Below are 144,179 nucleotides of genomic sequence, written 5' to 3' on the forward strand. Positions count from 1 at the left end.
GAGGTCCAAGAACTATGAATCCCCGGAATTGCTTTTTGCTGCCCCCGAGAAGCTGCGGCCCTAGGTCGAATACCCAGTTTTAAGGCGCCGAGCTCTTTCTTACATTTTCACCGCTTGAAGGCCTACGCCTGCCCTTCTGCTTGCATCCGTATAGTATTTGTTTAACTCGGTCCGCTGCCCCGATCCTCTGTACAAAACAAAATATACCCTATGCTTATCTTTTTGTTTGTTTAACCTACTAGAGCTGAACGGTGTCAGTATTATTCCATATTCCCCAGTCGATGGACGAGCAATTAATTGTTAGTCGTGACAAAGCTATTTTCATGTCTTTCCATCCTTGCCCAAACTATACTAGGCACATCGAATACACCGGTCTGAAGCGCCAATAGAAAACTACAAACCCGACGTACCTTGGGCGCCGTCGCACGTCACATGTTGGGTCAGCTGATGTGGCGCTTCTGGTTTCCCCGCGCAGTTTGGGCAGCTAGCTAGAGAGCTGGGTGGGTTGTTCTCACCTGTACTGTTGTCCAGGGAATTACTGGAAGGAACGGTTGTGGTTGTTGCTTTCTGTTTTGTTTGTCACAGGCGATCGTCCATGTCCGATTTTGATGCAGCGAGTTTACCGGACCTGTTGCCACTCTATTACAAGCGACTCTTCCCGTATTATCAGTATTACCGCGGCTCAACTACGGTGGAGGTACGGAGAGAAGGGTGTAGGAATGGGGACTCTCTGACCGTCCATAGGGAGGAGGTCTAGGGAGGTGGTGGGATAAGGGTGCAGCGGGCGATGAAAGATCTGGGGAAGGGTATAGGAAGCTGAACATGTCCAAAAACCGAGCTCCTCGTCTTTCCACCTAAACCCACCTCTCCTCTTCCTCCCTCATCCTCCCTGTCCCATCTGCCCCACAACCTCGGAGTCATCTTCGACTCCTCCTTCTCCGCGCATATCCACAGACTGCCAAGACATGTCGCTTCTTCCTCTTCAACATCAGCAAAATTCGCCCTTTCCTATCTGAGCACACCACACGAACTCTCGTCCCGCTCTCATTACCTCTCGCCTTGACTACTGCAACCAAACCCCTCACCGGTCTCCCACTTAGCCATTTATCCCCCCCTTCAATCCGTTCAGAACGCTGCCGCATGTCTATATTCTGCCAGAACCAATATACTCACATCACCCCTTGCCTCAAGTCACTGCACTGGCTTCCGATCAGATACCGCATACAATTCAAACTTCTCCTCCTTACCTACAAATGCACCCGGTCTGCGGCTCTCTACCTCTCTACCCTCATCTCCCCCTATGTCCCCGCCCGTAACCTCCGCTCACAGGACAAATCCCTCTTTCAGTTCCCTTCCTCCACCACTGCCAACTCCAGGCTCCGCTCATCCTGCCTTGCCTCACCCTTTGCCTGGAACAATCTTCCTCAAACCCCTATGCCAAGCTCCCTCCATACCCATTTTCAAATCTCTGCTTAAAACTCACTTCTTCAATGCTGCGTTCGGCACCTAACCTTTCGTGAAATATAGTATTCCCTATCAGACGGACTCCACACTTGTCTTTAGATTGTACACCTGTCTTTTAGATTGTAAGCTCCTTGAGCAGGGACTGTCCTTCCATGTTAAATTGTACAGCGCTGCGTAACCCTAGTAGCGCTTTAGAAATGTTAAGTAGTAGTAGGAAGATAACGTAGGATCTCTGAAGAGTGCAGAAAGAGGAATATGGGGGTGCAGCAAAACAATGGGATGGGTACGTATGGGAGGAAGTTCAAAGAGGCACGAGAGAAAATATCTGTTTAGAGATGGGGAGGTGGAAAGGCTGAGTGAGGTGTGAGCATCTCTGGAAAAGGTGACTAAATCGTGGATCCAAAATGTTGAGAATGTCATGGGAATGCCAAACACGTTAAATGTTATTTACAAAGGAAGATGCTGTTCAAGGAGTAGGAAGGGACGTGGGGCAACCAATCCAGGCGGGACACCAAAAGCTCAGTAGATAAATGCTTTATTGCCAATTACCAGATATAAAAGACTTGACTCGGTCCCGTGTTTTGGCAAGTTGCATGCCTGCCTCAGTAGTCAAAGTATCTATATATGTGAAAAAATATACAATTAGAACAAATATAAAAAAAATTGCATATGTAAAGATTACATACGTAATGGCCATGAGTGGTCACACATAATAATTCATAATGTAATGCAAAAACAAAGAGATTGTATTATGAAATACAGTGTTCACAATGTGTGACCACACGAGCAACAGTGGAAATTAGAAATGCTTGAAGTGCACCTAAAAGAACATGTGACATATGTCATGTGTATGCAGTGCTTTTTTTTTGTAGGAAAAAGATACGGTACTCATGGGCGTGGTCCCCACCTATGGCCCTGCCGCTATGATAGCCACACCCACATTAGCCACACCCCTTATACCAACCATGGCACATATAAACAGGCATCATTGAAAATATACCAGGTATAGGAGAAAAAAATAACTTGTGATTTTTTTTTCTTTATAAATAATTTCTGTAAGCTGTTACAGCTCCAGTATATCCAGTGCAAAATAAGACAGCAGATGTAAATTCTCAAATTGGACATATTCCAAACACTAAAATGAAAATAAAATGATTTTTTTTCTACCTTTGTTGTCTGGTCACTGTGTTCCTGATCATGTTGATCCCTGTCTCCGATTCTGCTGCTATCTGTTCTCTTAACTCCATTTCCAGGGCTTCCTTGCCATTTATTCTTTATTTTCCTCCTTTCTTCTTTTCTTGCCCTGCATCCATAAGTAAAAGCTGGGTCCTCCGTGGAATCGACTGGAGGAGGTATAACGTGGATCCAGCTTTTGCCTATTTTCTCCATTCATGCTCAGTTTTTCTCCTCTCTTCCCTTTCCCTCATCTCTATCCATGTACATCTTCTTCTTTTCTCTTTCCTTCCCTCCATCCATGTCCAGCATTTCTCCTCTCTCTTCCCTCCCCTGTATCCATATCCAGCAATAATTCTCTCTCCCCTCCTCCTCCATCCAAGTCCAGCATTTCTCCTCTCCCCTGTCCACCCCTCCATCCATCCATATCTAGCAATTCTACTTCCTGCTCTCTTCTCTATCCATTTCCAGCATTTCTCCTCTCTTCTCTGTCCTCCCCTCCCATCCATATCCAGTGATTCTCCTCTCTCTTCTCCCATCCACATCCAGCGATTCTCTCTTCCTTGCCCTCACCTCCCATCCATGTCCAGCGATTCTCCTCTCTCCCCTGCCCTCCTCTCTCATCCATGTCCAGCAATTCTCCTTCCCCTGCTATCCATGGCTAGTGGTTCTTCCTCCCCCTGTCCATCCTCCTTCTCTCCTGCCTGCTAGAGAGTCTGGACCCCAACCAGCATTAGCCAGTGCAGCAATTAACAGAGGCTGCCGGCGTCAGGGCCTTCCCTCTGAGTCCCACCTACTTTGTTTCAACTTCCTGTTTCTGCATAGGTGGGACTCACAAAGGGAAGGCCCTCGACACCGGCAGCCTCTCTTAACTCGTTGCTGAGTCGCTAAAGAAGAGGGTCGCTGGGGACGAGGTGAGCGAGTAGGACTCGCCAGGGGAAAAAAAAGGTGCCGGTACACCGTACAGGTGCGTACTGGCACAAAAAAAGCCCTGTGTATATGTAGTGTAAAAATGAATTAAATATTACTAGTATAATGTCATGGGTTCATAAGCAGTCTGAAAAGTTATGTTTGACCTTCTGTAACTTTTTTTCACATAAAAGGATAGGGATTGTGGCTGTTGTTCCTGTCCAGGTCCAAAGGTCTCTATTCTATCCTCATCCTTCTCGATCTATCTGCTGCTTTTGATACTGTTGATCACAGCCTACTCCTTGATACGCTGTCCTCACTTGATTTTAGGGCTCTGTTCTTTCCTGGTTTTCTTCTTTTTTTTTTTTTTTTTTTTTAGAAAGAAAAGTTTATTTTGAATGTATCAGTTGGAACATGGTCAGCTTTGGGAAATATGCCATCTCTGATAGCTCGCATTGCCATTTCTTTTTCTCTAGTATTGCTGTATATTAAGATTCTGACCCCTTGAGTCTCCTAGTTCCGATATTTGCCTTCGTGTCCTCTTACTAGTCTGCGATTCCTTGTTTCATATTTTTTTTTTGATTTATAAAACTTTTTATTAACACCTCAAAGTAACAAAATCTTGGAGAATGAATCTCCCCTTATCCTCTAGTACAATAGTAATCCTACTGCGTCTGAATATCAAACATTTGGAGATCAATTCCCCCATAACTATCTAATACAACAATAATCCTGCTATGTCCAACATCCTTTTTTTTTTTTTCCCCCTTCCCCCTTTTTCAACTCCCCCTCCTCACCCCCCCTCCCATCATCCTCCCTTTACATCAGTATGGCCTTTCCCTCTTCTCTCTTTCCCCCAGCATTCATTTCATTAATCACTTTTTTCACTTCTCCCCCTCTTTCCCCTTCATCAGTTCTAATAGATGTACCCATTCTCCGCATTCGGGTTATTCTTCCCCTTACATTTATCAGTCAACTTTTACATTCCCATCAAAATAGTTAGCTTATTAATCCACTCTTGCTGTGTAGGGCCTATCCTATGCTTCCATTTTACTGCTGGTTTTCTTCTTATCTCTCCCAGTATACCTTTAGTATATACTCTAGTGGATCCTCCTCTGCTTCTATCATAAGTATATAAGTATTGCCATACTGGGAAAGATCAAAGGTCCATGGAGCCCAGCATCCTGTTTCCAACAGTGGCCAAATCCAGGTCACAAATACCTGGCAAGATCCCAAAAATGTACAAATCATTTTATACTGCTATCCCAGAAATAGTGGATTTTCCCCAAGTCCATTTAATAACGGTCTATGGACTTTTCCTTTAGGAAGCTGTCCAAACCTTTTTTAAACTCCGGTAAGCTAACCGCCTTACACATTCTCTGGCAACGAAGGTCCAGAGTTTAATACACGTTGAGTGAAGAAACATTTCTCAGATTCATTTTAAATTTACTACACTGTAGCTTCATCACATGCCCCCTAGTCCTAGTATTTTTGGAAAGCGTGAACAGACGCTTCACATCTACCCGTTCAACTCCACTCATTATTTTATAGACCTGTATCATATCTCCCCTCAGCTGCCTTTTCTCCAAGCTGAAGAGCTCTAGTGACTTTAGCCTTTCCACATAGGGAATTCGTCCCATCCCCTTTATCATTTTTGTCGCCCTTCTCAGTACCTTTTCTGATTCCACTATATCTTTTTTGAGATGCGGTGACCAGAATTGACACAATATTCGAGGTGCGGTCGCACCATGGAGCGATACAAAGGCATTATAACATCCTCATTTTTGTTTTCCATTCCTTTCCTAATAATACCCTAACATTCTATTTGCTTTCTTAGCCGCAGCAACACACTGAGCAGAAGGTTTCAACGTATATCAACGACGACACTAGATCCCTTTCTTGGTCCGTGACTCCTAACATGGAACCTTGCATAATGTAGCTATAATTCAGGTTCCTCTATCCCACATGCATCATTTTGCACTTGCTCACATTAAACGTCATCTGCCATTTAGACGCCCAGTCTCCCAGTCTCTTAATGTCCTCTTGTAATTTTTCACAATCCTCCTGCGATTTAACGACTTTGAATAACTTTGTGTCATTAGCAAATTTAATTACCTCACTAGTTACTTCCATCTCTAGGTCATTTATAAATATGTTAAAAAGCAGCATTCCCAGCACAGAGCCCTGGGGAACCCCACTAACTACCCTTCTCCATTGAGAATACTGACCATTTAACCCTACTCTCTGTTTTCTATCTTTTAGCCAGTTTTTAATCCACTGTCAGTTGGTGTACCTCAGGGATCTGTCCTGGGACCTCTTCTTTTCTCTATCTATACGTCTTCCCTTGGTACTCTGATCTCATCCCATGGTTTTCAGTATCATCTTTACGCTGATGACTCCCAGATCTACCTCTCCACACCAGAAATCTCAGCCGAAATCCAGGCCAAAGTATCAGCCTGCCTGTCTGACATTGCTGCCTGGATGTCTCAGCGCCATCTGAAACTAAACATGGCCAAGACTGAGCTTCTTATCTTTCCCCCTAAACCAACCTCTCCTCCTCCCCCATTCTCTATTTCTGTGGATAACACTCTCATCCTTCCTGTCTCATCAGCTGTAACCTTAGGGTCATCTTCGACTCCTCCCTCTCCTTCTCTGCACATATTCAGCAGACTGCTAAAACCTGTAGTTTCTTTCTCTATAATATCAGCAAAATTTGCCCTTTCCTTTCTGAGCACACTACCAGAACCCTCATCCACACTCTTATCACCTCTCGCTTAGACTATTGCAACTTGCTTCTCACAGGTCTCCCACTTAGCCATCTCTCTCCTCTTCAGTCTTTTCAAAATTCTGCTGCACGACTAATATTCCGCCAGTGTCATTATGCTCCTATTAGCCCTCTCCTCAAGTCACTTCACTGGCTTCCTATCGGTTTCCGCATACAGTTCAAACTCCTCTTATTGACCTATAAGTGCATTCATTCTACAGCTCCTCAGTACCTCTCCACTCTCATCTTTCCCTACATTCCTTCCCAGATTTCCCGTTCACTGGGCAATCTCTCTTATCTGCACCCTTCTCCTCACCGCTAACTGCAGACTCCGTTCCTTTTATCTTGCTGCACCATATGCCTGGAATAGACTTCCTGAGCCGGTACATCAAGCTCCATCTCTGGCCTTCTTCAAGTCTAAGCTAAAAGCCCACCTTTTTGATGCTGCTTTTAACTCCTAACCTTATTCACTTATTCAGAACCCTTATTTTATCATCCTCACTTTAATATTCTCTTATCTCTTGTTTGTCCTGTTTTTCTGTCCTAATTAGATTGTAGCTCTGTCGAGCAGGGGCTGTCTCTTCGTGTTCAAGTGTACAGCGCTGCGTATGTTTAGTAGCGCTTTAGAAATAAGTAGTAGTGGCCTAGTGGTAGGTGGTGGACTTTGGTCCTGAGGAACTGAGTTCAATTCCCACTTCAGGCACAGGCAAGTCACTTAACCCTCCATTGCCCCAGGTACAAATAAGTACCTGTATACAATATGTAAGCCGCATTGAGCCTGCCATGAGTGGAAAGAGCGGGATACAAATGTAACAAAAAAAAATAGTAGTAGTTGTATTGCAAATTGCTTGTTCTAACAGAATTCATTAAAAGCTCATTTTTTATTTCTGCTGACTTTATTCTCCTTTCCCGATATGGTCACATATTCCAAAAGGTGAATAATGTAGATGCTGCTTGTCATGTAGGCTCAATCGGCTTGAGTGCCATAATTGGAGGATGTTGCAGAAACGTGTTGCATTTCTCGTTAAATTGTGGTTTTTTTTGTTTGTTTTTGCCTCTTCTAGTGATAAAAACTATTTTTCAGAATCGAGAGTTTTCCTTTACATTGAAGATGACATCTATGTGCGATACCAGTCTTTCAGCAACCAGAGCGAGTTGGAAAAAGAGATGTTAAAAATGATTCCATATAAGATTGATATTGGAGCAGTCTATTCACACAGGGTAAGTGTACAGTAAAGCCTTATTCAAAGACGGGCTAAGTGTAGTATGTATTTGTTTTGTTTTTTGTGTTTTGTTTTCTTTTGTTTTTGTCTCTTTATTGGACTGGGTTTACTTAAGACGCTCAGAATGTATTGTCACTGCCTATGTCTTTTCTAGCTCTGCTGTGGAAATTTGATGGCTATAGCGGATGTAGGAAAACCAGGTATAGCATAACTACTAAACAAATAAGACACCGGCTTTTAAAAATGTTTCTATTACTTAGCATCCCGCTGTTCCAGAACCTCTGGGAATAGTTGTGTCCATCAACCAGCAGATGGAGATAGTTTTCTAAGCTGACATAACTCTCTTGGCATCCAGTTTCAACTCCTCAGTATCTGCTCCTGCCAAAGAGGTTTGATTGAGAACAGGATACGGCATGTTTCCCCCTTCTCTGTGCAGCCATCGTTCTGCGTACACTCAAAACAAGCAAACAACACAAACCTATGAGCTGCTTCATCCACGTTGTCGTTCTTTATTGTTGGTAGCATTTTTATTTAATCTCACTTATATTTTCAATATGCCATCTTGTGCAGCATACAGACGTACATAGAGGAAGTATAATAACAGAATAACTTTTCATAGGTAGAGTATTAATTGTTATCAGTTGTAATCAGTGTGTAATCAGTGGAGGGGCTGGTTATAGGGACACCCTAGCACATGTTATATTCATGCAGATATTTTTTTTCTCCTGGTTAAGGGACACTAAAACAGACATCATGTTATGAGAATCAGGTGCTCAACATTCAGAGTTTCTCTCTATTTAATTACTTATTTATGGCAGTTATATCCCACATTAAATGTGAATTAGGTTGAAACCTGGGAGCATTTAAAATCTTTTTTTTTCCTGTGTCTAGATCAAAGAGAAAGATGATTGTGGTAACTTGCTCCTTTTGTTTTGTGGAATGCACTTAATATTTTTTATTACTATTATTTAAATGAAAAATATAAATAATGAGTGCAGAGCTACCTTCATGCAGAAGTCCAGAGTTGGTCTAAATGTGCCAACATTTTCCAGTTCTGTGATATATATTTATTCTCTTTCAAGTCAGTTTTCAACAGCATTTTCTCAGTCATTACCCAAATGTGAACACAATTATAATGTTAATATGTTTTGGATGCTACTGAATTCTGTTATTCGTTTCACTGTATCTTCAGTTTTGGCACAGTATAAGTCATCACAAGGAGAAAATATAAGAAAACCAATGGACTGCATTAGGGGCTCATAGCCCATTTAATTATGTTTAAACAAATGACAAATCTGCATGAAAGAAAATATTTATTTTATTATTTTTGACTTATGAAAACCCACTTGTCCCTGAAACATTCTCAAAACAGAATAATCCATTTGTACAAAAGAGGTGAGGTGAAGATGTGATTCCATATGCCCAATGAAAGGAGAATTTAATTTTTACTTCCAATTGTGAGCACTCCTGACATGTATGTGCAGCTATCCTGACCACCAATCTTTATAAAACCAGGCTTCCCAAAGCAGATAACATGAATCCATTAGTACTGTGATGGACAAGAAGGCAGACCTAGGAGGAAAATCTTTGGGAAGAGGCTCCTGAAGACAGGCATCTACCAGAGAACTGGAGGGACTACAACTCCCAACTTCCCAGGGTAGGTCCGAGGATTCCTTTAGAGAGGTTAGTCCTCACTACAGTTCCCAAGATCCCGGGAGAGAGTCACATGATTCTCCCAAGGTAGGGCAATCCTGACTACAGTTCCCAGGGGAGGGCCCCATGACCTTTTCAGGCAGGGTAATCAGAAGGATTATGAACTACAGGAGAGGAGGGAGGGGGAGAGCCAATGGAGTGGTTGCCGATAGAAGGGGTTTCAGGAGTTCCAGGGGAGGCTGTACGGCCGGAAGCAGAACTATGGACATTTCTGCCCTTGCCAAGGTAAAGAGAGAGAGAAGCCTAAGAGTCTGATAATGACCTTTCTAGCTAATTTAATTCAAATGTGAAAGAAAGCTCCCTAAGGGAGAAACCTTGAGGGTGGGATGCTGGGTCTTGCTTGTGAACTTACTACAAGCACTTAACTGAGTTTTTTGTAATAGACACCTGGTGTTGTCTTCAAGCCTGGCCCTGGGGTGGATACCAGATATTGGTTGCTGGTATGTTAAAGGGAAGGGGGGGTCCCCTTGCCTCAGAATATTTACTGAGGTGAGGGTATAAAAGGCTTGTGTTTAAAGAGGTAGATGGTAATGAATGAGCTTTCTTGGAGTGAAAGCGCTTTCTTAAAGACTATATTGAACTTGGAAAGTGGGAGACAAAGGACTCTGGCACAGCTGGTTGAAAGGGGGGGGGCTTTATCCAGCCCCTTCATAAAGCAAAGACTTTGAGCTGGCACTTTCTGTGAACTTAACTGTTAAATGCTATGAACTTGAGGAAGACTGGAGGGGATAGAAAAGGGATGATGTTGATATTGGGGGGGAGGTGTTAGGCTATCAGATGCCCTTGGGCCAGCCCCATTGACCAGGAGAATTTTGGAGCTATGAGCACTATTTGAGTCGAGAGCCCTTTTTATTGCTTTACAGAGGGTGGGGATCTCTATTCAAACTGTCCCTTCTTTCCTTCTCAATGTGGTGTCTACTTTTCATGTCAATCAGGTAGTTGCACTTCTTTCATTTAATACTCTGGATGCGAGGTCACGTGACGCCATGATGCAGGGCTGACGCTGGATAGCTAGGCTCCGCGCACATTCGCCCAAAAATCAGCAAATTCGACGGTCCCGAGGAGAGAAACGGCGCTGTCTGGTGATGAAAGAAGCGGAAATCGATAGCGATCGATTAAAACGGCGCAGAGGCACGGCATGGCGGCGAAAACAGTTCGCAGAGAGAGAGACAAGACTAGCCGGCCGATGCCAAGATGGCCGACCAGCGTGAGATCGGAGAGCTAGCTGTGGATCCGCGTGGTTAGCAGAAATTACCGCGGAGGTAACTGCAGCGGTTGAGACAGCGCTGGACAAGAAGCTTCAACAACTTTACGATCGCACAGAGAGGCTCATGAACGTATTGATAGCATGAGCTTAGAGCTGGATGAAGGCCTGCAGCGCATATCAGAGGTAGAGGAGAGCGTGGAGGCACAGAAGGAGTTAAACAAAGAACTGGAAAAGAAAGTGCAGGATCTGGAGGTTAAATGGATGAATTTGGAGAATCGCAGCAGGCGCAATAACCTGCGCCTGATTGGACTACCAGAATCCTTATTGGATAGGGATCTGCCCAACTTCTTGGAAGGATGGCTGCCAAAGACTTTACATATAGAGGATAAAGTATCACAATTCTGTGTGGAGCGAGCCCATCGGGTGGGGACCACGAGGCAGTCAGGGAACAGACCAAGAGTGGTGATCCTAAAGACTCTTAATTTCAGGCATAAACAATACATATTGGATGCGTTTCGAGGTGGGCAAGCACTTACCTATGAAGGGAGAAAAAATCCTTTGCTTCCAAGATTATTCACATCAGGTGCAATTGAAGAGGAAATCCTTCGCGCCATTATGTACGGAGTTATATAACAAGAAGATAAAATTTGCACTCCTATACCCTGCCAAGCTCAGACTCTCACCATAAATGGTGTAACTCAATTTTTTGAACAGGTGGAGGCAGCTAAAGAATATATACAACAACATGGAGAGCTTAAATGAAGCAGAGGTAATGTGCAGGATGGAACAGCGGCTTAAAAGAGGACGCTGGAGATTATATTATAGCTTTATAGTGGAAAGCAGATTGGGAGAATATTGACCTGACCTTTTGGATTGAGAACATGACTGATGGACTCTTGATAGATTGGACGGATATATTTCGGGAGTGCGGGTGTTTTTGGAGTGCGCCCAAGACAGTGTTCTGGATGTACCTAGCACGTCTCGACGCCATTTGACTGCAGGAGATGACGACATGGCAGAGCTAATAAACTGCTTGGGGCTCTTGGAAATGAAGTAGAAGTCAGAAGTCTACAGGGTCGGATCATATAAGAACTAAGTAACATTGTCCACCGGAGGAGCTACACAGGAATGGAAGTGTGAGACAAACTAAGATATGATGCTAGAGATATACACATAAAGTTTTGTATGTTGGGGAAGTTGGGGAAGCTGGGGGAAGAATCAGGAGGGAGGGGGGGATGTGTGATATGTTGGGGGTGAGTGCAGGTGTTATAAGCGTGACTAGTTCTGGGAACAGGAGGGCTAGGGGGGAAGGATAGGGAATAGTGAATAGGACAGGATACATATGGGAGGGAGGGGGGAGGGATTAGAGGGCGGGAAGTAGGGGAACGATTACCAAAAAAGATAGATGGAGATATGTGAGTGAGTGGAACGTTGAATGGCTGCGACACAGAGTGGTGGGGTGGTGCTGCTGGGACACCATGTCTACCTGTTTTCGGATAAGAGGCATGAGCGGGGACATGTAAGAGATGACGGAGGTTGATGGGCCTTAAAGTATACTCCTGGAATGTGGGGGGAATATCCTCCCCCATTAAAGAAAGAAAATCCTTCATAGTCTTAAAAAGAAAAGGGCAGATGTGGCGCTCCTTCAGGAAAACACATTTATCAAAGCAGGAGCATGAGAAGCTGAGAACTTGGTGGGTGGGGACATATTGGAGGCCCCGGCAGTAGGGAAAAAAGCGGGCGTTGTTATTTATTTCATAAAGCTCTACAGGTGGAGGTGGAACAGGTGTGTGTTGACCCTGAAGGGAGGTAATATTATAGCACAGGTAAAAGTGAATGGCAATATGTCTCATTAGTATATATATGCTCCCAATGTGTATTGTAAGAAATTTTACCATTTAATCATTAGTAAAATACAGCACTTCAACGTCAAAAATAAGATAATAGGAGGGGACTTTAATGTGGTGGCGGACACAATGCTGGATAGATCACATGGGACAGCAAGCACGATGGTGGGGGCCGGTAAAGGCATAAAACTGTTATGTGAAACATTGGGAGCGGTTGATGTGTGGAGGGTATTGCATCCAAATACTAAAGACTATACACACTACTCAAGAGCCCATCACACTCAATCGAGGATTGATTATCTATTGATAGATGAAGAGAGCTTCACACATATAGCGGAGGGCCGATATTGATCCTACGATTATATCAGATCATGCGGCTATATATATCAAATTTCAAGATAATACCTCACATAATAGACAGTATAGGTGGGCTTTCCTATGGATCTATATAAGGATTCGGAGTTTTGGACATATATTAGAGTAAAGTGGAAAGAATATTCATTACACAACGCATCTCACAGGCATACCCCGATATTGTTTTGGGAAGCTGGAAAGGCTGTCCTAAGGGGAGAGATAATAGCGTTATAGCATCAGAAAAAAGAGACGAAGAGATAAAGAGATCATAAGATTAGGAGATAGCCTGATACGGTTGAGGAGAGCTTACGGACAGCAATCCGCGGACCACCTTCGTGAGCAATTATTAGCCACGCAGACATCTCTGAATGAGCTATTACATCAGCGTGCTAATAAATCAGCAGAGTATTACAGATACCAATTGTATAAGTTTGGTAATAAGACGGGGAGGATGATGGCAGGATTAGTAAGAAGGGGGAAGGGACAGAGGAGAGTGCTAGCCATTCGGACACAGGAAGGGGATTGGTACATACTGATGCAGAGATACTAGATGTATTTCATGACTATTATGCTAAGTTGTACACTAAGAATGAAAAGGAGGATTTGGATCCAGATATTTATCTTGAGAATGTTAAACTGCCGAAGATAACAGTGCAGCAGCAAGAAGAGCTAAACAAGCCAATAGAAGTAGAAGAGGTCCTGAGAGAAATTAGAGGCAGTGCATTACATAAGCTGCGGGGCCAGATGGGTTCAGGGCAGAACTGTATAAGATCTTAATGCAAGATATAGGAGACCACTGGCAGATGCCTTTAACAAGTCGGTGGAATTGGGGGAACTACCGCAATCCTTATGTCTAGCGTATATTATGGTTTTTTTGAAACCAGGAAGAAATGTGATCTTACCAGAATCCATAGGCCTATATCACTTATTAGCTATGAAGCTAAACTATGGCTCAGATCTTGGCTGCTAGACTGGCAACAGTGCTGACACATATAGTGGCGCCCCCGCAGGTGGGATTTATACAGGGAAGACAGAGTGGGAAGAATATTAGGTTGATTTTGGCCACGATGGAGAGAGTGCGAAGAGAAGGAGGGGAATCCCTCTTGATCAGCTTCGACGCCGAAAAAGGCGTTCGATCGGGTTGAATGGGAGTTTTTATTCGCATCGCTCGGGCATATGGCTTTGAGGGATTTTTTACACAAGCGATATCCATTCTGTATAAGAACCCGACAGCAAGGGTGTTGGTTAATGGTATTATTCACGATGTTTCCCAATAAATCGGGGAACTAGACAGGGTTGTACCTCTGTCCCCCTTATTATTTGCCATTACATTGGATCCCCTGATTAGAGAAATTCTGGGGAATGTGGAGATAGAGGGGATTAAATTGGGACACCAAGAATTTAAAGTTCGGCGTTTGCTGATGACATTTTAGTCCATTTGGCGAGACCGGAAGAAACGTTGCCGGTGCTGATGGAAGTCTTTGCAGAATACGGGGCTTTTTTCGGGCTTTAGTTTAAATTTTCAAAAATCAGAAGGACTACCCACTAGCAGCATGGTAAGGGAGAGGTGGAAGGGATCATTTCCATTGAAGTGGGGCGGATCAGGAATTTAAATACCTGGGTATAAAATTAACGGGGGACTTGAGAAGATTATATAGAAGAAACGTTGATGAGTTATTAACTATACAAGGAATCAATTGGATCTATGGGAAGGACTGCCGTTAACACTGAGTGGCCGAATTGGTATGTATGCCATGATGCTGTTCCCGAGATGGCTATATGTCTTAAGACAGCTGCCAATATTGCTACAGATCAAGGATGTAAAGAAACTTAGGAGAATGGTGACTAGATTCTGCTGGGGTGGAAAGAAGGCCAAAGTTAAACTGGAATATATGTATGGGAGTAGGAAAGAGGGAGGCTTAGGGATGCTGATATCCAACAATATAATTGGGCATGTTTGACCAGACATTTAGCGGATTGGATATTGGATTCAGAGGAACATACGGCATGGAGTACGGAGTGTGTGCTGTTTGAGCCTTATCACCCCTACTATATGATGCATGTTCAGGAAAGTGGCTACCTAAGGGATGGAGTCAGCATCTCTTGTTACAACCAATGCGACGGGTATGGCGATATATTTTAAAGGGATTAAATAAGAATCCACATTATACAGATCTGCTTCCTCTGGTGGGGAATAGTGCCTTTGTTCCTGGGAATACACAACTGAGATTCAGAAATGGGCACGGGAAGGGATAGTATTAGTGGCCGATGTTATGCAGGATTCGGGGAAGATTATATCTAGAGAGGCCTTAGAGAATATAGTGGGAGCTGAGAATGTGACATGGTATGATTATTATCAATTACATAGTTACATTAAGCAGCTAAATTCTGCTGGATGCGAGAGAGGGATGTATGACTTATTGGTGAATTTATTTCTGCCACAAGGTAGAGAACAGACCTCAATCTCAATACTTATAAACAGCTGAGAATGATTTTCCCGCCCCGTGGATATGAGGAGGTTGCTCGGAGGTGGTCTGCGGATATGAGAGTGGAGGTTCGAAGCGGAGATATAGCCCAGGCTCTGAAGGAGATAGTATATAAAGTGACCAGTGCACGACATAGGGAGATTCAATTTAGAATTATTATGAGAGCATACTTCTCCCCTGTACAGGCCTACCATGCTGGTAGACTTACAACACCACAGTGCAGCAAGTGTAACTTTCAGAGAGCATCACTTTATCATATGCTGTGGGAGTGTCCGGACATTAAGGAATTTTGGGATAATATTAGGAAATTTTGTGAGACATTAATTCATAAGACAATTAGATGGGCACCTAAAAATCTAATATTGGGTCCAGGGGGGAGAGGGCTAAATCTGAAACATACAGAAGGTATATTTATGTATAAGGCTATAATTATAGGGAAGCAATGTATTATGCAATTTTGGACCCAGGAAAGTGGACCCTCTTTCTGGCAGTGGAGGAATTCACTTCATGCCTTGGTGCTGTTGGAGGCGCGTGAGGTACATCGAAGCCCTAGGAGTAAACAACGATTCTGGGAGATTTGGGAGCCATATGTGCAGGCCCTGTCAGGTAGAGCCCGCAGCTTACTAGTAAACTCACTCTCATTGTAGCTTGGGATAGGGAAGAAGACTGGGTAGAGTAGGCTGGAGTGGGAGGGAGGGGGGTGGGTGAGGTGATGGGAGGAAGAGGGAGGAGGGAGGGAAAGGGGGGGATGTGTGCTGGGCTTATGCTGCAATTGATGAAACTGAGACCAGATAAAGGAATGTGATTTCTGAAGGAAGGGGGTTACATGCAATGAGGGGGGAAAGAGTGTATTATCGTATCGATATGTATCTATGGTATGAATGGAGGACTCTGAGAGTGATGTTCTGGATGTATTATGGGATGGCAATGGAACAGCTTGGTAAGCGGAGCCTGGATATGCAAGATGCAGATCAATTTAATTTATAACCAGTAAAGCCTGTTGGAGATACTGACATAATGCAGGGACTGCTGTGATTCTCCCGCTAAGGAGTGATGACTTGCTGGCTGACGGAGGCTAATATAATAGAGTAATGGAATGAAGCTAAGTACACAGAACGACATCAGTGATATATATTTATTTTTTAAATTTTATTACATAATGAATAAAACAAGCACACAGAATGATATCAGGGATTTGCATTTATTGTTCACAAATCTCATAGCATAATACTCTGATCACTAGTAGATATATTTCAGAAATCGCAGACAGAGATGTTGATAATAGCTATTTATGACACTATTGTTTGCATAAGCCAGGGTTAAGTAATACAGTAATTTAGAGGAGGGAGGGGAGGGGGGGAGGGAAGGTGGGGGGGGGGGGAGAAAAGAAAAATTGATGATAGCGGTTTTGCTGTATTAGTGCAGGATGGCAATGTTAAATGCCTGAGATGTTATGTTAATATGGAATTGTTTTGGAGATGCATTCATCAATAAAAATTATTAAACCTAATACTCTGGATGCGTGTAGGTCCTTGATCAGGTATTGGAAGTGACCAACAAGTTTTGGAGGTCTGACAGATAGGCAACTATGAAATCTTACTGTAGCTAGACAGCTGAAGGAAATGGTTTTATCAGCCTATTATATCCTCAAGGAGCATGCAATTCCTGGATGGCTTTGTGTTCATTCCACCAGGGGGTTGGCAATTTCATGGGCAGAAGCTCGTGCTGTCTCTCCTGAGAAGATTTGTAGACAGCCACGGTATGGATGTTGCATTTGTTTTCAAAATACTATGGATTGGTTGTGCTTGCTAGAAAGTGTGTAGCCTTTTGAACACGGGTGCTTAGAGTTGAGGTTGACAAATCCCATCGGATATAGAGGATTGCGCAATTATATCCATAAGTACATAAGTATCACCATACTGCGACAGACCATTAGTATCCTGTTTCCAACAGTGGCCAATCTAAATCACAAGTATCTGGCAAGATCCCAGAAAAGTATAGCAGATTTTATGCTGCTTATCCCAGGAATAATCAGTGGATTTTCCCAAGTCCATCTTAACCCATTAGTGCCCAATGTTCCCATAATAAGCTCCCATATGGGAAGATTGGGCACTAATGGGTTAATAATGCTTTTTGGAATTTTCTTTTAGGAATGCGTCAAAACCTTTTTTAAACCCTGCTAAGCTAACTGCATTTACCACATTCTCTGGCAACGAATTCCAGAGCTTAATTACATATTGAGTGAAGAAATTCTCTACAATTTGTTTTAAATTTAGTACGTAGTAGCTTCATTGCGTGCCCCCTAGTCTTGGAAAGAATAAACAAGCGATTCATGACTCCACTCAGTCTCTCATCAATCATCTCTTCTTAAAACTGAAGAGTCCTAGCCTCTTTAGCCTTTCTTCATAGGGAAGTTGCACCATCCTCTTTATCATTTTTGTCAACCTTCTCTGTACCTTTTCTAATTCTGTTAAATCTTTTTTTTTTTTTTTTTGAGATGCAGTCACCAGAATTCCACACAATATTTGTCATGCAGTTGCATCGTGGAGCAGATACAAAGGCATTACAATATTCTCAGTTTTATGGAAAAATCATATTAATGCATAAACATACAACCATTATGTTACATAAACAACAAAACAAGTCAATTGTCTGCAAGCATTAAAAAAAAAAAAACTAGGTTTTTAAAATAATTCCTCTTAACATCCCAAATTCTCAACTTTACCCCCCCTTCAACACTATAATAAAGCATCACAACCTTATTTGTTAAAAGCATATTTAACAGCATACTTTTTAATCACATTGTCAGATTTCAAAAAGGGGTCCCAAGTTTTTAAGAACTTATTGATAGCTTCTTCCCCGCTCAAGTGGAACTCAACTGTAAGAGTCTTTCCTTTCTCAGTAATTCATACATTTGATTCCTTAAGGAAATTGTTGGAGATTCTAGTTGTCCATTGAAGAAGAATACATTTCTTTGCAATCAGGCATGCCTTACGTAGAAATAATTCATGATCCACCACTTGCAGGTCAACCTCATCGACGTTATCTGACACACACCTCTGTCTAGCAAGGAACTTGCTCATCAGATTATCTCAATGGATCCTGTAAACAAGGCTCCTACTGGCTAAGTCCGTGAAGCCTCCTCACCACCAGCACCGAGCTCTCTGTTTTTCCTCTTTATGTGTTTCTTCTTCTTTCTTGGGCCTGTTTTTGGGATTTGCAACCCAACCCCCTTTTCTTCAACAGCTCCTCGGCTGTTTGAAACCCAGTCCAATTACATAAGTACATAAGTACATAAGTAGTGCCATACTGGGAAAGACCAAAGGTCCATCTAGCCCAGCATCCTGTCACCGACAGTGGCCAATCCAGGTCAAGGGCACCTGGCACGCTCCCCAAACGTAAAAACATTCCAGACAAGTTATACCTAAAATGCGGAATTTTTCCAAGTCCATTTAATAGCGGTCTATGGACTTGTCCTTTAGGAATCTATCTAACCCCTTTTTAAACTCCGTCAAGCTAACCGCCCGTACCACGTTGTCCGGCAACGAATTCCAGAGTCTAATTACACGTTGGGTGAAGAAAAATTTTCTCCAATTCGTTTTAAATTTACCACACTGTAGCTTCAACTCATGCCCTCTAGTCCTAGTATTTTTGGATAGCGTGAACAGTCGCTTCACATCCACCCGATCCATTCCACTCATTATTTTATACACTTCTATCATATCTCCCCTCAGCCGTCTCTTCTCCAAGCTGAAAAGCCCTAGCCTTCTCAGCCTCTCTTCGTAGGAAAGTCGTCCCATCCCCACTATCATTTTCGTCGCCCTTCGCTGTACCTTTTTCCAATTCTACTATATCTTTTTTGAGATACGGAGACCAGTACTGAACACAATACTCCAGGTGCGGTCGCACCATGGAGCGATACAACGGCATTATAACATCCGCACACCTGGACTCCATACCCTTCCTAATAACACCCAACATTCTATTCGCTTTCCTAGCCGCAGCAGCACACTGAGCAGAAGGTTTCAGCGTATCATCGACGACGACACCCAGATCCCTTTCTTGATCCGTAACTCCTAACGCGGAACTTGCAAGACGTAGCTATAATTCGGGTTCCTCTTACCCACATGCATCACTTTGCACTTGTCAACATTGAACTTCATCTGCCACTTGCACGCCCATTCTCCCAGTCTCGCAAGGTCCTCCTGTAATCGTTCACATTCCTCCTGCGACTTGACGACCCTGAATAATTTTGTGTCATCGGCGAATTTAATTACCTCACTAGTTATTCCCATCTCTAGGTCATTTATAAATACATTAAAAAGCAACGGACCCAGCACAGACCCCTGCGGGACCCCACTAACTACCCTCCTCCACTGAGAATACTGGCCACGCAATCCTACTCTCTGCTTCCTATCTTTCAACCAGTTCTTAATCCATAATAATACCCTACCTCCGATTCCATGACTCTGCAATTTCTTCAGGAGTCTTTCGTGCGGCACTTTGTCAAACGCCTTCTGAAAATCCAGATATACAATATCAACCGGCTCCCCATTGTCCACATGTTTGCTTACCCCCTCAAAAAATGCATTAGATTGGTGAGGCAAGACTTCCCTTCACTAAATCCGTGCTGACTTTGTCTCATCAGCCAGGGTTCTCTCAGCACAGCTCAATAAAGTCAGGCTGTTTCTAACACAGTCCAAATACAGCCAGACTTCTCTCAGCACAGTTCAATAAAGTCAGGCTGTTTCTAACACAGTCCAATTACAGCCAGGCTTCTCTCAGCCCAGTTCAATGAAGCTAGGCTGTTTTCAAACACAGTCCAAGTATAGCCAGGCTTCTCTCAGCACCGCTCAATAAAGTCAGGCTGTTTCTAACACAGTCCAATTACAGCCAGGCTTCTCTCAGCACCGCTCAATAAAGTCAGGCTGTTTCTAACACAGTCCAATTACAGCCAGGCTTCTCTCAGCACAGTTCAATGGAGCTAGGCTGTTTCAAACACAGTCCAAGTACAGCCAGGCTTCTCTCAGCACAGCTCAAATAAAGTCAGGCTGTTTCTAACACAGTCCAATTACAGCCAGGCTTCTCTCAGCACAGTTCAATGGAGCTAGGCTGTTTCAAACACAGTCCAAGTACAGCCAGGCTTCTCTCAGCACAGCTCAAATAAAGTCAGGCTGTTTCTAACACAGTCCAATTACAGCCAGGCTTCTCTCAGCACAGTTCAATGGAGCTAGGCTGTTTCAAACACAGTCCAAGTACAGCCAGGCTTCTCTCAGCACAGTTCAATAAAGTCAGGCTGTTTCTAACACAGTCCAATTACAGCCAGGCTTCTCTCAGCACAGCTCAATAAAGTCAGGCTGTTTCTAACACAGTCCAATTACAGCCAGGCTTCTCTCAGCACAGCTCAATAAAGTCAGGCTGTTTCTAACACAGTCCAATTACAGCCAGGCTTCTCTCAGCACAGTTCAATGGAGCTAGGCTGTTTCTAACACAGTCCAATTACAGCCAGGCTTCTCTCAGCACAGTTCAATGGAGCTAGGCTGTTTCAAACACAGTCCAATTACAGCCAGGCTTCTCTCAGCACAGTTCAATGAAGCTAGGCGGTTTCAAACACAGTCCAAGTATAGCCAGGCTTCTCTCAGCACAGCTCAATAAAGCTAGGCTTTGCGCGGGCTCAAAGCCTTGGGTCCCACCCTCTGGGTCAGTCTCTATTCTCCTGACCTCCTCCCGCTTTGACCCAGGCCTCTCCCCTATACCTCCAGTGCTGGCTGAGCCATAGCCAAGAGCTCCATGGGTTCGTCTAAGACCAGCTAAGCCTCCTCTTGCTCCATCGCCTCCGGTTCATTCTCCCCTTCTCCTTCAGTAGCCCAGTCCATTTTCTCCTCCCCCCACCCCTTTTCCAGCTGATTACACTTTTCTTCATTAACTCTGCTAGGCTGCTTTTCCTTCTCCTGCCACCGGTTCCACCACCTCCTCCACCAGGTGGGAGAATCAGCTTTTCCTTTTCCCTGGCGGCCCTCTTCTGGAGCTCCTTGGTTCTGCACCCTACTTCTCCTCCCCCGGAGCTTTCCTGTGGCCTTCTGGGAGTTGTAGTTTCCCATCTTTATGTCCCTTTTGGGCAAAACCTGAGCATCCCTAGGGTCTTCCCTCCTACCCTCCGGCTCTCTTTTCTCCGGTGGGTAGCTGGGGTCCCTCTTCCTTTCGGCATATTCCTTACATACCCCCTCCCTTAAGCTTTTACTCCCCAATTCTTCCCCCTTTTCTTCCTTATCCTCGCCTACCCGGGATAGGGCATCCACATTTCCCAAACATCTCCCCGGACGATGCTCCACTGTGTATTGGAAGGGTTGTAGTGCTAAATACACCGCATTAGCCTTCCATTGTTATTTTTCATTAAATTTAACCACTTCAGTGGGGCATGGTCCGTACTAGCTTAAATTGCCTCCCTTCGAGATAGACCGTACACTCTTGTATTGCCCACCTAATAGCTAAACACTCCTTCTCTATGGTGGAGTAATGGTTCTCATGAGGTAGGAGTTTACGGCTTAGATACAGCACGGGATGTTCTGCCCCTTCATGTTCCTGAGACAGCACTGCCCTAGCCCCCTCCCCGACGCATCCGTTTGTAGGATAAAGGGTTTTTCGAAATCTACGGCCTTCAACACCGGTTCATGGCACAGGGCCTGCTGCATCTGCTCTAACGCTCGCAACTCCGCCTCCCCCCCCCCCCCCCTCAGCTGGTCCGGGCTCTTACCCCTCAACATGTCCGTTAAGGGAGTAGCCATTACAGAAAAGTGCGGGATGAATCTCCTGTAATACCCCACCATACCCAGGAACCTACGCAATTGTTTTTTCCGATTGGGTCGGGGAAAGTCTTGGATGCTTTTAACCTTATTCAGTAAGGGTCGCACCTCCCCCCGGCCTACATTATACCCCAAATACTTCACCCTATACTGGGCAAAGTAACATTTCTTCGGGTTAAGGGTAAGTCCAGCCTCCCTAAACGATTGCAGCACTGCCCCTACCTGTTTCAAATGATTGTTCCAGTCCTCACTGTGTACTACCACATCATCCATATAGGCCGCGGCATATGTCTGATGTGGTCTGAGGACTTGGTCCAGCAATCGTTGGCAGCTCGCCGCCGCCGAATTTAGGCCAAAGGGCAGCCTTTTGAATTGGTACAAGCCTATAGGGGTACTAAAAGCTGTCTTTGCTTGTGCTCCGGGGGAAAGGGGAATCTGCCAGTACCCTTTTGTTAAATCTAAAGTGGTAAGATACTGGGCTGACCCCAACCTGTCTACCAACTCTTCAATATAAGGCATAGGATAGGCATCAGCTTGAGAGATAGTATTAAGCTGACGGAAATCAATACAAAATCTCCACTCCCCTTCAGGTTTTGGTACTAACACCACCGGGCTGGACCAGGGACTATGGGATTCCTCAATTACCCCAAAGTCCAACATTTCCTGCACTTGTTTAATGACTTCCCTCCTTTTCATTGGTGAGAGTCTATAGGGCCTTTGCCTTACTATCTTACCCCGTTCAGTTACAATGTCATGCTCTACTAGGTGGGTACTCCCCGGGCATGCTGTCAAAACATCTTTAAAGCGCTCTAAGAGCCTTCCTATCTCTTTTTGCTGCCCCTGGGGTAACCGGGGGTTAACTCCGGGTTCGCAGGGTTTGAAAATCTCTCTTATTTGAGGCCCTAACTCCTCTCCTTCCTTTTCATCCCCCCGCGTTTGAAACCCTACCCTCGCTACCCAAGGTTTCATAAGATTAACGTGAAACGTCTGGACCCGACCCCTCTCATTCGCCACCTCATACGTGAGGGGACCGAGTCTCCTCTTCACCACCCAGGGTCCTTTCCATCTAGAGGCGAACCTATGGGGATCTTCCGAGATTAAGATGAGGACCCTATCCCCTGCGGCAAACTCCCTGTCCCGAGTCCCTCTATCGTAATATCCCTTTTGTTGTTCTTGGCTCTGTTCTAGACGGTCCTGGGCATACTCCTGCATCCTACCCAATCTGCCCCTTAGATCCTGCAAATATTCGCCCACAGACTGCTCGCTGGTTTCCGGAGGTACCCAGTGTTCCTGTACGATATCTAATATACCCCTGGGTCTTCTGCCAAACATTAACTCATACGGTGAAACTCCTAAGGAGTCTTGCACCTTCTCCCGGTGTGCATAGAGCACAAAGGGTAAAGTTGGTCCCACCCGGTCCTATCCTCCCCCAAGGCTTTTTTTAGCATCCCCTTTAAAGTCCTGTTAAAGCGTTCCACCATCCCATGGTTTGGGGATGGTAAGCTGCCGTACGTACATGTTTTATCCCAAAGGCCTCCCATACTTGTCTTAAGGTATGGGACATAAAGTTGGAACCCCGGTCTGTCAAAACTTCTTGGGGAAAACCTACCTCACAAAAATTTTTTATGAGTTCCCAGGCAATACCCTTGGCCGAAATGTTCCTTAAGGGCAGGGCCCATGGATACCTGGTGGCCATGTCCATAACTACTAACACATAGAGATACCCTCTCTGTGACCTTGTTACTGGCCCCACAATATCCATGGCTATTCTCCTCACCGGTTGTTCTACCCGTGGCAGCGGCTTTAATGGGGCTTTAGGAGGGAATCTGTCTGATACCTTCTGACATCTGGGGCAGGACTTGCAGTATTTTTCCACCTCCCCATATATGCCCGGCCAATAAAACCTCGCCAATATTTGGGTCAGGGTGGCCTGGGAGCCCTTATGTCCGCTCAGAGGATGGTCGTGGGCCAGCCTTACCACCAGCGGACGAAAAGCTCGGGGTACCACCAGCTGTTTCCCTCCGCCCGAGTGCTCCCAATTTGGCACCCTTCTATATAGGATGTTCTCTTCTATCAGGAACCCCGGAGCTACCTGGCCTTCTCCCTGGCGCACCCTTTCCCAGGCATACTCTAAGGTAGGGTCCGTGGCCTGCTCCCTATGAAATTGGGGAAACTGCTCCCTCAATTCTTCCGGGGCCACCGGCAGGTAACTCTCCCTCTGTGCCCGCTGAAGAGCCTCCCTTCTACCCTTCTGCTCCTTTTTTTTCACGGCTTTCCTTTTTTTTTCCCGGCCCGGTTCGCCCAATACCTCCCCCTGAAAAGGAACCCCCCCCCCTATTCCCTCTGTTTCTTCGTCTACCTCGCGGTGAGCCTGGGCCCTGGTAGTGACCAACACTTTTCTCTCCCCCATACACTCTATAAATGGTGGCCAATCCCTCCCTAAAATCATCTCATGCGGCAATCTGGATAGAACGGCCATGGCCAGCTCTAGCTCTCCGGTGGGCCCCTGTAAGTTGACCCGCTGGAGTGCATAACGGGTCCTGGCCCCATGAATACATTGGATAGACACCCCTCCATCATAGGTCTCCCTGCCCGGGGCCCTCCTCTTTCTTATCTGTTGCCACAGCCTCCGGGAGATCATGGATTGGTCGGCCCCAGAGTCTAACATGGCGGTGATGGGTACTCCCTCCACCTTAACTTGAGTTAGGTACCTGGGCCTAACTCCTTTTTCTACCTGAGAGATCCACCCCTCCCGCCACTGGCAATCCTTTTTGAAATGCCCTACCTTACCACACTTAAAACACCCCTTGCTCCCAAAAGGAATAGCCTTTCTACTCGGGCCGGCGTCTAACTCGGTCTTTTTACTCCCTGCGGGGGTCTCAGGCTTAATTAGGGAAACTTTCGGGCCCCCTTTTTCTAACGCCCGAGTCCTGCCTCCCTCCCGCTCTGGTCCCCCCCACTGCTGGGCTTCCAGGTAACATTCCAAACCCGATGTCACCCCCTCTACCGTCTTACATCCCCTCTTTATTAATTCGGCCCTAATTTCGTCGGGCAGACCCTGGAGGAATTGCTCCACTACTAATTCTTGCAGTACCTCGTACAGGTTGTGTCGCTCGGGCTCCAACCATTTTTTCACTAAATCCATTAGCTTATTTGCTACCGCTTTAGGGGGGGGTCCCCTTTTCCCATTTGGTGGCTCTAAACTTACGTCTGTAAGCTTGTGTACTGAGTCCATATCTGTCCTTGATAGCTTCTTTCAACCTTCCATAGTTGGCAGCCTCTTCCGGAGACAAATCCCTAAAGGCTGCCAAAGCCTCCCCGGATAGAGAAGGCACCAATCTCATGGCCCACTGCTCTTGTGGCCACCCAGCCGCCCCAGCCACCCTCTCAAATGCTGTCAAAAAATCGTCCACATTATCCTGCTCGGACAACTTCCCCCAGTTAAGTGAATTCATGGAGACATGTCCTACCGCACCGCTTCCTCCGGGCCCGTGTCCATTTGCTCCGGTTTCCCCCTCACGGGGAACATTAGCCCCTCTCTGGAAAAAGTCTTGTAGCATGTTGAGTACTGGTTGCTGCTGATCCCGGGCCGCCATCAGAGAGTCCTCGACTATCTTGGCCGTCGGCTCCTGCTGTTTTTGGAACTGGAGAGTCATCCACCCGAAGATCTCATTGGGGTCCATCACGGCACTGGCACTGCCACCTGGGGGAGGGACAAAACAACAGAGAACCACCTCCAAGTGCGATTACCTCACTTAAGTTGGACTCTTTCTCTGATCCCTCTAACACCCCCCCCCTCCCCCAGTTAGGCCCGCTTACCGGAACCCAAGATGGGTCTGCGCCTTTCTCAGCGTTGGCCCTCTCGTGGGGCTTCTCGTCCAGTCGGGTCACAGCCTCCTCTAGCGACAGGTCCTGCAGCAGGATCCCACTTCTGACACCACTTGTAAACAAGGCTCCTACTGGCTAAGTCCGTGAAGCCTCCTCACCACCAGCACCGAGCTCTCTGTTTTCCTCTTTATGTGTTTCTTCTTCTTTCTTGGGCCTGTTTTTAGGATTTGCAACCCAACCCCCTTTTCTTCAACAGCTCCTCGGCTGTTTGAAACCCAGTCCAATTACAGCCAGGGTTCTCTCAGCACAGCTCAATAAAGTCAGGCTGTTTCTAACACAGTCCAAATACAGCCAGGCTTCTCTCAGCCCAGTTCAATGAAGCTAGGCTGTTTCAAACACAGTCCAAGTATAGCCAGGCTTCTCTCAGCACCGCTCAATAAAGTCAGGCTGTTTCAAACACAGTCCAAGTACAGCCAGGCTTCTCTCAGCACAGCTCAAATAAAGTCAGGCTGTTTCTAACACAGTCCAATTACAGCCAGGCTTCTCTCAGCACAGTTCAATGGAGCTAGGCTGTTTCTAACACAGTCCAATTACAGCCAGGCTTCTCTCAGCACAGTTCAATGGAGCTAGGCTGTTTCAAACACAGTCCAAGTACAGCCAGGCTTCTCTCAGCACAGCTCAATAAAGTCAGGCTGTTTCTAACACAGTCCAATTACAGCCAGGCTTCTCTCAGCACAGTTCAATGGAGCTAGGCTGTTTCAAACACAGTCCAATTACAGCCAGGCTTCTCTCAGCACAGTTCAATGAAGCTAGGCTGTTTCAAACACAGTCCAAGTATAGCCAGGCTTCTCTCAGCACAGCTCAATAAAGCTAGGCTTTGCGCAGGCTCAAAGCCTTGGGACCCACCCTCTGGGTCAGTCTCTATTCTCCTGACCTCCTCCCGCTTTGACCCAGGCCTCTCCCCTATACCTCCAGTGCTGGCTGAGCCATAGCCAAGAGCTCCATGGGTTCGTCTAAGACCAGCTCAGCCTCCTCTTGCTCCATCGCCTCCGGTTCATTCTCCCCTTCTCCTTCAGTAGCCCAGTCCATTTTGTCCTCCCCCCACCCCTTTTCCTGCTGATTACACTTTTCTTCATTAACTCTGCTAGGCTGCTTTTCCTTCTCCTGCCACTGGTTCCACCACCTCCTCCACCAGGTGGGGAGAATCAGCTTTTCCTTTTCCCTGGCGGCCCTCTTCTGGAGCTCCTTGGTTCTGCCACCCTACTTCTCCTCCCCGGAGCTCTCCTGTGGCCTTCTGGGAGTTGTAGTTTCCCATCTTTATGTCCCTTTGGGCAAAACCTGAGCATCCCTAGGGTCTTCCCTCCTACCCTCCGGCTCTCTTTTCTCCGGTGGGTAGCTGGGGTCCCTCTTCCTTTCGGCATATTCCTTACAATCCATAATGCCTTCCCAAAATCTTTTGATCATTGCACATCCCACAAACAATGAAGATAAGTCACTTCCTAAGTAGCACATTTCATACAAGCTGCCGACCTCTCTGGCAAGATTTAAGCAAGCCAAACTGGTGACATACATAATCTGTGTAAAATGTTAAAATGAATATCATGCAATTGCACAGATTCCACCAATGTAGGTACTTCCAGAAGATGATCTAAAAAATCTTCTGCCTCATACTCTGTTCCCAAATCTCAGGTCCACTTAATTTGCTGTAACTTGAACCAGGGAGTTCTCTGCTTTACTCAGAAAAGTTATAAAACTTCCCAATCAGCCCCCGTAACATCCTGACTCCCAAATTGATCTCCATTGTGTTGCCCTTAATCCTTCCCTCATCCTGATTCAATAATGTGATGTAATGATGAGCTTGATATCGAAACAAGTCACAATTCTCCAGTCCATAGCGTTCCTGCAAAACTTGGAATAATAACAATATTCTTAGTTTTGTTCCCCATTCCTCTCCATTCCTTCCGTAATAATTCCTAACATTCTATTTGCTGTCTTTTTTTTTAATTTGTTAAACTTTTTATTAATATTCCAACAAAGTATTACACTCGTAAGCAATATTCCTATACATAGCTCATCTGCAACAATCAAGCTTTGTTAACATTCTTTATTTTTCCCCCCCTCCCCTCCCCCATTAGTTCCCCTAATCGTAACCATTCTTCCGCATTGGGTTTATATTTTCCCTTTCGCCTATCGGTCATTTTTCCATTCCCATCAAGAAGTACAATTTATTTTCCCAATTCTGTCTCGTGGGCCTGTTCTTTATTTCCATTTCAGTGCTATTGTTGTTTTGGCTGCTGCTAGGCACATACTCTATTTGCTGTCTTATTCACTGCTGCACACTGAGCAAAATATTTCAACATATAAACAATGACACCTATATCGTTTTCCTGTGTGGGGACTCATAATGTGGAACCTTGCATCATGTAGCTGTAGTCTGGGTTCCTCTTCCCTACTTGCATCACTTTGCACTTGCTCACATTATATGTCATCTGCCATTTGGATGCCTAATCTCATAAGGTCCTCTTGAAATTTTTCACAATCCTCTTGTGATTTAACAACTTTAAATAACTTTGTGTCATCAGCAGTTTTGACCACCTCACTGTTTCCTATCCATTCAGAATGGTCTGGTGGACATTTAAGGAAGGAAAAATTTAGTGCTAATTTTCTTTCCTTGAGTCCTCCCATAGGGTTACCATACGTCCGGATTTCCCCGGACATGTCCTCTTTTTGAGGGCATGTCCGGGGCGTCCGGCGGATTTTGCCCCCGCCCACGTTTGTCCGGATTTCTGGACAAACGTGGGCGCGGGTGCGGGCAGGCGCGTGCGTGCGGTGGGCGTGTGGGCGGGCGATCGGCGCCGTGGGTCTGGTGACCTGGTCTCCCGTCCCCTCCCCTTCCTTACCATGTTCCCTGGTGGTCTAGTGACGTCTTCGGGGCAGGAAAGAGCCCCCTCTTTCCTGCCCGGAGCGCTGCCTCCCCTGTCTATCATCCTTCTCGTTCTGGCTGGGGATTCAAAATGGCCGCCGAGAGTTGAACTCTCGCGAGGCCGCTTCAACTCTCGGTGGCCATTTTGAATCCCCAGCCATACCGAGGAGGATGCAGCAGGCAAGGGCAGGCAGCGCTCCGGGCAGGAAAGAGGGGGCTCTTTCCTGCCCCGAAGAGAAGACGCTACTAGACCACCAGGGCTAGACAGTAAGTGAGGGGGGGGTATGTGATGGGGGGGAGGGGACTATGTGACGGGGGGGGGAATAGGGGCGGAACCCGGACCTGAAGGGGGCGGGGCGTGAGGCGTGGCGGGGGCGGGGTAGGGGGGCGTGACATGTGTCCTCTTTTTCAGAGGACACAAAATGGTAACCCTATCCTCCCAGAACAGTCCAAAGTTCCAACTAGAAATCTGTTCTAGTTTTTCTTGTTTTAGGTTAAATTTCCTTTTTCCATTATACTGGTAATAGAAGCACTGATGGAGTTAGTGCTTGGGAACCTGCCTGGAGATTCCTCTAGGCAAGCCTTGTCCAAATTCAGTCCTCATGGCACCTAAACGGGCCAGATTTTCAGGATATTCCTAATGAATATGCACAAAGGTGTTTTGAATACAGTGGAGGTAGCAGGCATGCAGATCTCTTTTCATGTATATTCATTAGGAATATCCTGAAAGGCTGGTTCGTTTGCAGCCTTTGAGGACTGAACTTGGACAGGCCTGCTCTAGACAGTCAGATGGAGGCTTGACTAGTTCTAGGGTGATCTTGGGGGCTGGTTTTACTTGTACTTAGTTGCAGAAAATATTGGCTACTAGTGGATGCATGGTGCCCTATAGGGCAGAACTCACAAGCTTCAGCTCTCTTCCTCCATTTGCTAGTTTTGTCTGAATTAGTTTGGTAGGACTCAAGAAAAGTAAATTAGCAGGTAAGGCCATTTTTCCTTTTCTAATGAATGTCCAGTTCTTGTTATGGGAAAGTTAAATTGTAGATTTGAAAATCTCTCCTTTTTATTTTCAGCCTAACCAGCATAACACTGTGAGGCATGGGGCTTTCCAGGCCCAGGAGAAGGAGCTGGTGTTTGACATTGATATGACAGATTACGATGATGTCAGGAAGTGCTGCAGGTAGAATAGAAACTTGTCTTTTGCAATCATATCAAATACTCTTTGAACAGAGCTAGAACCTGACTGAAACCAAATCTGCCATCCACTCTATTTCAACAGAAACCAAAACTGTAAACGAAACTCCCCCATCCCCCCTCCTGAGCTAAGCCAGCTCCATTGTCTTTCCACCCTTCCTCCCCCGCGATCACTCCCCCCCCCCCCTAATTAGACCCTCTCCAGGTGTTTCTTGGGAAGGCCTGGCGGTCTAGTGGAGTCTTTAGGAGCAGGAACCCACTTGTTCCTGCCCTGTGCCGCTGCTCCATTTGTAATGGCTGCCATGACTTCTCATGGCAGTTTCAGCAGCTATTGCAAATGGAGCAGTGGCATGGGGCAGGGATGAGTGGGGTTTGTTTCTATTCACAAAGACTCCATTAGATCACCAAGCCTTCCTAAGGTAGGCCTGGGGCTATGAGTGGGATTATTTTTTTTTTTTGGTGTGGTGGTGGGGGGGGGGGGGGTGGAGATTGTTAGGTGGGGAGAAGTGAGGTTTCAGCTGAAAATGCACAGGCTGATTTTGGGGCCAAATCTGAAACTAAAACTCGGTTGGCCTCTAAACAAAGCTTACCAAGTATGTCCTTGAACTCCATAGCCGGCCAAGTTTTCAGGATATAACAGTTTTTAGGTTTGGTTTCTTGCCTTTCAAAATTTGAGGTTAAGGTGAGGTACAATAGATATGCTCCTGCCAAAGTTGACTTACAATCTAATTTGCACACCTGAGTGATTTGTTCAGGGTCACAGAGAACATCACTAGAAGTAAGATTTGATCCCTGGCTTTCCTGGTACTCAGCCCACTTTCCCTAACCAGTAGGCTATTCATCCACTTGTAATGTATTTTCAGTGTGAATATCCTGAAACTCTGCCTGGCTGTGGGGTCCCTGCGGACAAGTTTAGGAGTTACTGTCTCAGGTTGATTGAAAAGTGCTTTCTCTGTCCTTGTGCAATTGTTGCAGCTCAGCAGACATCTGTTTGAAGTGCTGGACCCTTATGACCATCGCTATTCGTGTCCTGGACAGAGCATTGAAAGGTAAGTACTGGAACAGTCACTGTGCTTAGACTGGATGTAGAATTTTTATTATGCTCTGCACTGCTTGTATTTCTGTCTCCAGCTCCTGTTATTTTGGGCTGAGAGGCTGCTGAAATACCACTTGTGGAATATGAGAACCAAGTACTCCTATTAAAGTCCTTTTTTGTGTCCTGAAGTATATCCTTATTTTTTTCTTATTTCTTCTTTGTACAAGGATAGCTTCAGCTATTGGCATGTTGTCAGGTCGTCAGCCCATTCACCTTTGATGTACTTATCATGACAGTGATAAATACAAGACCATAGAGCAGCACTGCTACCACTGCTACAAGTCATTTCTGTAGCACTACATGGTGCTATATATGGGAAAAATATAGTGTCAGAAAAACATAAGATTATTCCTATTTTCTTACAATCAAGACACACAGATGAGACGGATGAAATAAAAGGATTTGGGTTGAATGAAGCGTAATTGGAATGAACCAAAACCAGTTGTTTGATGGAGTTAATTGAGGACATTTATAAAAAAATAATAATAAAGACACTGATTTCCACAAAATAAATAAAAAAAAAAATCAATTACTATGGGTTTTAAGTCAGCATCATTCCCTTATCAAACTTCCAATAACTGCAAAATGTCTGGTGTGTAGATTTCCATATCAGTTTTCCTCATACACTACTCTGCATTCTGGTACATCTCCACTGACTCACAACAGTCTCCTTTACCCTCCCCTGTACCTTTCATTTGTGACCATCTATGACATGCAATTATTTCTTGTTTGTGTTATCTTCAGCTTTAGTCCAGATCATCCAAGACTCCCTTTCCGTCCTGCACATTCTCTGCAGGGCCTACTGGCATTGTTTCAAAGCCACGTAGTTTTCCAGTCTAGAACAGACTTTGATTTCAACACCATAGCACATTGTTGTCCTAGCAGTATGTTTCACACTTTCAGCCACATATTTGGTCTATGCAAGAGAAAGAGTGGAGAAAAAATGAAATCTATTTAATATGAAAGATAAGAGTTTATTACTTTAAAATTGAAATGGTCTCTGTTGTCCTCTGTTGATATTGTATCCATAGTCTTTCAGCATGAGTAGTCCCATTGAGTTGGAGAAGGCTCTCATTTGCCCCATTTAGAAGAATCGTTCTTTGGACCCTTCAATCCCGTCAAATTACTGCCCGGGGTCTAACATCTTTTTTTATGGCTAAGTTAGCAGAAAAAGTTGTGTATGAACAGCTCTCCACTCGTCCATCCTTCATTTGAGGCAAGGAGGGTTCCCTGCAGCCCGCTGCCTTCCCCAAATCCAGCATCACTAGCTTCCTTCCTTCCTTCAGGTCCAGAATCACTGCTGCTTCCTTCTCCTTCCCCCGCTGTCACTGCAATGCTTGCAGCTTACATTTTCAGGCCGTCCGTGATTCACACAGGCAGGCACTCCAGGACCTTTGCAGTCTGCTGCATCCGGCTGTTTATGATGCAACTTCCTGTTGTGAGGGCAGACGCGGCAGAGTGAAGGCCCCACAGTGTCTGTGCGAATTGTGAGGGGTCCGAAAATGTAAGCTGCAAGCACTGCAGCAGCGGTGGGGAAGAAGCAGGAAGTGGCAGATTCTGGACCTGCAGGAGGGGAAAGTAGGGAGCGATGCTGGATTGTGGGTGGCAGGAGGGAGATCAAGATGTGCTGCGGTGCACAGTTTGGGAAATGCTGATGTAGATGATAAAATATGCACCTATTTGTGTAGTTCAACCATGCACATTTATGCCAACTCCTGAGCAGGTGTAAGTGTGCATGGGTGCATTTTAACCACTGCTGTGGACGGGTTTGTGAGGCTATTTTATAAAGACACAGGCATCTGGCTCTTTACAATCTCAAAATATGCACCTGGTGACTTGTTATAAAATTACTCTCAAAATGCTTTGAGTAAAGCACTTTGCAGCTTATATTTTCTTTGCTGAAATTTAAACATTGTGTTACTTGTAGGAAAAAACACCTAAACAGCAAGGTGCATCTTTTTGCCACATTCATTTATGGAGGCAACATCAATACGGTATGGGTACTTATTATCCGCAACTCACCAAATAGGTTTTGCGTGGATTAAAAAAGAAATCTAAACATCATCAATGATCACAATATCATACAGAATACCACAAAATATAAGAGAAAAAACACAGCTTACTTTACCAGATTCTGATCTTATGTCAGTTGGCAATGAATTCTAATTTTTAACAGCCTGATATGAAAAAGAAACAACAAAGTACCGCTTTTATATTGAACTTTACCAAAGGAAGAATCGAACAGGATATATATCTAGAGGCCAAACCATAGATGATTCTGAAAGTCATGAGACAAACCTTATACAAAGAAAAAAAAATGAGCACCAACAGGCAGCCAATGAAATTTGATTAAAAGTACATTGATTAAAAGTAGAGTAGCCCTTCTTGTATGACTAGAATTAAACAGGAATCTGGTTGCTGTATTTTGAAGAAATTGCAGGCAAGTAAATGGCTTCAGTGTCACCCATATACAAGAGGTTGAAATGTAGACAATACAGTCACTCGTAAAATCAATTTAAGGTGTTCAGGCAGAAAATGTCTTAACATGTCCACACATCTTTAATTTACTTTAAAGAATCAAATAGGTAAGGTAGTCCTTGGCTTTTAAGTTAAATGAGAATTCAAAATAATACCCAGTATTCAATCCCAAACTTCATATTTCCAATTACAATCCCTTCTAGTAGGGGGGTGACAGAGAAGGAAGACCAAACTGTAAGAATTTGATCTTATTCGTATTCAGTTTTAAACAAACTGATGTCACCCAATCTTCAACAGCATTAAAGAAATCTTGGATTTATCCTGTAGCCTCTAACAGGAAAAATGAAGCAAAGCAGTAAAGTAATATCTGCATAATTATGGTAAGATATTCCCAATTGCATCAGCTTTTGATTAAAAGTAGCCATCACAAGATTAAAAAGAATGGAAGAAACGGGAGAGCCCTGAGGGGATCCCACACTTTTTGCCTTTCAAGGCTCAGAAACCTCATTCGCTTCGGAGAATCACTTCAAACCATGAAAGCACCCTCTTTGACATGCCAACAGAGTTCAGCAAATAAAGTGGTAAATCACGATCTGTAAGATCAAATTCAGCAGACAAGTCAAACTGCAATAAGACATCGGACAAACATTTTAATGCAGGGCTACTCAAATAGTCTGTAATCCAGGGTGCCAACCTTTTGGGTATCGCTCCAGTTCCCCCCTCCCCCCCACCTCACCAGTTCTCTAAATGCTCCTCTGGATCGCAGCAGATAGTGCTGAAGGCTGCCTCTCTGGCCGGAGGAGCCTTTCCTCTGCTGTGTGCCGCACACAGGAAATTGCATCATAGAGGTAGGACGCAGCAGAGGAAAGGCTCCACCAGCCACAGCCTTCAGCATTGTCTCTGCTGCGACCCACTGCAGAGTGGAGGGACCAGCATGGCGGGGGAGCTATATTGATGCCAGACCCGAGGAAGGGGGACAGGAAGGGAGAGATGACAAACTGGCTGGTGAGGAGGGTAGAGGGGAGAGATGCTGGCCCTGTGGGAGAGGAGCAGAGGAAAGAGAGATCTGGAGCAAAGGGGAGGGGGGAAGAGAGGGGAGAGGTTCTGGTCTGGGGGGAGGGGGAAGAGATAGAGACCTGGACCAGGGAGAGAGAGAGAGACAGATACTGGACCAGCAGAGGGAGGGAGAGAAAGATGTTAAACCACTGATTGGGGGGGGGGGGGGTGTAGGAGGAAGGGAAGAGAAAAGCTGGGCGTGGGGAGTGACAGGGATACAGAAGAGATGCATGGTCATGGAGGGACATAGGGGGCAATATTGGACACAAGGGGAAGGATAAGAACACATACTGAGCACGGGGAGATGCTGGACAGGATTGATAGGGGGACACAGAAAAGATGAATACTGGACTTAGAGAAGAAAGGTCAAAAGGACAGGAAACCCTGGAGAGAGTTAAATAAACGGAGAAAAGCAGAAGAGATACTAGAACCAAAGCAATGCTTGTACAACAAAGAAGAAAATTATTTTTTTCTGAATTAATTGTAATATGTCAGCGTTGTGAATATGCATCCCTCTCCCCTCGGTCCCCTGTACCTTGGGAGCAATGGTAACTGTAATTGTAATTGCCCTATAACATCATGAGACGTGATGTGTACGTGGTAATTTGTGGATTGTGTTTCAGACAGCTGACTTTTCTGGCCCTCCACTTAAAACTTTTGAGTAGCTCTGCTTTAATGTAAAGAAAAAGAGAATGATCTACTACTGCTGACTATTTATGTTCCCCCAGAGGACTTTGGCTTTCAACATCGCCTATGGGTGTATTCGGGAAGGAGAGGGGTGCATTGCTGGGTGTGTGATGAGTCGGCTCGGAAGTTGTCCCAAGCAGCTCGCTCTGCAGTAGCTGAGTATCTGAGTCTTGTAAAGGTAGGTTTTTGTGCAGATTTATTTCATCACAAATTGTCACGTACCTCCTAGCTAAAGGAGTGCTTTACTTGCATTGTATAGATAGAAAATACTATTCTTCTGCAGTTGTGTTTTCCTAAGATGTGTTATGCTGTGTTTGGGGCAATAGGCCATTTTGCCCAGCACCCTCTGAAATGGCCAGTCTAAGTCATTAGGAAATACCCAGAAAATCCAAGGAGTAGATCCATTCCCAGAGGATAAGCAGTAGCTTTTCCACATCTACCTGATCAGTAACTGATTATTAACTTTTCCTCTAGGAACTTGTTCAGACCTTTTTTAAGCCCAGCTATGTTAGATGTATTACTCTACATCTAGACAAGTGGGTTATCTCCCCCTGCCAGTAGATGAAGACAGAGAAAAAAAGTTCAGAACTGGTTTCACTCCATCTAAAGGGGGCTGGTGCTGCCTTCCACTCTTCAGTATTTCTCTGTCTCGAGCAGATAATGCAAACAGGCAGTCTGATGGAGTAGGATTGTTGGCCTAGGTTAGTGATCCCTCCTGGTGGAACAGGATCTTAGGTTCCCAGGGCAGCTGTCTTCAGGCTGATTCCCCTGGTTGAACAGATACTGGTAAGTATAATGCCAGGGCTCCAGCTTCTGGTTGAGCAAGCTTATAGGATTTCACCTTCTGCTGCTCCTGATAAAGTAGGTACCAGCGGCTTACTAGACTTCCCTTTAAGAGAAAGTTACTCTTTGTTGAGGATCTTGGTTGAGGATTGTCAAAGATTTGGGAGATTCCAAGTCCCAGCAGTGGCTGGAAAACCTAGGCCTTCTGCGAAGTCAAGTTCCTCGAGATCTCGTTTTCGTGATTCTCACCGATATCGTCCTGGTCGTGGTTTGTCCTTTCAGCGCTCCAGATTCCAGCAGAGATCTTCCTTTCGGCGTGACAAGCGGTCCCCGGCTGCTTCAACCAGACCTCAGGCTCAGGGACGCCCTTACCAATATGGGGCGCTGGTCCACTCTTTGGTGGCCATTGTGGGTCGACTGACCCTTTTTTACGAGGAGTGAGCCAAGATTACTTCAGACCAGTGGGTCTTGGATCTTATCAGAAAAGGCTTCAAATTAGAGTTTGCATTTCCCATCGCAGATTCCTTTTTAGAATCTCACTGTGCTACAGTAACCAAAAGAGCTGCCACAAAAACTACATTGTAAGCCTTGCTGGACCTCGGACCCGTGGTTCCCATACCGCAGGCCGAGCTGTGCACCAGACGGTATTCAATTTACTTTGTGGGTCCTCGAAAAGGAGGTTCTTTCCGACCTTGATCTCGGGAGTGAACAGGCATCATTTACGCATGGAAACAGTGTGGTCAGTCATTGCGTCTGTCCAGCCAGGAGAGTTTCTCACGGCCTTTGATTTGAAAGAGGCATATTTACATATCCCAATTTGGCCCCCTCATCAGACTTTTTACGGTTTGCCTTGTTAGGCATCGTTTTCAGTTTTGCGCTTTACCCTTTAGGCTGGCTACTGCCCCTCGCACTTTCTCCAAGGTAATGGTAGTTGCCACAGCTTTCCTCCGAAAAGAAGGCACCAAGGTTCATACTTATCTTGACGATTGGTTGATTCGCGCAGACTGAACAGGAAAGTTGAGCTGCCACCTCTCGGGTGTTGAAGTTTCTGCAGTCCCTAGGTTGGTTGGTCAATTTGCCAAAGAGATGTTTAATTCCTTCCCAGTCCTTGGAATATCTGGGGGAGGGGGGGTGTTGATATGGCTCAGGGACAAGTTTTTTTTGCCAGAAACTCGGAGACTCAAGCTTTGTTCTCAAATTTGCTCTCTATTAAGGTCTCCCCGTCTCTGGTCTAGATTACTTTCAGGTCCTTGGATCTATGATGACCACCCTGGAGGTGGTTCTGTGGGCGAAGGCTCATATGCAACCCCTCCAGCGTTCTCTCCTGCAGCGATGGTCTCCAGTGTCCCAGGATTATCAATGTCTGCTACCTTGGCTACCTCAGGCAAGGACAGCATGGCTTGGTGGCTATGTCCCTTCAACCTTCAGAAGGGGCTGCCTCTGACGATTCCACAATGGATGATTGTGGTCATGGATGCCAGTCTCTCAGGGTGGGGGGCTCATTGCCTACACTGAGTGGCACAAGGCCGTTGGTCTCAGACAGAATCGAGGTGGCCCATCAACCAGCTGGAGTTGAGAGCAGTGAGGCTGGCTCTCAGTTCCTTTCAGGATCTTCTGGAGGGCCGGGCAGTTCGAATCCTCTTGGACAACACTTCAACGGTAGCTTACATCAGTCGCCAAGGGGGTACTCAGAGCATGGCTTTGGCCATGGAGGCGACCGATCTGCTCCTTTGGGTGGAGGCTCATTTTTGCCTGTCAGCAGCACACATTACGGGCCAGGACAATGTCCAAGTGGATTTTCTCAGCCGTCATCTCGTGGATGCGGGGGAATGGGAACTGGCGACAGAAGCCTTTCGTCTGATCTGTCAAAGGTGGGGCACGCCTGTCTTCGATCTGATGGTGACCAAGAAGAATGCCAAGGAGCCCCAGTTCTTCAGTAGTAGAAAAGAAATTGATTTGGCAGGACTGGACACGCTGTTACAGCCCTGGCCGAGAGTCGGCCTTCTCTGTCTTCCCACCCTGGCCCCTCATCGGACGTCTTCTACGTCGGATCGGTCTTCATCCCGGTCCCATAGTGTTAATTTCTCCATATTGGCCGCGTTGTCCTTGGTATGTGGATTTAGTTTGTCTGCTGGTGGAACCACCTCTCAGGCTTCCGTTAATTCCTGGCCTTCTTCATCAGGGTCCAGTGCAGATGAAGCATGTCTTCGGCTTTGGTCTTACGGCCTGGCTCTTGAGAGGGCGAGACTGAGGAAGAAGGGCTATGCTGATCCTGTCATTACCACTTTGCTTCAGGCCCAGAAACACTCCACCATGACTGTTTATTACAGAGTGTGGTGCACCTTTGTGTCCTGGTAAGCAGAGCGAACTTCATCTCCCTTTAAGGCACCTGTGGCTTAGAGTTTGGCCTTTCTGCAAGAAGGATTGCAAAAGGGCTTGGCGTATAATTCGCTTCATGTGCAAGTTGCGGCCCTTGCCTGTTTCCAAGGCCGTGTCTGGTTCTTCCCTAGCAGCTTATTCTGACGTTTGGTTTTTGAAGGGTGTTCTTCACCTTCGACCCCTGATTTGGCGACCGTGCCCTTGGAAGTTGAATCTTGTGCTTAGTGCACTTCAGGGGGCGCCTTTTGAGCCTTTGCGTTTGGCTTCTGATAAAGACCTTACACTTAACTGTTTTTGGTAGCCATCACCTCGGTGCGTCGGATCTCGGAACTTCAGGCGCTTTCCTGTCAGGAACCCTTTCTCCAGTTTTCAGATTCAGGTGTGTCTCTGCGGACTGTGCCATCATATTTGCTTAAGGTCGTGTCAGCATTCCATTTCGGAGGTTGAATTTTCTGGAGAATTTCACCATGCTGTCTTTTAGATTTTCGTTGGTCTCTTCTCTGGTATCTTCAGATGACCAATGAATTTCGGTGCTTGGACCATCTTTTTGTGCTGTTGTTCGGCCCTAAAAGAGGTTATGCTACGTCGAAAGCGACCATTGCTAGGTGGCTTAAGGAAGCCATTTTCTCGGCATACCTTGTCAAGGGTTGGGTTCCTCCAGATGATTTGCATGCTTATTCGACGCGGGCACAGGCTACTTCTTGGCTGAAATGGATGCTCTGTCCTTGGACGATATTTCCAGCATTCCTTTGTAAATCACTATAGATTTGATGTTGCAGCACAGGGAGATGCCAGTTTTGGGACGATGGTTCTCTCGCGGGGAACAGCAACTTCCCACCCTTCTTAAGGGATTGTTTTTTTTAACATCCTACCAGTTCCTGGACTCTTCTGCTGCTGAGGCTAAGGAAGGTAAAATAATTTCTTACCTGATAATTTTCTTTCCTTTAGTCGCAGCAGATGAATCCAGGATCCCTCCCTTTTGTCATAATGTTGCGTGCTTTCTGTTTTCAATTTGTAGATACTAATTTTCAAGTGGCGGAGAACAAGACCTAAAAGAAGAAAAGAGCAAATAGTTTCGCAGATGAAGGAGTGTTGCAGTTTTTCTCGCTGCACTTCAGTTGTTCTCTTAAGGTTGTTTGCCCTAGGATTTCAGAGTTACTGTTCGGCTGTTGCCGCATTGTTGTGAGGAGTGTTCCTGTTTTAATGTTTTTATCCTTATTTTGTGCTTTGGGATACGACCTATACTGAAGTGGTAAGGGGCTGGACGTCCAGAGTCACTGCTTTCTCGTCAGTGTTCTCTATCTCCACCTGCTGGTAGGTGGATACAACCTACCAGTTCCTGGATTCATCTGCTGCGACTAAAGGAAAGAAAATTATCAGGTAAGACATAATTTTACCTTTAATAAATTGACCCCCCCCCCCCCCCCCCCCAGCTCCTGTTTCTATGGCTAAGAGACCCTTGGTATACTTCAGATCTTTTTCTGCTGAAGAAGCAAATGCGACACAAAGAATAACTGGTGGAAACCCACTTTCAATAATTACAGCGGAAATATAAAACCTTGACCCATCAATATAAAAAAGTTACTTATCTTGCTAAAAGAAACCTCCTACTCAGGTCAGGTGACAAACGTCTCCCGCTCTAAATATATTTATCGTCTTCTCCGCATGCTCACCATGCCAACATTTTCCTTGTTAGTAATATGTAAATTATCTTTAAAATCAAGCTGGTACCGGAAGATTGGAGGGTAGCCCGTGTAACGCCAATATTTAAAAAAAGGTTCCAAAGGGGATCCAGCAAAATGGTAGAGATTATTATAAAGAACAAAATTACAGAGCATATTCAAAAGGATGGATTAATGAGACAAAGCCAACATGGATTTAGTGAAGGGAAATCTTGCCTCACCAATCTATTACATTTCTTTGAAGGAGTGAACAAATATGTGGATAAAGGCGAGCTGGTTGATATTGTGTATCTGCATTTTCAGAAGGCATTTGACAAAGTACCTCATGAAAGAGTCCAGAGGAAATTGGAGAGTAGTGTCCTATTGTGGATTAAAAACTGGTTAAAAGATAGAAAACAGAGAGTAGGGTTAAATGGTCAGTATTCTCAATGGAGAAGGGTAGATAGTGGGGTTCCTCAGGGGTCTGTGCTAGGACCGCTGCTTTTTAACATATTTATAAATTTTTTAGAGATGGGAGTAAATTTGCTGACGATACAAAATTATTCAAAGTTTTTAAATCACAGGAGGATTGTGAAAAATTACCTTACGAGACTGGGCGTCTGAATGGCAGATGGCGTTTAATGTGAGCAAGTGCAAAGTGATGCATGTGGGAAAGAGGAACCCGAACTATAGCTACGTAATGCAAGGTTCCACGTTAGGAATCACTGACCAAGAAAAGGATCTCGGCGTCGTTGTTGATACGTTGAAATGCTCTGCTCAGTGTGCTGCGGCAGCTTAGAAAGCAAATAGAATGTTAGGTATTATTAGGAAAGGAATGGAAAACAAAAGTGAGGACGTTGTAATGCCTTTGTATCAGTCCATGGTGCGACCGCACCTCAAATATTGTGTTCAATTCTGGTCGCCGCATCTCAAAAAAGATATAGTGGAATTAGAAAAGGTACAGAGAAGGGCGACGAAAATGATAAAAGGGATGGGACGACTTCCCTATGAGGAAAGGCAGAAGCGTCTAGGACTCTTCAGCTTGGAGAAGAGACGGCTGAGGGGAGAGATGATAGAGGCCTACAAAATAATGAGTGGAGTGGAACGAGTAGACGTGAATCATTTGTTTATTCTTTCCAAAAATACTAGGACTAGGGGGCATGCGATGAAGCTACAAAGTAGTAAATTTAATACGAATTGGAGAAAATATTTCTTCACTCAATGTGTAATTAAACTCTGGAATTTGTTGCCAGAGAATGTGGTAAAGGCGGTTAGCTTAGCGGGGTTTAAAAAGGGTCTGGACAGCTTCCTAAAGGAAAAGTCCATAGGCCATTATTACATTGACTTGGGAAAATCCACTGCTTATGTCTGGGATAAGCATCATAAAATGTATTGAGCTTTTCTGGGATCTTGCCAGGTATTTGTGACCTGAATTGGCCACTGTTGGAAACAGGATACTGGGCTTGATGGACCTTTGGTCTGTCCCAGTGTGGCAATACTTATGCACTTATATTGCCAGTTTCGATGATTGTTATCCCTCCTCTATCTCTATACTTAATACTAAACTGCTTACAATAGCAAACTGGCTTTCCACTGAAATATTAAAACTTAAGCCAGAAGAGACTAGGGCCTTACTACTCTCACTTTTCTGGATCCCCTCCCAGAATGTTTCAGTTAATTTAGCAGGCTCTCCTCCAATTCAGTTTCAACTGTTGAAAATTTGGTTATAACTTTTGGCACTGCTCTCTCCTTTCATGCTCACATTTCCAATGTGGTTCAGCGGTGTTTTTTCTAACTTAAAATGATCTATTCAGTATGTCACCTCTTAGCACAACAGGCTTTATGAGTATTTATACATTCCCTCGTTATTTCTAATTTAGATTACTTCAATAGCCTCTTCTATGGGATTAATTTAACTGAACAACATTGCCTTCAGCTGTTACAGAATACTGCAGTAAAACTTTTGACTAGCTCTCACAAATATGATCATGTCACTCCTCTTCTCAAAAAGGAACATTGGTTCCCCATAATTTACCACATTACCTATAAAATTCTCACCTTGACACACAAAACCCTTCAACTCGTCCTACCTCTATGCCTTTCACATTTTCTTATTCCGTACTCCCCTTCCAGAACCCATACGTTCCTCTGAATGTCATCTTCTACATGTCCCCTCTCTTGGACAGATCCTCTTTGGCTCAATATGCTCAAAAAGGTTTAGTGGAGTTGGCCTTATACTTTGGAATGCTGTCTCGCTTCCGCCCTAAGATTGACGGTTCACTCTGATTTTTGTTCAGCTCTTAAAACCTTTTTATTTAAGGATGCTTTCTCCCTCTGATTCCGCTACTATCCCATCATTGATTAACCCTGATTACGGTTGCATTGAGTCCTGTATAGACCTCATAACCATGCTGTACTTTAACTCTTAACTAATACTATCCCTTACCCTCCTTTTCTTTAACGATATGGAGTTCTTCCTTTTGCTTATTTCCATCCTTCTTTCCCACTTTATATTCTTATTGCTTGTTTTGTTATACTTGTGATTGTTTTATATACTTCTTTATTTTTATCTTTTTATTTGCATATTGTAAACTGCCCTGAAGGTCCCCCACCCAAGGGCGGTACATCAAATTTTTGATAAACTTGGACATTTAGAAAGATTCTGCTCCCTTTTGTGTGTTTGTGCTCTTGAGTATGTTAAACAGAGATCTTGATCATCACTTTCATCTGCTGCATAGGTGCCAACTTTTCATAATGATTGGGATGCTCAACTCAACACAAGTTACCAAGTCCATATAAAGGAAATTAATGCATAGCGGTTCACAACTGGACAGGCTGTCTTTAAATGAAGAGCACTGTGAGTGATGCACATACAAGGAGGACTTGTGGGTAAAAGAAATGCTAGAGTTAGCATTGCAAGTCCAACCAGTCTCTCTTCCTCCCCAGCTCATCACCATAGTTTACCATCCTACTCCCAGCCCATCTACACCACACTCAGGCTATACCTTCCAGTCCATCCTGACCCATAATTCTCCCCCTCCCAGCCACTCCTCAGTAGTCCCTCTTCCCTACCTAATCTGTGCACACTGTACACTTTCTTTTCTCTCAGACCGTCCCCATTTTTTCCTCAATCCCCTTCCCGCCTTAGTCATCTTTCACCTCTCATCTGTTTTTTCCTCACTTTTTTTCTCTCATGCTACCTACTCCACTCCCCCTTTGTTTATTGTTTTAGACTTAATATATCACTCTTTTTGCATCACAAGTCTCTGCTTTCTACTCCCTCTTGACTTGACCTGCCTTACCCCCATTATGTTCCCTCTCACTCTACCTTGGTCAGTGCTGGGTTCACTCATACCTCCTAAGCAGATTCATATCACATTTCAAACTTTTTATCCCCACCCTTCCTGGCAAGGATCATATTCCTACTCCCCCTTGTCAGAGCCCTCTCTATTCTCTGACACTAGTCATATCTTCCCATCCCCTAGAACTCAGACTGAAATACAATAGCAGTTCCACATCCAGAAAGGCCCTATGAGCTGCTCCACCACCTGCATGCGTAAATCTTGGAAGCTCCAGCAATCAGTTGCTCCACAGCCTTTTACGGCCACATTTGCATGTTCTGCTTCTTGAATATCCCAAAGATCACATGCTGAGCAGGAAACTGGTGAACCCAAAGGGGTTCATTCATATCAACCCGTTGTGTGACAGCCCACCTGCTAAAAGTCTAGCAGAATAAGTAGTTGACTTGGGGAGATGAGTTAGCACCGACTGTAGTGCCTTCTACAAAAATGGAAATTTGCACCTCATTTTGTGGTAACAGCTTCGGCACAATGCCCCCTCCCTTTATTAGTGGTGACTCCAGCACAACATCTCTCTTACTCTCTCCTTTTACCAAGCATCCCTTTTCGATTCTCCATTATCCCCCGCTCTCCTCTTTCCCTGGCCCACATGATGTGGAAGGATATGGGAGTGACACCACTATAGCAGTACCCCCTTATTCATGGTGCCCTGCACAGCCACACAGGTCATACACCTCAAAAGTTAGCCTGTAGCAGAGCTGTGCTGGGAGTGAGAATGGAAAATACAAAAAATAAAAAAAACCCCAGTAACAGGAAACCAAGACCTACGAATGAAAAGCAAGAGGAAGGAGGTAGTAGGCCAAGGCTTAGTAGCTAAGCCAAGAGGGAAACCAAACCAAGAAACACATATAGTTGGAGGGCAATGAACCTCTTACCCCCTTCCAAACTCCACCCTTTTCTCCTGTAACTTCTTCCTGCTGCTGTTGCCATGCTATTTCTTCGGGAAGATACAGCATACAGCCCACTTAGTGCAAACCTCTGTCTCCCGTAAGATGTAATGAGGGGAATTACTTAGTTTTGTGAAAAAAGAGGGATGATATTACTCTCTCCCATTTTCAATTTGAGAATCATAGGCCTCTGCATTTCAAAGCTGCCAAAGAGAAGCAGTTTTAAGGAGATTTATCAGACCATGGTATCAAAAACTGGCACAATTCTTTCCTGCTGCCCCATGTCCTTCCAACCTTTGTGTCTGTAGTTAAATTTAGTCATCTGTCTCTTTTTAGTTTTCTCACTGTCCTGAAGTTCCTTCTTTTAAGGATTCTCTTCCATTCTTCCTCCCATGTTGTTATCATTTCTATTTCCTCCATTGTACATTATAAGTTGATTGAGTTTCTTTACACTGTGTGTGCAGTATGTAATCTGTGTAATATGACTTTTTATGCATGTAAAATTGTAATCCACCTAGAACAGGGAATAGTGTGGAATATACATTTTTTAAAAATAAATAAATATATGTTTGTCTCTTCAGCTTCTCTCATCTTTCTTCTAGTCTTACTTCCTCCTCCACATCTCACCTTTATGTCTGTCCTCTCCACCATGACCCCCTTTTCCTCAGCTGCTCTTTTGCCAGTCCCACACAGCTACTCTCCATCGTTCAGCTTCTCTTCTGTCTGACTCATGTGTCCCATTACCTGCTGTTCTTCCTCTCTCCCAAATCATCTCTCCTTTTGCTAGCAACTTTCTCCCACACAGCCCATGCTCTCCTTGAGTTCCTGTCACACTCACAGCCTGTGTCTACTCCTCTCCCACAGCTCCACTATCAGTCCCTGTCTGCATTACCCATCCGCTCTTCTTTTTACAGCTCCTTTCTGCCTCTTCCAGTATTTCAGACCAGAATTGTCTTTCCTAACCAATGACCCCCTTTCCATTCCCTTCACCCCTTCCTTGCCCCCTTTATTCCTCTCCCAGTACTTCTGGTGTAGAAAGGGTAAAAGTGAATCCATTTTGCACTCTTCAAAAAGTACAAAGCCCAGGGGACACTTGATGAAATTACATGGAAATACTTTAAAAGCAAATAGGAGGAAATATCCTCCGGCAAAGAGTTAAGCTCTGGAACTCTTTGCCGGAGGATGTGGTAACAGTGGTTAATGTATCTGGGTTTAAAAAAGGTTTGGAAAAGTTCCTGGAGGAAATGTCCTTAGTCTGTTATTGAGATGGACTTGGGGGAAGCCACTGCCCCGGGATTGGTAGCATGGAATATTGCTACTAATTGGGTTTTTGTCAGGTATTTGTAACCTGGATTGGCCACTGTTGGAAACATGATACAGGGGCTAGATGGACCATTAGTGTGACCCAGTATGGCTATTCGTTTTATAGTTACCTGAATTTTTCTTCCCCATTGGCAACTGCTAGGCTACAGCAACTCCCTCCTCCCCCTGCAGTCTATTGGACAGGCTACAGGGGGGAGTTGGGAGCAGTAGCTAGGATACAGAAGCACTTCCTTCCTGTGCTTCCCTGTAGCTTTGCGGGGTGGAGCTTGCTGCCTCAGATCTACAGACTTACAGGGAAGAATATTGGGGATGCTGAGGCACCCAGTGAGCTGGTGCCTATCAGGTGCTATACTGAATTTTTCAGCCCTCTGTTTTGTCTTCTGTGAAATCTACAATTGATTCTTTTAGGGTGGAGAGGAGACCATTAAGAAGGTGCATCTTTCAGAACCCATCCACCCATTTATCAGGTCAGTCATGAAGAGCCATCGTTCGGATGACAATAATAGATAACTTTGTAGGGTTCATCAGGGTTGTGCTGGACAGGAAAATCAAAATGTGTATCAACCTCCGAAAGAAGGGATAGATAGAGCTGTTTTATTAATGTTGCAGACTTGTAGTATAAATGAAGGTACAAGGGTAATAGAAGTGTCAGTAACTTCAATCGGGAAAGAAGGGAGCGGTACCAACAAGAGGGAGGAGCTAGCAGGTAGGAGATGAAATAAACAACCAAATAAAAGGTCAAACATGGACTATCCCATAGCTTAAGATAAGGAAAAGGAACGGAAGGAGAGAGAAGGGAGCAGGTACCATGAAGTACAGAGATGAGCTTAGGAGGGAAGGAAGGGAAGGGGGGAGGGAAGGAGAGTTAGATAGGATAATACTAAATAATGCCAATAAGAATCCCTATTTGAATTCAACACTTTATTATGTAGTTTTGGGTTGTTGTTTTTTTCATTTCTCTTTCTGTAAAAATAAGAGTACAAACATTTGTTTAAAGTTACAAAGGATGGAGGGGAGGGGGGGAGAAAATTGTAAAGCAACTGTGTTGATAAAAGCTAAGGATGTATTCACATTAGTATGTTATATCAGTTAAACCATTATCTGTTGAATCTTGTGTTTATGATTAACATGCTAAACCATTATCTGTTGAATCTGCTGACCATCAATAAAAAATTGTTGATAATAATGCTGCAGACTTGTACTGGTGACATACCTTTTCTGCAAAGCTGTGCTTATTACCAAGAAAAGTGAAACTGGGATTGGGCTGGAGATGCAGAAATGCATTTCTTCCATTTTGGTGCACCTAGTGCAGTAAATAGTTTTTGACAGTGGCGTAGCCACATGTGGGCCTGGGTGGGCCAGGGCCCACCCATTTAGGGTTCAGGCCCATCCAACAGTAGCACATGTTTAGCGGTAGCTGGTGGGGATCCCAAGCTCGGCCAGCTGAAGACTTCCCCCTGATGGTAATGAAAACACTTCGCTCTACAATACCAGCATCTGCGCATTCTCAGTTTTCAGCAGATGCCTGCTGCAGACTGCCAAGGTAGAAAGAAGCTTTTTCCCGCCTGCTGAGATATTTTTTTGGTGGTGGTTGGGGGAAGGGAGAACACTTGGTGCCCACCCACTTCTTGTCTAGGCCCACCTAAAATCTGTTGTCTGGCTACGCCCCTGGTTTTTGATGAAAATGTTTGCAGTCATCTGACATCAAACAACAAAAAAAATCCTTCCCAAGCTCTTGCTAATTCATGAAAAGCATCTACCTTATAGATATTCAGAAAACTTGACCATTCCTGACTTATGAATTCAGGAGGTGGTGCACCATTGGAAATAGTCCCTTTTGAGAGGATACCTAATCTGAGCAGAATACTTCAGTCACTGAGCTTTATTTTGCTGCTGCTTTCACAAGGATGTCACGCTTTGTAGATTTGTTTGAAACCACGTTCTGCATGAGTGGTTCTGGTGTATATTTTTCTTATTTAGCCACTTCTCTGGTAGGAAACTTGCTGCTCTTTGTATCAAACTAAGCTCTCTGACAGGCCATTGGCTTCTTAGGAGTAGAACATGTTCTCAGAGGACAAGCAGGGCCTATTTATTCTCATGTATGGGTAACATGATCCCGCATTGCCACGTCCAGAACTTATGGCAAGCTATTAAGAGCTTTGTGGAGCATGAGACACATTCCACTGCGCATGCGCGAGTGCCTTCCTGCCCACCGCGAGAGTACAGTTACTGCAGTTCTTTTTCTACCATGGTGAAGTTTGTTTTTTTTTTTCCTGCTGCTCTTCACAGCTTGGTCCAAAGAGCTTTTTAAGTGCCTTTCAGCATGCTTTTCGCGCTGCCCTTTTTTTGTTGTTGTTTTCTCTTTTCGAGTGACTCCTTTTCCTGCCCTTATTCTTTTAGCTCTTTTTCCCGCTTTTTCCTCGTCACCTGGCCGTTTTTAGTCCTTGACTTCGGCTGCACTTTCCTTTTTCTTTGGTACCTTGCCTCTTTTTTGTAGCACCATCGAGTCGTTTGATTTGGCTGCGGAGGTTTTTCCTTCCATGTCCACTCAAGTTGCTAGTGGCTTTGTGCTCTACCCGGTGCAATTGGACCATCTCTGGCATGGACACCCATTCTTGGTGTCTTCAGTGCCTAGGACCTGACCATATTCCTTCTAGCTGTGTCTTGTGTCTTCATATGAAGAAAAGGACCCAGTTGGCAAGAGAGGCTTAATAGGAGCATATATTTGGAGCCCAGTCCAAATCCTTGCAGTCGCCATGGACATCGATGGTGGGTGTTGGATCAGGAGCATTGGTACGTATGTCTGCTAGACCTGTGGACACTGGGAGCGTTGTGCATCGAGTGGGTTGCCACCTACATAGACGCCGACTGCTGTGCAGAGCCTCCGGGACTGGCCTGTGTCGAACCCAATCCTGAGGCGACACAAGGATTCAACAACGTCCTTGTTAGTGCCAAGGAGCCTTGGTGACTGGCTTTTGGGCAAAGGCAAAGAAGCATCAGCATTGATCCTCCTCAACGCACAGCTAAGACCAACCTTCTGTCTTGACCCCAGCAGACTGTCTCTGAGCTAACACCCCAGTATTTTCCCGGTGTCGGCCCTTGGTAAGCGCATCCAGGCTTTGCTCCCTGTAATGGAAGAAATAATTGCTTTTCAACCCTGCTTTGACTGATAATACACTCTGAAACTTTCTGTCTTTGACCAAAAGTAACTTTTCTTCTGGCCCTGATGGCCTAGATGTTGAGAGCCTAGAATTTGCTTCCTTGGGTCTACCAGAGGGTATCTCCTGGGTCTTGCTGGCTTCCAGGAAAGATTCTACTAAGAGATATTACTCTTTTAAATGGAGGATGTTTGCTGTCTGGTGTGAGGTCAAGGCCCTAGATCCCTTTTCATGTCCTACATGCACCCTTCTCAAATAGCTTCTACACCTTTCCGAATCTGGTCTTATGTTCACCTCAGTGCGATTAATCCAATGTGTAGAGGGTAAGCCCATCTCTGGACATCCTCTAGGTGTTTGCTTAATGAGAGATTTGCTTTTCACAAAGCCCCCTGTCAAACCTCCATCTTTGTCATGGGACCTCAACGTCATTTTTACCCAGCTGATTAAAGCGCCTTTCGAGCAACTGGATTTCTGCCATCTGAAGTACTTGACCAGAAAGGTCATTTTCTTGGTGGCTGTTAACGTCAGCTTGTAGAGTCAGTGAGCTTCAGGCCATAGTAGTGGATTCACCTTATACAAAATTTCATCACAACAGAGTAGTCTTCCACACACCCCAAGTTCCTGTCAAAGGTGGTGACGGAGTTCCATCTGAACCAGTCGATTGTCTTGCCAAGGTTCTTTCCCCAACCTCATGCCCATCCTGATGAGAGCGCCTTGCACACTTTTTGGACTGCAAACAAGCATTGGCCTATTACATGGAGCAGACTAAGCCCCACAGACAGTCCGCCCTTTTGTTTTAATCCCAGTAGGATGGTGGTCACCATCGGGGAAACGCACAATCTCTAATTGGCTGGCAGATTGCATTTCTTTCACTTATGCCCATGCTGGTCTTACCCTGGAGGGTCATGTCAAGGCTCACAATGTCAGAGCCATGGCTGCGTCAGTAGCCCACTTGTGGTCAGCCTCCATTGAGGAAACTTGCAAGGCTGCAACGTGGTCTTCAGTACACACATTCACATCACACTACTGCGTTGAGTAGCATACCTGATGCGACTGTCGATTTTGGCAGACAGTATTGCAGAATCTGTTTGGGATCTAGAATCCAACTCCACCCCCCCACCCCGCCCAGGCCAGTTTTCTTCTGTTCCAGGCTGCATTCTCACATAGTTTATATATAGTTTCAGGTTAATCTGTTATGTCCTCGCAGTTGCAAGGCCCAGTTAACCAATGGTGGTTGCTTTTAGTGAGTTTGGTAGCTAGGGATTCCCAATACGTGAGAAGAAATAGGCCTACTTGTCCTCGGAGAAAGCGAAATCCTTACCTCTAGCAGGTATTCTCCAAGGACAGCAGGCCTTATATTAATACAACCCTCCTTCCTCCCCTTGGAGTTGTCTCCTTTTTCGTCTTATTACTTATGCTGTAGTATTGTACTGCGGTAACCACGCTCGCGTGGCGGGCGGGAAGGCACTCGCACAATGAAGCGTGTTTTGCACTCCACAAAGCTCTTAATAGCTTGTCATAAGCTCCGGACCGGGTAATGCGTGATCGCGTTACCCATACATGAGAATATAAGGCCTGCTGTCCTCAGAGAATACCTGCTACAGGTAAGTATCTTTGCTTTATGGACTCATGCTGGTTCATGGGTAGGTTTCTCTCAAGGTGCTGATATTTATTCTGTCCTTCTACAGGAAGTCACTTAAGATCATGGAGGAGTACTTTGAAGAATATGCTCTGGTGGGTCAGGATATCCTGGGGAGTAAAGAAACCTGCGATAAAGTTTTAGCCCTTCTCCCTGATGATATCCTTTTATTTGACGTGTGTTTAGAAGGGATGGGGGCAGTTGCTGAACTTGCCAGTGGGAATATGCAGCTATGAGCTTGAAGAATACATTTCGAAAGATTGTATTAAAAGAACATCGTTAGTCTAAGAACAGTACTGAAGACCAGTGTGGTGTAAGTGCTGTTGGCACACTCTTCTGCTAAGAGTAAGACCTGGTCCCTTGGGTTGGAAGTGCTATTAATACTTACAGGACTTATAGAGAGGGAGAGAGAAGTATTGTGTTTAGTGATGCTTGGTGATCATCTAAAAGACAATAGCACCAAAGGAAGCTCCAGAAAGAATGAAATATCACTTGAGTCCTTAACGTCAGGCACTAGTTTGTGAAACTCTTCAAAGGGATTTCCAGAAGGGACGCAGTTCCATTCAGCGTTGGGAACAGCTGAAGAAAGCCATGAAAGCTCACCAGGTGAGTGTTGATGAAGAACTTTTCGTGAACACTGGATTTAAGAGCAATTTGCTGAAAGTCACTATATAATCGAGACCTCTAAGGTAAATGTGCTTTTGTTTACCATAGTGGCACCTTTTCTGTACAGAGACTGACATCAAACTTGAGCTGTATTGCTCCTTCCCCCCCACCCCCCAAAAAATCTTGATATGTAGCTTTTGTTGCATGAATGATATTATCAAAGACGGGTGGACTGCCTCCTCCCGAGTGCCGTCTCAGTGGGTAGTTCAGCATGAATATCAGATTGAATGTAAATGAACCCAGTAGCTGCTCGAAAAGAAAATTAGCAGGTAAGGCTTAATTTCACCTTTTTCTAAACAAGTCATAATTAATGGAGTTATGATTTTCTTCTTATTCAGGCAACTCTTATGCTCATCCATGCCTGTATAGAGATGTCTTCCCTACATATATTTTGTTACATGGGCAGAGCACTGCATTTGTGACAAAAGAAGTGTTACACCTAAACCTCTGTGTTTATTTATGTAAATGACTTAAAATGTTCCCAAAGAATGCAGGTATAACCAGTGTGTTTCTGTTACAGGGAGATCTTAAGAAGGGTTTCTATGCTGATAAGGAAGTCATGTTACAGTACTGCTACCCACGTCTAGATGTGAATGTCAGCAAAGGAGTCAACCATCTGCTAAAGAGCCCATTCAGTGTACATCCGAAAACAGGTAGCTGTAGATTCTGTTGGTGTTCAGTATCTTATCTAGTGGTTCTATCTGAAGCATGTGATGGAAAGACTGAAGTTATTTTTATTGACAAGGATGTTGTCATACCCATACCAAAACTACCTTTTGATGGTGGCAGGGCCGGTGGAACATGGTGAGCAGGGTATGCAAGGCAGGGGGGCGCCAGAGACTGCCATGCTTACCCTCTCACCCCCACTGCCACAGCAAGGCCGCCATCCCCCCTCCTGCTTACTACTACCTTGCCAGCTGCCCTGGTGGTGTAGTGGTCTCTGCGAAGGCAGGAAAGAATCTCACTCTTTCCTGTCGCTGCCGCTACTCCATCTCCAGTGCTCTCCACTTTTCTCAGTGCCGCGGACGGCCTTGCCATATTTTAAAAATGGCTGCCAAGGATTCCAGTGGCAGTCTCGGCAGCCATTTTGGGAAAACACGGCAGCGGCTCCCACAGCACAGAAAAGTGGAGAGCGCTGGAGATGGAGTAGCGGCAGCGGGCAGGAAAGAATGGGATTCTTTTCTGCAGCCGCAGAGGCCACTACACCAGGGCGGGCGGCAAGGTAGGACTCTAGTACGCTGGAGGGGGATGGCGGCATTACTGTGGAGGGGGGGCAAGTTTTGGTACAGTATAAGTCATCACAAGTACAAAATATAAGGAAACCAATGGGACTACATTAGGGGCTTAAAGCCCATTTAGTATGTTAAAACAAATGAGAGATCTGCATGAAATAAAATATATATTTTTTTATTATTTTGACTTATGAAAACCACTTGCCCCTGAAACATATTCAAAACAGAATAATCCATTTCTACAAAAGAGATGAGATGAAGATGTGATTCCATGTGCCCCAATGAAAGAAGAGTTTAATTTTACTTCCAATCTTTATAACATCAGGCTTCCCAAGGCAGATTACAAGGACAGTTAAGATGAACCCATCAGTAAACAGGACATCCTCACTGAAACTTGGCCATATATTATATATTGTATACAACAGTGTAGAAAAAGGAGCACAAAATATAGCCTTTATTAGTGCAGTTTCCACCAGCTACAATAATTTTTTTATGCAGTTTTAGTGATATTCAATTTTGTTTCATGATAGTTATATCTACATATGGGAAGCTTTCAAATAAATTTAAAATGCTGTCAAGTGAAAAAACCCCACTTTTGTTCTTCACCTTTTAAGGCACTGGGCTGAAAAAGGGTGCGTGGAGGGAAAAAGAGAAAGAGGAGTGCCAGAGACCCAAGCACCAGCCCTGGATGGTGCAACTAAAGCAGAGCACTAATTCTAGAAGATGTAATAGAGTAGAGTAACTAAACACTGGGATCCCAGTGATCTGAAAGAGCTCAACATGTAATTACTAACCTGTTAATCACTAATCTGTCACTTAAAACAACCACGCTACCTGAGGAATGCAGAGTGGCCATTGTAATACTAAATTTTAACAAATAGGGGAAAGCATACCTTGTGTGGCTCATAGAAAGAATTCCAACACTTTCTGCATGTGTGTTATGTGTATTAGGGTAGTTACAGGGGAATAGTTTTGGGATAGGGCATTTTGGTTGAGCTGGAATGTTTATGGGGTGGAGGAGGCATTTTGGGAGATTGGGAGACCCGAGAGAGGGAATTTAACTATGTTTCACTGTACGTAAGTTTCTGTGCAACAGAAGCTGAGCTCTGCCTAACATAGACATGCATTGGGCCATTTTTTATGGGGGGATTTATATTTCTCTGGCTTCCATGATCTGCTGTGGCCCATTTTTAAATTGTGTGTCTTTTTATCTGTTTTTCCCAAGTGACAAGTTTTTTTTTATCCCTTTCAGTTACATTTCTGGAAAGTTCATTTTCCCACAGACAAATACTCAACCCGCCCGTTTTTGCTGTTGCGTTTTTGTTTTTAAATAAATCTTTCCAACTTCCGTTTGGTTGGAAACAATAAAAAAAAAAGGATCCAGAGTGACCTGGAAGAACCAGTGAACCAGACTTAGCTCTAGGAAAAATAATAGAAACTATTTTTAAATGAATGACCAAATAAATAGATTTGCTTATTTGGAATGAGTCAGCATGGGTTTAACCAGTGGTTCTAAAACATGATCCTGGAGGCCAGCCAGTCAGGTTTTCAGAATATCCACAGTGAATATTCAGTGGAGGCAGTGCAATCAAATCTCTCATGAATATTCATTGTAGGTATCTTGAAAACCTGACTGGTTGGGGTGCCTCCAGGACCACGTTTTGCAACCACTGGGTTTAACAATTTTTGACGTGTTTTGAAGGTGTAAACAAATGGGGATAAAAGTGAATGGTTGGTTGTTAAAATGTATTCATACGTGTTAATTTCCCTTCCTGCTAGACTAGTCCAGACCTTTGGATTGAGCCCTCCTACTAGCAGATTGAGGTAGAGATACTGAACTGTTCCAGTGCCATCCCCAGTATAAAGGCTGTTACAGCCTGGAAGGCTCGTCTTGCATACTAGAGTTTAGTGCCCTATCAAAATTGCTGTAGTATGTTGCATGAGAATACAGTACAAACAGCTTATCAAAGGAACATAACAGAAAGGAGTATGTTGCATGAGAATACAGTACAAACAGCTTATCAAAGGAACATAACAGAAAGGAAAGAGCAGACTAAGCCTTGAAAGTAGCTGTACACTATAGTCTTCCAGGGCGGGCCCTGGACTGGTCTGCCAGGATTCAAGGAAAGGAAATTAACAGGTCAGAGTACATTTCACCCTCCTTTTTGTCCAGATAGACCAGTCCAGACCAACAGGATGTACAAAAGCAATTTCTAACTGGGCAGGGGGAAGACAAGACTTCCTGAATAATTGCTTTACTAAGGGTGGCTTTGCCCCTGGCTCACACATCAATTTTGTAGTGCTTTGTAAAGGAGTGCAGCAATGACCATGTTGCCTCGCCTCTTCCCAGGAGGTCACCTAGTGGGCCTTGAGACCCATTGGTACCGCCTTCCCACAAATGATCTACGCCACTTCAATAGTAGGTGTAATTCAGCTTTCTGTTGACGACTTAGAGGCACCTGACTTTGTGCAGCTCCTGAAAGATAACGCAGCAAGACTTGGCAGACATCTAGCTTATGGAACTTCTTGTCTGAGCCTGAATACATGTGCTCTGAAAAGATGGGTAGGACCACCCACTTTTGGGAGGAATCAGAACATTGTCCATAAGGAGACACACACCCCCCCAATCTGAAAAGGACAAGTAAGGGTCCCCTACATGATAAAGCCTACAGTTTGGATACGCCCTTGGCGGAGGAAATAGCCACTAAAAACACCATCTTCAGGGTGAGATCGTTCTCCAAAGCTCCCCTCAAGGGCCTGAATGGAGAAATTAAAATATTCAGAACCAAATTGAGATCCCATTGCTGGAGAATAGGATTTTCTGGGGGTCACATCTGCTTCACTCCATTCAAAAAGTGTATAATATCCAGCTGCATTGAGTGCTTTGCCCCAGAAACATGGCAGGGCTGCCACCTGAACCTTCAGTGAGCTGAGCACTAAAGCCCTATACTGTGCGCCTCTGCAGAAATTCTAAGGTGTCAAGAATCCATGCCCGACAAGGAGAAAAGCCACAGTCTGCGCACCAGCATTCAAAGTGCCGCCGGACTTTAACGTAGGACGAGGAAGTCCTTTGGGTTTTGAAGAGGGTGGAAATGATCACGGGAGAATAGGTCCTTCTCCTCAGGTACCACCTCTCAAAGGCCAAACCATAAGCCTGAAGGGATTGGGGTTCTGTATGACCATTGGGTCCTGCCTCAGAATGCCCATACCCCTTGGGAGTGAGAGAGGAGGCCCTTCCAGCAAGCACACTAGATTTGTATACCAAGGATTACGTGGACTATCCTTCGCAGAATTCTGCCAACTAGAGACAGTTCTGCGAACTTATGATCTGACTTGGCCACTGTTTGGAAACAGGATACTGGGCTAGATGGACCATTGGTCTGACCCACTATAGCTACTTTTATGATCTAAAGAGTTGAACCCTGCTTGGGACCAGAGCTGCACTAGGGCATAGATTCCTGCTATCCCTGGATTCCTCCTGTGAATGAAGAGCTGTAAACACTTGGAATTCCGATGTGTTGCCATTACATCAAAGTACAGTGGACCCCAGCAATTCACCAGGCACTGAAAGGCCACAGAGCGCCCCCCCCCCCCCCCCCCCGGATCCAGTGCATTCCAACTGAGGAAGTTGCATGTTCTCCGCTCCTGCAATGTGTACTTCCAAGATGGCATGGAGATAAGTCTTAGCCCAAATGCAAGTCTAGGTGGTCTCCAGAGCCGCTCTGTGGCATTGTCTGACATCACCTGAACTGCCTTTATTCTATTCTGGGGGTGAAATTCTGCAGAACCAGGCAAATTGCTTTCACCACTCTGGTGGGGTCTAGCAGCGAGTACCCCAAGGGACTTATTCTGTAACCTATTCTTTTATGCTCTGGAGAAACTGGCATTGAGTGAATTAATCAGATTTGCAGGGGACAATTATTCAAAATCATCAAATCCATAGAGGATAGTGAGGAATTACAGAAGTCTTTTGTGAGACTAGGAGAGAGGACATCTAAATGACAGATGAAAAGTTAATGTTGACAGCTGCAAAGTGATGCACATAGGGAAAAATAATCCCATTTACAGGTTTAAAAAAAATGTTGGCTGTGGAGTTGGGAGTCACCATCCAAGAAAAATGTTTTGGATTCATTGTGGATAATACATTGAAACTTTCATCCCAGTGTGCTGCAGCTGCCAAAAAAAAAAAAAAGCAGATATGTTGGTTTTTATTGCTCATTTTTATTATTGTTTTCTGTTTGTGATTTATAAACAGTTGCACAGTATATTCCTTTTTATTCTTTAATAGTTAACATTTTTAATCGCGTTAACCATGTACGTGCCTACAATATCCCTATAGGCGCCTATATGGTTAGTGCGCACACTAATAAGTTTAGGTGCGCTAAAACACTAATGCACCTTAGTAAACAGAGCCCTTAGTGTTCAAGACTTCTGCAGATGAGGACAGAAATAAGACAGAACAAAACCGAGAATGCCTTTATGTCTCTGTTCCTGGTGCATCCACACATTGAGTATTGTGTGCAGTTCTGATCGCCCCATTTCAGAAAGGGAAAGGGGATGGGACTTGATATACTGCCTTATTAAATACAGTTACTTATTTTGTACCTGGGACAATGGAGGATTAAGTGACTTGCCCAGAGTCACAAGGAGCTGCAGTAGGAATTGAACCCAGTTCACCAGGATCAAAGCCCACTGCACTAACCGCTAGGCTACTGCTCCACTCCAGGGGACGGGGACCCGCAGTAACCATGGGGACAGAATCTGTGGGGATGTTTTGTCCTTGTGTCATTTTCTACTTTAAAGCCTGTTAATGAACTGGACTGTTATTTATATTCGAGTGATGCAGACGATATTTTGATTTTTTGGAGAAACAAGCAAGCATGCTGGCCACAACTAGCAAAATTTGTGTGGGGGATCCTGTACATTCCTGCTACCAGCACATCTAAGAAGACAAGTTGCTTGTTTTTATTATTATTTTCTATTTGTGATTTATAAACAACAGTTGCATAACATATTCCTTTTTATGCTTTAATAAAAATATTTAAATATAAAATCATAAGTGTTCAAGGCTTCTGCAGATGAGGACAGAACCTGTGGGGACAGGGACAAACTTTGTCCCCATGTCAATCTTTAATGATGACAAAAATGATAAAGGGGTTGGGCACCTTTAGTAGGACAAAAGCTGAACAGGTTAGGGCTCCTAAGTTTGATAAAAAGGCAACCAAGTGCACATGGTGCAGCACTGGCCACCAGCCGTGAGCATCTCTAGGGCCGTTGCAAACTCTGTTCTCCTTCCCCCTTGGCTGGACCTGGCTGCCAAATACTGGCTCCTCAGGGTCAGCCTGCCCCTTCCAGAACAAATTTTTGCTGTAAGAAGGGCTCCTCTTTGACCTCTGTGAGGCTTTTTTTTTTACAGCCAACTTTATTCCCTCACAAACATCAAAAGAATAAAAATGTGTAGCCATATCCTGCTGCAGTGCGATTCCAATGTGGAGTAGGGATGGGGACTTGCCCTCCCCTCCCCCTCTCCAGTCAGCAAAGACCCCACAGGGACCACTGCCAGATGCCACACCAAGCTGAAGCTTCAGGGAATATAATACCAATTTATAACATCATGAGTGGAGTAGAATGGTTAAATAGGGGGATGGTTGTTAATCTTCAAACAATTGTAAAACACAGGAACACACCATGAAACTGGCAACCAGCAGATTGGAAATAAGCCATGGAATTTGGTGCCAGAGGACATGGTTGAAGCTGCTAACATAACAGGATTCAAAAGTGGTTTGAACAAGTTCCTGTAGGAAAAGTTCACAAATTATTAGCCAAGTAAACTTGGGAGAGTCGTCACTTATCTCTGGAAATTGGATTTACTTTTTGGAATCTACCAGGTACTTGTGACCTGAACTGGCCACTGAAGACAGGAATAATGCATAGTGCCCAAAATCAATAAGGGGGTCTGCAGAACCTGCCAAGTCCTCCTATCTGAGAATGAACAAGTATTTCACATCTAAGAGAAGTTTACCAGAGTGGAGTTCCATCAACATTTTTAGTTAAAGGAGACCAATAGCTGGCAAAAGTTTAAATTGGTAATATAATGGCCAGTAATCTGCTGATGGTTTTGATGCACTACTCCCCTTTCCCCTCTGTATATCTTCATCCCTCCCCAACCCGATCCTCATTTTCATTTTCTGCTCATCAATTCTCCAGAGCAGTCCAGAGAAGCTAAGAAGCTGAAGGGGCTGATTTTGTGTGTGGCAATTGGTTGTGAGCTAGTACAAGGAAAATCTCGAGTGTACTCAGAGGCCATGTAGTAGGAAATGAAGCTTGTAAGCATACTTGTTCAGTCCCTGTGTTCTTTCATAACCTGCTGCTGCCATTACACACAAAAAAACAGCCCCTATGGTTTCCCCCAAGCCACTTATGTGACGTGGAGGGAAGCCATGAATGGACACCTTGTGAGAGGGTTGTGTAAAAAACAAAGGAGAGCCCACAAATGTTTGCTGCCTAGATACCAGTAAGGTATTAACCCAGGCCTGGGTGGAAAGTGAAATAAGGTAACAGCCACAGAGCAAGGGCTGGTAGTCCAGTTCTTCACTATCTGTAGAGCAGATTCTAGTCATCTGTTTCTTGCTTTCTTTGAATATTTCTAGGTCGTATTTCCGTGCCCATTGATTTGAGTAAGGTGGACCAGTTTGATCCCTTCACTGTTCCAACCATAAGGTACGTCTTTGACATTTCATGTTTTGGGTCATAAAAGATAGAGAGGGGGTAGTGTCCATAGCATGAAGCTACACAGCCAGATTTGTAGTATGCTGGTTAAATTTAAACTAAAAGCAGGTTCACATTCCATTGCATGTAACAATTTTAAAAAGAAGTGACAAATATCAGTGACAAGACTGTACTGACTTCCAAGAAGGCTTTGGGGTAACTTGCATACAATGGCCATTATGACTAACAACAATGGCGTGGCTAGATTAGGCTTCCAGGAAGACATTTGTGTTAACCTGCAAAGAATGATCATAGCTAAAATCCAAACTGGGGAGGCTAGATCTTTTGGTGGCTGTGTAGATTGTTATAAAACTTTTGTAACAAGACCCTGAAGTGAGACATAGCTAAGTGGAGCCCCATTTTTACAGAGAATGTAGAGATCAACATTGAGAAATTCCAGTGGTATTTTACAAAGGGATTTGCGGGTGCAAAGCTTTTTCTGAAATAACCTGCAGAAGTACAGTGTGTGCAGGGGCGGGGGGCAGCTATTTTACGAAATGAATGTTAGGGACCTGACAGCTTCTACGCGGACAACTTCTATACATAGCTACCCTATTTCACATACTTACACATGTGGTTACTGCCAGTCAGGCTGCAGTTTTAACTGTTTGATTTTGGAGGTAGACATAAACTACATGAAATGGCTTCCTTAATCTCTCATGTAAAGCCTTGGCTGAAACAATCACTTTTTAAAAAACTGTGTATGTGCAAGTGTGAATCCTGATAGGGAGTCCCCCCCCCCCCCCCCCATGTGCGTGTATTTCCTTTTGTAACATAGTAACGTAGTAGATGACGGCAGAAAAAGACCTGCACGGTCCATCCAATCTGCCCAACAAGATAAACTCATATGTGCTACGTTTTGTGTATACCTTACCTTGATTTGTATCTGCCATTCTCCGAGGACAAGCAGGCTGCTTGTTCTCACTGATGGGTGACGTCCACGGCAGCCCCTCCAATCGGAAACTTCACTAGCAAAGTCCTTTGCTAGCCCTCGCGCGCCCGCGCGCACCGCGCATGCGCGGCCGTCTTCCCGCCCGAAACCGGCTCGAGCCGGCCAGTCTTCTTTTGTCCGCACTCGGTACGGTCGTGTTTTCGCCGTGTCGAGCCCCGGAAAGTCGACCTCGCGCGTCCAATTCGTTTGAACGTGTTTTTTTCCTTCGGGAAAGCTTTGTCCTAGTCGGGAAGTGCTCCGGAAACCCCCCGCCGGGTTTCGTGTAAATCCTCCCCGTACTTCCAGCTTTTTTGCCCCGGTAAGTTTTCTTTCGTCGTCGGGGTAGGCCTTTTTTCGGCCTCGGTCGAGAATTTTTCTCCCTCTAAATTTGGTGCTTCGAATTTCGCCATTTCGGCTTTTGATTTCGCCGGCGTGATTTTTCCGCCCATGACATCGAAGCCTTCCAGCGGCTTCAAGAAGTGCACCCAGTGCGCCCGGGTTATCTCGCTCACTGATCGACACTCGTCGTGTCTTCAGTGTCTGGGGGCCGAGCACCGCCCTCAGAACTGCAGTCTGTGTTCCCTGCTTCAAAGGCGGACTCAGGTAGCGAGACTAGCCCAGTGGAACGTGTTGTTCTCGGGCTCTTCGTCGGCATCGGCACCGGGATCTTCGAGTGCATCGACGTCGTCAGCGTCCAGACCATCTTCCTCGGCCGCCCCTGCATCGAGTACATCGAGGCATCGGGCCTCTGCATCGGCGCCGAGACATCGGATAGCTGCATCGACGTCGGTGGTACCAGGACCTCGTCTGCTGATGTCGTCGGACGGTGGTGCATCGGGTGGAGTGCAGGTGAGGGCTGTCCATTCCCCTGCTGGTGGCGGTGAGCCCTCGGGTGGGTCTCCGCCTACCCTGAGGGCTCCTGCGGTACAGCCCCCCCGAGATCGACCTTCTTCAGTCTCGGCCCCGAGGAAGCGACGGGTGGATTCGACGTCCTCCTCGTCGGTGCCGGGGAGCTCCGGTGACATGCTTCGGAAGAAATCGAAGAAGCATCGACACCGGTCTCCTCCCCGTGTCGGCACCGAGAGCTCTGGGTCGCCGAGGGATTCGGCACCCAGCAGGCATCGGCACCGAGCGGACCGCTCACCCTCTGTTCAGGAGGTGTCGATGCGCTCCGCTCTGGACAGCCCGGAACAGCCTCCACGCCCGGAACAGGTACTGACGTCGACGCCTGCATCGACCTCTCAGCCTTTCTCTGCAGCCGCTCTAAACGAGAGCCTCCGGGCCGTTCTCCCAGAGATTCTGGGAGAGCTGTTGCGCCCTACCCCTCCGGTACCGGCGGTGCTTGCGCCACCGGTACCGTCGAGCGTGGCGCCGGCTGGCCCATCGCCCAGGTTGAGGTCCCCGACGTCGGTACCGCGTGCGGTACCGACCGCGGCCACCTCCCAGGAAGGCTCCCCGACTACGTCGGCGGAGGGAGCTTCGCCGATGCGGGCGAGGGAGTCTACCTCTCGACGCCCCCATCGTGGACAGGGTTCCACGGAGTCGAGCAGGGCGAGGTTGCAGACACAGGTCCGTGAACTTGTGTCTGACACCGAGGGTGAGGCCTCGTGGGAGGAAGAGGAAGATCCCAGATATTTCTCTGACGAGGAGTCTGGGGGTCTTCCGTCTGATCCCACTCCCTCTCCTGAGAGACAGCTTTCTCCTCCCGAGAGTCTGTCTTTTGCCTCCTTTGTCCGGGAGATGTCTACGGCCATCCCCTTCCCGGTGGTTGTGGAGGACGAGCCCAGGGCTGAAATGTTTGAGCTCCTGGACTATCCTTCTCCACCTAAGGAAGCGTCCACTGTTCCCTTGCACCATGTCCTGAAGAAGACATTGCTTGCGAACTGGACCAAACCATTAACTAATCCCCACATTCCCAAGAAGATCGAGTCCCAGTACCGGATCCATGGGGACCCAGAGCTGATGCGCACTCAGTTGCCTCATGACTCTGGAGTTGTGGATTTGGCCCTAAAGAAGGCTAAGAGTTCTAGGGAACATGCTTCGGCGCCCCCGGGCAAGGACGCTAGAACCTTAGACTCCTTTGGGAGGAAGGCCTACCATTCCTCTATGCTCGTGTCCAAGATCCAGTCTTACCAGCTCTACACGAGCATACACATGCGGAATAATGTGCGGCAGTTGGCGGGCTTGGTTGATGCTCTTCCCCCTGTGCAAGCCAAGCCTTTTCAGGAGGTGGTCAGGCAGCTGAAGGCGTGCAGAAAATTCCTGGCCAGAGGAGTTTATGACACTTTTGATGTTGCGTCCAGGGCCGCTGCTCAAGGTGTGGTGATGCGCAGGCTCTCATGGCTGCGTGCCGCCGACCTGGAGAATAGAGTCCAGCAGCGGATTACGGACTTGCCTTGCCGTGCGGATAACATTTTTGGCGAAAAAGTCGAGCAGGTGGTAGAGTCTCTCCACCAGCGGGACACCGCATTCGACAAGTTCGCCCGCCGGCAGCCTTCAGCTTCTACCTCTACAGGTAGACGATTTTTCGGGGGAAGGAAGACTGTTCCCTATACTTCTGGCAAGCGTAGGTACAATCCTCCTTCCCGACAGCCTGCGGCCCAGGCTAAGCCCCAGCGCGCTCGCTCTCGTCAGCAGCGTGCGAATCAGCAAGGCCCCGCGGCTCCCCAGCAAAAGCAAGGGACGAACTTTTGACTGGCTCCAGCAGAGCATAGCCGACATCCAAGTGTCAGTGCCGGGCGACCTGCCTGTCGGAGGGAGGTTGAAAGCTTTTCACCAAAGGTGGCCTCTTATAACCTCCGATCAGTGGGTTCTCCAAATAGTCCGGCAAGGATACACCCTCAATTTGGCCTCTCAACCTCCAAATTGTCCACCGGGAGCTCAGTCCTACAGCTTCCAGCACAAGCAGGTACTTGCAGAGGAACTCTCCGCCCTTCTCAGCGCCAATGCGGTCGAGCCCGTGCCATCCGGGCAAGAAGGGCTGGGGTTCTATTCCAGGTACTTCCTTGTGGAAAAGAAAACAGGGGGGATGCGTCCCATCCTAGACCTAAGGGCCCTGAACAAATATCTCGTAAAAGAAAAGTTCAGGATGCTTTCCCTGGGCACCCTTCTCCCCATGATTCAGCAAAACGATTGGCTATGCTCTCTGGACTTGAAGGATGCCTACACACACATCCCGATACTGCCAGCTCACAGACAGTATCTGCGATTTCAGCTGGGCGCACGCCACTTCCAGTACTGTGTGCTACCCTTTGGGCTCGCCTCTGCGCCCAGGGTGTTCACAAAGTGCCTAGCTGTGGTAGCAGCGGCGCTTCGCAGGCTGGGGGTGCACGTGTTCCCATATCTCGACGATTGGCTGGTGAAGAACACATCCGAGGCAGGAGCCCTGCAGTCCATGCAGATGACTGTTCGCCTCCTGGAGCTACTGGGGTTTGTGATAAATTACCCAAAGTCCCATCTTCTCCCAGTGCAGAAACTCGAATTCATCGGAGCCCTGCTGGATTCTCGGACGGCTCGCGCCTATCTCCCAGAGGCGAGGGCCAACAACTTGTTGTCCCTCGTCTCGCGGGTGCGAGCGTCCCAGCAGATCACAGCTCGGCAGATGTTGAGATTGCTGGGCCACATGGCTTCCACAGTTCATGTGACTCCCATGGCCCGCCTTCACATGAGATCTGCTCAATGGACCCTAGCCTCCCAGTGGTATCAGGCCGCCGGGGGTCTAGAGGACGTGATCCACCTGTCCACGAGTTTTCTCGAATCCCTGTATTGGTGGACGATTTGCTCCAATTTGACTCTGGGACGTCCCTTCCAAATTCCTCAGCCTCAAAAAGTGCTGACCACGGATGCGTCTCTCCTGGGATGGGGAGCTCATGTCGATGGGCTTCACACCCAAGGAAGGTGGTCCCTCCAAGAAAGCGATCTACAGATCAATCTTCTGGAGTTGCGAGCGATCTGGAACGCTCTGAAGGCTTTCAGAGATCGGCTGTCCCACCAAATTATCCAAATTCAGACAGACAATCAGGTTGCCATGTACTATGTCAACAAGCAGGGGGGCACCGGATCTCGCCCCCTGTGTCAGGAAGCCGTCAGCATGTGGCTCTGGGCTCGCCGTCAAGGCATGGTGCTCCAAGCCACATATCTGGCAGGCGTAAACAACAGTCTGGCCGACAGGTTGAGCAGGATTATGCAACCTCACGAGTGGTCGCTCAATTCCCGTGTGGTGCGACAGATCTTCCAGGCGTGGGGCACCCCCCTGGTGGATCTCTTCGCATCTCAAGTGAACCACAAGGTCCCTCAGTTCTGTTCCAGGCTTCAGGCCCACGGCAGACTGGCGTCGGATGCCTTCCTCCTGGATTGGGGGGAAGGTCTGCTGTATGCTTATCCTCCCATTCCTCTGGTGGGGAAGACTTTGTTGAAACTCAAGCAAGACCGAGGCACCATGATTCTGATTGCTCCCTTTTGGCCGCGTCAGATCTGGTTCCCTCTTCTTCTGGAGTTATCCTCCGAAGAACCGTGGAGATTGGAGTGTTTTCCGACCCTCATCACGCAGGACGAAGGGGCTCTGCTGCATCCCAACCTCCAGTCCCTGGCTCTCACGGCCTGGATGTTGAGGGCGTAGACTTTGCCTCTTTGGGTCTGCCAGAGGGTGTCTCCCGCATCTTGCTTGCTTCCAGGAAAGACTCCACTAAGAGAAGTTACTTCTTTCATTGGAGGAGGTTTGCCGTCTGGTGTGACAGCAAGGCCCTAGATCCTCGCTCTTGTCCTACACAGACCCTGCTTGAATACCTTCTCCACTTGTCTGAGTCTGGTCTGAAGACCAACTCCGTAAGGGTTCACCTTAGTGCAATCAGTGCATACCATTACCAAGTGGAAGGTAAGCCGATCTCAGGACAGCCTTTAGTTGTTCGCTTCATGAGAGGTTTGCTTTTGTCAAAGCCCCCTGTCAAGCCTCCTACAGTGTCATGGGATCTCAATGTCGTTCTCACCCAGCTGATGAAACCTCCTTTCGAGCCACTGAATTCCTGCCATCCGAAGTACTTGACCTGGAAGGTCATTTTCTTGGTGGCAGTTACCTCGGCTCGTAGAGTCAGTGAGCTTCAGGCCCTGGTAGCCCAGGCCCCTTACACCAAATTTCATCACAACAGAGTAGTCCTCCGCACTCACCCTAAGTTTCTGCCAAAGGTTGTGTCGGAGTTCCATCTGAACCAGTCAATTGTCTTGCCAACATTCTTTCCCCGTCCTCATTCCTGCCCTGCTGAACGTCAGCTGCACACATTGGACTGCAAGAGAGCATTGGCCTTCTATCTGGAGCGGACACAGCCCCACAGACAGTCCGCCCAATTGTTTGTTTCTTTTGATCCCAACAAGAGGGGAGTGGCTGTAGGGAAACGCACCATATCCAATTGGCTAGCAGATTGCATTTCCTTCACTTACGCCCAGGCTGGGCTGGCTCTTGAGGGTCATGTCACGGCTCATAATGTTAGAGCCATGGCAGCGTCGGTAGCCCACTTGAAGTCAGCCACCATGGAGGAAATTTGCAAAGCTGCGACGTGGTCATCTGTCCACACATTCACATCTCATTACTGCCTGCAGCAGGATACCCGACGTGACAGTCGGTTCGGGCAGTCAGTTCTTCAGAACCTGTTTGGGCTTTAGGATCCAACTCCACCCCCCGAGGGCCCTGTTTGTTCTGTTCCAGGCTACACTCTCAGTTAGTTGGTAAATTTTTTAGGTCAATCTCAGTTATGTCCTCGCCGTTGCGAGGCCCAATTGACCAATGTTGTTGTTTTGAGTGAGCCTGGGGGCTAGGGATACCCCATCAGTGAGAACAAGCAGCCTGCTTGTCCTCGGAGAAAGCGAATGCTACATACCTGTAGAAGGTATTCTCCGAGGACAGCAGGCTGATTGTTCTCACAAACCCGCCCGCCTCCCCTTTGGAGTTGTGTCTTCCCTTGAAGTGTATTGTCTTGCTACATACTGGACTGGCCGGCTCGAGCCGGTTTCGGGCGGGAAGACGGCCGCGCATGCGCGGTGCGCGCGGGCGCGCGAGGGCTAGCAAAGGACTTTGCTAGTGAAGTTTCCGATTGGAGGGGCTGCCGTGGATGTCACCCATCAGTGAGAACAATCAGCCTGCTGTCCTCGGAGAATACCTTCTACAGGTATGTAGCATTCGCTTTGTCAGGGCACAGACCGTATAAGTCTGCCCAGCACTAGCCCCGCCTCCCCGCACGGGCTCTACTACTACTACTCAACATTTCCAAGGCGCTACCAGACTCACGCAGCGCTATACTGCCACCCAATCTCGGCTAGGCTTCTGAGGATCCCTTCCTTCTGAACAGGATTCCTTTATGTTTATCCCACGCATGTTTGAATTCCGTTACCGTTTTCATCTCCACCACCGCCCTCGGGAGGGCATTCCAAGTATCCACCACTCTCCGTGAAAAAATACTTCCTGACATTTTTCCTGAGTCTGCTCCCCTTCAATCTCCTTTCATGTCCTCTCGTTCTACCTCCTTCCCATCTCCGGAAAAGGTTCGTTTGCGGATTTATACCTTTCAAGTATTTGAACGTCTGTATCTTATCACCCCTGTTTCTCCTTTCTTCCAGGGTATACATGTTCAGGTCCGCAAGTCTCTCTTCATACGTCTTGTAATGTAAATCCCATACCATTCTCGTAGCTTTTCTCTGCACCGCTTCTATTTTTTTACATCCTTCGCAAGATACGGCCTCCAAAACTGAACACAATACTCCAGGTGGGGCCTCACCAACGACTTATACAGGGGCATTAAAACTTCTTTTCTTCTGCTGGTTACACCTCTCTCTATACAGCCTAGCAACCTTCTAGCTACAGCCACCGCCTTGTCATACTGTTTCGTCACCTTCAGATCCTCAGATAGTATCACCCCAAGATCCCATTCCCGTCCGTACCTATCAGACTCTCACCACCTAACACATACTTATCCCGTAGATTTCTACTCCCTAAATGCATCACTTTGCATTTCTTCGCATTGAATTTTAATTGCCAAACCTTAGTCCATTCTTCTAGCTTTCGCAGATCCTTTTTCATGTTTTCCACTCCCTCCTGAATGTCCATTCTGTTATAAATTTTAGTATCATCCGCAAAAAGGCAAACTTTACCTTCTAATCCTTCGGCAATGTCACTCACAAATATATTGAACAGAACGGGCCCCAGCACCGATCCCTGAGGCACTCCACTACTCACCTTTCCCTCATCTGAGCAAATTCCATTCACCACCACCTTCTGGCATCTGTCCGTCAACCAGTTCCTAATCCAGTTCACCACTTTGGGTCCTATCTTCAGCCCATCTAGTTTATTCAATAGCCTCCTGTGGGGAACCGTGTCAAAAGCTTTGCTGAAATCCCTGATTCAATTGTCCGGTCACCCAGTCAAAGAATTCAATGAGATTCATTTGGCACGATTTCCCTTTGGTAAAACCATGTTGTCTCGGATCTTGCAACTTGTTGGTTTCTAGGAAATTCTCTATCCTTTCCTTCAGCATCGCTTCCATTACTTTTCCAATAACCGAAGTGAGGCTTACCAGCCTGTAGTTTCCAGCTTCTTCCCTATCACCACTTTTGTGAAGAGGAACCACATCCGCCATTCTCCATTCCCACGGAACCTCTCCCTTCTCTAAGGATTTATTAAACACATCTTTAATAGGACCCGCCAGAACCTCTCTGAGCTCCTTCAGTATCCTGGGGTGGATCCCGACCGGTCCCACGGCTTTGTCCACCTTTAGATTTTGAAGTTGTTCATACACACTCTCTTCCGTGAACGGTGCTATATCCACTCTATTTTCACATGTATTTTTGTCAGTCAATCGCGGTCCTTCTCCAGGATTTTCTTCTGTGAAAACAGAACAAAAGTATCTATTTAGCAAATTTACTTTTTCTTCATCATTTTCTACATAGCGGTTTGCAGCATCTTTCAGTCTCACAATTTCCTTTTTATTCTTTCTCCTTTCACTAATATACCTGAAGAAATTTTTGTCACCTCTCCTTACCTTTCTAGCCATTTGTTCTTCCGCTCGCGCTTTCGCCAGACGAATCTCTCTCTTTTGCGTCTTTCAGTTTTATCCGGTATTCCTCTCCGTGTTCCTCTCCTTGTGTTTTTCTGTACTTCAGGAACGCTAACTCTTTAGCCTTTATTTTTGTAAAATGGAGAATACACGTATATATTTTAATTCCATCCAAACCATGAACACTTGAAATCTCTACATGGTGTAAATAGTAGCTTTCTGAATCAGTGTGTTATATATGTTTGTAATCTACATGTGTAAATGCAACTATATCCATAGATTTGTGTTTTAAATAAAGACCTTTGTTGATTTTGTAACAATTACATAGTAATTTAGTATCGTAGTAGGTGACAGCAGATAGACCTGCATGGTCCATCCAGTCTGCCCAATAAGTTGGAATAAAATAATGCATATTACTTATCTGGGGCCGAACTGTTCTGAATGAGTGGGTGTTATCCCCTCTTACCAACAGATGGAAGTCGAGAAAACCTCTCTTTCCAGTTAACTTGCCAGTATACCTGCTGTTGCTCAGTGGAAAGTTCCAGTATTTTTTTTCTACCTCTAGCAGAGGGTAGGTCATTCAGGCTGGTGCTCCTGGTCCCTGGCCTAGCTTTGAGCTCTGCAGGCTATGGCTACACAGCTTGCTAGAGCCTAACAGCTGCTCTCAGGTTCCTAGTCCCTGGAACTCGGAGGGAGGGAGGGGGGCGCCCCTGGCACATACTCTCAATCTCACACACACACTCTTCTCTCACTCAGACACACTCGCACCCAGTCTCACTCTCTCTCTCTGTCACACACACACACTAGCACATTCACTCTCTCTCTCACACACACTCTCTCTCTCAAACATACACACTCCGAGGAAAACCTTGGTAGCGCCCATTTCATTTCTTCCAGAAACGGGCATTTTTTACACTCGGAGGGACCCTGAAACTCGGAGGGGGGGATCCTGAAGCTCGGTGGGAGTGGACAACCGTGGAACTCGGAGGGAGGGAGGGAGGGAGGGGACGACCCGGGAACTCGGAGGGAGGGAGAGGGGGACGACCCTGGAACTTGGAGGGAAGGGGGGCGACCCTGGAACACACTCTCAATCTCACACACACACACTGTCTCTCTCACAGACACACTCGCACCCAGTCTCACTCACTCTCGTCTCACTCACTTTCTGTCACACACATACACACACTCATAGTCACTCTCACACACACACTCTCAAACATACACACTCCGAGGAAAACCTTGCTAGCGCCTGTTTCATTTCTTCCAGAAACCGGCCTTTTTTTTTTTACTAGTGTTTATATATTTTTTGTAAAACAATGATATTTATTACTCATTATTTATTATTTTAGTTGTACCCCTGACACATCCCAAGGGTGAAATGTGGCCACATTGGGTTTTTAATAAAGGATTACATCTTCCAAATTAATTTCTACATTAACAAAAACTCAAGTTCTGTTCAGAGGAATCAGGTTGCGTTTCTTCACAGGAGATAACTACTGCAGCAGAGTAAAGGCATGTTTAGGACTTCTAGGGAGGGCAATATTAGAAAAAGGGTTGGAAGTTTTGAGTAAAAGACATGGGTGGTGGGGGGGGGGGGGTGTGGAACTGATGTTGAGCTGAGTGGGAATTTATAGGCTCATATACCCAATATAGAAGAACTGTAACAGAGTAATAGGATGGTTTAGTCTTTATTATCATTTACTGTGTTACACTATGTCATGAGTTGTGTCTGGTAGTTTTGCGATGGATGTTAAGTATTGTTTTCAGTTGGAGTGGGGCTTAGTTAAATGTTCAGCTCCTCAGTAGATATAGATATCTAGCACCTAACCATTATGTATTATCAATTTCCTCTTTTTCTTTTCTTTATTATTTAAGTGAAGTGGGCAAGAATTAGTTGCAGTACATAGAGATTAAGAAAATTGATGGGCTTGGCCTTTAAATAGTGCAGTTTTTTTTCATGACTTTCTGCTGCTTTTTCAGCTCTATCTGCCATGAGTTAGATTCTATGGGCAAAAAAGAAGAGGAGGATGGTCAAAATGAAGAAGAGACTGAAGCCAAGCGCCGGACTCGAGGTACCTGATATAGAATGAGTGTTCTCATACCAGTGGCTTAAGTGAAAAGAGTTTCATGCTGTCTTTTGCACAAGGTGGTACAGGTGCTGTAGTAACCCCCACTAACTTGCACTACGTTACAAGGAATATGTGAAACAAGAAGTTGTTAAATGAAAGTGGTCCAAGGCGTACTCTCCTCATAATATGTGTCAGCTCATGCATTCTGATGACGAACCTCCATAGTTTTGTCCAAAATCTTTAATCTGGACATATGTTGGTTGAACTTGATGTAATCTGCCTTAAACTTAGTCAACATGGCGTGCTGTGGATCCGCTTTGTGTGTAAACATTTGTCTATAAATTGAATTTAAAAACACACAAGAACTCTTGAATTCATTGAGTGGATTGATCTATTTTGTGACGCCTCACCTCTGTGTTTTTCTTCCATTTCATTTGCACTGCATGTGTGTAGCTGTTGCCCTTATTTTTGGTTTCAGATTACAAGAAGACCAGCCTAGCACCATATGTGAAGGTCTTTGAGCAGTTCCTAGAGAAAATGGAGCAGTCCCGCAAGGGAGAACTCCTCAACCAAAGTGGTGAGTCATCCAGGATAGAAGGTTGGGTGTCACTCTTACGCAATGGCTGGCAGTGCTGTCAAAACTCCATTGATAGAATATTCTTAAAAAGTTTTGCCAGGCCACCAGCATTCCCACTGAGCAGCTTCAAGTTGCATGAGAGGCCGCCTCCTTCATTCCTGCTATGATATTGGCTTTCTGTCATGAGGGACAGGCATGATATTGTAGAGCCATGCTGACAAAAGACTCATACACAGCTAGAAGCTGCTTAGCAGGATTGTTACCAGGCACTGTGATACTCCTAGAGTTGATGACTACCCTTGAGAGCATATTTGTGTTGTTGCAGATTTTACCTGTTCCTTCTCACCACCCCCCTCCCAACCAAAATAAAATAGCTTTCATATATGTGGGACTCTCCTGTCCTACTTTATTTTAATTTGATTTGTGTCTTCTAGACCAGAAGGAGGTGTGGGGTGGGGGGGGGGGCAGGCTTCTAAAACTGGACTAGGAACTCATGGGATCTCTATCAACAGATCAGATACTGGGTTGGGGAAGGGGCAGACAGCCCTAGTAAAACCTGCTCCAAAAAGGAAACCCCATAGAGGTCTTCAACCCTATTGCTTGATTTGGGGTTCTAGCAGACAAGGTGAGAAGGGATTCATGGCTGTGGTCTTCACCCACAGTCTGTGTATTGGTTTAGTACCGTTATTATTGTCAAACATTTTATTATAAGGAAAAAAACAGCTTACAAATAAATTAGTAATACACAATATACACAATAGCCACAAATAACCATTCAAACTAGAGAGTTGCAGGGGGACAGAAATCTAGCCTGTCCCTGCCCATCCCCGTGGGAATCCAACCAGTCCCTGCTGCAAGTAATCTCCTTCATCCCAGCTCCTGGCCCGCCCAGCCCTTGCTATCAAAATTCTAGGAAAAAGTAGCATAAATCATTTTCTTCTGTACTCTTCTATGACAGCAGATGTACAGATTTACATGACCCAAAGCAGTCCAAAACAAAGTCAGAAACAACACAGTTTATACCTAATTGTTCAACCACCCTTAGGATTCATCTTTGGGTTTACAAAACAAATCCGTGTGCATGTAAGGCCTGGATAAATGAATTAAAGCAAAATGTAAAGCAAATGAGTGGAGGAGTAGCCTAGTGGTTAGTGCAGTGGACTTTGATCCTGGGGAACTGAGTTCGATTCCCACTGCAGCTCCTTGTGACTCTGGGCAAGTCACTTAAACCTTCATTGCCCCTGGTACAAAATAAGTACCTGAATATATGTAAACTGCTTTGAATATAGTTGCGAAAACCTCAGAAAGGCAGTATATCAAGTCCCATCTCCTCTTTCCCTTAATATGTAATACTTGGTAGCAATAATGAAACAGTGCTAAAATATTCACATAGTAAGCAGCCTAAAGCAACAGATTTATTTTCCACTGGTCATAATTAACTTTGTATAAACTTGGGCCCTCATGATCAAAAGCAAACACCGGCGCTAGAGGCTGTTAGCGCCATACTGGAACCGGCGTTTGCTACCGCCCCATGATTAGAGCCCTCGAGCTCCCTTATATGGTCTGTAGCCCCGCCCAGCGCATCCCAGGATGCACTGGGCAGGGCGCCGCCATTTTGCGGCGGCATCAACCCAAGGAACAGGAGGGAGGCAGGCTTTCTCCCTCCTCCAACTAAGGTAGGGGGGCCGTGAGGGGGTTGTCTTTTACGCTGGACCACCAGGGATTGATCCGACAACGCTTGGGGGGAGGGGAGTTGGGGTGGGCTGGAGGTCCACCGGACCTCCAGCCCCCCCCCCCCCCCGTTGCTCGCTGGGTGGGAGGGGGGTTGGCCGGCAGCCACTAGACCACCAGGGACCATTTTCTGGGGGTTTGGGGGGCTGGAGACCCACCGGATCTCCAGCCCTCCCTGAACCTAGGGTGGGGTGGGATCGTCGGGGGGACCGGAGGTCCGCCGGACCTCCGGCCTCCGTTGCTCGGGGCAGGGGTAGTCAGGGCCTGGTGGTCCCATGGACCTCCAGCCCCTGTGACAGGTTTGGGCTTTTGACAGCCCAGACCTGTCAAACAAGTGTGGGAGGATTGTGCTGAGTGCATGCTCAGGCACAATTAGCCCGCACTTCTACCCCATGATCAGAGATAATTGCGCTGCTTAAATTTGCATGCATTATCTCTGATCATTGGTGCGGTAATGCCCCGCGCTGTTCCAGCGCTATTTTAGAGCGCTGTTTGGAACAGCGCTGGGCTTTTGATCATCTGCCCATTGGTGACTAATAGTGTGCTGAGCTGGACAATATTGGCACATTTAAACTGGACAGAACTTCTGCATGAAGAAAGCCCTTCCTTCATTATTCAATATCTCTCTGTGAAATAGTAGTAATAAAAGAAATGCAAGTGCGTTTTTATAATATACCACTGCAATCCACAAAAAGGAGCAAATTCCCACATACCATCTGCTTCTTTTAACGTAGGCACAGGAAAAAAAAAAGATTTTAAATGGTCCCAGGTTTCAACCTAATTCATGTTTAATGTGGGATATAAATGTAATAAGTAAATAGATAGATAGAAACTTTGAATGTTGAGCACTTGATTCTCATAACATGATGTCTGTTTTAGTGACCCATTACCAACAGAAAAAAATCTCTGCACGAATATAACAGTTCTAGGGTGTCCTTTTAACCAGCTCTTCCAAATGACCACTGATAACTTTTCATAAGTATAGTAGTAATTTGTTTATAAATTGTAATTTCGTTATTATACTTCCTCTGTGTACATCCGTACACTGCACAAGTCGATATGTTTGAAAATATAAGTGAAATTAAATAAAAATGCTACCAACAATAAAGAGCAACGTGGATGCAGCAGCTCATAGGTTTGTTTGCTTTATTTTGAGTGTTGGCAATGACGGCTGTGCGAGGAAGAGGAAACAGACCAACCTAACTGGCTTCAACTTCCTCCCACCCACACACAACATCATCCATCCACCTCTCCTCCAGGCCTGGATGCCCTCCCTGCACATACCTCAGATCACCCTGGTGGTCTAGTGGCTTGCTGAGACTTCAAGCAGAGGCCTCGCGAGGCCGCTGCTTGAAGTCTCAACGGCCATTTTAAACAAGCAGCGGAAGCAAGAGGATCAGTGGCAGCAGGCAGGAAAGCGTGGGGACCTTTCCTGCCCCGAAGTAAGCCACTAAATCACCAGGGTGATCTGAGGTATGTGCAGGGAGGGAAAGCAAAGCTCCGTTAGTTTTACAGTTCTGTCCTGGAAGGGATTCCCACTGTCCCTGTTCCTGTGCAGCTCTCTGGTTGAAACCTCACTTTCCCTTCCCGTCTCAATCCCCTCAAATCAGCTTCAACCACCAACGGTGATCAGAAGGCTTTGGTTCTTATGACCCTCTGAGCTTATAATAAATACTTGGATAAAGTGTGCCCCTGCCCTTTGGATAACATTCTGATATAACTACTCACTTTTACATATATAACCTGTTCTATATCATAATTGGAACCTTTATTCAACTTTTTGATCCAATCTTATAAGTTATCTATCTTGTCATACTAGCAGGTTAGAGTAACTGCTGTTTACTTAGCAATTATATTTGAATAATGGTTACATATTTTTTTTATTTTAGACTTGCAGAAAGATTTCTGAAGGACTCAGGCATAGAAACTTTATTGATGCATGCATCCAAAAGTCAGCAGTTAACGAGGAGCGAGGACCTGTGGTATTTTCATTCTTAATCTGCAAACTCGGAGGAAGAAAAAGTCCTTGCTTAAAATTAATTTGTTGTATTTTATTTTTGATATTACAAGTGATCACTTGGCACAGCGTGTGAGTTAAACATACAAAGAACAGTTCAGTCAGTGAGACACTTAAGTCACAATGTCTTGCTCATATTCTGCTAGCAAGGTCAGGGTTTCTCACATCTGTCCCTGCTTAATTATGAATTCTGAAAATGCTGTGCTGGAGAATGAAGTCTTCTACATACTGCTCTCTGCTCTAATCCAGAGGAAGTGTTCCTGGTGTTGATGTAGAGTGTAAAAATCAAATGGATAAACTAAAATTAACCAGTCGACTTTAGCAAGTAAAGTGATCATATCATTCTCCCTCCGCCATCTGAAATTGTTCTGCCCCAGGGCTTATCCTCTATCCCTGGTATTGTATATAGATGTCCCTCAACCAAAGTGGATCATTTCTTCATAATGTCTTTGAAAATATGCCGCTGCCTGGATTCATCAAGATTTTCTCCAACTTGTGAAATTTAGTATAAGAAAATATTAAAAGGATTTGGATTCATGTATTGTTTCCCATCGTAACTGGATGAGCATGGGTCTCTAAGTAGCAAATGGAGCATCCTTTGGAAGATTCTCGTAATTCTATGCATTTGCTGTCAGATATTAATTGTTCTCAGCTGATACAAACAAAACTTCCAGTTTGGACGTGCTAATAGCAGTGAGTTATACAAGCCTCTATAGGAAGTTAATCATTCAGTAAATAATGGAAGCACTAGCTACAGTTGTAGGAAAATGTCTCTATAGAATTTGTCTTTGGTTGTTAGTATTGCCAGCTTGGTTTTTTTTTAATCATTTGCATGCTGCGGATGATGTGAGTTTGCCTACCTTACTGAAAACCAATGTGGCTACCAATTTGAACTTCAGATTGCATGTAACTATGAAATTAACCATCCCAGAGGCAAAAAAAACAAACAAACCTGAACTGAAAATAAATTGTTCTTGTCAGTATTTGATCTTATTGAAATTATAATATATATTACTATAATATAGCTGTAGCATTATGAGGAAGCGTGTGGTGCAGAGTCTCAACAGCCAACAGCAGAGGTGAAAGTAAACAAAACGCTTTATTTGTATTCAAAAGAATGTTAAATCCTGTTCCCTTCACAGGCTTGATAAATTTAAGAAATAGTTCCTTGGAATTCAGTTATTCCTCAGCGACCCTCCAGACCGGTCAAGACGCGTGGGTTATGTCCTCCTACCAGCAGAGGGAGACTGAGAAAACACTAAGCTTTTGAAGCCTGTATATATAACCTGTGCAGAACCTCCACTAGCCAGTATTTTCTCAGTCTCAGCAGAGGTAGCAGTTGACAGCCTGTGCAGTCTCCAATAATCTGGTGAGGTAGTTTGTCATTGGGTCGTAGGATTTTTTCCTTCCAAACTTTATTCTGTTGCAGTACCCTGTACGTGTGTGTAAAAAAAAAAAAAAAAAAGTGCTTTGGGGCCCTGGGTCTGGTGGGGCCCAGTTTTTTCCCCCTGGGGTGTTACACCTATGTTTGGGTCCCTCCCCCTGTTGGCTTGGCAGCTTTGTGCCTCGGCTGCTTTCTCAGTATTGTAGCCTTGAGTGCCTTACAATTTCCAGATGCCAGAATTAGAGTACTGTGCCTTTAAGGTCAGTTATTCTATTTCATTTTGCTTGCCAGCTTTGTGCCTCGGCTGCTTTCTCAGTATTGTAGCCTTGAGTGCCTTACAATTTCCAGATGCCAGAATTAGAGTACTGTGCCTTTAAGGTCAGTTATTCTATTTCGTTTTGCTTGGCAGCTTTGTGCCTCGGCTGCTTTCTCAGTATTGTAGCCTTGAGTGCCTTACAATTTCCAGCTGCCAGAGTTGGAGTACTGTGCCTTTAAGGGCATTTATTTCTTTATTTTCAGCGGACCGAACGGGGGTTTCGATTCCTTGCTGGAACGAGAGAGCAGCGCTTTCCTCAGTGCTTTTGCAGTGTGAGTGAGTTTTTGGTTTGGCGTGTTTGCGGAACAGCTTTTCCCTTCCCTCGTGGTTTATGGTGGCCCAGCTCCTCCGATGTCGCGCGTGCTCGTGGCGAGGGGTAGAGGCGCCGGGTGCTCACTGTAGCTTTACGGTGCACCTATAAAGGTGGCTGCGGCACCCCCCGACTTGACCGCGGAGGGATCGATGGTGTCGGGAGTCTCCGGGTCAGCGGGAGCGTAGGCAGGGCCGCTGTCAGCGGGAACAGTGTCGGCGGGAACAGCCGCCATCTTGAGTCTGACGCGGCCCGTGGAGCCAGCTGTTTTTGGGCCTGCGGCCTCCGTTTTTGGCACAAAAGGGCCTAATGACGGTCCAGGAATGGTGGGCTTTCCTCCAGATTTTGTCTGGACGCGGTATCAGGCCTGGAGATCGGGACCCCCCCCCCCCCTAATTGGAAGAGGGGGCTATTTCCGTCTTGGCTGAGAGACCACGGTTAGAGTGGTCAGAGGACAGGCAATGTTTTTCTCCTGTAGCTGCAGAAGCTGTGCTTAGTGATCTGGGGGAGTCAGATGGAATTGACGGCTCTCAGGAGCAGGATTGGTGGATTCCTGGAGAGGATCCTTCAATAGTGCGGATTTTCCATAGAGATGAGCTGTCAGAACTCATAGATCAGGTGTCGTCCACCCTTCAGTTTGGTCCTGAGGTGGCTTTGGGGGAAACTGTCCAGGATCCGTTGGTGAAGGGCATTCAGCATCAGGCGTGATCCTTCCCTATGAACAAGGATCTCCGGGAGATGATTTGTCAGGAATGGGATTTGCCGTGTAAGGTGGCAAAGGCAATGGCGAGGCTTTATCCCCTCCCTCAGGACGATAGGGATTCCTTTAATGCTCCCACGGTAGATGCAGTAGTGACGGCAGTAATTATAGCTACGGCTATCCCGGTTGATGGAGGAACGGCCCTCCGTGATCCTCAGGATAGGAAGTTGGGATCTTTTCTCAAGCGTAGTTTTGTTTTGTCGGCTCTAGCCCTGCAGGCCTCGGTTTGTGGGGGTCTGGTAGCTCGGGCATGTTTTCGTTGGGCCGAGAAGCTCCTGGATGATTCGGTAGATGTTGGTTCTTCTGGGGGTCAGGAGTTAGCCGACTTGGACATGGGTTCATCCTTTTTGTCTGAGGCTTTTATGATTTGTTGCCTACTTCAGACAAAAAATATGGCTATGGTTGTGGGTCTCTGCCACTTCAGGGAGCTATGCTCTTTGGAGAAGATTTGGACAAGTTAGTGTGAGGTCTTAGTGATACCAAGGTTCTATGGCTTCCAGATTTTCGGTTCAAGGCAGGGGCCAGAACTAGTTCCTCTCGGGGACGGTTTAGGGAGGCTCAGCGGTATAGGCCGAGCAGATCGAGTGGGACCTACCCCTAGCTTTCTGTTTGTCTGTCCAATTTAGATTGTAAGCTCTGTTGAGCAGGGACTGTCTTTTCATGTTAATTTGGACAGCGCTGTATAAGTCTAGTAGTGCTATAGAAATGTTTAATAGTAGTAGGACCTCTAGGGGTCGGTTTTTCCAGCGCGCACAGTTCTTTCGTGAGAGTCGTCGCGGAGGGCGTGGCTTTTCCGCAGGAGGTTAGTATTCACGCCGCAATTCCCAATGAAGGTGTGCGAGCTCAGGCTCTGGTGCATGTTGGGGCTCGGCTGAGTCTGTTTTACCAGAGCTGGGCCCAAATCAGGTCAGATCAGTGGGTTCTCAAGGTGTTTCGAGGCGGATATGCGCTGGAATTCGAAAGCTGTTCTCCCGAAGTGTTTCTGGAATCCCTCTGTCGGTCTTGGAGCAAGAGGGCAGCAGTGAGGGACACTCTGCGGTGGCTGCTCGCGTTGGGAGCCGTGGTTCCTGTTCCTTCAGATCAGCAACGCTCAGGGTGCTATTTGATCTATTTTGTGGTCCACAAGAAAGAGGACACTTTTCGTCCCATTTTAGATCTCAAAAGGGTCAATGCGGCACTCAAGGTGCCCTCTTTCCGGATGGAGACGTTGCGGTCGGTCACTGGTGCGATCCGGAAAGGAGAGTTTCTCACTTCCCTGGATTTGACGGAAGCTTATCTTCACTTTCCTTCGTGCAGCCTTTTGGTTCCAAGTTACAGGGTCCGATTTGTCGGTTCCTTGCAGAGAAGGCGCCGACGGCCCGTACTTATCGTCAGGTCCTGGGCCTGATGGCGGCGACCATAGAGGTAGTTCCTTGGGCCAGGGCGCACATGCGTCAGGTACAGTCAGCTCTGTTCAGTCGTTGGTCCCCTCTGTCGCAGGACTTGGAAACGTGTTGTCCGCTGTCGGTGGCCCCTCGTCTCAGTCTCCGCTGGTGGCTCAACCCGCGCAATTTGGGAACAGGAATGCCGTTGGAGTCCCCACAGGGGCTGGTAATGGTCACGGATGCCAGTCTGCAAGGTTGGGGGGCACATTGTCTCGGTCAGGTAGCTCAAGGCCGGTGGTCTCGGGCAGAAGCAGAGTGGTCCATCAACCGGCTGGAAACTCGGGCCATTCGGGTGGCGCTCCAGGCCTTGACGTCGGTGGTTCGCCACAAGGCAGTCCGAGTGCTCTGTGACAATGCCATGGCAGTAGCATATGTCAACCGTCAAGGGGGGACGAAGAGCCTTGGCGGCGCAGTTGAACTCATCTTCAGGCTCTCTTGGCAGCGCATGTGGCCGGGGTAGGTCACATAGATGCAGATTATCTCAGCAGGCACACTCTAGATCCCAGAGAGTGGTCTTTTCCGGTCAGTGTTCCAGTGAGTTGTGTCGGTCTGGGGACTTTCGGTGATCTTAGGGCAACGGCTCGCTATGCGCAAGTTCAGAGATTTTTTTTTTTTCCAGTCGCTGAAGAGACCCTTGAGCGGAGGGAATCGACGCTCTTCTGTTGCCTTGGCCTCGGGAGTGACTGTATGTGTTTCCTCCGTGGCTGTTAGTCGGTCGAGTAATATAGCGCATCGAACATCACTTCGGTCGGGTGATTCTGGTAGCTCCGGATTGGCAGCATCGACCATGGTACGGAGACCTGGTGCGGTTGGCAGGGGCGGCGGCCCTGCCTTTGTTGGGATCAGTTCTGTGTCAAGGCCCGATAATCATGCCGGATCCGGCTCGGTTTTCGCTTATGGCTTGGCTCTTGAGCGGCACAAGTTGAAGAAGAAGGGGCTTTCGTCCAGTGGCTTTGCTACGATGTTGAGTTGCCGTAGACGATCCACTTCCTTGGCGTATGTCCGGGTTTGGAGAATCTTTGAGCACTGGTGTGAAGACCATCGAGTTCGGCTATTTCGCTCTTCGGTGGCGGAAGTTTTGGAATTTTTGCACGATGGTGTTGATAGGGGTCTGGCCTTGTCTACACTGAAGGTTCAGGTGGCAGCTTTGTCATGTTTTCGTGGGAAGCTTGAGGTAGTGCGTTTTTTGAAGGGTGTTAAGTTGCTGCGTCCACCTCAGTGACGGATGGTGCCTCCGTGGGATTTGAAGCTAGTTTTGGATGCTTTGATCAGGCCTCCGTTTGTGCCGCTGGTATCGGCATCTTGTAAGGATTTATCTTTAAAGACGGTCTTGTTGGTGGCGATTACTTCAGCACGGAGTGTTTCAGAGCTTCAGGCTTTGTCTTGTAGGGAACCATTTTTGTCCTTTCTGAGGGAAAGGTTTCGTTGCGGACGGTGCTTTCCTTTTTTGCCCAAGGTGGTTTCCGAGTTCCATGTTAATCAGGTCATCTCTCTGCCAGTGTTGGGTGATATGGCTGGAGATTCGGAGCAGCGTGGTATTGCCAAGCTGGATGTCAGGAGAGTTTTGAGTTGTTATCTCTCTGGAACTCAGGACTTCAGAGCCTCTGACCGTTTGTTCGTTCTTCATGGTGGCCCAAAGAAGGGTGCAGCGGCTCCTAAGGTGACCATAGCACGGTGGTTGAAGGAGGCGGTTGCATCTGCTTACTTGGTGAAGGGTCCTGTGGTGCCTAGGGGCTGGTCTGCTCATTCCACTAGGGGAATGGCAGCCTCGTGGGCTGAGAATAGTATGATTTCTCTGTTAGATATTTGTTGGGCTGCGGTTTGGTTTTCGTTGCATTCCTTTGTGAAGCATTATAGGATTCCTGTGCATGCAAAGGACGAGGTGCGCTTTGGGGCAGCAGTTTTGACCTCTGGCCTTAGTAGGTCCCTCCCGTAAGTTAGTTACTGCTCTGGTACGTCCCACGCGTCTTGACCGGTCTGGAGGGTCGCTGAGGAAGGTGAAATTAGATCTTACCTGCTAATTTTCTTTCCTCTAGACCCTCCAGACCGGTCAAGAGCCCGCCCTGTCTGTATTGGAGGCCAGGAGGTGTGTTTGTTGGATAATTCTTGGCTGCTGTAGATTGTTGTTTCTCTAATTGCAGACTGTTTATTTCTGTTTTGTGATAGGAGTCCGGGACAGGTGGGGCTCTTCTTTGATAGTCCACCTGTAGAAGCCCAACTGTTTTATCAAAGGCAAAGGAACATGTTTCCGTAAGAGCAAGCGGAAGATGTTTCTTGTTTTTGCAGTTTACTGTGACCACGTACAGGGTTGCTAGTTGTTGTTAGTGTTTTTTGTTTCTCTGCTTTGTCAGGGTTATACTGGCTAGTGGAGGTTCTGCACAGGTTATATATACAGGCTTCAAAAGCTTAGTGTTTTCTCAGTCTCCCTCTGCTGGTAGGAGGACATAACCCACGCGTCTTGACCGGTCTGGAGGGTCTAGAGGAAAGAAAATTAGCAGGTAAGATCTAATTTCACCTTATCTTCCAGCAGCCTTGTCCTTAACAGAGCCCAACAGTCTCTATGCATTAGTCTGTGTCCTCGAGGTTAACCAAGAGTCCAAGGTAAGACTTGGCATGCCTGCATTAAGCTTCTGCTGCATGCACATCTGTGGTGAAGGCATATGCTTGGAGGGCTGCTCTTGGCCTTCTGGTCTACCTGTGCACAGAGTTTTTATCTGACCTGAACCATTCTATTTGTGCTCTATACAGGATTTAATGTAGTTCTTTGAGGACATGTTAAGAAGAACTAGTAACTTCTATGCACACAGGCATATGCTGCCAGATTCTATATATCGCACCTTTTCCACGTGGAAATCAAAGCGTATTCTATAACAATGTGCATAACTTAATTGGTTAGCTAATCAGCGCTGTCAGTTGGATGGTAAGCAATTGTCAACACTAATTGGCATTAAGATTTACACGCACAACTCATTAAGCATATTCTGTAATGGGGGGAGGGAAGGGGGTACTAGGGGGAGGGAGGAATCTTAATAATTTTTGAGGAGAAACTCATTACTTTGCATTGCATTGTTCTTTATGAAGTTACTCAAGTTAACCATATAGAAGTTGGTGTATGGCAAATTGTTTGTTTTTTGGGGGGAGAAGGGTTGAAAATTTTATTATAAAGGATTGTTGGGGCTAGTTGAGGAAGGCTAACAGAGTAAAGGCCTCCCTCCGTTATGGACTAGTGTAGCAGGATTTGGAAAGTAGGCCTGACTCCCCCGAGTCACAGTCTGCTGTTGAGTCCTCTTGGCTTGCAGTTCTTTCCCTGGTAGAGACTGAAGAGGTCTATCCAGGTTTCAAGTTCGTTCCCCTCCTGTGCCCTGAACATTGGCTTTTGGGCCTTTAATCCATGTGCTTGGCCGGCATGGACAGCTGCCAGCAGGAGGGAAGTTTGGCTCTCAGAGTTCGGTTCATGGACCTTCTTCAAACTGAGTGGAAGGAAGTTTGTGCTAATTGTAGCCCAAGCCTGAATCCATGGCTACAGGTGTTTGACTGGCAGGGTGGGTCCCATGGGACCCCTGCCAGTGTGGTAAAGGTTCTTTCCACTAGAGTTGCACAGGGACAGAAACTTCACCCATCCCCAATATAATCTAACCCGTACCCACTAAGGTCCATTCCATCCCCACAATTAATCTCTATCTCCACCCATACCCGTAGGAATCTACACTAGTACTTGCTTGCAGCCCTCTGTTTCCTCCCCACTATTCAACTATAGTATTCTGGCTGCCTTTCTGAGCATTCCAAGCCTCGTTCTGGTGCCCCAGTTGCCTCTCTCCATATGTTCTAAGCTTCATGCTGGTGCTCCAGTTACCTCTGTGTGTATTCCAAGCCTCATTTCTGGAGTCACCAGAGATTTTAACTACACTCCTGCAGGAATCCTGTGGCAACTTCTTCCATACTTGTGGTTTCTGAGGGATTCCTGCTATCTCCATTCCCGTGCAGCTCTCAACTTTCCACCTCCCCCTCTTCTCTCCCGCTCTTCACAATTTTTTGTTATTCTGCAAGCATGGACAGTTCTGGAGCAGCTGTGAGGGGAGGGAGGGGCAGGGATGGCAGCAGCTTCTGAAGTGTTCGGAGTTTGTACCAGCAGGGACTGTGGCCATTTTGATGCAAGCATTCTTCAGCAGTATGTTAGGATCATGCCATCCCTGGCTGACTCAAACGAATGGTGGAGTCAGTAGTTGCTGGTGGGGGAGCCCATTCTAGAGCACCCTAATCTCTTAGACAAGGTGAAATTTAGTCTTACCTGTTAAGTTCCTTTCCTTGAGTTCTGCTAGACCAGCCCGCACAAGTGGGTTGTGATCCCTTCCTACTAGCAGATTGAGGTAAAGATACTGAATTATTCCTGTGACATAACCAGTATAAGGGTTGGTGTACCCTGGAACTCTCCAGTATGCTACTGCCAAAGCAGTTAGGGCCATTGAGTCACACCTCAAAAAAAGCCCCTTTCTAAACCACTGCAGCCATGAGTGTTAGGCATCAAATATAACTATATACTCAAGCAGAGAACCCAAGAAATTCCACCGAGCTGTCTAGGAGGACATTTTTTTTTTAATTTAACATATCGATTGTAAAGTTCTTACAGTATAGTAATTGTGAAATGAATGTAGGAAATAAATTATCTTATTACATATATGTATATCCTCAGCCCACAACACGAAAGTCAACTACTGAGAAAACATCTCAAAAATCAAACATTTATAATTCTGGCATGTCTGGAAGGAGAAAACAACATAAACAATTTTAACTCCAATTAACCTCTACATCAAAAATCCTTAAACATTATGAAACAGGCAAACTGAAGAAAAGGAAATGAGGCAACCACAGATAAGACTTTCGGCTTCAACAAAAGGAAGGCTTTCTGTCTCCTCTGCGTCTGCCTAGTTACATCAGAAAAACATAGTTATAGGTTGACCACTGTGCTAGAATTTTCAGGCCTATTCCTAATACTTCTGTTTCTGAGTGCACTTTCTTTGTTTCACAATGTTGGTTTCTGCTGACATTGTGATCTTGGGCAAGTCACTTAACCCTCCATTGCCTCAGGTACAAACTTAGATTGTGAGCCCTCCTGGGACAGAGAAATATCCAGTGTACCTGAATGTAACTCACCTTGAGCTACTACTGAAAAAGGTGTGAGCAAAATCTAAATAAATAAATAAAATTGCTATACATGAATGTCTACAAACTCAGATAAGACCTGTGCTCTTTACATGTTTGTTCTGGGGCCTGTTATTGCAGCTAGGGTTACCATTCGTCCGGATTTCCCCAGACATGTCCTCTTTTTGAGGGCGCCGTTGGGAGTCCGGGCGGATTTCAGCAATTGCTTGATTTGTCCAGGTTTCCCGTCGGTTGGGTCATCACATTATGACCACCTGCCCTCCGAGTCCGACTTCTTCACTGACTTGACTCCTCTGATCATGCAAGTGCGGCGGCGCCACGTGGGCCGATGCAGGCAGGCTACAGGAAGCGTCTGTGCGTGCCAGCCAGCGCCTGCCTGCTGATCAGCATCAGCTGATCTGATGATCCTGCTGCAAGCACGCTGCTACTGCAACTTCCCGCCTTCTCCACCTGCAGCCGCTGCCATAACCGAGTCGACGACGAGGCTGCAGCATCTGGAACTCTGGACGCTCTGCTCTGGTGACTTGTCTGTGTGCCTCTGCCCTGCCTTGCCTTGCCTTGCTGCCCTTAGCCGCCACCGCCATAACCTGTCCTGAGGTAGTGAGGTAAGGGGGAAATAAACAGTTTGAATGGACAACTCAGTAATACAAGAGTGTATTTACCTGTTGACGTTCACTATGTTGCCGTTTCCTCAAGATGCAAATAAAGTGATGGATTTGTCTTCCCTTCCCGGTATTCCCCCCCCCCCCCCCCCCCGATTTAAACGGCTCACTGGCTGCTCCTGTAGAGAAATCAGCCCCAAATCTCCCGCTCCCTCTCCCTCCTTTTCTGTATAAGCTCGGGAGCTGTTTTCGTTGTAAAGGCGGAGGGCGCTCTCTCAATGGAGCACTGTGCACTAAGTCTAATAGATACATTCTTGGAGAAACCAATCCTAATTCCCTAGTTAAGTCTTTTGACTTTTTTTTTCAACAAACACATCCTTTGTTCATGTCTTAGAATTCTAAATTTCTATAACCTGTGGTTAAAATACGTTTTTGTATTAGAGGACTTTGCATCTTTAAATTAGCCTTGAGGCAGTTGGGGGGGGTGGGAGAGAAAAATATATCTACAAATAATCAAACAGAAACAAAACAAGAACCTTAAATCGGTGTGGGCTGTGGATTTCTGACAGCCCTATCCTGTTGTATTGTGGGATCTACTGCACTGATCTCTGAACTTAAAAAAAAAAAAGAATCAGGGACTACCAATACCACACTACTTTGGGGTGTACCTTTAAAACCAGGACTGGCCAAAAAGTCTGTCCTGGAACTGGGTAACGTTGCATCTCTGAAATGTAACTATGGTCATTAGAGAATTTTTAACATGTTCTATCACAGGCAAGTCTGAAAAGTATATGTCTTTTGCAAGATTACTCATCACTCTTATAAACTGCATAACTGCTGGGCCTTGCAAGAGCAGTGGCTAATTCAGTTGGAGTCTTCTCTATTGGTAGCAGGAGAGAATCTTATGGAACAATTTACCTTTAGGTATTAGTTCTGAGCAATCTTTCAAGAAATTTAAGATTATGTTAAAATCTTATTTCTGTACTAAAGCTTATTCTGGTTCATAATGTAGGGAAACTACCAGGGATGGCAGGCAGCCCCCCTGCAGTTTAGGATACAGTGATGTGACTGTTCTTGATATGATTGTGTTCTTTCATATTGGTAAATGGGTGATAAGGAACCAATATGACTGCTTGTGGTTTATGGAGCACCTTGCAATTATTGCAGGAATTGAGATAGGAATTTGTGATACTTCAGGAGTCAGACAGCACACACCAGAATGAGGGAGAAATCTTCTTTATTTGCCAGCAAACAAAGCAGGACATCAGTTCTAGCTCTCTTCTCTCTCTCTCAGCTCTCTCGATGTTATGGCTTTTGTCTGTCCTCTTCAGCTCTCTTCTCTTCTGTCTGTTCCTTCTGCTCTCTTTCTCTCCTGTTGTCTTCCAGCTTTCTTTCAGCTCTCCTTCCTTTCTTCTGACGTAAACTGCTTCTGCTCCTACTTAAATACTGTTCTATCCCCCTCCTAGCCTAGCCCCCCCTTACTCTCCAATTGGTTAAGGAATAGATTGGTCACTTTGCCTCAACCAATCAGCTCCATACAAATATCAGTTACATAGGTTCCAGACATCCTAAACTGACCTGTGACCTGGGGCCCCTTACACCAGACATTTGGTCTCCAGAACTCTTACATTTCTCATTATGATTGATTTCTCATCTATAGCTTAACCTGGGTTCACTTAGAGGATAATGGATATTCTTACATTTATTATTCTCATATTCCTAGTACTAACTGCTAACTAAACTCTGGCATTCATTAAAGGGGTCAAAAGCCAATCTTACTTAATGGCATACGGCTATGGTCTGTTATTACTTTCAGGAGGCCAGTCCTACACTTAGCTATAATTAATCAAGGAGAAGAGAGCTGACTAGTTCTGACCTCTTTCACCTATCAGCTTATACATTGAACCAGCCAGAACTGCAGATAAGTCAAAACACATGTTTGACCTCTTCACTGCAGCCCTACTCAGAACGTCAGACAGAGAGTTGAACAAACATTCCACACAGAATTATTAGTTTACACAGAATACAGCATATTCTAAAGTAAGCATCCTTATAAGACATATTCTACATATCAAGAACTTCTAAATTCTAACTCATTTATATCTAGAATTATTTAGAATCTAACTATTTCCTTCTAAGCAGTGTTCAATTTAATCCTAAACAAACTGCCTGCAATATGCCGGCTCATAATAGAATACATATGTGTTTGCTTAGCAATCCATCAATCACAAGGGTGAAAGAAATTCCTGTCTCTGACCTTTCTAACCCAGCCCGGCAAAGCTAGAGTTCTAGTAATTAATTCCAGCCTGCATTCCTTTACCTGCAGGACTGAAGAGAATTCAAACTTCAAGCTTTTAATATCATTTCTTATATATATTATGCCCATGGCTGCCTCACAACCACACATTATCTGTGCAAGAAGTGCTGAATCTGGTGACTGAGGTAGGATTACCATATGTCCGGATTTACCCGGACATGTCCTCTTTTTGAGGACATGTCCGGGCAACCTGGCGGGTTTTGACAATCCGGACAAACGGGCAGATTGCTAGCCTCCCCTCCCCTTACTTGCTACTGCCCTGGTGGTCTAGTGACCTCTTCCGTCTTCGAGGCAGGAAAGAGCCCCCTCGGCGCCGATTCAAAGTGGCCGCCGAGAGTTGAAGTGACCTCGCGAGACTTCAACTCTCAGCGGCCGTTTTGAATCGGCGCCGAGATCACAAACAGGAAGGATGCATGCAGGGCAGCGCTCTGGGCGGGAAAGAGGGGGCTCTTTCCTGCCCCAAAGAGGTCACTAGACCACCAGGGCAGTAGTAAGGGGAGGGGGAGTGACGGGGTGTGTGACGGGGGAGGGGAAAATGTGACGGAGTGGAGCGAGGGCGTGAAAGGGGACAGGGCATGTGTCCTCCTTTTTGGGGGACAAAATATGGTAACCCTAATTGCAGCCATCAGCACATCCTGTTCAGTGTAGCCAGAGGCCTGATAACGGTTTTATCTGCAAACTAGTACAAACCAGTTTTAGCTGGACATATAAGAATAACTGTAGGTAAAACCTGGTAATGACCAGACACATAGGCTGAGCCCTGAGTATGTGCAGGATTGCTGATTTATTTATTTATTTAACACATTTATACCCCACATTTTCCCACTAGTTGCAGGCTCAATGTGGCTTACATAGTACCATAGGGCATATTACAGTTCATTAAAAATAGAATTAAACAATGTAATAATAAAAATAGAATTAAACAATGTAATAATAGGATAGAATCATATAGATAACATATTAAACAACAAGGTAATAAAGGATAGTAGAAGGTCGATAATGGCCATGAGTTTTGGTCCTTTGTGCTGAGAAGAGTATATAAGTGACTGCTCATCTAAGGAGCCCTGAGATACGCCTCCTGGACAAGTTTCTCCTTGCCAGGGCCTATTTCCTGGGAGGGGCTCCCCTTTCCCCCCCCCCCCCCCCCCCCCCCCCCCAATGAGGACTAAATCTTTGCAGCTAAGAATCTTTCTTTTTATATCTCTGATATCCACCAGAAATGCCTATGATAATGTAGTAATTTTCCAAATACTAATTAGTTGTTTGTTTTTACCAATTATGTTTGTTCCAGTCTCCAGTTTATATTTTCCTCTGTCTTTTCTTAATTTTCTGTTTAAGATTTCCAGTTCATCAGCCACTTCTCTCCCTTCTTGTCTTCTCTCTCTCTCCTATACGGTAACGGAATTCAAACATGCGTGGGATAAGCATAAAGGAATCCTTTGCCGAAGGAATGGATCCTCAGGAGCTTAGTCAAGATCGGGAGGCGGGGATAGTGCTGGACAGACTTGTACGGTCTGTGCCAGAGCGGTGGTTGGGAGGTGGGGCTGGTGGTTGGGAGGCGGGGATAGTGCGGGGCAGACTTATACGGTCTGTGCCCTGAAGAGCACAGGTACAAATCAAAGTAGGGTATACACAAAAAGCAGCAAATATGAGTTATCTTGTTGGGCAGACTGGATGGACCGTGCAGGTCTTTTTCTGCCGTCATCTACTATGTTACTATGTTTTTGTCTTTGATCTTTTCCTATTAGCTTTCCTTCATTTTTCTGCCTCTGTCTGTTCAGACTTCATTCATTCTTATTATTCAGTCTTCAATCTTCATTTCTTTTTTCTTTACTATATCTACCTACAGCTTTTCATCTTCCTCACCCCAGCCCTCCCATTATTTCTCATTCTTTTGCTAATTCTCCCCTCTTCTAGCACCTTCTTTCCTCCCTCTATTTTCACTTCTCTGACCAGTATCTGCTCTCTCTTTCTCTCGCCCCTCTGTCCAGCATGTCCTCTTTCCCTCATCTCCATCCAGCATTTCTCCATCACTCTACTCCCCCCCCCCCAATCCAGCATCCCTCTGCGTCCCTTTCTCCCTTGCATGTTAGCTTCTCATCTATATCTCTTGTTTCCTATGTCTAGCATACCCTCCTCTTGGCCCTGTCCACATCCAGTGTTCAGCAGCCCCCATTCTTTTATTACTTCCCCCTATGTCTACCCTGTCTTCCTACTCACCCCATAAGCAGCATCCAATTGTAACAAGGGTTTTAGGATAAAGGAAAAAAAAATAAACATACTTACCTGGGGGCTCCAGTAGGGTCAGAGGGCTTCCGGGGTTTAGTTTGGGACTGTTGGCAGTCGTGGCGGTGGTCCAGGCAGGCCTGAGGCGCTGGGTGATTTTTGGCCAGCATAGGTCAGGGGGAGAGGAGCGTGACAAGGGAGATGCTGCCTGGAGCAGTGTTGCGTTTTTTATTCCCAGAGACGAATAGGCATGTCTCCGGGAGCGTAGTAGTGCACTGGGCAGTGCCGGCATCGTTGGGGCCTGTCAGGGGCCGGTGCGGTGGCTGTGGACACTGCAGGAGGCAGCGCTGAAGTTTTTCTGTCTCCCGGGGACGGTTGGGCACGTCCACGGGCATGTGGATGACCGGGAGGGTCGTCGGGCCCGTTTTCGGGCTGAAGGAGGTTGGAGGGGGTTGCACCGGGACGCTCGGACGTTCTGGTGTGAGGAGCGCTGAAGATTTGTGTCCTCCACGATCGCGCGGGGACGCTGAACGACGAAGTCGAGCCGGGTCCGAGGAGGAAGAAAGAAGATGGCCGGCGATGCGTGCAGGACGTGCGCGCGTGCATGAGGCGGAGTGCCTTGCCCGTGTAGGCCAAAGCCGGGGCCTAAATTTTGGGCTGGGCTTCGGAAGTTTTTTATTTTTGGTTCCGTTTTTGATTGTGGACGTCGGGGATCGGTTTTGAGGGAAGGCGTCACGTGTGGAGAAAATCAGCAATCAGGTAAGGGGGTTTTTAACCCAAAATTTTGATTGTTTTTTTTTTAATGTAAAGATTGCGTTTTTTATTTTTAAAATTCAGTGGTTTAAGGTTTTGGAATTATTTTTGCATATTTGGGATCAGGGAATTTTAGTTGATTTTTCTAGTGGGTTAGTTTGTGAATTTTAATATTTTTAGGGGGTCTTTTGGGGGGGGTGATTTTAAAGGGGTTAGGAAAGAGTTACATTTTTAAATTTGACGTAGTATGTTCAGAGGGGGGTATTTGAATTTTTGAGAGAGGTTTTAATTTTGGGGGGAATTTTTACAGGGATTTTTGGAAGGTTGCTGTGAGGCGGAGCTTAAAAGTTGGTATTTTTAAATTTTAAGAACACAGTTTAATAGGGAATGGGAAGTTTAATTGGCATGGGGAATTTGGGGTAATTTAATGAAAGTTTAAAGGTGTTTTTGGTTAATTGAGGAATTTCCCATTGATTTCTATGGGAATTTTCCAATTAAAATGGAGAATTAGCAGTGCTGCTCAACATTCCGCTTGTCAGCAGGAAGGTTGGAATGTTGAGCAGGACTCGGGATTGGCTGGCTGGGTTTGGAACCCCAAGCCAAGAGTCCGTTTCCTAGGTGATGGTCAGTGTGGCAGTTGGCAGAGCGCTGGTGACTGTGGAGGTGAGAGGAGGTGTTTTTGGTTGTGTGGCTGAGGTGGTGGATTTGGAGTGGTTTTGTGGAGGTTGAAAGTGGCTGAGTTGTTGAGTTTGGTGACAAAGAGGGTATTGTATGAAGATTGGAAGCTGATGAAAGGTGATTTATAAGTATTTTGTGATTTTTGGATGAAATCTTATATGAGTGGAGATAGGTGGGTGTTAATGGTGAATTTGGTGAGAGAAGTAGTGTATATATGGTAGTGCTCATTAGTTTAGGGATTATATAAGTAAGACTAGGGGTTATTAGCGAGGGTATTGTTATTTTAATTTTGCTAGTTAGTTGTTGCCCAGTGTTTTAAAATCAATTTTTATTAATGACATTTAGTTCTTGGGGGGGGGGGGGACATTGATAGGGAGACAAGGTTTTCCTTCCTTTTGATTTGCTTAAGTGTGAGGTGTAGGGTTAAGAAGCGACAGTGACAGAGATTCTGGAAACATCTTGGGCCCCAACGCAAGACAGATTTCGAGCAAAATCAACCTGAGGTGGTGGCTGCAGCTGAGTGGTGACTATATTGCACAGACAATAATACCTATACTTACCTATTGCGATCACTCTTCAGAGGCTCCTGCAAGACACAAAAAGTGCACACAAAGAATCAATTTCTTGTGGTAACAGGTTGAAGTTTAAAGTTAGAAAAGAATATTTTCGATGTTTAGAGTTTCGGGAAGGGAATAATACTTATCTGAAATGCATAATTAGTTGAGTTCCGGTGCAGAATCTGTAACAGAAGGAGACAGACAGAAAATTATTTACTGTTAAAAGATATATTAAATAAGTTTTCATCTGTTGCATATGGAATAAATGTTAATGTTACTGAAACTACTGAATTGAATTTGTGTCATCCTAACACAAACTGAATCCAATTTTAGTTTTTTTTCCCTGTTCACCCTTTGAGAGCGAACAGCGAGGTTAGTGAACCTGTATCACTCCCTGTGGTCTGCGGTGCAAGAGCCTTACCTGGCGCGACTACAACCATCAGGGTTCGGGGTTACGCACCTTCCCAACGGAACACAGAGGGGTGATTACACAATCAGGGTTGTAGCCAGCTATGTCAGCCACACAGGGTACAAGGGAAGCCATCTATTGACTTCCCTTGTACTGACATCACAAAGTGAGCAGGGCAGGAGCGCACTGTGTCAGTTGGAGGCGTGTTGCACAGGGCGCATTTGACACTTGTGACACTTCTGCCTCCAATATCCCTTTTTCCTCCCTACCTGATCTAGCACCACCTCTTTCCCCCTCCTCCAAACCAGCATCTCCCCCCATAATATTCCAGTTCCCCCCCCCCCCCCCCATTCAGATTCAGCATCTCCATTCTGTCATCTTACCTCCCCTATGCCCATTATATCCCCTTCTGTCCCTCTTTGTTGTCTGGGCATTTTAGTTTTCTAATTCGGCTGGTTCCAGTCTCTTTTTTACTTTCCTTGTGTTGGTCTTCTATATTCTTTCCCAGGTTTGCCTTTTAATTTCTTCTCACTCCTTTTGTCTTCTTCCTTTCTTTCTCTATATCAGTCTGGCTCTGATCTTTTATGGGTCCCCCAACACACACCCATATGGGCAGTGCTTTTATTTAGCAAAAAAGATGCCAGCACTGACGTACAGCCATCTTTAAGAGGTGGGGTGACCATTGAAGAGCGCACCCCCAAAATAGCCATACTCCCTGTATAAGATTTATGAAAAGGCAGCATTGCAAATATTACACTAAGCCTTAGAATAGTGCTTATTAATGTTTTTGTGACTCCGTGATCACAGACAAATAAAACTGTGTGATCCCCTGAAGGTCCAGAATAATGATGCACCTATATATAGTCCACCAGGTCATGACCTCAAACACATTTAGGGCCTGACCCTCAGTTTGGAAAGCTGTACCTTAGAAATTACTGTTTAAAAAAAATATACCACTATAACAGCTATAACCCCACTGTGAAGGAGTGAGTTGTATAGCAGCAAGTGTCCCTAGGAACACACTCTCATTGAGGTTGCAGGTTAGCCACCTCACGGTGGGTGGTGCTAAACCTGCCATGTCAAAGGCTGAGTCAGAGGGGTGGGCAGTGGCATAGCCAGACAGCCAATGTTGGATGGTCCTGAGCCCAAAGTGAGTGGGCACAATATTTTCTCTGCCCTGCCCTACCCCGACAGCAAAATATAAATACATTATCCAATAAGGATCCTTAAGCTCTGTCGGCTGAAGACTTTCTCTGAAGGTGGCCAGAACTCCCTTTTACCAAGCTTGGCAGGCAGCAGCAACGTCCCTAAGCCACTGATCCCAGCATGCTTAGCCGAAGGTGACTGAAGGATGCTGTTGCTGACTGCAGAGCTTGGTAGAAGGAAGTTCTGGCCGTCTTTGGAGGAGGTCCTCAGCTGGGGAGGCTTGGGATCCCTACCAGCTATACAGCAAGGGTCAGAACTGGTGACATGCTAGGGCCCCCTTCCCTGATCCCCTTTCCTCCCTGCCTTCCCTCCGATTTCTCCACCTGCCATTACTGTCACACTAACAGACCATCACCAAATACAGAACATGGGATCACAAATCAGAAATAAAAATAGACAAAAATTGAACTGGGAACCCCTAAAAAGTTAAACTTAGCATGTACTGCAACACGAGAAATAAAAACAGAAATGCATTTCCTTTCTACTGAACACAATACAAACACATTTGCTAAATAGATTTCCCAAAGCCAACATATGTCATTTAAAACGTTCAAAATAAATTGCTTTTTTCTACCTTTCTGGTATGGACATTGTATTTTTCCATCATGTTGGTTGCAGTTTCTCTTCTGGTTTCCTGTCTGTTGTCTTCTAATTCTCTTTCAAGTGACTGCTGTCCATTTGTCTTTTTTACCCTCACTACACTTGCTTCTCATATTGATTGCTCTTTTTTTTTTTTAGCTCTTTTCTCTCTTTCTTCTTCTTTCTGCCTCCCTGTCAATTCAAATTTCACCCTCTCACTGTTCTCTTCCTTTTTAGTTTACAGCTACCTATCAGATTTCCATCTTCTTCTCCACCCAGTAGTGTTTCCATTCCCCATTTCACTCCTTCCCCAGCCCTCCGTTCCCTTTCATTACCATATTTCTATCCTCTGTAATCACTATCCTTTCATTAATTTCCTTGCCATCCTCTTCCTCCCCCAGGATCCTGGTATATTTTCAATCAGAAGGGCCAAATACACCAGGATCCTGGTATATGAGTGGAGGAGTGGCCTAGTGGTTAGATCACTGGTCTTGCAATCCAGACATGGCCAGTTCAAATCCTGCTGCTGCTCCTTGTGATCTTGGGTAAGTCACTTAAATTCTCCATTGCCTCAGGTACAAACTTAGATTGTGAACCCTCCTGGGACAGAGAAATATCCAGAGTACCTGAATGTAACTCATCTTGAGCTACTACTGAAAAAGGTGTGAGCAAAATATAAATAAAATAAATAGTCATACTGTCTCCTATGGATCAGATAAGCTTACCCCCATTCCCCTCATTTATCCTCAAGGAGATAAGAGTTTTCAGCTTTGGCACAGTATAAGACATCACAAGAACAAAATATAAGAAAACCACTGGACTGCATTAGGGACTTATAGCCCATATAGTCATGTTTAAACAAAAGAGATCTGCATGAAACAAAAGATTTATTTTTATTTAGACTTATAAAACCACTTGCCCCAACACGTTACTACTACTATTTATCACTTCTATAGCGCTACAAGGCATGCGCAGCGCTGTACACCAGACACAAAAAGACAGTCCCTGCTCAAAGAGCTTACAATCTAGATAAGACAGGCAGACAGAACAATTAAGGGTAAGGGAAAAATAGGTGATAAAGGACAGGGCAAGTGAGTATTGTTTAGGAGGCAAAAGCAATGGTAAAGAGGTGGGCTTTAAGTTTGGACTTGAAAACAATCCATTTGTGTATCTAAAAGGTAATCTTCTACAAAACAGATGAACATGTGATTCCATGTGCCCCAATGAAAGGAGAGTTTAATTCTACTTCCATTTAATTTCAATATATTCCATCATCTTATAACACCAGACTTCCCAAGACAGATTGTAACAAGTTAAGATGAACCCATGAGGAAACAAGATATCCTCACTGAAATCTGTCCATCTATATTGCACAGAATAACAGTGAAGAAAAATGACTACAAACTACAGAGTTTTATAATTGCTGTTTCTACCAGTTAAAATACATTTGAAGCTTTTTTTTTTAATGATATTCAGTTATGTCTTTTATCTTCCACCTTGTAAGGTATGCCTATCCAACTAAAACAGCTTTAGACTTGTTACAAATGGACCAACAATAAAGAACGACAACGTGGATCAAACAACTCATTGTTTGTTTGTTTGCTTGCTTTGTTTTGATTGCATGGCAATGACGGCTGCGCGGAGAAGTGGAAACAGAGATTAACCAAAAGGCTTACTGTGAACTCGACAAGCTTCCACTCCAGTCTTATTTCCGATCTGAGGAAGAAGGGCAACCTTCGAAAGCTAATCAAGAAATGTATTAAGTTATGTCCAATAAAAAAGGTATCATCTTATTTTCTTTTCCATGTTTTATTTTGTATGATTTCTATTGATAACCTTAAGAGTGGACTAACACGGCTACCACACTCCTCCACTCCAATCTATAAACCTCCTTGATAGTGTACAACAAAGGGCCCAGGAGAACCTGGAAATAGAGGACTAGAGAACCAAAGCGCTGGGTTATAACTACTGATCGCTGCATAAAGCAGTGGCGGCCATCAAAACAAAGAACCGTTCCAGTCTTAAGATAGTGCTTAACAGATCCGGAGATCCCGCAGATCTGGCTTTTACACCGTCCCATTATTTGACTCTGAAAAGATAAAAAAGAAAGTTTCCTGAGTCACATTCTTCATTGGATGATGGAGAGATTAGGAACCGAAAGATAAACGCCCGACCACACCCCAGACAGTCACCCTGGTCCCTGACCCCACGCGCATGGCGTGTGACTGACCCGGAAGTAGACGGTGCTTGCGCGTCCATATCCTGGTCGCCGCGAGATTCTTCGCCCTCTTTCCTCAGCCATCTTGGATGTGAGCTTGTTTTTCGCAGTAAGTGTAGCTTTCATCTGTTGCCATCCTAGGGAGACAGGGGTGCTGGGAGCTGAGGAGGTAGAACAGGTCTCCGGTCGCGATAGCAGTTGCCTGCATGGCCGAATTGTGCTTGCAGAAAAGGTACTAAAGAACGCCGGAGACAAGATGGGGCCTGGGCAGTGGGGTGGATATGTGAAAAAGGCCCCGGCCTGACATGGGGGCTCTACTACTACTTTCTAGTTTTATCCCCAGGCCTCAATGACCATGCCATCCCCACCACTTCTATTCTCGAGGTTTGGTTTCCCTATCTCCAGTCATCGCCCGGGGCTACCTAGAATCTTTCTCTCTTCCCCCAACCCCCACCAGTGGTCGTGTTATAAGTTGATATAGACCCCCAGGTACACGGTTGGCACATTTCCCTTCTTGCGGTAATGATGACATGTTGCTTACTTCCTGTGGCCCTTGGTGGGTAGGACTGGGAAACGCTTAAGAGTGGGGAGATAGCCTAGGGAGTTGCTGAATAAGAAACTTAAGTCAGTGACTGTTTTCTTACTTTTCAACTTACGTTACTATTGTCAATGTATTGTAGTTAGTTCGAAAGCCTCTTATATGGAAGAGGGGAAGGCTCATCGAGTGACAGCAACCCTGTATGGAGAGATGTGTTTGGAGTTATGTTTAGTGGTACATAAGAATGGTTAGATATTATGTTGACGAATGTGGTTATAGCTCGTAAAACTAGATGACCAGGTCTGTAATGAGATTGTAGGCATCGGGTGAATGGCCATTAATATAATGGGGGGGGGGGGGTCATGTAATCCTAGTTTGTATTTTGAACTTGTTGTTCAGGTGTAACTGTAGTATGCATGTTTTATATATATTTACAGCACTATGGCTAATATTGTGTATCTCACTCAAGCAGTCATATTGATATACCCCCCCCCCCCCCCCCGATGTCATATAAAAAGGGAGCATTTATGGATGAATTTGTGGATTAGAAATCACAAGGGCACCTGAAAATCCACAATAGTATTGTCCCTTTCTGTGTGTATCACTATATTTCAATGATGTCACTTTCTGTACAGGTTCAGAGGGTCAGTAACTTGCCTTAATATGCAGTGGCTCATACTGATCACTTAAAGTATATGCTAACGTCAAAGAAGACACAGCAGGTACAAAGAGCACGTATACCAACACATTCCTGACCATTAATCTATTATGCACACTACTGGCATTAACATGTAGCAGTTGCATAAAATGCCCCCGTCTGCCAACAGCATACAGTGCTTTGCTGGCTTCAACAAACGTTGGATTCAGGAGTCGGCCAAGAGATGTAAGAGCTACAGGCTGATAGTTTTGTTATTTTTTTTCCCCCAACTTCACTGCTGTCTTTACCAAAGTTGAAGAGCTTGGAAATGGTAGGGGTTGAGAGCGCTCTTAGCTGCTAATTCCTGAGCTTTTGGTATTCCTCCTCGTGAGTTCTGCTACAACTCCTTTAGGATCTTGCTAAGGTAGGTTGCCCTTTCTCTGGGTGTTAAAAAAAAAAAAAAAAAGCTTATGTAGTCAGATTCCTCACCCCCACCAGTCTACCGTAATCATGCTGTTAGCAGTTTTCACAGGTCCCCACCAGTGACCTTTAAAGGTGTCTCCTCTCCTAGTCTCTGTCCTCGCAACTTCCTTGCCCCTAGCAGTCTCTTGAATCCCCCATTTCAAAACCCCTCTGATATTTCCTGCCCTTGTCTCTAATCTCACTCACTCCCCCAGTCAGATATTCCTCGTTCCTTTTCCTCACCAGCTACCCCTCACCTTGCAGGCTGCAGCCACTGGAACTTTCTTTGCACAGCTGTTAGTGAGTTTGATCCAAGTGGTACAACATGGCACCACGCAGCTGTCAGCAAAGTTTGGTACAACAGTTGTGGTGGTGACTGAAACATGTATGTCCTGGGTACCACAGCAGGATTTGTCTAGTTCTGCTTTATAGTCTCATGTCAGTCTATGGTAAACTACAGTGACTGGGCTATTGATAATTTTGTATTGGGACTATGAAACTTGAAGGAAATGCTTCTTTCTCTTTGGGGGGGGGGGGGGTGACTTTATTATATCTCATTCCATCACACTAGGGGAAGGCATCTAGGTGGTTCTTTTGGAGAAGGCCAAAAACCTAATAAGCTTGTTTAAATTTTGATGACCTGTAGCATTTTGTTAACACAAAAATAGCTGTACTGGGTCAGACCAATGGTCCATCTACTACTATTTCTATAGCGCTACTAGATGTACGTAGTGCTGTACACGTGCAGGTACTTTCTGTCTCCCAAGAGGGCTTGCAATGTAAGTTTTTGTACCTGGGACAATGGAAGGTTGAGTGACTTTCCCAAGGTCTCAAGGAGCTGCAGTGGGAATCAAACCCAGGTCACCAGGATCAAAGCCCACTGTACTAACCATTGGGCTATGCCTCCAGTATCCTTTTTTCAATAGTGACCAATCCAGGTCACAAGTACCTGGCAGAAACCGAAATAGTAGCTACATTCCATGCTACCAATCCCAGGGCAGGTAGTGGCTTCCCTATGTCTGTCTCAATAGCAGACTCTAGAATTTTCCTCCAGGAACTTGTCCAAACTTTTTTAAACCCAGGTACACTAACCACTGTTACTACATTCTCCGGCAATGAGTTCCAGAGCTTAACTATTTGTTGAGTGAAAAAATATTTCCTCTAATTTGTTTTAAAAGTATTTCCATGTAACTTCATTGAGTGTCCCTTGGTCTTTGTACTTTTTTGAAAGTGTAAAAAATCAATTCACTTCTACTCGTTCTACACCACTCAGGATTTTGTAGATCTCAATCACATCTAAACCTTAGCCGTCTTCTAAGATCCCTAACCTCTTTAGCCTTTACTCATATGAGAGTAGTTCATTTCCTTTATAATTTTGGTCGCTCTTCTTTGAACCTTTTTTAATTCTGCTATATATTTTGAGATCCCACAACCAGAATTTGTCATTTTGGTCGTCGTTCTTTGAACCTTTTTTAATTCTGCTATATATTTTGAGATCCCACAACCAGAATTTGTCATTTTGGTCGTCGTTCTTTGAACCTTTTCTAATTCTGCGTTATCTTTTGAGATACGACCAGAAATGTACATGTTTTTGTATGTTTGTAGTTTAGTATTGTTACAATTTTATCTCCAATATTAAAATTGGTAAACAGCAGAGCCTTTTGAGGATTGGTGATAGCGTACATTGTTGGAGCAGGCACCTTGCAGCTCACCCTAGTAGAGCATGAGTCCAGTCGAGTCATACAGACTGGGTGTGATAATTAGCGATTTACACAGGCTAAAAACTTTTTTCCTCTGATTTTCTGTTCTGTTTTGTTCCCCACATTCACTTGTTAATTCATCAGTTAGTGTGCATTACATTTATTTATTTTTTATTTTTAGTTACATTTGTACCCCGCGCTTTTCCACTCATGGCAGGCTCAATGCGGCTTACATGAGGCAATGGAGGGTTAAGTGACTTGCTCAGAGTCACAAGGAGCTGCCTGTGCCTGAAGTGGGAATTGAACTCAGTTCCCCAGGACCAAAGTCCACCACCCTAACCACTAGGCCACTCCTCCATCAGCTTAATGGATGTGAACAAAATGTACATTAACAAATGTGCATCCCTAGTGACAATGCTGCAGTTTGAGGGGGTCTGAGCTTTAAGTTAGCAGAAAATGAGCCTCCCTAAGCAAGGGGAGTTTGTTGCTGAGAGGGAATCTCTCTTGAATAGTATCTGTGTGGGATAAACAGACTGTGCCAGCCACTCACTGTCTCATACTGAAAACCTGAAAAGGCTGGGATGCTAAGAGCCTATCTCTTCAGCTCATCCTTCTTGTTTGTGCCATTCAGATTAGTATCCCACTATAGAGATAATTTTAGAAGGCTACACGTCAACTGGTATATATGTATAAGCATTGATTTAGGAGACGTGCTACTCAAATTTGTACGCACAGATTTGAAGGATGGGTTCTGGATGAGGTTGGGGCAGACTTCAGAACTGTGCATTTCCTATTTTCAATAGAAATACACATATACTTAAATACAAAATTTCTCCATTGGCATTTACACCTGAGTTGTGCAGGTGTTCATAACCATCTCAGACAAGGGAAAAAATAGTTTTAGGGCTCAATTCAGTTGGCTGCTCTGGATGTGCAGTTTTACAACATCCGTAACACACAAATGAAGCACCAAGTAATTCTCTGGTTTTTGTGTATGTTTTCATTAAATGGCTATTCTACTGTATGTGTCACCAAACACACATTTTTACTGTAGTCTTATATGTGTATGTTATAAAAGACTCAGAATTCAGTGAGCATTTTGTAAAATAAGATGGAAATTTTAAATGACCTTGAGAACCTCTTTCTCTGCTCTAGGTGACCTATGCAAAAGTTGTCTATTTTTGCCACAGTGAAAGTGCAAAGAACTTGTGGATTTTTTCCCATTAATTTTTCTCGACTTAGTACAAACTTCGGATACTCTGATTTTCAGTGTCAAGAGAGTAACAGAGTAACAACACAAGTGTCCTCATTTCATGACTCCCATCTTTATCATACTATGAGGCTCATTTTCAAAGCACTTAGCCTCCCAAAGTTCCATAGAAACCTATGGAACTTAGCCTCCCAAAGTGCTTTGAAAATATGCCTCCCAGTGCACCATCAGTCACTAACCCCCCTCCCCTTCTTCCATCAAATACAGCCATCGAATTCTCATAATGTTTTCTTCAGGCTGCTGGTATAATACTACAATAATCATGCCTTCCCCCCCCCCCCCCATCCCCCGTCCCCCGGTGTATGTTGCTGACCAGAACTATCCAATATCACATGCCCTCTAACATGTTCTGTAGATATTGCCATTCTTTTCCCTCCTATTTCTCCCTAAGTTTCTCTTGTCGATTTTTTTTTTTTGTTGTTTTTTGCATGCTAAAACCTTTTTTTATTTCCCTCTCCAGAAATGCCTGGTGAAGCCACAGAAACGGTTCCGGCCACAGAGCAGGAACTACACCAACCACAAGCTGAGACAGGTATGTAGGGTAGTAGCTGTCAATTTTCTCAAAATGGGGACCAGAAACTCATCCAAACACAGAAGTAAATTGTCCCATCTTCCAAATCAGGAGATGGAAATTTTTAAGAAAATTGCAAGTTATGTACAAAAACTTAATTGCCACAATCCTGGCACATCTTAGCCACTATCCTGGCATATCATAGCCTACTGATCTTGTGATGGATGAGTTAAGGGGTCCTGTCAAAAGGCACTAAAACACTGGTAGCATACAAAATTGGGAGGGGGGTGTCACTGCTGCACAACTTGACAGAAAAGCTTTGGTGGTGGTTGACATGCTGAAATACTAACTGAAAAGCTTACAGGTGCTGTTCACCTTTGGTTTTGATAAGGCATGCAAGGATGAGCCTTCTCTGCTTGGCAGATGAGTGCTAGTTTATAGCTTTCTCTAAATCAGCCTTTTTTTTTTTGTTTGTTTGTTTCTGCTATCACTCAACATACGGTATATAATTTGTGCATCCTGACTTTTTTTCTTTTAAGTTCTTTTTAATGATACTGTCCCATTTCAACTTGTAAGCATCTTTTGTGTATTGATACATACAGCACCATGTTTGCCATTTTGTTGGATGCTAGGTATTTTAAGGAGTCGAAGTGGATTTATCACAGTTCTAAGAAAAAATGATTACCAGCAAAGTGGTGCGACTATTCTGAAAGAATGGTGGTGAGAGACAGACATAGGATTGGAGGGCCATTTGTCAATAATGGGAGCCAGCCATTAAAGTCCATGGTCCTTGGCAGGGTTGTACAATTTATTTTTGTTTAGTCCAGTGTCTCTTTAATCTGTGCTTTCCAAACAGAGAGAGGATGTAGCAGGGCTTGACAAATATTGAAAGCCAGGAGGCAGTCGGATAAGAAAATAATCTGAAGTTAACAGTTGCAATGTGATCAACATATAACTGGATGGGAGAAAACCTTAGAAGCCTTTTGCAGTGCACTTTTTTAGTTACACAAAGTGAACACAAAATGTGTGCAGGAATTAGAGTATTTGAAAGATTATATAAAAATGACTCAAAAGTGGGTTGTTGTTTTTTTAAATGACCAATGACATCTCAACAGATTAGGCTAAATGTTTAATGTTTTTTTTTTTTTAATATTTCCCTATGTGCTCAATGTACAGTTTCCTTCATGAAATGTAAAAGTGAAACATAAAATAGATAAAGTAATGGCTCTTCTGGCTATAACTTACATAACTAATTTGTGCAAAGTGTGAACTAAGGTAAAACCAAATAAAAGCTGACAGTGAGTCAGGCTAAGATGAGAGTAAAACAATGAGTATGACCAAGTTGTAGCTACTCTAATGAATGAAGCAGAAAAATCGGAGAAGTGAGATGATGGCTACTCTCCAGAATAATAAAAATAGGAACATCAAAAAAGTGAGCTAATAGCTAAAAACATACAATTAGTGTGACTAAAATTGCAAAAAACGTAGAGAAATGTGGCCATGCTGGTTGACAAAGCTTGCACAAATGTTTACATCAACAAGTGATGTAATTCAAAAAGATAGGTGCACTTTAAATATTGACAAAAACAAAGAGACTGCTAATGTGTCTAAAAATGAAGTGTGAAAAGCAGTGAAACAGTAATTGGAACTGTTGGATAGGCACTATCCAAGTCTGAAATGTCCTAGAATCAACAAAGGTGATATATTTATATTTCTAGTATGTGGCAATTCATAAGTACACTGAGTATGGTAGAAAAGAAGAAAAATAATGATCACACTCAAAAGTTATGACAAAGCATGTGATCACCACTATGGCGGTGAACAAGAACACCACACATGCACGCATGATATAAAGTGCAGGAAGCCTCATTTGAGAGTGATTGACAGTGGGTTGTGAGCAGCAATAAGTATGAAGTGAACGTGGTAAACATTAAATACAAACAAAGGGCATTTTGCACACACAAAGAATGTGATTTTAGTGCTCATCACAACTGTGTATAAATATGATTGGGATGAATGGAACCAGTAAGAGGGGGATAGAGAGCAGGGGAAACCAGGAAAAAGGAAAAGAGGGGACAAGGGGGGGTAATAGATGGTGAAAAGAAGGGGTAGACAGCAAAAAGGGAAGGGATGGGAAGAGGCCATCCAGCTATGTTGTTCATAATGCAACTGAAACTTCAGATTGTGTGTGTGTGTGTTGTTTTTTTTTTTTTAATGGTTTGACAAATCCCAGGTGTCAGGTCGACATGTTGACTAAAAGGTCTGACCTAGTGCCTAGGTTTTCAAGTCTGAATATGTGGGCAGCTTCACTGGTGCTGAGGAAAGCAGGCAAAGCTTGAACCATGGGGCTCAAACTCCACATTCATTGCTAAAGCAGTGGAGGAGGAGACAGCCTGAGAGCTGGGTGTCTGTGCCGGGGGGGGGGGGGGGGGGGGAGGTGCAGAGAGTATACTGTTTGCGGGAGGGTGTTGTGATACCAATGCTGCTGCTGGGGTGGGATGGCTGGACAGGTGAAACTTTAGGTTGCGGTTGCTTGGAGAAGGTGGGCAAATAGGGAAAAACTAAAACCATGACTGCTGGGGGCAGGTTGGTGATGGAGAGGCTGTGGATGCACCCCTTATCCTTCCCTAGCCCCCTCTATTGCTCCAGCAATCACAGAATAAAGCCTCTCTCCATTGACAGACTACAAGTGGGTGGATGATGGGGAGAGCAGTAGCCTCTTATCCATTCTTTCCGTGTGCTGCAATAAACAGTTTGCTGTACATCACCTTGAGCATATTATGAATGGGCAATTTATAAATGTGCATAAATACATACATACAATTCAATCGTTCCAAGGCTGACGCCTAGATCCTAAGAAAATATGTTGAGACCTGGGACATGACAACTTTAGCATTGTTCCTTAACCTCTTTTGGTGTAGAATGTTTAATCAATTTAGAGCCCAGGAAACTGTTGTCACTGAGCATATATCGCGCTCTCCTACCGTTGATAACCTTTCAAATTTTCCTCAGTCTGTTACCCATTTGAAACATCACACTGTCTCAGTTCATATCGGTGTCAAAAAGAAAATTGTTCTTTTGGGATCTTGCCAGGCAATGGTGACCTGGATTGGCCATTACTGGAAACAGGATACTGGGCTTGATGGATTTTTAGTCTGTCCTGGTATGGTAATGCTTATATACTTAGGAACAGAAACGCTGCTGTTGATTGACCCAAAGCCAGATTTTTAGAAGATGCCAAAAATGTTCAAAGAAAATAACATAGTAAAATGACTTCAGATCAACACCTGCATGGTCTATTGAGTTTGCCCATCAAAGTGGTCAGAGCTTCACCTGTCTGTCCATGCAAGTTTCACTCTTTTCATGATTCTGAACACTGGCATCACATTCAGAGCAGTTGGCAAGCCATTGAAGCCCACTTCAGCCCATCCTGATATTTGGTTTTTTTGGAATACACTGTAGCAGTCTGCCCTGTGCTGGCCTTACTTTGCAGCTCTTGGTGTTGCTGTAAGCACTACTTCTGCCCATCATAACATCAGCAGCATTGCTGTCATGTAAGTTTTTGTTTTTGATACCAACCTCTTTCCGTATAGGGATCCTCTGTATTTTATTATCCCACACATTTTTGAATTCCATCACCCCCCCCCCCCCCCCCCAAAAAAAAAAAAAAAAAAAAAAAATCTCCACCACTCCAGCCATCCATCACCAAAGTATTTCCTAGGTCTACCATGCAACTTCAATTTATGTTCTCTAGTTCTACGTCTTTCCTGTCTCTGGAAATATATAGTAATTTCTTTCAAAATAAACGTATTCAATACACACAGTTGCCACATTTGCTGTTTCAGGTCCAGTCCATGAAGTCTGCTCATGCCCTCTGAGGGGTAGTGGGGGGGGGGGGGGAATAAAAAAAATCCCTGCTGGTTTAAAAATTGAGGAGCCTAGCATTGGTAGAGTTTCTAGCTGAATCAGATTCTTTACATAATAAATGTCATAATGACACATTCAGGGCATAAAACAAAGTACCGTATTTTTCAGACTATAAGACGCACCTAGGTTTTAGAGGAGGAAAATAGGAAAAAATATTTTGAAGCAAAAAGTGTGGTGGAGACCTGCTGGAGGACCACAGGTTGTGCAACACTCTTGCTTGGGGACAGCAGTTTTGCACAACCTGTGTGGCTCTGCAGTGGAATTTGTCCTCCCTTGCCATCCATGTCCAACTATTCTCCTCTCTCCCCTGCCCTCCCCTCCATGTCCAGCAATTCCTCCCCTCCCCATGTCTACTACTACTACTACTATTTAGCATTTCTATAGCGCTACAAAGCGAACGCAGCGCTGCACAAACATAGAAGAAAGACAGTCCCTGCTCAAAGAGCTTACAATCTAGTAGACAAAAAATAAAGCAAACCAATTAATGTGTAGAGGAAAGAGGAGAGGAGGGTAGGTAGAGGCGAGTGGATACAAGTGGTTACGAGTCAAAAGCAATGTTAGAGGTGGGCTTTCAATCTAGATTTAAGGATGCGGCAAGACGTAGGGGCTCAGGAAGTCTATTCCAGGCATAGGGCGATTCGGTCAAACGCCCACCTGCCTTTCCGCCCTCAACTCCCCTATTTTCCGTTTGTGCAGCCGTGCTCCCTGCCTTGAAATCTTTAATTCCATATCAAGCTGATCAATCCATAGACTGGTGGGTTGTGTCCATCTACCAGCAGGTGGAGATAGAGAGCAAACTTTTGCCTCCCTATATGTGGTCATGTGCTGCCGGAAACTCCTCAGTATGTTCTCTATCTCAGCAGGTGGTGGTCACACACAGCAGCAGCTCTGGCTAGGCCTCCAAGCCTAATCCTTAGGTTTTGTTGAGGCCTGGGGTTGAGGGCTCTTTTGAGCAAGTGCAAACCTGGTGGTGCCAGGTCCCTCCTTTTCTCCCCCCTCCCGCTGGCTCCGTTTAAAAAAAAAAAAAAAAAAAAAATTTTAAACGTCTTTAAAGGCGTTTAATTCGACGTCTCTTTAAACGTTCATTGCAGCTACTCACTGGGACACCAGTTCGTTACAGCTCGGAGCGGCAAGCAGGTAATTTTACCTTTTTATAGCGGGCAGGGGGTTCCCCGATTCTTCTCCTCGTGGCATATGGCGTCGGAGGGCGAGGGCGCAAAGGGTCGCTCCCCGGATCGCTGGAGCGCTTCTAGAAGGGATGCGGGGGTTTTACAACCTGATTCGCCCTTGATGGGTGACAGTTTAGTGACCGATGAATGTCCCGGTCGTTCCTCCGGCGTGGCGGTTTTTTCCCGCCATAAACGCCCATCCCCCGCTCCTCGCCTCCGCCATCTTGGCCGGCCACGCGGCTCGGACGGCTTCTTCGTGGGCCGCCCTTGAGGTTGGAGACATTAATGCCATGAACGCCCTTAATTTGGGCGACGGCACAAAGCGGCTAAAGTTAAGCGCCGTTCTTCCCGCGCGGCTCCTTCGCGGAGTTTCGTGCCGGACGCCATTTTGGATGCGCAGCATGTCTCTCCCCCGCTATTGCGAGCGCCAGTTGAGAGTGCGTCTAGGGCTGTTGCCCAGGCTGCGGAAGTGCACTGTCTGGGGGGTTTCTCCCCCGAGTTTGTTTTGCTGCTGCATCAGGCTTTCCTCATGCAAAACGCTGCCCCTGCTCCCTCTTCTGATAAAGAGGTTGAGGTTCCCAGAGGTAAACGCCCTCGGGTTGATTTCCAGGCCTTGGAGGACTTTGTCTCCTCCGATGTAGATGAGGGCAGCGTGTCTGAGGTCTCCCAACGGTCCTTTGCGGATTCCTTGGAGGAGATAGATCCCCGCTCGGATGGAGCGGATGACCCCTCTGCAGCGCGGCTTTTTAGCCCAGAGGATTTGCCCAACCTGTTGTTACAGGCCATGGACACTTTGAAGATTTCCTCTCCGGAGGACGTCTCTCCCTCAGCCCCTGTTGGCTCTGCCATTATGCTGGGGACGTAGCGCCCGCCTAGATCCTTCCACGTGCATGATGCCATGCACACCTTAATTGCGGCTCAATGGGATGTCCCGGAAACGAGCCTTAAAGTGGCTAGGGCTATGTCCCGCCTCTATCCTTTGGCTGTGAGTGAACGTGAGGCCTATCTGTGGCCTACCATGGATTCTTTAATCACTGCGGTGACTAAGAAAACGGCGTTGCCGGTGGAAGGTGGCACGGCCCTAAAGGGCGCCCAAGACAGAAGATTGGAGGCGGCCTTAAGGTCGTCCTTTGAGGCAGCTGCGTTAAGTTTGCAGGCCTCAGTTTGCGGCTCCTATGTGGCCAGGGCGTGCCTGACTATGGTGCAGCGGGCTTCCCCCTCGGATCTTTCCTTGAGGGCTGATTGGCCGGCCCTGGAATCGGGCTTAGCCTATTTGGCAGACTTGCTGTATGATGTCTTGAGAGCCTCAGCTAAGGGCATGGCTCAGACAGTCTCTGCGCGGCGGTGGCTTTGGCTGAAACATTGGTCTGCTGACCACGCCTCTAAATCCCGCCTGGCTAGATTGCCTTTTAAAGGCAAGCTGCTCTTTGGGGTCAAGCTGGACAAAATCGTGACCGATCTCGGCACGTCTAAGGGCAAGAAATTACCAGAGGTCAGGGCTCGGGCTAGTACTCGTCCCGGTACCTCCAGAGGACGGTTGCTGGAAGCCCGTCGGTACCGCCCGGGCAAGTCGGGTTCCTCTGCCCCCTCTTCCTTCAAGAGGAATTTCTCCCCCAAGCAGCATTCCTTTCACAGAGACCGCCGTCCCGGAGGTGCTCCCTCCGGTCCTCCCCCAGGGTCTCGTACCCAATGACGGGGCCTTGGTCCACGCCCCAGTGCAGATTGGAGGACGGCTGTCCTCGTTTCTGGGCGAGTGGACCACTATAACTTCAGACGCGTGGGTGCTGGAAGTCATCAGAGACGGCTACAAGCTAGAGTTCTGCCAACCCTTAAGAGACGGGTTTGTACTCTCTCCCTGCAAGTCTCCGTTCAAGCTGTGGCAGTGCAGCAGACCTTGGACAACCTGATCCGCCTGGGTGCGGTCGTTCCGGTGCCAAAAAATCAGATTGGCAAGGGACGTTACTCCATTTACTTTGTGGTTCCAAAGAAAGGAGGTTCTGTCCGGCCTATCCTCGACCTCAAAGGGGTCAATCGGGCCTGGAAAGTGAGGCACTTTCGCATGGAGACTCTCCGCTCTGTTATAGCGGCAGTGAAGGCAGGAGAGTTCTTGGCTTCCTTGGACATCAAGGAAGCGTACCTGCATATTCCCATCTGGCCTCCTCTCCAACGCTTTCTGCGTTTTACAGTCCTGAGACGACACTTCCAGTTCAGAGCCCTCCCTTTCGGGTTGGCTACTGCTCCGCGGACCTTTTCCAAAGTAATGGGGGTCATAGCGGCCTTCCTGCTAAAGGAAGGAGTACAAGTCCATCCTTATCTGGACGACTGGTTGATCCGAGCCCCCTCTTATGCAGAGTGCGGCAAAGCTATGGACCGGGTAGTTGCTCTGGTGAGCTCCCTGGGATGGATCATCAACTGGAAGAAGAGCCAGCTGCGCCCGACTCAGTCCTGGAGTATCTGGGAGTTCGATTCGACACCCAAGTGGGCAGAGTGTTCCTGCCAGACAATCGGATTGTCAAGCTTCAGGCTCAGGTGGACTAGTTCCTAGTAGCCTCTCCTATTCGGGCTTGGGACTACGTGCAGCTGTTGGGCTCTATGACGGCCACGATGGAAGTAGTGCCCTGGGCCAGGGCTCATATGAGACCACTACAGCTATCTCTGCTGCTGCGCTGGACTCCGATGTCGGAGGATTATGCTGTGCGCCTTTCCGTGGACCCAGCAGTGCGCAAGGCGCTGAGCTGGTGGACGCAGACAGACAAGTTGTCTGCAGGATTGCCTCTGGTGACCCCGGAGTGGATTGTCGTCACGACAGACGCCTCTTTGATGGGCTGGGGAGCCCACTGCTTGGGAAGGACAGCGCAGGGGCTCTAGTCTCCTGCAGAGGCAAGTGGTCTATCAACCTCCTGGAACTCAGAGCCATTCGGTTGGTGTTATTGGAGTTCATCCCGGTACTGGTGTTGTAGCCTGTACGGGTCCTGTCGGACAATGCCACGGCTGTGGCCTATATCAACCGCCAGGGAGGTACCAAGAGCGCCCCTCTAGCCGAGGAGACTGAGTCTTCGCCAGTGGGCGGAAGAGAACCTGGAGCAGCTTTCAGCGGCCCACATTGCCGGAGTCATGAATGTCAAGGCGGACTTTCTCAGTCGCCATACCTTGGAGCCCGGAGAGTGGCAACTATCTGCTCAGGCGTTCTTGGACATCACGAAGCGCTGGGGCCAGCCGAGCCTAGATCTGATGGCGTCATCGGCCAATTGCCAAGTGCCGCGCTTTTTCAGCAGAGGACGGGACCCTCGATCCCTGGGAGTAGATGCTCTTCTCCAACAGTGGCCGACACAAGAGCTCCTCTATGTGTTCCCGCCCTGGCCCATGTTGGGCAGGGTGCTAGACCGGGTGGCAAAGCATCCCGGCAGGGTAATCCTGGTGGGTCCGGATTGGCCCAGACGTCCCTGGTATGCGGACTTGATCAGGCTCTCAGTCGACGATCCTCTGCGGCTGTCAGTGGAGCAGGGCCTGTTACATCAGGGTCCCGTGGTGATGGAGGATCCCTCTCCCTTTGGTCTTACGGCCTGGCTATTGAGCGGCAGCGTCTGAGGAAGAAGGGCTTCTCAGACAAGGTCATCGCCACTATGCTGAGAGTGAGGAAGCGCTCTACTTCTACTGCTTACGCCAGGGTTTGGCGTATCTTTGCAGCATGGTGTGAAGCAGGCTCACTTTCTCCCTTCACTGCTCCAATTTCTTCAGTGTTGGCGTTCCTGCAAGAAGGTCTGGAGAAAGGCCTGTCGCTCAGTTCCCTTAAAGTCCAGGTAGCGGCTCTGGCTTTCTTCAAGGGCCGCCTGAAGGGTGCTTCCCTGGCTTCGCAGCCAGATGTGGTGCGCTTTCTCAAGGGAGTTAATCACCTGCGCCCTCCTCTGCACTCAGTGGTGCCTGCGTGGAATCTCAACCTGGTGATAAGAGCATTGCAGAAGCCGCCTTTTGAACCCTTGTCGAGGGCATCTCTGAAAGACCTGACGTTGAAAGCAGTCTTTTTGGTGGCTATCACTTCAGCCAGAAGAGTTTCCGAGCTCCAGGCGCTCTCATGTCGAGAGCCTTTTCTGCAGTTCACTGAGGCAGGAGTGACTATTCGCACAGTGCCTTCCTTCCTGCCCAAGATTGTTTCTCGCTTCCATGTGAATCAGCAGCTCTGTCTCCCTTCCTTTCGTAGGGAGGACTACCCAGAGGAGTACTCCGCTCTTGAATATCTGGATGTGAGACGAGTCATCATCAGATACTTGGAAGTGACCAATGATTTCCGGAAATCGGATCATCTGTTTGTCCTGTTTGCAGGTCCTCGTAAGGGTCTGCAGGCTGCTAAGCCTACAGTGGCAAGATGGGTCAAGGAAGCCATTGCAGCGGCTTATGTGGCCGCGGGGAAGGTGCCGCCTATCCAGCTGAAGGCTCACTCCACAAGAGCTCAGGCGGCCTCGATGGCAGAGGCCGGATCCGTCTCCTTGGAAGAGATATGCAGGCGGCAACGGGGCTTCGGCTCATACATTCTCCAAGCATTACCGTTTGACTGTGGCTGCACGGGCGGAGGCCCGGTTTGGAGCTTCAGTGTTGAGGTCAGGGATTTCTATGTCCCGCCCTGGGTGAGTACTGCTTCGGTACATCCCACCAGTCTATGGATTGATCAGCTTGATGATATGGAAGGTAAAATTATGTATAATCATACCTGATAATTTTCTTTCCATTAATCATAGCTGATCAATCCATAGCCCCTCCCAGATATCTGTACTGTTTATATTCTGGTTGAATTTTAGGTTCAAGTTTAGCCTTCAGTTACTTCAGGAGGACTTCGTGTTCAAGTTCTTCTTTCACTTGGATTCTTCAAGAGTTGAGACGAGTTTGTGTTACAGTGAGCTGCTGCATTCCTCTCCCCTCCGTTTTACGGGGCTGGATTGAGACATAAATTCTGCCGGCACTCCCTCCCGCTTCGTGCGGCTGTAGGGCAGCTTTGTACCCCTCCCGCTTCGGCGGTGTTAGGGTCAGTCAGCTCCTCCCGCGGTTGCGGTTGCAGGATAAGCCAGATCCCCCCGCATCGGCGGGTGTGGTGTCCCTCCCCCGCTCCGCGGGGCTGAGCTGGACGGATTCCCCTCCCCCACTTGTGTGGGGATGAGCTGGGTTAATTCCCCTCCCCCGTTTCGGCGGTGGTGAGCTGGGCAGAGTGTCCCTTCGTGGGTGTAATTCTCTAAGTGCTGAGTCCTGCGGATGGAGCTTTGATATCGACATACTGAGGAGTTTCCGGCAGCACATGACCACATATAGGGAGGCAAAAGTTTGCTCTCTATCTCCACCTGCTGGTAGATGGACACAACCCACCAGTCTATGGATTGATCAGCTATGATTAATGGAAAGAAAATTATCAGGTATGATTATACATAATTTTACCTTTACGTACCCGAAGTCGCGGCGAACCAGCAGTAAGTAAAAGCAGCAGGCAGGCTTGCCTCCTCGTCGCTTCCCTTCCCTCTCAGCGTGTCCCGCCCTCGTGGAAAGGAAGTTACATCAGAGGAAGGTGGGACGTGCTGAGAGGGAAGGGAAGTGACGAGAATGCGAGCCTGCCTGCTGCTTTTACTGCTGGTTCACCGCGACTTCGGGTAAATGAAAGATTTCAAAACGGAGCACAAATGGAAGGGAGCGGGCAGGTGAGCCGGACTTTACAAAAAAAGCACTGGGCAGAGTTGAGGCACCTTTGAGCGTGAGGCCCTATGCGGTCGCAACGCTCACCTTGGCCTAAGGCCCTGGCCACCCCCCACCCCCACAGCGAGCAGGTACACTACATTCGGACTATAAGATGCACCCACATTTTCCTCCCAAATATTGGGGGGAAAAAGTGCGTCTTGTAGTCCAAAAAATATGGTATCTAGTTCCAGCAGATAATTCAGGCCAAATGAAGACATTGGTTTCAAAAGGCTCTTCAGCAGCTTCTTCCACGCCAACAGTTAACGGCCAGAGTCCACCTGCAATGTCATTGCAGCATGGTAGTACCTGTATGTAATATGTAAAAATGTCTTTGATTGTACCACATAAAGGCAGTATATCAAGATTCTGATAATCGTGCTGATATTAACTGTGCCTCTAATCATTGGTGAAAATCAAGTAATGCCTCCTCTATAATCCTTATCACAGCACAGATAGCAACCATCGTACCTTCCTTGATTTGGCGCCTTGGTTCCTCAAGTTCACTGTAGAGAAAAGAACCCCCCTCTGTTCATTTTGGGTAATATTCCACTTCTTTTACCTCCAAAGTTAACATTTCGGCACCATCAACCAAAAACCTCATCCTTAACCTCTCAGAATATTTCTCCTTGGTATATAATTGACTTATAGAAACAGTTTATAGACATGTACAACTTCAGGGCAGCACCAGTACTTTCATGAGATCAATCTGATTTTGTTACACTCCAGTGGCCCATTTACCTGATCTCCCACGTTCTCCAGGCCCCTTATCTGAGGTTGGAAGTTAGCTTCCCTTCACCACAGCCATGAGCCTGGCTCTTGACTCGCTCTTCAGTTCCGTCTGGTCCAACCAGGTTGTGCTCTCCAGGCATACTGTCTGACTCTCTGCCTCCATCACTGAAGGCTGAGTCTTCACATAAAGACTTAAATTATCCTAAAGTTTCTTCAGCAACTTTCAACTTTTCTAGTCTTATAACCAAAGAAAACCAGACCCCAGAATCAAAGTTCTTGGATTGTTAAAGGTATCTTGACATCCTGAGAGTCATGGTGGCTATTCTAATACATAAAGTTCTCCTAGATATGCAAATTAAACTTTGACAAACTCCCTTTTTTCAAGTTTACCTACTTCAAAATATCTGGAGATAAAAAATACCAGGTTCAGTTAGCTCCAGGTCATGAGAAACTTCAGCTTCCTCAACAATTCCTGATGGCATTTGCACTGAGAAGAGCAAAAAGTGGTAGGTTACACTCTACTACCCCCAGGTGGAAACCACTGGACACTGTAGGGAAAAAAACAGTATTTCAGGGAGCAATGTTGACCTCCAGACTCGCAGCACACCAATTTCAGGGGTCCTTTTACAAAGACGTGCTGAAAAATGGCCTGTGGTAGTGTAGGCATGGGTTTTGGGCACTTGCAGAATCATTTGCAGCACATCTGTAAAAAAAGGGCTTTTTTTTTTTTTTTTTTTGCCGAAAATAGACTTGCAGCAAAATCAAAATTGCTATGCGTCCATTTTGGGTCTGAGACCTTACAGCCAGCCATAGACCTAGCGGTAAAGAATTTAGGTAGTAATGATTTACACGTGTCAGATGCCACTTGGCGCGTCTGCTACGCGTTCCCGAAAATAAATATTTTTCAGACGTGCGTATCGGACAAGTGCCAGAAATGAAATTACTGCAAGAGCCACGTGGTACTTGGGTGGTAACTCCATTTTGGCGCGCTTAGACGCTTATGCGGCTTAGTAAAAGGACCCCTCAGTTCAGTACTATGACTATATTTTAGTAAAAGCAAAAATAATTTTGCTAGCCTAACTGGTATGCTGCTGATTATTCTTAGCCACCTCTTTCTAAGAGCTTGAAGAACTTGGTAAACATTTTAAATATGCTCTGCTTTTGTTGCTTTTGAAATATCATCCCACATTTCTAGAGTAGTATACACTCACTGTATGACTTGGCTGTGAACGTCTAGATTAAGAGGGCATTCGGAAGCCACTCACTTAGCCACTCGACTGCATGTCTTGTTCTGGAGATAATCTATGTATAGCGAAGGTTAAGGAGATGATATTGGACATCAAAAATCACTTTGCAACAAAACATTTTTCTTGGCTTGCCTGTAATATGAGCTTTCTGTGGACAGCAGTATAAATCAGCCACACAAACCCATCTGCCTATCCCTTTATGCTGAAGTTGCTGTTAGCTATAGCGCTAACTGAGGAAAAATTGAAAGGGGATAAGTGGTGGAAGAGCTGATGCATGCCCAATGAAAACCTCTAGTGTTTTCTTGGCTCTTGGAGAGCAGGTCTGGGGTTTGGTGACACCACCTGATGGATTATCCTACTGTCCATGAGATATTTGTTACAGGCAAGCAACTTTGCTTTACTGCTGGGGAGTGTCTGTCTTATGGCAAGCCTAGCTGTAGTATTTTTAAATTTTTATTTTGGGGTATAGGCTGAAGGGATTTGGATGGATGTGTTGATATTTGCTATATCTCCTGGGTTTTTTTCTTTATCTTGAAATTTAATAACGATATCTATATAAATCTCACCTCCAACGTTCTGAAGCTCACTGTGTGGCAGGGAAACACTGAAGCCCTGTACTGTTGGTAGGCTAGGCTGTCGGCACCATTCACTGTCACACTCACTGTCACTGATAGACCCACCCTCAGCCACACCCCATCCAGACATAATTCACAACCCCAACGTTCTAATGAAGCCTCCACAAGTCCCAGCGTTCTAACTACATGGTGTTGTAGATTGAAATTTGCCCATGAGTGTTTGCCCCGCCCTCGCCTCAGATGTGATGACGTCGAGGACGGAGCAATGGCACTCAACCAATCGCATCGCTCAGCCCTCGACGTCATCACATTTGACGCGAGGGCGGGGCAGACATCGATCTACACCACAACACAAACCAGTGCAGCCGTCAAACGTGCTACACTTTTCACAATAAAGAAAACCGAAGAAAATTAAACACGGATAATTACTGGACTTCCAAACTCCCCCACACCCTTCCTATAATGGTCACAACGCGTCCGCGGGTAAGGGAAACTCAGACAAACCTAATTGGTTTCAGCGTTTTCACTTCACCTCATGTCTGTTAAACCGTCTGCACGCCGCGAGGAAACCGGGGGGGGGGAGAAGAGAAGAGTGGTGGATGCTTGGAATGCCCTCCCGCGGGAGGTGGTGGAGATGAAAACGGTAACTGAATTCAAACATGCGTGAGATAAACATAAAGGAATCCTGTTCAGAAGAAATGGATCCTCAGGAGCTTAGCCGGGATTGGATAACAGAGCCGGTAGTGGGAGGCGGGGCTCGTGGTTGGGAGGCAGGGATACTGCTGGGCAGACTTATACGGTCTGTGCCAGAGCCGATGGTGGGAGGCGGGGATAGTGCTGGGCAGACTTGTACGGTCTGTGCCCTGAAAAAGACAGGTACAAATCAAGGTAAGGTATACACAAAAAAGTGGCACATTTCTTGGGCAGATTGGATGGACCGTGCAGGTCTTTTTCTGCCGTCATCTACTATGCTACTATGTAACTACCTTCTAAAAGCCCTACTGGATTACAGCATGCAGCATAGAAGTATGTGAGCCAGATCACGTGCTTTTGGTTTTCTACCTCGCAATGGATGATGTCAATAAATAGGTTAGGGGTGTTGTCAAAAATATAGAGAGAAGAGGAAGAACCAGTGTTTATAAAAATAGCAATTCTAGGTATTGCCACCAGAGGCGTAAGAGGCACCAGTGCAAGGCTGAATCTGCATAGGTGGCTGGTGATTCAGATTTTTGAAGGGGGGGGGCAAAGGGGAAGAGAGGAGTGGGGGGGGGAACACTCTCTCTCTCTCTCTCTCTCTCACACTCACTGTGACTCACATACACACTCGCACACAGTCACTCTGAAACACACACACTCACGGATACAGAAGCACTCAATCTCACTCTGAAACACACACACTCACGGATACAGAAGCACTCAATCTCACTCTGACACACAATCGCACAGTCACTCTCTCTCACATAGTCACACTCATAGTAACATAGTAGATGACGGCAGAAAAAGACCTGCACGGTCCATCCAGTCTGCCCAACAAGATAACTCATATTTGCTGCTTTTTGTGTATACCCTACTTTGATTTGTACCTGTGCTCTTCAGGGCACAGACCGTATAAGTCTGCCCAGCACCAGCCCCTCCTCCCAACCACCTGCTCTGTCACAGACCGTATAAGTCTGCCCAGCACAATCCTCACCTCCCAACCACCAGCCCTGCCTCCCAACCACCGGCTCTGGCTCAGACCGTATAAGTCTGCCCAGCACAATCCTCACCTCCCAACCACCAGCCCCTCTTCCCAACCACCTGCTCTGGCTCAGACCGTATAAGTCTGCCCAGCACTATCCTCACCTCCCAACCACCAGCCCTGCCTCCCAACCACCGGCTCTGGCTCAGACCGTATAAGTCTGCCCAGCACTATCCTCACCTCCCAACCACCAGCCCCTCCTCCCAACCACCTGCTCTGGCACAGACCGTATAAGTCTGCCCAGCACTATCCTCACCTCCCATACACACACTCACTCAAACATACACACTACGAGGACAACCTGGCTAGCGCTTGTTTCATTTGTTTCCGAAACGGGCCTTTTTTACTAGTTTACATATAAATTGTTTTATTTCAATTTAGATGTATTTTGTATTGGTTAAATACACAGAGATTTGCAAATGTGATTTAAAAAAAAGGGAGCTTGGTATTTCTAGCTGCAGTGGGGTTTTGTGGGGGAGGGGGGTTTGGAAGTTTCTTCTTGCCTCTTTTGGGCTTCTGGCTCAATCAGAACCGATGTTTGTTGGGCTATGGTGTTATGAGCCTTAATATACAACTTATCTGGGCATTTCTGTAATTTCTATCCCCCTCCCAACCCATGTTTAGCCCAGTCAGTGATCATTCTGAACTAGGAGCCATCTCATCTGCAGCATCTCTGATCTGTCAACTAAAATATTAAACCTAGGTCTTCACAAGTCGCAGTGCACAGTACTAACACTGAACTTCTGGCTGCAAGAATAACCATTTCTGGGGAGTTTACAAGAGCAGTGCAGTTCAAGAACTATTTGCCACTCAAATAGTTTTTCTTAAAAATGGGAAAAGCATAAAATGTTGGCTGTTAACCCTAAATTTTAACCAAGCTAATGAGGAACTTGTAAGGCAGGGCTCACTGGGTAACCGATTACATAATGTTGGTGAACAGGGCTGGTATATTCTTGTTCTTGATTGGTGAGAGCTGAAGCATTTGCTGCTTTTTATGGCTTCAGGAGCAAGGATTTTGCATGAATCCATCACAAACTACACTTACTTGGTGCATGTTGGCTTAAAGGTTGAATTTTTCCCAAAAGTGTGTGTTGACTTGGGCATATGAAAGAAAAATTGATCACAAGTATCTTAAAACCCCTTAACTATTTGTGTTCATGATTTGAGATGGGATTTGCTCTTATATTTTTGACTTGGAAACAGATTGGAAATTTTACATGAGTATATTTGGGGGTTTTTCCTTTTTCCTAATTATGGGTCGAATCCTGTGATAGCACTTTCCCTTTTTGTGGTCAGTTTTTCTTTTTTTTTTTAGGGTTTAACTCACACTTTTTAGGGGTCCTTGGGCTGCACTTGGATGGTGCAAGATCAGAGTGATGAGTGTGGTATATTATTGGATGTTTATAGCAATTTCTTGAACAGCTGCTGATTATTAAAGTAACTCCTTCCCTAGCCCATGGGGAAGCAGGCGGGGCCCTCACAGAAGTGACAGTGGCAACTGAAGAAACCAAAGCCATTGCCACTGACTCTCCCAAGGTGGCAAGCGAGGCTTCCCAGACTGAGGCCACGCAGTTTGAAGCTGCTTTTGAACCTTCAGGTAGGTCTCCAGGTTTTAAAGTTGATGCATATCATGTGATGTGATTTCCCTGGAGTAGATCATTGTATAGAAAATGCTTGAAAATAGTTTTATCATGGTAGATGACAGAAAAAGATCAGTTAACTCGTCCAGTTTTTCTGGTCTAGACCACTAAGGATATATCCTTCACATCTGGTGGGATAAAACTCCTTATCTGAGTCAGTTTTTGCTGTTGTCCAAGAAATGCAAAATGTGTTAAACAAGATTTTGCAACACTTCAACCCTTTCCAGATAAACCCGTACATTCCCCTCCCTGCCCTGCATCTCCCAGAAAGTGTATATAGTTGCACATCATGAAAATCCCTGTAGAGATCCCAAAAGCAGCCCCTAAATCAAACAGGAATCCCCGGGGGGGGGGGGGGGAAGCAATAGTTTGCTGCAGTAAAACCTCCTAATACCTATGTGTGGCTTTCCAAAAATGTTGTGTTATCCGGCACATGCATAAAGCATGAGACAACATTCCATCTACTGCTCCACATTAAAGAGAGAGCGGAGAGGAAATGCATCCCACTCAGTGCACCTGAGTCTGGAAGAAATACACCCTCTGAATAGTGTAAAAATTGGCATTCCCTCAAGAATTCCCCATATACCAGAGTGGAAGGATGGTTTTTAAAGCAGTAATCTCTTTGGAAGTTGTTAGACCCCACTTCAACACTCCCACTTCTGGACTATGATACTACTGCAAGAACTTGGGTAAGCCTATCCAAAACTTTAGTCAAATGAGATACAGAAATAGGATCTGTGAGGATGTTGTGAAAACTCACAAACTTTCCACACAGCTCCCAGTACAAATCCCTCTCTTTATGGTCTGAATGTAATGGACCAATTGTATATAAGCCAAACGTTGGTGGTAGGAATTGGAAAGCATTGCCGAAGAGAATCAAAGGACAAAACCTCCCTATCCTCCCCAGGCACTTGATGTTGCTGTTGTCTTTTGTTTTACTACCACCTTGAGTAGATGACTATACAAGCTACCATATTTAATCCAGCACTTTTTTCCCCCAGCACTCTCTTAACCACCTTAGCTTTGTAGTAATATAACTACTAACTTTGTCATATTCCTGATTAATATTTGTTTCACATTATAGCCTATTTAGGAAGTGGGTAGACTCATGGGATTGAACTGCAGTGTGAGGTTTGAATTGTTATTTTTTTTTATTTTTTACAGAACTTATAGCCCGCAAATACCAATACAGTTCACCTCAGGTTTCAAAATACAACATCAGTACATTATTCCTATCAACTACAATAAAAACTTCTATTGCCACTTAGTGACAGATATGTCTTGCTGGTAACGTGTCAACTGCAGAATCCTAACTTTTTTTTTTTATTTAGTATACCTTAGTGTGCAAGCTGTTTCCTATTGTACCGGTTGGGCATAAGGGTTATGGATTCTAACTTGACCAGTCATTGAGCTGCTTACAAAAGATGGATAGGGGGTTGGAGCTGGACACTGTTATAATAATTGTTACTTATTTGAAATTTTCCAATAGTGTAATTGCCAGAACTGGACTGTGGGTTTTGGTGACTTCTTCCTGTATTGAAGTCTTTCCTAACAGACTTTGTACTACAGTGGCAAACAACTTATCTTTCAGGACAGTGTTTCATACACTCCTGTCTTGGCTATAGAATCTGTTGGGAGAGCCCTTTATACATGTCGCACTGCATAAATCTGCTTTTTGATGTGACAAAATTTGACCTTTTCAGAATTGTCTTATTTAGCTACTCAGTGCATGTGAATTTTAGTTAAAGGTAGAAAATGTCTTTATTCATAATTCTTTGCCAGTTTCATAGTCTTATCCATCTGTTCCAGCCTTTAGTCCAGTCCTATATTGGAATGATTCTTGCTGATTTCCTTCGCAATAGTCCATATATAATTTTTTTTTTTTTAATGATGTAGAGTGGTTTGGAGGATTTGATGTAACTCTTCCTGCTCTTACTTTAGCTCCCATTGTTCCTTCCCCTCCTGGTGCTCCTGAAGCATCTGTAAGTCCTGTTTCTGCTCCTTCAGCTCCTGCTTCAGGTACATTGAGTGCTCTGACTGTCCATAACCCCTATGTCTTACTAAAACTACTTTGTGGTGACATAAACTAATAACTGTGTCAGATATGACACATTTAACACACCTAGAATATTTTGGAAAGTGGAGTGATGGTATGGTTTTACTATCTGCTTTTAAATGCATGTCTCTTACCCGTTGAGATGAAAATAGTCCCTTGCTGTTTGTGATTTCTCCCACCTTTTGGGTCATGTAGTGTGTGGTATGGAAAACGCAGGCACACTTAAAAGTTTTGAGGCACATGCTGCTACCTGTTTGACATGTATGAAAGGCATACCACTTTGCAGCTGTCCCAGTTTTGGCTTCTGTTTGTGTACAATCTGTGGTAGTGAAGCTCAGGCAAGGAGTCAAGTCATTCCTCAGAGCTAACGATTGTGGATTTGTTACCTCACCACAGCACCATTTTTGACAAGTGTCAGGAGCTGTAGGCTCAAACTTAGAAACTAGTCTTCTGGCCACTGATGAGATGAGAAATTTCTCCTGCTTCCGCTGATTGAGTGGGAAGCTATTTTCCATCTAAACTAACAGGTTATTGTAACCAAGGGCCCATAGTTTGCCCCAGAATTTGCCTCAGTCTGTTTGCCTAGACTCCACAGGCTCTAATGGAAAGACTTAAGAGAAATGTCAGATTTGTTAATGGCATGAGTAGTAATTGGTATGAGGTAGAGACAAACCAGTTACAATTCAAGAAAGTTCAGGATAAGCCCAGAGGTTCCTTAGCTGTGAAAGCCTTAAAGGAAAAGCCAGATCAAACTGGGTCTAGGTATTGTATCAGGAATTAAATTCTTTTTCTGCCATGGTATGATATTGGGTAGCTCCTTACTGTGGACTGTTCTTGTAAAAGTAGATGGGGAGGCTGCATCCTCACCAGTGTGATCTACAGACATCCAACTTGGAGGAGCTGAAATGTGTTTGTAAGACAAGGGAAGGTGGGAATGAAGGAAGAAGTGATGCTGCACAGTCTTCAACATACCAGATGTAGATTGGAATGTCCTATCTGCAGAATCAATAAGTAGAGAGAATGTACATACTTTTCAAGGACTCTGTTCAGAACAAAGAGGACAAAGCCTCAAATGGGCAACACTGGATTTAATACAAATGCCGCTAGTGTTTGGGTTGCTGTCCACCATTGATTATCAGACAGTATGGTTCAATGTAAAAGCTAAGTCAGAGTTCATACACAGCAGGCTCAAGTCCTAGATTTTAAAAATAATGCTGTTCCTTGTCATCAAGCAGATGAATCCATTACGAGTGGGTTGTGTCCATCAACCAGCAGGGAGAGAGAGAGAGCACTGAAAAACCATAGTGCCTCTTGGCCAGCTAGCTCCATCTGCCTCTTCAGTATTCTCTATCTCCCCAGCAGGGTGGTTGCATGGAGTCGGCCTTGTCATTTTTGGCTGACGCCCTTTATGATCTGGTCAGAGCTTCGGCTAACAGATGGCTGTAGCGGTGGCGGCTCGCTGTCTTCTGTGGCTACGGCATTGGGCAGCTGACATGGCCTCTAAGCAAAGGTTGGTGAAGTTGCCCTTTCAAGGCCTTCTCCTGTTTGGTGAGGAGTTGGAGAAAATTGTGAAAGGCCTGGGGGATGCCAAACCCCAGCGCTTACCCGAGGATAGTCCGCGGCCTTCTTCCAAGGGTCAGGCGGTTCCCTCCTCTTACAGACCTCGCTTCCGTGAAGCTAGAAGGTACCGCCCAGGGCGTTCTGATGGGTTCACTTCACGTGCCCGTTTTCAGCAGAGGAACTCCTTTCACTCGGACAAACCTTCCGCAGCAGCAGGCTCAAGACCTGGAGTTCAAGGGCGACCCTCTCAATGATGGTGCGCCGGCCCCCTCCTCGATTCCTGTGATAGGAGGACGACTTTCCCTCTTTCTCGAGGAGTGGGCCAAGATTACCTCAGATCAGTGGGTCTTGGACCTGATCAGAGATGGCTACAGAATAGAATTCAATGCCCCAATAAGAGACGTGTTTGTGGAGTCCCGATGCGGTTCTGCCGCCAAACAGGCGGCGGTAGAGGAGACCTTGCAAGGCTTGATGCACATTGGGGTGGTTTCCCCCATGCCTCCTGCTGAATGCGGCTCTGGCTGTTACTCCATTTACTTCGTGGTGCCACGAAAAGGAGGGTCTTTTTGGCCTATCCTAGACTTAAGACAAGTCAAGTCTCTGAACGTGCGGCATTTTCACATGGAAACCCTGCACTCCGTTCTAGTGGCGGTACAGCCAGGAGAGTTTCTCACATCTCTGGACCTGAAAGAAGCTTACTTGCACATACCAATTTGGCCCCCGCACCAGAGGTTTCTGCGTTTTGCGGTGATGGGAAAACATTTCCCATTTCGGGCCTTGCCTTTTGGCCTCGCCACAGCTCCCCAAACCTTTTCCAAGGTAATGGTGGTAGTGGCTGCTTTTCTCAGGCGAGAGGGTATCCGGGTCTACCCGTACCTAGACAGCTGGCTCATCAGAGCAGACTCTGCAGAAGAGTCATCAGGTTACAGCCAGAGTGGTCTCAGTACTGCAGTCTCTGGGCTCTGTCGTCAATATAGCCAAAAGTCACCTGACCCCCTCTCAATCTCTAGAATATTTGGGGGTCCGGTTCGACACAGCCTCGGGGATGGTCTTCCTACCCGAGCAAAGGCGGTGCAAGCTTCAGAACCAGGTCCATCTGCTCCTGAGGATGCCTCGCCCATGAGCTTGGGACATTGTCCAGCTGTTGGGGTCGATGACGGCTACTTTGGAAGTGGTGCCATGGGCAAGAGTGCACCTGAGACCTCTACAGTGGTCTCCAATATCTCAGGATTATCAATGTAGACTCGCGTGGCTCCCTGCGGCCCGGCTCAGTATGGACTGGTGGCTCTCAGACAGCATACTATGGTGAGGAATGCCGCTAGCGTTCCCTGATTGGTGCCTGGTGGTAACAGATGCCAGCCTGAAGGGCTGGGTTGCATATTGCCGGGGAAGGCATGCCCAGGGTCTTTAGACACCCGAGGAGTCGGAGTGGTCCATCAATCTCTTGGAGTTGAAAGCGATTTTCCAGGCGCTTCTGGCCTTTCAATTGACCCTGGAAGGATTGGCTGTCAGAGTTCTGCCGGACAACACAACAGCAGTGGCCTACATAAATCGCCAAGGAGGCACTCAGTGCATAGCACTAGCAGTGCAGGCCGCGCAGATTTGCCACTGGGCCGAGTTTCATCTGCAGTTTCTGTCAGCAGGTCGGAGCAACGTGCAAGCTGATTATCTGAGCAGGAATCAGATCGACCCACGGAGTGGGAACTTGCAGACAAAGTATTCCTGCAGATATGTGCCAAATGGGGAAAGCCCGTAATGGATCTTATGGCGGCAAGCACAAATGCCAGTTCCCATGCTTCTACAGCAGACGGAGAGATCCTCGCTCGGCAGGGTTGGATGCCTTGGCTCAACCCTGGCCTCAGGGCCTCCTGTATGTGTTCCCTCCGTGGCCCTTGATAGGGCGAGTACTCCTGCGAATTCGGCTCCACCAAGGAGAGTTGGTTCTCATTGCCCTGGATTGACCCAGGAGGCCTTGGTATGCGGACCTCCAGCGGATGCTGGTAGAGGATCCCCTGCCGTTACCTCTGGTACCGAACCTGTTGTCACAGGGCCCGGTGACCATGGAGGACGCCTGCCGCTTTGGTCTTGAGGCATGGCTATTGAGAGAGCGCAATTGAGAGACAAGGGATATTCTAGTACAGTCATTTCCACTCTCCTACAGGCCCGCAAGCGTTCCACTTCTATGGCTTATACCAGGATTTGGCGCCAATTTGAGGCTTGGTGCGCTTCTAAAGCGATTACACCCATGCAGGCTTCTGTCTCGCCGATACTTGACTTTTTGCAGGGTGGTTTACAAAAAGGCTTGGCCTATAATTCCCTGCATGTTCAAGTGGCAGCCTTAGCATGTTTTCGCGGGAAGGTCGCTGGCCTCTCTCTGGCTGCTTGCCCGGATGTGACACGGTTTCTTAGAGGGGTGCTTCGGCTCCGTCCTCCCGTGCGGGCTCCGTGTCTGGCCTGGAACCTGGGGTTAGTTTTAAAGGCCCTTCAGTGTTCACCCTTCGAGCTGCTCAGGTGAGCTTCGGAGAAGGATGTGACCTTAAAGACTGTCTTTTTGGTGGCCGTGACATCGGCGAGATGGGTATCTGAGCTCCAGGTGCTGTCCTGTCGAGACTCATTTCTGCAATTCTCAGAGTCCGGAGTAATGGTACATATGGTGCCTTCCTTCATGCCTAAGGTGGTTTCAGCGTTTCACCTAAACCAGCCTATTTTCCTGCCCTCATTTTCTAAAGAGGAGTTTCCAGAAGCCTATGGGCAGTTGCACCTTCTGGTTGTGCGAAGGGCTCTGTTGCGATATCTGCGCATGTCAAATGCCTTCAGGACTTCTGACCATCTTTTTGTTCTTTTGTCAGGTTCGCGCAGAGGGTCTCGAGCGTCTTAAGGCCACTATAGCCTGTTGGCTCAAAAACTATCTGGCCAGCCTCCGCCTGAAGCCTTTAAGGTACATTCCACAAGAGCGATTTCCTCTTCTTGGGCTGAAACTGGAGCACTCTCGCTTCAAGAGATATGTAGTGCAGCTACTTGAGCTTCTAAGCTCTCGTTTGCCCGACATTACAGGCTGGATGTGGCTGCCAGGAGAGCAGTGGCGTAGGAAGGTGGGACGGTCCGCCCCGGGTGCACGCCGCTGGGGGGGGTGTCCGCTCCGTTGGTTCCTTGCTCCCTCTGCCCCGGAACAGGTTACTTCCTGTTCCGGGGCAGAGAGAGCAAGGAACCAACGGAACCGACGCAGCTCCCAGCGACGTGGACTCGTGGGCGGATTGGCCCTCCCGCCCGCCTCTCGCTTTTAAATCAATTAAAAATGTGCTCCAGGGGGGTGGGGGAGGGTGCGCTCCGGAGGGGGGGGGCGCAGCGACGACCCGCCCCGGGTGTCAGCCGCCCTTGCTACGACACTGCAGGAGAGATGCACATTTTGGAGCACAAGTGCTGGCGCGTGGTCTGGCTTGTTCCCTATCTAGGGATTGCTTTGTTACATCCCACTCGTAATGGATTCATCTGCTTGATGACAAGGAAGGGAAAATTAGGTTCTTTCCTTTAGTCATAGCGGATGAATCCATGAGCCCTCCCTCAGTGGTTCATTATGTGATTTGTTACTTTTTTGTTCAGTTTTTCCTGTAGATATGTTCCCTCATTGGGAGAAGTTGGAAAACAGTCTTCAGGATTTCTGTTCAGTTACAGGAGGATGAGTCCATTCCCTCCTTTGACTTATAGCTCCAGTTTTGGGGCATTCATCCGCTGTGAGGAAAGTTCATGTTGTTATGCTTTGCGGTGTAGCACTGCTTTGGAAGCTTCAAATACTGAAGAGGCAGATGGAGGTAGCTGGCCAAGAGGCATTATGGTTTTTCAGTGCTCTCTATCTCCCCCTGCTGGTTGATGGACACAACACACTCGTAATGGATTCATCTGCTATGACTAAAGGAAAGAAAATTACCACGGTAAGAACCTAATTTTCCCTTTTTGTATCTTAATTTGTTAATTACCTTAACAAATGGATGGTATTTATGAATATTGAAAGCAGCCACTGAACATGCTTCCAAAAGGATCCCCACTTAGATGATAAAAATGTGTGTAAGAACTGTTATTGCTCATAATTTATTCAGGCTAAAATGGGGGCGGTAACACTGGTAGACAATCTCCTTTAATTAAAATGATTATTTGAGTCTACATCTAACCAATTTAGAGACCATAAAGAAAAAGGAAAGCCTTTTAGAAGAAAAGTATGAAAGAAAACTGAGATTACCTTGAGACCACAGGAAAAGCACTCCAAATTGCTAATAGTTAAAGCAACACTGTGTCCCTGGCAGCCCTGCTGGCTTCTTTCTATTAGTGTTTTCCTGTGATTCCAGCTGATTGATACAGGGTTACATTTTATGTAATCTATTTTCTTGATGCTGGTTTAGTCCCCCCCCCCTCCCCCCCCCCCCCCAAAAAAAAAAGAATGGTGTTATGGTCAGATCACCTTTGATTTGTTTATATTCTTTATCTGCTCCTTGGTGGTTCTTTTATTATGCTGTGTGTTTTGCCTCTTTTTGTATTGTCAAACAAATCTAATTGATTTTGGGTGACCAGAGAATTTGATCAAGGATATGTGCTGGATGTTTTACTTGGATTTCAATAAGGCCTTTGATGTCCCATAGAAGGTTCATGAATACATTGAGCTGGGGTTGGGTCCCAAGTGATGGACTGGATTTAAAATAGAGGTTAATGGTAAATTGAATTCACTTGGGGGGGGGGGGGGGTAAAGAATGGAATGCCCCAAGGATTAGTTCTGTGACTGATTCTGTTCAGTATCTTAGTGAGCAGTATTGCAGAACATTTAGAAGGAAAAAGTTGCTGTGATGCAGAGATATGGAAGTGGGCACCTTGAGAGAGCTGACAAAATGAGACATGATTTAAAACTAGACTGGTCAAATGCTTGGCAGTTTAACTTTAATGGATGGAAGTGCAGAGTGATGCATTTGGGATGCAGAAATGCAAAAGAAATGAACATGGACCAGGAGAAGAAGCCTCAGGGTGATCAGTGTCTGCTGATCTCAAGGTGGTGAAACAGTGTGATAAGGATGCTAAGGCTGCATAAAGGGGTATAAACAGAAGAAAGGATGTCACATGCCTCTATATAGTTCATTGGTGAGGTCTTACTTTCTGTTTAGTTTTGGGGACCATATCTAAAGGAGGATATAAAGAGGCGAGAAGCAACCACAAAGGTGTGGAATCTGTGCTAAAGGACTTATGAGATTTGAGGAACTAAATATGCACATACTAGATAGGAGAGTTCATAAGAAGTTTAAAAATTTGAAAGGTATTAATGCACAAGAAACAAACCTTTGCCAATGGAAGGGAAGCTATAGTACTAAGAGTGTGATCTGAAACTTTAAGGAAGGAGCCTTGGAAGCCACATTGGGAAATATGTTTGCACAGAAAGGATGGTGGGCACCTGGAATGCCCTCCTGGCAGAGATAGAGGAGACAAAACCAGCAGATGGCTGGGTAAACATAAAGTGCCTTAATGGTAACATTTGACACCAATCATGGGTATCTCAGCTCAGATCAGCAGTTAACAACCCTTGCAACCTCTGGACAGACTGCATGGATCATTTCAGTCTCTGTACCCTCTAGGAGCCTCTAATTAGCTTTAGCTTTAAATACCTAAATTTACAATTCATAAATACTTAAGTGTTAGGGAGTCCAATACAGTGCATTTGAGGAATGTTTGTAGTGTTGGTTATTTTATCTGGCTTTTTTTTGTTTTATGGTGGAGTATAGCTTTTTAAACACGTAGGCAACTTTTGGCTTTTTAGTGAGGAAGACTTTATAGTAAGATGGTATAAGACAACAGATATATATATATATATAATATTATATCTGTTGTCATATACCATCTTACTATGAATTGGTATAGGGTTCTGTAGTACTTGACCAGAACCTTGACATGCTAAATCTTTACAGATACTAGTGAGAGGAGAGTAAGGAATACAAAGACAAAGTTGTGCTTCTATAGAAAAAAATAGTATAGGTAATCACAATATATAAGGATGGTTCAGTATTCTTGGGAACACCATGGCATACACATAGTATTGTTGGATTGGCACAAGTTTGAAACCTGTGGCCAAACCTTTGACGTTTCAGTTAGTGGTGCTGCTGCTCACAAGGTTCACATTTAGGTTGTCCCTTTGCTGCTTACTTAAATGAGAATCTTCACAAACTAAAAATTGGCTTCTTTGTGTACATTAATATAAGACACACGTGAATGAATTTGTAGAATCTGATTGTGCCGCTGAATATACCCAAGAACTGTTAGGAAACCAGGTTGTTTATGATCTATTAACTCGTCCCTTGGAATTGTTTCTATGTAACATGCATGAGGAATTAAAATGGTTCCCCTTTTAAAGGGGTGAGAATATCCAGCATGCCTGCAGAGATCCTAACTGCAGAACAAAATAGTGTTTTAGTTACTGTGTTTAGCATTGGTACAGTTTCTCTGTAACTCCTTCTTGCTCTTACTTTAGCTCCCGCTGTTCCTTCCCCTCCTGGTGCTCCTGAGGCACCTGGAAGTCCTGTTTCTGCTCCTTCAGCTCCTGCTTCAGGTACATAGTGTGCTGACTGTCCATAACCCCTGTGTCTTACTAACTGCACCTTTTATAGTGACAGATCACACTCTGATGCTAGTCTTCCCTTCATTATGGGTATAGTTTGTGATTTAACCACTTTGAAAGATCTTCTAGTTCTTCTGTTTAAGCATGGTAAGTTTCATAAGTACAAAGTGCTAGTTCTTGCTGACGAGGGCCCTTGTCTAACAAAGTATAGCAGTGACTTATGAGTGAGGATTGGGGTGTGGTTGCCTGCATGTGTCCTTTGTTGGTGTGTGTGTGTGTGTTTGTTTGTTTTTTTTTTGGGGGGGGGGGTATTTCAGCCTTCCTTATTTTTGGGCTTATAAGGCACAGGTTTTTGGTTTTTTTTATTTTTTAAATGTGCTGGAATGGGTGCAAAAAATCTAAACATTTGTCTGACATGTATCTGACATGCAGACCTCTGGGTTGGGTCCATTTCACCTCCCGCTTGTTCACTGACGGGCTTCTCTAGGTGGCGTCTGCTACAGCAACAGAAAGCAGGTGGCAGGTGCAGGGCCATTGGGTCTGATACTGGATGCTGGGGGTAAAGAGGGGGTGGTGCATTCAATTTTGGTTTTGGACATGTCTGTGACTTTTTATATTCAACAGCAACTTGCATACTAACACTTCCAGTTTTGGCCTAATTTTTTCTTAGTGTCAGCTTATACTGTTCTGATCCAGCGGTTATCTCTTCCCATCAGCAGATGGAGGTAGAGAAAACTGAATTCAACTAGTGACATCACCAGCTATAAGGTGTGGTGCTCTTAGGAACAAGCCAGTATTTTTCTCTGCCTTCCAGCAGGTGGTTGTGCTGTGGTTCTCAGTCTCTGGCCTAGCTCCCCACTCTGCTGGCCATAGCCACATAGCATGGTAGAGCCTAATGGCCACTCCTAGTCACAGTCTCAGGACTATACCTGGTTGAGCTTGGCACTTTGCTCCAAAGTCTCCAGTCACACTCATTAGTGCCACTGGGCAAGGCTTTAGCTTGGTCCTGAGGGGTATAGGTCCCAATCCCCCCACTCTTTTGCCCATTCACCCTGTTTGGATGTGCTGCCCCCCCTCCCCCCACAGGCTCCCTCTGCAGCTCCTAGGTGCCTAAATTCCCCCCCCCAAATTGCCCTAGGCAGCCTTTCTTCCCTGTTAGGGAATAAGGTATTTTGCTGCTCCTGTCACTTTAAAAAGGGGGTGGGGGGTAGAGTAGCCTTGAACAGGGAAATCCCCTACCTCTCACAGTTGAGGGATTGCCCTTAATTTGCAACCCCAGACAGCCAGGGAGGATACAGGAGCCAGATCCTTGGGCTGAGGCAGGTTTGGGCATCGTGTCAGGTTCACACCTGCCTGACATGTGGCCGGGGATACACTGCTCTGTACAGCTCAGTACAGCTGCCAGCTCTGTGTGTGCAGAGCAGAGTGGGATGGGCCATTTTCCAACTTTGGAAATGGCTTGGGGTGTGTTTCTGGAGTTGGTGTCCCATTTCCACCCCCCCCCCCCCCCAGGCCGAGGCATTGGGCCCGTGGTCCTGATTTCGGAAGGAACGTCAGCCAGTTTGTCTGGCTTGGGGATTTCATATCCTGCTACTTCTTGGCAGCAGGAACCTGTCCCTTCCGCATTGGGAGGGGGGAGTGCCTACCATCCCTACCCCCCCCCCCCCCCCGCAGGTCCATTGGGGGGGTCCCAGTGGGGCCCCTGGAGCCTAACACAGTTGGTCCGACAGCAGTTGGAGGGGCCCCAGTTTGGGTTCTAAGCTATGTAGGACTGAGGGGAGGGTTCCAGGTGCCAATTCCCTTAGAGGAGGCGGGGAGGGGGATGCCTTCTTGGAATCTTTCCACTGAGGGCTGAGGCTCCCTCATTTCGAAACTGAGGAAGAGCGGCCCCACGTGAGCCATCTTTCAGCGACAGGAGCTGTCTCATCTTATTGACAAAACTCTATGCCTCAAACTGGCTATAGAACTCATTGAGGGGGATCTGCTGATGGAGGGGTTTGCTGAGCCTCCTAAGCATTTTCCTCTTCACAAAGCTCTTATCCACATGATGATGACAGAGTGGGAAAATCTTGATGGTCCTTTTATAAGTGCCAGGGCTCTGTATCACCTGTATACCTTTGTTCCAGAGGTTGGAAGGTATTGGTCCTTTCCTAAGGTGGACACTCTGCCAACTGCTGTGCTGGTCCAGGGGGGCTCAGCTCTGATGGAGCTCTATGACAAGGAGAAGCATATCATCACCTAGCCTTTTCTGTGGGGATGTCCAGTTTGTGGTGGCTTTGGCAAGGGCCATGCTGTGGTGGTTGTAGCAGCTCCCTGAGTCCCCTTAACTTCCACTTCCCGCTCAGTGGCCACTTCAGTGGTTGGACCCTGGTGGTTGTGGCTTTGCCACTGGGTGATGGATACAGCTTCCAAAAAGCTGTAGTCAACTGCCCTTTAAGGGACAGTTGCTCTTTGGAAAGGACCTGGAGAAGCTGGGTAAGGATATGGGGGAGGCACAGCCTCTCCAACTACCTGAGCTGCGGCAGAAAGACTGTCGGCATTCCTCTGCTTTCAAGGATCAGGGCGGTTTCACCTGCTCGTCACTCTCTCGGTACAGCCAGAGCATGCCCTTCAAGCAGGGTTCCTTTCAAGGCCCAAAAAAGAGCTGGCTCCAGTGGAGCTGCAGCTGCCTCTCTCCCCCCCCCCCCCCCCCCCTCCATTCTGGCTAATGAGGGTGTTCTGGGCCCCTTGATGTTGGTGATAGGCAGGTTGCCTTCTGAACCTCATGAACGCTTAGCTCCATGTTCCTATTGTGGATCATCACAGGAAGTATTTGTGCTGTGTGCTGGGCAAGCATTTTTCAGTTTTGGGCCTTGCCCTTTGGCCTACATACGGCACCACGCATGTTCCATGGTGATGGTGGCAGCACATCTTTGGCACTAGGGGGTTTAGGTTCACCTGTACTTGGACAACTGACTGATTTGGGAAAATTCAGCAGAAATCAGGTCATCTCCTTCCTGGAATCCCTGTGTTGGGTCATGAATATTCCCAAGAGCCAACTATATTTACATCTCAGGTTTTGGAGTACCTGGGAGTTTGCTTCAACATGTGCCAAGGGAGCAGGTGGAGAAGCTGCAGGCTCAGACACATTGCACAAGTTTCTGCAGACCATGATTTGGGACTACTTGCAGCTCCTGGGCTCCATGGCAGCATATTTGGAGGTGGCGCCTTAGGTGAGAGCTGATATTCACCTTCTGCAGCAATCCCCATTATCTTGTTGGGCTCTGGCCACTCAGGCATAAGCCTGAAGTCCTAGGCCCAACATCAGGCTCAGTCTAGCCTCAGACAGAGAACCTATTAAGGGGGGGGACCCCTCTGGATCTTCCTCCGTGGATGCGAGTCTCCTCAGGTGGGGAGCTCACTGGGGCAAGTTGCACAGGTCACTTGGTCCAACCAGGAGGTGTCCTCGTCCATCAACCGCCTAGAGATCTAGTTTCAGCCGTTTCTGGAAGGGAAAGCAGTCACAGTGATGTCGGACAATGCGATGGCGGTGGCATTAACAGACAGGGCAGGACCCAGAATCAGCAGTCCATAATGTGGGCAAGGATAATGTGCAAGTGAACTTTTAAGTCTATCTGTTCTAGATATGAGAGAGTGGGAGCTGGAGCAGCAGGCCTTTCAGCTCATAGTGGAGCACTGAGGAGCCTCCTCAATTCAACTTGATGGCTTCTTGAGCCAATGCAAAGGTGGAGTGCTGCTTCATTTGATGGAGGAACCCAGCTTCTCAGGATAGATGCCCTGGTTCAACTTTGGCTGGTAGTGGAGCTGCTGTAAGTTCCCTCTGTGACTTCTAGAGGGTCGAGTATTGCACAGGATTGTGTGTCATCCTCATTTGGTCTTGGTGGCGCTGGATTGGCCCTGCAGATCTCTGGTGCTTGCTGGTAGGCGACCCTCTTCCTCTGCCCAGGGTGTGGGGGCTCCTTCGGCAGAGCCAATGGAGGATCTGGATCCCTTTTGCCTTAGTGTGGCCATTGAAAGGCAGCATTTTAGAAAAGCATGGGTTTTCCCCTGCAGTGATTTCTACCCTGCTGCAATCCAGAAAGATCTCCACATCCCTGGTTTATGTTGGGGTCTGGTGGGTTTTTGAATCCTAATCTGGGAATGAGCATTATCTCCCTGTAGGGCTGAGGTTTCCAATATTATGGGGTTCCTAAATCAGGGGCTCACCTTGAGATCCCTGAGGGTTCAAGTGATGGTACTTCCCAGCTTTTGGGGGAAAGTGAAAAGCACCTATCTGACTCTGCACAGGGAAGTGGCTCCTTTTTTTAAGATTTCAATAATTTTTTTATTGGAGAAATCACATAAACATGTTCATACAGTGTTTAGCTTCTTTTCTGTCTCGCATAATAAGTGCCATATCTTCACTACAAAGCACATTGTGTGTCTTACATCTCTGCAAGTATCTCTCCAGTAACGTTTTACATTTTCATCCCTTTCCCTCCCTTCGTGGCTCCTTTTTTTAAAGGGTGCAGTGCACTTGTGCCCTCCACTTCGTCCTTTCTTTCCTTCATGGGACCTCAATTTGGTTCTTCAGAAGTCAGGGACTCCGTTCAAGCTCTTGTGCTCAGCTTCCATCAGGTACCTTACTCTTAAGATGTGGTTTCTGGTAACAATCACCTCTGCTTGGAGGTTCTTGGAAATTTAGGCCCTATTTAGCCCGGAACCATATCTGTCCTTTTGCGGAGGATCCAGTGTTCTTGGGTATGGTTCCATCCTTTCTGCCGAAGGTGGTGTCTGTTCCATATAAATCAGGAGGTGTTTGCCTGCCTTCTTAGCAAGGGGCTCTTCTGCGCACCAGAGGCTCCACAAACTGAATGTCCAGAGGGCATGTCTCTGGTACCTGAAGGAGACGAATGAGCTTTGTCTCTCTGATCATCTTTGTGCTCTTTTCATTGTCTTTGGGTCAGGCAGCCTCTAAGGCACCTATTGCGAGGTGGATTATTGTGGCTATGGTCGGCTTACATCGGTTTAGGTCATCCAGTGCCTCAAGGACTGAAGGCCCACTCCACCATGGTGCAGGCCCGGGCTCTTTCACCTGAGGTTTTCAGGGCGGTGGCATGGTCTTCGCTCCATTCCTTTGCTACATGTTACTGGTCAGATGTTCTGGCCAGGGTCTGTTTGAACTTTGGCAGAGCGGTCATTCAGGGGGCTTTGTCTTCCCCTGCCCATTAGGTCTACTTTAGTCTATCGTAGTGTTTCAGAACAGTGTAAACTGACACTAAGAAATGGGGGGGGGGGAGACAGAATTTCTTTAGTCAGCGTCACTGTTCTGAAATTCTGTGCTTGGACGTCTTTGGCCTGGGGTTCTTGATCACAAATAATTTTTTATGATTTTTAACCGTGAAAATGATCGCTCACCACTTGCCACACTGACAGGAATTGTCAGCAATATTCTTAAATGATGCTTGCATTTGGGAATGGGAGACTATTTGATAGAACAAATTTTAGAGTTTCCAAAGGGTTATGAAAATGGTACAATTCGGTCTTAAACAGATCTTTAAAGGCACATAGTTCATCATACAGTTCAGTTCCATTGATGTCCTTATCACCATCTGATAAATGAAGTTGCAAATCATTGCAATACTGTTGGAGCTGTTCATGATCAGTTTCGGCAAGTTTATTTATGCTGTACAGCAATTTGAGTTGATTGTAGTGTTGTTGTAATTGATCAAATCTTTCACTGAGGGAAGTCATTGCAACATCCAAAATTGTAAAGAGAAAATTTACACGAAATTTATTCGCAGGTGATTGAGGCATCTTCTTGTTCATACTGGAACTGTGTAGTCGTTTTCCTCCGACGGATTTGAGCAGTGTCTTTGAACTCTGGTTCCCCCTCAACTTCATGACAAATTTGCCGAGCAGTTTGAAACAATGACTCATATCTGGAATCAGTACGGGCGGTAGTTAGAAGTAAAGGTTTTTAAGTTGTCAATGGCTGTCAAAGCAGTTGCAGCACTTTCACTTGTACTCTGAAGAATCTTACTGACCGGATTAATATGATTCAACAGGTCATGCCACAGGATGAGGGAACACAAGAACTGGAAATCCTTCAACTTGGTGCTCAAAATATGCTCTCTATATTTTGATTCGTTGTCATATTTCTCATCACTAAGAATCTCATACAGAGCATCATAGATTTCTCCAATTTGGTGCCTGAGTGGCTGCAGACCATCAATGCGACTTTCCCAATGAGTTTCTGAAAAAGGTTTCAGTGTCAGAGAGGGAACGTGCTTCATGAGAACTGCCCAGTGCTTCGTTGATGATGAGAAAAACTTACATAACTCTTGAACTGTTCCAAAGAAGCCAATGGTCTCATGATTCACTTTAGTAGCATCATTTACAACTAAGTTCAGGCTGTGAGCTCCACATGGAATGTAGAAAGCACGAGGGTTCATGTTTAAAATCAGCCTCTGCAGCCCATTTCTTTTCCCTTTCATATTGGCTCCGTTGTCGTAGCCTTGACCCCTTATATCACCAATATTAAGATTCCAGGTGTGCAGTTGATAAGTGTCACATAAACTCTCTCCAGTTGAGTCATGAACTTCTAGGAAGCCTAGGAAATGTTCTTCAATGTCAACATTTCCTTCTTTGCCGTTAAAGCAAATAATAAGTCATCTGCTCAGTGTGACTGACATCTGGTGTACAGTCCAATATTACAGAATAGTACTTTGCTGTCTTGATTTCAGATAAAACCTTCTCAGTGATGGCCTTGCCCAAAAGTGTAATAATTTCATTTTCTATGCGCTTGCTCAAATAATGGATTTTGGATTCCTGTTTTATAGCCCTCCTTATATGTGCTGCCATGACAGAATCAAACTTTCCAAACAGTTCAACCAGTTTAAGAAAGTTGCCGTTATTTCTTTCAAAAAGCTTATCAGATGAGCCTCGTAGATCCAGACATTGAGATCCAAGAAATTTTGATTTTGATGAGCCTTTCAATTACATCTGGCCAATGTTTTTTTTTTTTTCTAGCTCATACAGCCTTTGATGCTGTGAATCAAGTGTAGTTTTGTTTTTGAGATCCTTTCTGAAGTCGATCCATATTTTTGAATGTTTCATATAAGCTAGACTTGTTTCATGTGTATGCAGTGCTTTTGATACTCTCCTCCAGTTGTTGTAGCCAGTCAATATAAAACTACTGGATGATTCACTTGGATCTGTTGGTGAAAACAGTTTGCAGCAGAAACAGAACACGTGATCTGTGGAAACTGAGTACAGTAACCATGGTCTTGGCAGTAGTTCACCATTTTCCATTTTTCGGTTGTAGTATATATTGCTTAACTTGCATCCACTAGAGTTTGCGGGATACAAAATGCCTTTCTTTTGAACAGGCCCTGATTCTGTGAGAATAATTATTTTGTCAGTGAGTTTTTGCCATTTTGCTGGATCAGATAGCTCAAGTGCCAATTAATCTGAAGTTGATGAAGCTAATGATGACTCTGGCCTAAGCTGTTCTTCCTCAAAGGTATCTAAAGTGCATGGCAGCCCACTGTGCTTTTCCATGATCATTGCTGCTCCTTTCAAACAATCATCATCAGTGAGAGTAAATGAACTGGAAACTTCTGATTGTTGGTTGGCAATGACTTTCTTCGATGGGCTTGCTCCAGAGGTACTTGTACCTGGTTGGGGGTCTTCCTCCTCCTCCTCCTGAGAGTGCTCACCAGTCACTTTTAATCGTTTGATAAAACTATATAGTGCTCCTGCTTGCCTCTGGATGGCTGCTTCTTTTGCTGCTTTTCTTTTTCTGTTTTGCCAACCTGACATTTTCCTTTTAGTTGCCATCACAACCACCAGTTCGTGTGAACACTCCGAGAAAAGCTCTTGACAATAAAAAAAACAACAAAAAATATTGTCCATCGATTGCCTTCTGTAACCCCTCCACCTGTCCATCGTCAATTGCCTTCTATAACCCCCCCCCCCCCCCCCCATCCTCTCCTCCCGGCCTGAAGATATTTTTAGCTGAAAAGTACACAAAACAAAAGTACACAATAATGATGTATGCATGTCCCCTAGTACTGTGCAAAATATAGATAGCAGATGTAAATTTGAAAAAACTAACAAATACCAACAATCACCACTTTACAAATTAACAATAGAATATAGAAATAATACATTTTTATTGGGCTAATATAGCTTTTCATCCATTGGCTGCCTTTCCATCTAGAGTCTGCCCCCTCTCTGCCCCTTTCCATCCAGCCACATATGTGTCTGCCCGTTCTCTCCCTGCCTTCCGCGTATACCCCCCTCTCTCTCTCTGCCCCTTTCCATCCAGCCACATATGTGTCTGCCCGTTCTCTCCCTGCCTTCCGCGTATACCCCCTCTCTCTCTGCCCCTTTCCATCGAGCATCTGCCCCCCCTCTCTGCCCCTTTCCATCCAGCCGCATATGTGTCTGCCCGTTCTCTCCCTGCCTTCCGCGTATACCCCCCTCTCTCTGCCCCTTTCCATCCAGGATCTACCTCCTTTCTTTGCCCCTTTCCATCCAGTGTTTGATCTGCCCTTCTCATTTCCAGTGCCGTCCGCCCTTCTGTCTGTCCCCTCCATGCTCCATCCATCATCATCATTCCCTCTTTCTCTCCCATCCACCAGACCACAGTAGTGTTCTTGCCCCCCCCCCCCCCCGACTGCAGCTTGCTGCTCTAGTGCTCTTATCATGAAATCAAACTTCTAGCAGCACTGACTGCAGCAGCAACAACAGAAATTAATAAATACATCTGTGCCGCGGGGCAATTACCTGGCTTAAATAGCTTGATTGAGAAGATGATTCTTCTCTTCTGCTCTGCCGAGTGAGTCCCGACTGGTGGCGTGGCCCGTGGATGGCAGGGGTGGATGAGGAGTGCACTAGCCAGTGCAGGAAAGGCCAGGGCAGGGGCGGAAGCTTAGGGCACTGAGTCAGGCAGTCAGCTGGGAGCCTCGGCGCCTGGGACGTAGGAGCGAGCCTGCCGGAGGACACGAGACGCTTAGGCAGTTAGGCTACTCACTTGCTGCAACCGCAAGGCGCACTGGCGCGCACGCAGGGTGCCGCAGGGGGAGGAGGCGTCGTCTCGTGACGTCGAGAGCGGAGCAGCCGCTGGCCAGGCTGGAAAGAGATGAGCAGAGCCGCGGAGCAGTAAAGCACGCGCCGCAGCGTTACGGTAACTGGAAGTGGGAAGGCTGTCGACCAGCTGGACGGGCTGTGGGAGGGAGGCGCATGCGGCGCCCTCCTGTGGTGCTTACCCCGCTTACCGGGTTGGACCGGCCCTGTGCCAGATCCCATCCTCTGTCCCGAGGGCGGATGCAGTCTGTCAAGTTGAGGATCCCATACCATGTTGGTCTCCCCCCAGGATTATAGGAGTAGATTCCAATTCAGCCAGAATACCCACCAACTTTTTATAGAAGGCTTTATTTATCTGATGATTAGGGGAATAAATACTTCCCAGGACAACCTCCTTATGCGCTATCATAACCTTACCAAATATGAAACGCCCCTCTGAATCTTTAATCACCTTATGTATCTTAGTGGCCACCCCTTTTCTAAACAGAATAGCTACACCACCTTTCCTACCCACTGCTGGCATTGCCACACAATCTCCCACCAACCACTTTACCAGTTTTGCATGTTCTATATCAGAAAGATGTTTCCTGTAAAAAGGCGACATCCGCTTTAAGGCATTAGAGCTGTTGTAAAACTTTAGAACGCTTAATAGGTGAATGAATACCTCCCACATTCCAAGTGAGAACCCTCACCATAATGGGAAACCAAGGATTATATGAACCACACTCACTCTAGAATCCAAATCAGAGAGAAACCGCCACAGCTCACGGCCTCTCTCCCTTCTATCCCTCTGCAGTCTAATTTGACCTCCTAAAACCACCCCACTCCATCCACATAGATCCAAAAGATGAGAAAAGTTCCCTCCTTCAAGGCCTTCCCTGTTGTCCCCAAAATTATCCTGAATTGGTCTTACCACCCCTCTTCCCCTCAACCCAGTATCTAGTTCCAGATTGGAACCGGCACGTTCTAACCCCCCCCCCCCCCCCCCATTGTCATAACCTTTTAATTCCCCCCAGCATAACACTCTCCCACATTCCTCCCCACAAATACATTTCTACGTACCACCTAAGCAAACCCTTACTTTTATGAAACATCCGCACATATATTCACTCGCATAATATGGTCGCTGTTTACAAAATGTTCAAACAAAGCTGTATACTTGTATATTTAAAAAAAAAAACCACACGTTACGTAACAAAGTTCAGGGGGAATAAAATGAGAACCCCCCCCCCCCCCCACAATCACACCAGGTCAGCTTATTATATGATCCTAATAAAAGCTATATCAAGGTGTATATCGGTTCAGCCCAATATATTCATTCAACATTGCAACAATGCAGACATTTTATATAAGCATAGTGCGGGAGGCACCCGCATCCACCCATTCTGCAAACACAAGTATATACCTGAGTGCCTTTCCTTCCCAGGTTCTGTTAAGGAAATGACTGCTGCTATTCCCATTCGTTTAGAGACAGAGGCTTGAGACATTCATTGTCCTGGACTACGAATCTCCTAGAGAGGCTGTGATAGTCCCTCTTCACCAGATCTTGAAAGTTGTTCAGGTGAAAAACTGGAGGTCCCCTTTGTCAGTCCCTGTCTTGCCCCAAAAAGATGGACACCATTTATCTGATTCCCCAGAATTCCCCAGGGTTTGACGAGCTTCAGTTGCCTCCTCATTCCTTGGTGGTAGAAACTGCACTCAACAGAGCCAGGAGATCTAGAGACTGTGCTTTGGCCTCAATGCTCAGCTCCCATACTCTAGATGTTCCTATACTTTGGAACTTGGTGCACAGTATGTCTGATTTGGTAGATTCCCTCGCACAGAAGCAGACCAAATCTCTTCTCCAGTTGGTCAAACAGAAGACGTGTAGAAAGATCTTGGCCAGGGTTGCGTATACCACCTTTGATGTGGCAGCCAGGATCTCTGCCCAGAGTATAATGATGTGCAGACTCTTTCTTGGCTGCATGTCTGACTTGGACCCAGCGGTCCAGAAGAATTTGGCAGATACCATGTGCTGGGGAGAACCTTTTTGGAGATGAGGTGGAGGAGGTCTCTGCTCTCATCAAGAAACATACTGACACCATTGATACTCTCCCCCACAAGATGTCTTCTGCACCTTCCTTCTCACCTAGGAGGATTTTGGAGAAGTCTGAGAGGGGTCCCTACTACTCTGAGATGTATTTATTCTCCTTCTCGACAACCTCAGCAGGCTCATTCTCATCAACGGCATGCACCCAAAGCCCAGCCAGCTCCCAAGTCAGAGCAGAGGATGAGCTTTTGATTGGCTTCAACAGAGCATAGCCGCATTAAAGATAACTGTCCCAGATGACCTACCAATCGGGGGGGAGCTGAATTTGTTTCCAAGAAAGGTGGTCATTTGTAACCTGTTCCAAATAGTCATTCTTGTTACGCCCTTCAATGGTGTTGGTGACCTATCTTATCCAAGACCTAAGGGCCCTGAACAGATTGCTGGTCAAAGAACAGTTCAGGTTGATTTCCCTGGACACACTTCTCCCCATGATTCAGGAAAACAATTAGCTATGCTCTCTGGACTTAGGATGCTTACACTCGCATCCCGATACTTCCAGGTCACAAGCAGTATCTTCAGTTTCGGCTGAAGACATATCCCTTCCAGTACCATGTGCTGCCATTTGGTCTTGCGTCAGCTCTGAGTGTTCACCAAGGGTCTTCCAGTAGTCGCAGTGTCACAATGCAGAGTGGGAGTCCATGTTTTCCCCTGTCTGGACGATTGGCTGGTGAGGAGCAGGTTGAAGAATGGTTCTCAGGAGACCATGCAGAGAACTGTTCGGGTTTTGGAGCTACTATGGTTCATTTTAAACTACCCTAATTCCCATCTCCATCCCGTTCAGCAATTGGAATTCATCTGAGCCCTGCTAGACATGTAGCAGATGCGGGCGTTTCTCCCTGTGCTGAGGGCAGACACTTCTGTTGCTTCAACTCGAGTCTGTGCCAGCCAACAGGTCACAGTTATGAAGATGTTGAGATTTGTTGGGTCACATGGCCTCCGCTGTCTGTCACATCCATGGCATGTCTTCATATGAGATCTTCCCAGTGGTGCCTCGAGGAACCTAGCAGATGTCATCCAATTAACACCAGAGTTGATTCAGACTCTCCTTTGATGGATAGCTTGGTCCAGCTTGACTGTGGGACTTGTATTTCAAATTCCTCAGTCCCAGGGGGCTCATGTAGATGGTCTTCACTCCCAGGGTGCTTGATCAGCTCAGGACTCAGATCTTCAGATCAACCTCCTGGAGCTAAGGGCAATAGAATGCTCTAAAGGCTTTCAGAAATCTGCTGTCCAACCAAATTGTACTCATTCAAGCAAACAATGAGATTGCAGTGTTCTACACCAACAAGCAGGGGGTACTGGATCACACCCACTGTGTCGGGGCCTGCAACAGCATGAGTGGTCACTCAACATAGGTGTTGCTTACAAGATCTGAGTGTGGGGCATCCCCTTGGTGGATCTCTGCCATTCACCTCAATTACAAAGTCCCTCAGTAAGCTGCTTTGATTGTAACCATGGAAAGCAATGTACTACAACAAGCGGGGGTACTGGATCACACCCACTGTCGGGACCTGGCCAACAGACTGAGCAGAGTTGCAACAGCACTCAACGTAGGTATTGCCTGCAAGATCTTCTGTGTGCGGCACCCCCTTGGTGGATCTCTTTGCTATTCACCTCAATCACAAAGTCCCTCAGTTATATAATATGTAAACCACTTTGTAACCATAGAAAGGCAGTATATCAAGTCTCATCCCCTTTCTGCCCCAGGCCCATAACAGACTAGCATTGGATACCTTCCTCCTTCATTACATAGTAACATAGTAGATGACGGCAGAAAAAGACCTGCACAGTCCATCCAGTCTGCCCAACAACATAAACTCATATGTGCTACTTTTTGTGTATCTTACCTTGATTTGTATCTGTCATTTTCAGGGCACGGACTGTATAAGTCTGCCCAGCACTATCCCCGCCTCCCACCACCGGCTCTGCCACCCAAACACGGCTAAGCTTCTGAGGATCCATTCCCTCGGAACAAGATTCCTTTGTTTATCCCACGCATGTTTGAATTCCGTTACCGTTTTCCTCTCCACCACCTCCCGTGGGAGAGCATTTCAAGCATCCACCACTCTCTCCGTGAAAAAATACTTCCTGACATTTTTCTTGAGTCTGCCCCCCTTCAATCTCGTATCATGCCCTCTAGTTCTACCGCCTTCCCATCTCTGGAAAAGGTTCATTTGCGGATTAATACCTTTCAGATATTTGAACGTCTGTATCATATCACCCCTGTTTCTCCTTTCCTCCAGGGTATACCATGTTCAGGTCCGCAAGTCTCTTCTCATACGTCTTGTAACGCAAATACCATACCATTCTCGTAGCTTTTCTTTGCACCGCTTCAATTCTTTTTACATCCTTAGCAAGATAACGGCCTCCAGAATTGAACACAATACTCCAGGTGGGGCCTCACCAACGACTTATATAGGGGCATTAAAACCTCTTTTCTTCTGCTGGTCACTCCCCTCTATACAGCCTAGCAACCTTCTACTTACGGCCACCGCCTTGTCACACTGTTTCGTCGCCTTCAGATCCTCATATACTGTCACCCCAAGATCCCTCTCCCCGTCGGTACCTATCAGACTCTCCCTACCTCTAGATTAAGAGGGCATTCGGAAGCCACTCAGCCACTCGACTGCATGTCTGGAGATAATCTGTGTATAGCAAAGGTAAAGGAGATGATGTTGGACATCAAAAATCACTTTGCAACAAAACATTTTTCTTGGCTTGCCTGTAATATGAGTTTTCTGTGGACAGCAGTATAAATCAGCCACACAAACCCATCTGCCTATCCCTTTATGCTGAAGCTGCTGTCAGCTAGAGCACTAAATGAGGAAAAATTGAAAGGGGATAAGTGGTGGAAGAGCTGATGCATGCCCAGTGAAAACCTCTAGTGTTTTCTTGGAGAGCAGGTCTGGGGTTTGGTGACACCACCTGATGGATTATCCTACTGTCCATGAGATATTTGTTACAGGCAAGCAACTTTGCTTTACTGCTAGGGAGTGTCTGTCTTATGGCAAGCCCTCAGCCACGCCCCATCCAGACATAATTCACAACCCCAACGTTCTAATGAAGCCTCCATAAGTCCCAACATTCTAACTGCATGGTGCTGTAGATCGAAATTTGCCCATGAGTGTTTGCCCCGCCCTCGCTTCAAACGTGATGACGTTGAGGGTGGAGAAATGGCACTCAACCAATCGCATCGCTCAGCCCTCGACGTCATCACGTTTGACGCGAGGGCGGGGCAGACATCGATCTACAACACAAACCAGCGCAGCCGTCAAACGTGCTGCACTTTTCACAATAAAGAAAATGGAAGAAAATTAAACACGGATAATTACTGGACTTCCAAACTCCCCCACACCCTTCCTATAATGGTCACAACGAGTCCGCGGGTAAGGGAAACTCAGACAAGCTTAATTGGTTTCAGCATTTTCACGTCACTTCACCTCATGTCTGTTAAACCGTCTGCACGCCGCAAGGAGACCGGGGGGGGGGGGGGTTACTGACAGCCAGGAGACGCAGGTAGGAGCAGAAGCGGGGCTGCGGGGGAGAGAGAAAGCATCGGCGCCGTGAGGACCAGCAGCGTCGGTTGCGGTCAGCACCTGAGGAAGCTGGGGAGGACGGGAGCGGGCGGGAATGACAGGAGCACAGTGGAGCACCAGTTAAACAGAATTGCATGCTTGACATCGTTGATAGTGGCTGGTCAGCGCAGGAGAGAGAGGCGTCAATGCGTGTGCGTCACGTGAGATTTAAATTTCTCTCTTCCTTTTGGTTTGGGTATTCCTCCTCTTCTTCCCTCGCACTACTTCCTCTGAACCTTCCAATGTTTACAATTCTATGGTTTTACCCATAATAAAACTACCTTCTAAAAGTTAGTTACAAGACATATGAGGAGAGACTTGCTGAACTGAACATGTATACCCTGGAGGAAAGGAGAAACAGGGGTGATATGATACAGACGTTCAAATATTTGAAAGGTATTAATCCGCAAATGAACCTTTTCCGGAGATACGAAGGCGGTAGAACGAGAGGACATGAAATGAGATTGAAGGGGGGCAGACTCAAGAAAAATGTCAGGAAGTATTTTTTCACGGAGAGAGTGGTGGATGCTTGGAATGCCCTCCCGCGGGGAGGTGGTGGAGATGAAAACGGTAACGGAATTCAAACATGCGTGGGATAAACATAAAGGAATCCTGTTCAGAAGAAATGGATCCTCAGAAGCTTAGCCGAGATTGGATAACAGAGCCGGTAGTGGGAGGCGGGGATAGTGCTGGGCAGACTTGTACAGTCTGTGCCCTGAAAAAGGTACAAATCAAGGTAAGGTATACACAAAAAAGTGGCACATTTCTTGGGCAGACTGGATGGACCGTGCAGGTCTTTTTCTGCCGTCATCTACTATGTTATGTTACTTATGTCTCCCGTGGATTTCTACTCCCTAAGTGCATCACTTTGCATTTCTTCGCATTGAATTTTAATTGCCAAACCTTAGACCATTCTTCTAGCTTCCGCAGATCATTGGGGGAGAGAACTTCTGTATGCGTATGCCCTATCTCTTTGGTGTGGAAGATTTTGCTGAAACTCAAGCAAGACCGATAGACTATGATCCCAATCGCTTCATATTGGTCCATGCTGATCTGGTCCCCTCCTCTTCTGGAGTTGTCCTCAGAAGAACCTTAGGGATTGGAGTGTTTCCCAACTCTCATCACACAGAATGAGGGATCTCTTCTGTATCCCAACCTCTGGTCTCTGGCCCTCACAGTCTGAATGTTGAGAGTTTTTACAGTTTGCTTCCGTGCATCTTCCTGAGGGTGTCTCCCAGGTATTTCTGGCTTCCAGGAAAGATTCCAGAAAGAGTTGTTAACTCTTTCAAGTGGAGGAGGTTTGCCACCTGGTGTGAAGGCAAGGCCCTAGATCTCCTTTCTTGCCCTACACACTCACTCGAATACCTTCTACACCTTTCTGAGCCTGGTCTCTAAACCATCTCTGTAAGAGTTCACCATAGTTCTTTTAGTGCTTATCACCATGTAGAGGGTAAGCCCATCTCTGGACAGCCTCTAGTTTACGGAGGTTTGTTTTTGATAAAGCTCCTTGTCAAACCTTTGCCTGTCTCATGGGACCTCAAGGTCATACTCGCTCAGCTGATGAAAGCGCCTTTTGAGCGACTGGATTCCTTTCACCTTGGAAGGCCCTGTTTTTGGTGATTGTTGCTTCAGGTCCTAGTAGTGGATCCACCTTAAACTAAATTTCATCATAAGAGTAGTTCTCCACATGCATCTTAATTTCCTGCCTAAGGTTGTGTCAGAATTAGCTGAGCCAGTCAATCGTTCTTTCAACATTCTTTCTCAAACCACATGCCCATCCTAACAAAAGCACACTGCACACTTTGGACTGAATGGCCTGCTGTCCTTGGAGAATACCTGCTATGGGTAAGTATCTTCGCTTTCTCTACTTTCATCTGCTGGTGGGAAGGGATAACACTTGCTGGTTCTGAACAGTTGTACTGACTAAAGAAAATTATCAGGTAAGACATCATTTCTTTCCTTTCTGCAGCTACTTTTATTTTCAGCTACTTGATTTCCTCCATATTTCCCTTCTCACTCCTGAATAGCTCCATTGTGGCAGTGTTAATCCAAGGTTGGGGTTC

At 46.0% G+C, this 144,179-nt stretch overlaps 2 protein-coding genes across 9 annotated transcripts in view; both read left to right on the plus strand.

Annotated features, from left to right (window-relative positions):
• Positions 1-464: 464 nt before the first annotated feature.
• PRIM1 (DNA primase subunit 1) lies at positions 465-74,958 on the plus strand. The gene is given in 15 exon segments (XM_030196684.1): positions 465-677; positions 680-697; positions 7,375-7,416; positions 7,419-7,531; positions 29,765-29,871; positions 30,861-30,934; positions 35,244-35,380; positions 46,003-46,061; positions 50,441-50,550; positions 50,906-50,997; positions 51,578-51,710; positions 58,940-59,009; positions 70,008-70,099; positions 70,575-70,673; positions 74,294-74,958. Coding segments are annotated over 15 exon segments (1,248 nt in total). The 5' UTR covers positions 465-595; the 3' UTR covers positions 74,314-74,958.
• A 20,366-nt stretch (positions 74,959-95,324) lies between these two features.
• The window catches only part of NACA (nascent polypeptide associated complex subunit alpha), a 69,296-nt gene continuing 20,441 nt past the window's right edge, over positions 95,325-144,179 (plus strand). Inside the window, exons 1-5 of one of the 8 annotated variants that reach the window (XM_030196686.1) lie at positions 95,325-95,429; positions 100,388-100,459; positions 116,992-117,135; positions 119,120-119,197; positions 127,294-127,371. In XM_030196686.1, coding sequence (XP_030052546.1) covers positions 100,390-100,459; positions 116,992-117,135; positions 119,120-119,197; positions 127,294-127,371 — 370 coding nt within the window. In that variant the 5' untranslated portion in view covers positions 95,325-95,429; positions 100,388-100,389. Of the gene's footprint in view, positions 95,430-95,533; positions 95,553-96,900; positions 96,920-100,387; positions 100,460-116,991; positions 117,136-119,119; positions 119,198-123,549; positions 123,562-127,293; positions 127,372-144,179 lie in introns of those variants that run through there. The other 7 variants (XM_030196687.1, XM_030196688.1, XM_030196689.1 and 4 more) reach the window with 7 other exon arrangements.

The sequence above is a fragment of the Microcaecilia unicolor genome, chromosome 3 (assembly GCF_901765095.1).
Source record: "Microcaecilia unicolor chromosome 3, aMicUni1.1, whole genome shotgun sequence".
NCBI classification, from domain to species: Eukaryota; Metazoa; Chordata; class Amphibia; order Gymnophiona; family Siphonopidae; genus Microcaecilia; species Microcaecilia unicolor.